The sequence below is a fragment of the Lampris incognitus genome, chromosome 1 (genome assembly GCF_029633865.1).
Source record: "Lampris incognitus isolate fLamInc1 chromosome 1, fLamInc1.hap2, whole genome shotgun sequence".
NCBI classification, from domain to species: domain Eukaryota; kingdom Metazoa; phylum Chordata; class Actinopteri; order Lampriformes; family Lampridae; genus Lampris; species Lampris incognitus.
Window position 1 is genome coordinate 31,657,834 of NC_079211.1, and position 116,865 is coordinate 31,774,698.

A 116,865-nucleotide genomic window follows, 5' to 3' on the forward strand; every position below is an offset into this window, starting at 1 on the left:
TAACCTGCCTGATGTATGGAGGGACATAGCCTGGTAATATCAACAAACAGGCCTGTAATTGTTGGATTTAAATTGGGTTCTTCAATCAGCACAAAGTCAGCCTGCTCATTACTAACTCCAAGTTGTTAGCGACATCAAACAGGCTTTGCAGGAGATATCACTTTTTTTCCCCTGTCTGGAGATTCTGGTAGGGGAAAGGTAAAATTAGAGTCAAATTCTGTAATTAGCTTTTGTGTCACCATGTCACCAAAGCTAGCTGTTAAAATGTTTTTTTTTAAAAATCAGCCTCTCTGGTTTGCACATTCCTTTGAGAAGGTAAATCAGCCTCTTGCACATCGAGCAACACCTCAACAGCGACTGGTAGACTACCCAGAGCTTATACATTGTACTAAGCCTCCCGCGCAGCAATACAACAAAACAAGTCCTATCATATTAATATTCAGCAATCATACAAGCTATTATACCTTAGAGCCACCTTTAATCCCAGTTGCTGGATTATGAAACAGCAATCCGGCAAGTAATTAGGGTTGACGTATTGAGTCATAACATTTCTTTTTCCCAAAACTGTTGCATTTTCAACAGTCAGCAGAGGATTAAACCTCCACGTGAAATATGAAAATATCAGAGACCACAAAAAGACCACCACCATTCTACAATTCATTTTTTGTTATTCTTTTGATCAAGTTGCCTTAAATTGTTTTTTAAGTGAAAACAAATTGAATGTTAGTAATGCTGTTAAATGATGTGTGTGGTGGTATTTGTGCCATAAAGCCTAAAGAAATTGGACTTAAAATCACAGAGTTTTCCACACATGAAATAAAAACTCTTTTCAGGCAATCTAACGAGAGAGTAATGGGGTCCAGGAGTCATTCATGGGAGTCTCTCTCCTCTACCCAGCTCCCGAAGGGACCACTCAGGGAAGTGTCTGGTTAGCCGATGGAGCTGACATGGTATGATCGACAGGAGGTGTGCCCCTGAACCAAAACACCCCCCAAATATGCCCAAGGTTATATCATCAAGCCCAGGTCAGCTGTATAATTGGGCCAGGGGTCACTGCTATGATATGGAGCGTGACAATGAGGCTATAGAGTTACAGTGTGGAGCAAGGCTGCCATTGCTGCCATTGCAGGCATTGCTAAGAGGCCAGACGTCCCTTTATAGAGTTCAAGGTCCATCAGTAAGAGCGGTTCCAGTCCTGCTCGCTGTCACTGCTTGAATGTGTGTCACTGCCTTCGAGCCACCGGTGGGCTTTTGGGAGAGTGAGGGTGGGCAAAGGAGAAGATGGATGCACCAAGTGTGTTGTGAGAGAAAAAAAGGCATCGCAGATGATGAGCGATGCACTGTGGGTAATGAGTGTCAGACACAGTCACTTAGTCTCTCGTGGTTCTTTTAATTATTGACATTATCCCCACGGCTAGATGGAGAAGGACGGGTAGCGGGATTTACAAAGGAGAAGAACACGGTGTTCTGCTCATACCGTTGCTCTACATACATTGGTGAAGCAGACTGTGGAGGCAACATCTGGACTGCTTTTGGCATAGAGTCCCAAGATCAACTTCTACCACATCATAAAAACCTTTACTGCAGTTGGCTGTCCCACAATACCACCAACAAAGCCCTCAGAACAACTGACAAGCCAACATGGATGGATATTCCCCAGTACAGTTCTCTGCTTTAATCACATGGGCTCCAAGATCTCTAATTATACAGAAACTCTGTGATTGCAAATTAAGCACATATGTAAGGTGCAGGTGTTGGAGAAGATGTGATTGCATCTTTGCTATTTGTACCCTTGTATTTCTGAATTGGTGTGGACGTAAGTAAATGATTTAGATGAATGTGGGTGTGGGTGTGTGTGTGTGTGCATGTTCGTGTGTGCATGCATTCATGCACGCAAATGTGCAGCTTTGCGTCTGCTGCAGAGGCAAAGGCAAAACAGCCCTAACTGCAAACAGAGTCTGGAGCCAAAGAGTCAGGAACAACACTCTGTGTAATGCACCTCAGCTGTGTTAACACCAGCAGCTCTGCAGTGGCGACGGATCACTGGAGTGGTCATAAAAACAAAGCCAGCACAAACACAAGAAGAGGGGTTGGGGGGTTGGGACTGGTGGGCAAGGGGTAAACTGGGGTAGGTGGGGGACTGCACAACTAAAGAGCGTTAATCAACAGGTCATTTTGTCTTGCATTTAGTCTTAAAAATTGTTTGTGCTTTTTTTTCATGAAAACTCTCCAGAAAATGTAAAAACCAACACTTGTCTTAAAGACTTAATGACAAGAAGTCCATCTTTTGACTCCATCAGGCATTGTGAGTCCACAAGGAGATGATCATGGTACACTGGGGAAGTGGTTATTTCACAAAGAGCATGTTCTTTAAAAAAAAAAAAGTTCCTGTGAGAGCAATACAATTGGCGTTGAGTGATTTTGCACCTTTCCCTGAACTCGTTTCCTTTGTCAATCAGCCAAGACTGTCCTACAGGATTATACCTTACGCTGTACAGCTTAGCCACATCAGCTTCAGCTTGCAGGCCAGGAACAAAGCTAGTGCACCAGCCCGTGAGCTAATACAATATAGGTCATAACTTTCCCATCATTAGGATGTTACACATTGATGATGGGCGGCACTGGGACACAAATGTAACCTTCCTCGAGCCCCGTTTATAATAAAGTGTTTTTGGACAAAAGGCCTTTCCGCTGACACAGAGGGGAGTAGGCACATGTCTCTCGGCCAATCCTCGCAGCTAGCGGTCACGAGTGCACGGAGGGGTTTGGTCAGCAGAGAGGCCTGAGGTTGTTGGTGCTATAACAAAAGTCCAGCTGAGGTCTTTACAGTTGCACTTCAGCCAGTAAACAAGGATCCCCCACAGAATTATGTGACCTTGCAAAAACTGTGCGAGGCCCTCGTGTCGTGCTGTTGTGCTACAAAGAGCTTCAACTATTTTTATTAAAGCAAAGACTTTTTACAGGAGAATTTTCTGGTTTGTGTTCAAGCCTTGTAATATTAACACTTCCTCACGTTTTCCTGCGGGTTATTTTTAACAAGATAACACATAAACAGGCTCAAACGAACAACACTAAGTGTCAGTTTGCCCTTGGGTTGTTTTATTTTGGGGGTGGGGGCGGGCGGTTTGTTAAAACAGTGAACATAACTCCACCACAGAGTGCAGGCTCTCCATTTCTACACGGCATTTACCAGGGAAGCCAGGAAACGAGAGAGTAGACCATGTGGGTGTCACCCTAAAAGACGTGGTTATCAGCTTTGTGCATGGCACAGATTATCTGATAGGCAGACAATAGCACATCCTGGGCCTTAGAGAGACCACTGATGAGATCCGTTTGAGGTCACACAAGTAAAAACTCTGCGCCTTCTCCTTTCCCCTTACCCTAAAGTGTTTAAAGACACAATTTGCTGCTGATCAGGGAAACCCTTGCAGTGTTATTATCTTGTTAGGCCCAGTTAAGAGGCCATGTCTCTGAGGGCTGGGTCGACCCTGGTGGGAGGGCCTCCCTGTGGTCCGCGGACTGTCAAACAACAAGGGAGGCGTTTACAGCCAGAATACATCCGCCGCATCGAAACACAAACAGACACAAGCATGTGCGTACACACACACACACACACACACACACACACACACACACACACACACACACAGAAATATCATGAAGATGGCTAGCAAAATGAGTCACTTCACTACCCTCAGGGTATTCGCCTGATCCGTCAAGTGGCAAAATCATCCCCTTTTTGCTCAAAGTGTATTGATGAATGTTTTTTGTCTGAATCCACTGAGGTTTGCAATATTGACAGAAATCTTCCACCAAAATACAAGGGATGGCGTTGTCAGAGCATGACAGCCAGTGAACTGTCTCAGCTTTGTTTTGTGCTTTTTCAGAGTTTTTTTTTTCCCCCATCAAGATTTGCACAGTTGAATTGTAGGCGGGAATTGATGTGAATTGATGCGGGTTGGCTGTGTTGACCAAATGTGGGTTTATGTTGACCGAATACATTTTCTATAAAGGAAGAAAACGAGAGAGGATGTATCATGGAGTAAACAAACCACTCCCTCTTTCCTGAGGTTTTGGGAGGGCGGAGAAAATCATACAACAACGGTTTAGAGAACAGCAGCTATGCTATTACTGGATTTCTGTCTGACTTTAAACACAAAAAAACAAGAAAAAAAAACCAAAACAAAACCCACACATGACAGATTGCAGTGGGAGCCAGAACAAAGCCATTCAAACGGGAGACAATGATGTCATGACACACACTGACCTATAATTGCCAAGGGCGGGGGGCTGCAGGGCAGTGATTGGCTGGCTCTTGGGTGCCTGTGGCCAAAGAGGATGAGAGCCATCATGCAATTGCACCAGATCAGCAAATCACTGTCAGATGCCCACTGGCTTGCTGCTCAAAACCAAAGCTATTTCCCCTTCACCTTCAGTGAGTTTACAGAATAATGAATGGGTTCGAGAAAAAAATTGAGCAAGTCTTGAGGCCCCATGTCCACAAATAATGGCACTGGTTTTAGGAGAACACCGAGCCTGAAGAGAGGGAGAGGATTAAATGGAGGATTTGTATTTCATGATAGTACTCTCCGATAATGATGACAACACGCGGAAGCCTTGAGTGCATTAGGTTAATTGGAAAGTGATACTCCGAGAGAAATCTTGGCTTGCGTGCTTCATTCATCCAACAGCGCAGAAGCATGTTGCCTTTGTGGTTACTACAACCCTCGTAAATACATTAGTGCGCAGACGGAGACGTCCAGTGAGTGAGGAAGCATTTGGGCAATGTCCAGGCATCTCTAATCTGCCGGCTTGGATTAGATGAACCCTATTTAAACTGTAATGGCAGATTTCCTTAAATCCCTGCCAAAGCTCTTCACTTTAGCAAGCTTTTGAAGATGCCCTGAAATACTGCTCCTATCAACTCCTCAAGCAGTTTGTGATGTCTTAATGCAGAGCATCTTCGAGACCGGTAGCTGCACCAAAGAAAAAAAAAACAAGACAGAGAAAGAAAGAGCATGGAAAGAGGTGTGTATGCATGTGGCGTTGTGTGTGTGTGTGTGTGTGTGTGTGTGTGTGTGTGTGTGTGTGTGTGTGTGTGTGTGTGTAATAAACCTAGAATAAGCAGCTCTCCCTCTTTTCTTATCTGCTTGCACAGCCAGTCAAGCAGTACACTTGCACAGCGTTTTCAGTTGCAGCCAAGCTTTCCTGGCACACACACACACATGCACACATCCCTCACCGCCATCCTCACTACGGAGAAATGAGTTTGTGCTTCCATCTACACCTCGGAGTGAAGCCTAACAGATATCAGGCAGCAACAGCATATTCTTTACTGGCCAGCTGTCTGATTGGTGAGAGCGACCGATTGCCTCAGAAATGGCGGACGGCAGGTTTGTTGTTGACAGCCACTCAAACAGCGTATAGGAGACAAATCGCAGAACTGTACACAAGAATGCGAGCACGTGCCATATGCAAATACAGGTGAATTGTCCTTGCCCCCTGCATTCCCAACGGGGTGAATCTGCATTTCCCCGTTTCTCCTTCAGGATGTTAATTGATTAAAAATTCAACATATGGTAATAGGAGGCTTGTGAGTGCAACGGGGTTTGCAGGCAATAGATGGAGTTGAATCCCTGCAGTAAAACAAAGCATTGTCTTATCGGATAATTATCTTTCTTGATTTGTTTATCAAACACGCGCCCTGAGGACTTTTCTGTCCTTCTCTCTTGTGCTAATTGTATTTAGTGTGTGTGTGTGCGTGTGTGTGTGTGTGTGTGTGTGTGTGTGCGCGCGCGCGCGCGTGCGTGCATGCACTGGGGTGCATACATGGGTCTGTCGCCAACGTTATTGGGTGACATCTCTGGTTAGCTCTCAAAATACATGGCTAGTAAACACAGAAGAGCTGTGGACGCCATGAGGAACCATAATGGGGCTGCAGGGGGAGTGCTATAGAGTGTGCACATGTTTTAAAGAGAAAGGATGAGCGTACGGGTAGCATAGCCGTCTATCCCGTTGCCTACCAACACGAGGATCGCCGGTTTGAATCTCCGTGTTACCTCCGGCTTGGTCGGGCGTCCCTACAGACACAATTGACCGTGTCTGGGATTGGGAAACCGGATGTGGGTATGTGTCCTGGTCACTGCACTAGCTCCTCCTCTGGTCGGTCGGGGCGCCTGTTCAGGGGGGAGGGGGAACCGGGAGGAATAGCGTGATCCTCCCACGCGCTACGTCCACCTGGCGAAACTACTCACTGTCAGGTGAAAAGAAGATGCTGGTGACTCCACATGTATCGGAGGAGACGTGTGTTAGTCTGCAGCCCTCCCCGGATCGGCAGTGGAGTACCGACCGAGACGGCTCAGAGAGCGGGGAGATTGGCCAGGTACAACTGGGGAGAAAAGGGGAAAAAATCCCCCCCCCCCCAAAAAAACAGAATGATGATATATGAGAAGTATCTAATGGATATTAGCAGTAATAAGAAAAGAACAGATTAAGATGATGTGGAGTTTCACTTGTTTTGCTAAGGTTTGATGTTGGCAGTGGGCGGTGATGTGTTAATCTGTAGAAAGGTAGGTAAACCATTAACTCTAGTCTGCCAACACCATCCAACAACTATATGAACAAACAAAACTATCAATCTTTATCTCATTTATTTACCGTGCATTCATGTCTATGAGCACTTATATAAGATACATATTGCACTGTATAGTTTGAATCCGTATCATAAAGGGTTAGGGTCATCAAACCTTTTCACCAAACAAATGTGTGTAGACTAGGGTTAGAAGGGTTTAGTCTTTACTGCAGTGCATAATAGCTGGCCATGGGCGTGCTGGGGCCCAAAAGACTCAGACCCAGGTAGGATGTGTCCCCACAATTCCTGGAGAAACACTCATCTAGCCGCATGTAAACAGCAGCGGTGAACGCCAAGGCCACGGCACAAGCCTGCGTGCCACAGCACAGGCCTGCGTCTGGCCATGGACCAGCCTGCTGGAGGCCATCTGAGGCTCAGACAAACACGAAGGGGGGATGTGAGTTTTCCAGTGTAAACATGCTGATAAGGATGACACTGGATTTGGGTGATTTGCCATGATCCAAGTTTCCAAATTTGTTTGTACGTAAGTATCAATATTACTGTTCATAAGCAGTGAGCAAAAATACTGGAGTAAGCCAAGATGCCAATTATCCTTTTGCAGAATTGTTAGAGGTTGCCTGTTTATGTAGTTGCGTGTTATTACTCTTAACATTATCACTGTATTTTTTCTTTATTGCACTAAGTTTTATAAAATTCATAGCATGCTATACAATAATGTCCAGGAAAGTTCGCATGAGTTGGTGTGACCTGATTCTACAAAAGGTGACTAATGTAATATTTTTATATTATATCTTATATATCTTCCTGTGGTACAGTGGTTAGTGCGGTTGCCTCACAGCAAGAAGGTTCTGGGTTCGAGCCCCGGAGTAGTCCAACCTTGGAGGTCGTCCCGGGTCATCCTCTGTGTGGAGATTGCATGTTCTCCTTGTGTCTGCGTGGGTTTCCTCCAGGGGTCTCCGGTTTCCTCCCACAGTCCAAAGACATGTAGGTCAGGTGAATCGGCCATACTAAATTGTACCTAGGTATGAATGTGTGTGTGTGTGTGTGTGTGTGTGTGTGTGTGTGTGTGTGTGTGTGTGTGTGTGTGTGTGTGTGTGTGTGTGTGTGTGTGTGTGTGTGTGTGTGTGTGTGTGTGTGTGTTGGCCCTGTGTGATAGCCTGGTGGCCTGTCCAGGGTGTGTCCCTGCCTGCTGCCCAATGACTGCTGGGATAGGCTCCAGCATCCATCCCCATGACCCTGAGAGCAGGATAAGCGGTTCAGATAATGGATGGATGGATGGATCTTCTGGTGTGGGAAGATAGTGGCGCATACTCACATTTGTGGCAGCCTCACCCGGTACCGACTATGCAGGGTCTTTGTCCACGTCTACATCTGCGTCTAAGTTTGTGTCATTGTGTGAAGTTTTTATTTTGATCATTGATTTCGTTTAATGGCTGGGAGAGCTGGTGTTGGATCGCCTGAGAGAGAGCTTGGTGTGCTGCATCCTGTGGGCCCAGGGACCACGGCCCTTCCCGGGGCTGCGCCCAAGAGGAAACACTGAGGCGGTCTTGGCAGCAGCCTCGCCTAGTGTTGACTGTGCAGTGTTTTTGTCTGTGTCTGCATTTGTGTCGTCATGTGGAGTGCGGGGGAGGTTTGTTGAAGGTGTCTTGCTGGGAGAGCTAGCACTGGATCAGCTGAGGGAGCCTGTTCTGCTGCATCTGGTGGGCCCAAGGACCACGGCCCTGCCCGGAGCTGCGCCCAAAGAGGAAACACTGAGGGTAGTCTGACAGGGCATGGAAGCATGGCAGGCTAAGCTAACTGCTAGCTCGTGCAGACCGGCAGTTCCGACAGTCATCCTGGCTCATGTTCGTTCTCTGGATAGTGACATTTTTGGACTGTGTTGCACTGGGTGGATTGTGTTTTTAAACTGTTTGCGGTTTTGGTTTTGTTTTTTGTTTGTTTTTGTTTTTGTTTTTGTTTTTTTTGCTTTGTTCTCTGTTTTTGTTTGTTTTTGGTGGTTTTGTTTTTAGGAAGTTTTGGATATGGGCTTTTGTCTTTTGTGTTGCATTGCTGTGGGCTGGGGGAAATGAAATTTTGTCTCTTTTGTGTACGCAAATACATGAAATAAAATGACAATAAATTGTTCCTGATTCCTGATTTGTAAATGTAATATAATTCAGAGCAGTGAAACACAAAGCACGGTCAGAAAATTTGCAGTACTTTGATTATTAAAAGACCTTTTTTTCCTATTATTTATTTATTTATTAGCTCTGTGGAAGCGGCCCACATGGGGGCCATCTCTTCAACAGCTACTCGAATCATGTAAACATGACCTCTGATAGACCAACAGCAGGCTGAAAAATTGTAAATGTAATCTTGCTCCAGGGGGACACACTGTAAAACCGGGCCAGACACATTGAACCCCTCCTGCCCCCCACAAGTGTGTACGCTTATAATACACAGCTTAGTGGAGATAGAGATAGAAATTCATTGGCACACTCTGAACTTTGGTTTAAAGATAAATCATGTGGGATGTTTGCTCGTCTCACTGGCCTGAGGCGAATACCATGTGTTTGTGTCATCAGGAGTTTACAGCTCATGACCCTAACTGCATGCCATCACTTCTATTTCCCATATTTCCTGTCATGTTCCATTTTTTTCACTATGTTATAAAGCAGAAATTCCTGAAGAATAATAGAATCTTAAACCCTCATGATACAATTACCAGTACTAGAACCACTACTACTACTAGAAGTAGCACTATTACTACAAATAATGATAATGAGAGGAATTGGGAATCAGGAACACTTTATACGGAATGCCATTTCCCCGGCCCACAGCAGTGCAACACAAAGACAAAAACACATCCATAAACTACAACAACACAAATATCCAAACTAACACATATGTATATCCAAACTAAAAAAAAAAAAATCACTGTCCAAGGAACCGAACGCCAGCCAGGATGACTGTCGGAACTGCCAGTCTGCATGGGCTGGCAGTTAGCTCAGCCTGTGCTGCTTCCGCTTCCTGTCAGACCACCCTCGGTGCCTCTTCCTTGGGCGCAGCTCCAGTCAGGGACCGTGGTCCCAGGGCCCACCAGACGAAGGAGACCAAGCTCTCCAAGCCATCATACAAACACAAAACCTAGATTTAGACGTGGACAAAGACACTGCATGGACGGTACTGGGTGAGGCCACCCCAAATGTGAATTTGCACTGCCATCTTCCCACACCAGTACTGGGTGAGGCTGCTGCAAATGTGAATTCGCACCACCATCGTATAATAGTAATAGTGTTATATTTTGTTGATCTTGCAAAGAAATCCTCTTTTAGCGCACACACACCCACACCCACGCGCACACGCACGCACGCACGCACGCACGCGCGCGCACACACACACACACACACACACACACACACACACATACACATACACACACACCATCATCGGCGGTCACTTGGGGTTGAATATGACTGTCCTCCCTCTGGGTCCTTCTGGGTCCTTAGGTAGGCATAGAGGCCAATCCTGGCACTGTATAATGGGGAGACACCTGTGCGTGACAGCTTTTTACATGGAGTGGCTGATGCACCTGCAGCCACCACATGGTCCTTGGCAGGGGCTAGCCAGAGTCCAATAGCATGGAGAACCAAGATGATTAGGGACCACCCTCTGTTGCAGCCTTCATCCACCTTCACTGCCATTGTGACCTGGAGACATCTTCCGCCAGTTCCGTTGCTGAGGTCTTTGTTGGATTGCACTTCGTCTGGAATCTCCCCCTTGACCTATCCACCTTGGTTGACCCTACCAGAAGTCAAGCTTCGGATGGCATAGCTCTTGGGATCATTGGCACATGCAAGCTTCTCCACCACGACAAGGTGGCGATCCAGGAGAAGACACACACACACACACACACACACACACACACACACACACACACACACACACAAAGTTTCTTCAGCTAATGTTTCAGAGAACAGTACCCTTAGTACCAATAGGCATTCAGTGTCTTGTTCAGGGGCACTTCAGCAGGGCAGATGGCCTACTTGTCGGCACTCCCTTTAACACTTCATCACCCTTCTGCCCAGTGGTCCTGTTAACGACTACTTTGTGTCATTCGACGTTCAATAGATAATAGATCGGAAATAGAATTGAGTGTGTTTGTTTAATCTGATTAAGTATGAGTAGAGCTACCACAAAGCTGTGTTCATCATTTACTCAGGACTGGCCCCGTAACCTAAAGACCTCAGTTATGGGGCTCCCTGGTGGCTCACCTGGTAGAGCGCATAAGGCTGAGTCCTTACCACAGCGGCCTGGGTTTGAATCCAGCCCAAGCCATTCACTGCATGTCATCTCCTGTCTCTCTCTATTATCACTATCCAATAAAGGTGGAAAATAATCTTTTAAAATCTTAGTTACTGGCAGCATTCCACAGACCCTGTTCCGTGTTCCAACAATCTGATGCAAAAAGGAACATACAAAAAAACAAAAACAAAAAGGCCTTTTGAATTCGACACGGTCAAAGTGTCCTGAAACACAGTATACCTCTACGCCCGACCAGGATATCTAACATGTTATTATCTCATTGGATAGACTTCATTTGCAGTCTGGCAAACATAAGAACATTCAAGCCAACCAAAACTAAAACATTAAGATAGAGATCAGCTACTTGTGGTGCCTGGCAGTGGCTTTAACCAACAAGGGATTCGCAGTTTTAATGGTCAATCATAACTAGCCTGAGCACTTGTTACCTGACCATAAATATTCCCAATATTTGTTCATAACATTGCAGTTTTTTTTTTTTTGGGGGGGGGTCCCTTTTTTCTCCCCAATTGTATCCGGCCAATTACCCCACTCTTCCACGCAGTCCCAATCACTGCTCCACCCCCTCTGCCGATCCGGGGAGGGCTGCAGACTACCACGTCTCCTCCGATACATGTGGAGTCGCTAGCTGCTTGTTTTCACCTGACAGTGAGAAGTTTCACCAGGGGGATGTAGCGCGTGGGAGGATCACGCTTTTCCCCCAGTTCCCCCTCGAACAGGCGCCCCAACCGACCAGAGGAGGCGCTATTGCAGTGACCAGGACACATACCCACATCCGACTTTCCACCCTCAGATGCGGTCAATTGTGTCTGTAGGGACGCCGACCAAGCTGGAGGCAACACGGGGATTCAAACCGGCGATCCCCATGTTGTACGCAACAGATTAGACCACTACGCTACTCGGATGCTCCATTGCAGCTGTTGTGAAATTAACTTTAAGCTTAGAGTTAAATAAATTGTTTGTAAATTGAGGTTGTCTTCTACACTCTCAAATCACTGCACTTTTCATGGGATCGCCCTGAGTAAAATATGCCCTCATTAGTATTAAGATAGGTCTGAAAAGCCTTTTCTTCTAAAAATATTGCAGTGAATCACTTTGATAAACCATAGTGAAAAAGAGGCCAAAGCAATTCAGAGTCACTCAGAGGTCCCTTCACTCACAGGAATAGCAAGGGAGGACTGTTCTGTGTACACCGAATGTTTAGGGGCTCTGTCAACAGGAGGCCATCTGCTCCTCTTTCCAATGAAAAGCATGCAGGGGGAATGTGAAACATGTTCAGGAGTCCCAGACATGTTCAGGAGTGTGGATGGCTCGTGGATGCCATGTAACAGCAGATCCCAGAAACTTCCCTTTTATTCAGTCACAGCTCTGAGATGAGAGGAAATCAGACAGCGGAGTAAAACATGTCACTCAGGGTCCTGAATGTTACACAGGCCTCCAAAGGGAGGAGACGCGCCAAGCTTCTTCAATTCCAGGTCATTGGACAAACAGATGACACGCTAGAAGGATCCCATGCACGCTGCATATCCATTTGATGGTTTTGACAGCGGTTGAATGAAAAACATGACGTGCTCGCTTCCTGAACGTGGCACGACTGTATGATTTCCCTCCCCTATATTGATGATATGGTGTGCGTAAACGTCTGTGTAAATGTGGGAACTAATGTGCTCATCATCGCATAAGGAAGCCTTGGCTGCCACTGAGCAGAAGTGTAGATGTGCCCGCAATAGCTGGGTCTCTCCTTATGTATAATAAATTAGACAACTGTATATTCCTTCAAGAGCTTCCCTTGAATGGGGAGACAGATGTGTATGCAGTTACCATGGCAAGGCACATCCTTTAGTGAGGGAGCTATGGAGGCATCACATGAGCCGCACCACCTTTCCAGTCCAGACAACACCAGTTGTGTCAACTGCTGAAATACCATCTTTGCTCTCTGAAGGGTGAGTGCTCACAGTTGGGAATAAGGCTAAACATTACAATAAATCCAAGCAGTTTATTTTTTACATAAATAACCATTTCTCCCCAGAGGCAAATTAGAAATGATTGATAGCTACTGCTCTCACTGAATTATAAATATTCCCACCAACGCGGGCTACATCCCATTGTTACAAATATGATATGAATTCAGTGTGCAATATTTGTTTAAATGCTAAGGCAATTATTTCTGGAAGGTATTGTGTTTCCTGCAGGGTCAGACAAACATGATACTTACCCCCAAAATACATTTTCTCATCGAAGTAACAAAGAAATAAATGCGGACTTCCAGATGACCCGAATTTCTGTTAGCATCTCTAAAGTTAGGGTTGACTGGGATGTATTCAAAAAAATCCACAAGGACTTCGTGTGGCCCGTGTTGAAATGAGGCTATGCAATTATCAGTTAACAGGGTTATTGTTCTCTGCTCAGATCAATCAGGCAGCACATATGGCAAATGTTTGTGTATATGCATGGTATTTTGATTGTGGGTAGTAAAATGGGGTTTGTAAGTCCACCATGCATAAGTAATTTCCCACAAAACCAGCAGTACATCTATCTTTATCACTTATTCCATGGTTCAACAACATATTTTTAAGCACTCACATGAAAACAATTAAAAACATTTTAAAAAGAACTCTATAATATTACTATCATGCTGAAGGCGTTTGGCAAGAGTAAAAGGAAACATGCACCTTTGACACACTGTGTTCAGGGAAGGCCCATAAATTCTGGGGCTTCAGCTTGTATGAAATGCGCTCTTAATTTGAGGTACACATTTGGGCCTCTTGCTGGGGTCCCTTTCCTCCAAGCATTTGTCTTCATCTTCAAAATGGCTGCTGGCTTTGGCCTTGCTTGCCCGTTCCTCACCGCTTGTTTGATGATTGAATACATTTTGATTTCCCGTGCCGTGTAGTAAACTTCCTGTGTGGTTGTATCGTTGGGCCCCCATTCTACACTGCTGCTCCCCAAAGGCCTTGTGCGAATGGCATTATTATCCCCGCAAATTAGCCTGGTTAACCCACCCCTGCCTCGGCTCACTCTCTGTTAACCCCTAATTTTTCACCTTGTCTGGACTCTGGACCGAAGGATCACTGAAGACAAGCAACCCCCCCCACCCTGTTGCCTGCCATCTCCATCCACCCCTGTATCGGCAGATCCTTGCCCCTGTGAATATTAAACGGCACTGCAGGAATGCTTTGGCTAAATTGGCAGCAGATGTCGTTTGGGGATTTCTTGAGAAGTGTTTTGTCTGCAAATGGAGCTGTAAAACATTGCAGTCCTGACAAGTCCACTGGCAAGCCTCTAAGGTGAAACGGCACACAGGCAGGAAGGCCATGCAGTGGTTCTGTAAGAGGCTCACTGGTGGCTGAACATTCAACCATCCATTTAATGGTCACTTATGAGGGTTTTCCTGAAGAAAAGCCCAGCAAACAATGTACTTAGCATTTGAATACAACGAGGATTGCATCCTCATGGAGCTATTGAGCCGACCTCCAACGTGAGCAATGAAGCAGGGAATTCCAAGATTAATTGGTCGATAACCTCCTTACCACCACAAAGTAATCTCAATTTGCTCCATATGTCAGGGTCCTCTGTGCGATGCTTAAAGGTTTTATCCAGATAACCAAAGTAATGTAGATTTTGTCTTCCCAATTCAGATATTTCTGTAAAGAACGCTCACGTCAATTCCAAGTGCGGCAATTTAACGAGACTTTAGATTGGCTACGCTCCATGTGGACTTCAAGAATGGAAAATGTTTGTTACCTGCATATCAGTCAGCTCAGTTTTGAGAGGAAGCAGACCAAGGTGTCTGGATGTCTGGGACAAGATGAATGAGTGGCGCACTAAGAAAATGATTTCACAGTTTGTTCCAAATTCTGAACCAGCCATAGCTCGAGGCAATGACCGCCGACATAAACTGTGACACATGTGATTTCTTACTCCCAACCCAAATTATGATAGTTTGGACTACTGGTGCTCTGGCCCCAAGTCTTCAGAGGCACAAGAAGACAAATTGGCTATGAGCTCAACTAAGTCAGCAAATGACTGTTCAGTTCCTTGTGAACTTTTGAAGCGTTGTAATACATTCTCAACCCCTTAAGAAGTCTTACATGACTTAAATTACTAAAAAATGAAGTTTGTGAGATCCAAATGTTGGCAAAGAGGGGTCATACCACTTAATGTAAAAGTACCTCTTGAAGGCAAAGGGTCTCTGTGGCTGGGTTAAACCACTTACCACCTACTCAAGATGTAGGTTCCTCCCTTTCTTCCATCTTTCCTATATGTATACAATCTAATCTAATCTAATCTAATCTAATCTAATCTAATCCAATCTGTTCTGCATAAAGTAATATGCCATAAATTAATCTCATTGCCTTTCACTGCAAACAATCTCATAACAGGAATTCCGCAAAACACTGGTTTGAAGCACTAGACAGGGAGGACCTTTCACAATACCCTTCATTAGATATGTCTTTTTTTGAAAATTTAAGCATCAAGAGAACTTCATCACAACGAATACAAATGGTCAGACATTTGTGGTGAGTGCAGGGGAGCAAGCTATTTACTGGCAAGGTGAGGCTTAACATGTGAACTAAACTCAAGGGTGGCCATGATCCACACAGGCTATCTGCCAAGAATCCAATACTGCAAAAGGTTGGATTTGTGTGAGCCCTACGCTGACAATAAAGTCACTATGCTTAAAAAGATGCTAACATCCTTTAATGGGAATAAAAGCCCCAGCAGTATAATACAAATCCAAACTGTTTTCTTGTGCCAAGACTTTTATCCGCTTCCATCCATTACAGCCCCTGAAGTTGATTAATTGAACACTAAAAGACAAAAGAGAAAGTTTTATCAACGCTGGCTGAGAGCAACCCTCTATGTGGAGTTTGAGGGGGAAAGAAACTGAGACTAAAATAAGCTGCTTTGCTTTATCTCTTTATCATAAGGCAATTTAACATTGAAGTATTTGCCAAGGAGAAAAGGTATCAAAAGTTTCCTATAAATATTTCACACAGGTGATGGATGAAATACTTGTGTTGGTGGGGTTCGACACCTGCTGTGGACAAATGCTTACAGGGTGTGGGGTGAATTTGGAGTCATTGCTGTCATCAGTTTTTAAGTAATACATACCAAGTGGGATTTCAAAAATGAGGGGGCAAAAACTAGACGCTTAGCATGATGGTGGACCCTCGGGTTACAGTCACACTACCACCATCTTCATGACATGGTGTGAATAAACGGTGTGTGTGTGTGTGTGTGTGTGTGTGTACATACATACGTATGTATGTACATTCCTTTCAGGAAGTATACGTTTTTCTCAGGACTCCTGACTCAAAGCAGTTTGGTGCTTCTGCCTCTCCCACGGTGGAAGCCTGTCCATGACCCTTATAAAGAGAGAGGGATGCCCACTTCCAACTACCTCCATGCCTGCCAGTTGTTCCTCAGGGAAAAGAGGCCCTATAATTTATTATTTCTTCCGCTCTTGTTAAGGAAATACTTTCTCAATAGCTCCCTGCACTGTGTATATTTTTACAGTTCTTATTTTCTTCCTTGATTCAGTTCCCCCCTTTTCTCTTATTTATTTGCTTTATAAACACCAGCTTGGTCCCTTATTTCCACACTGCCTTGAAGAGACCGTAAAAAATTACTTTTCTCCTCAGTGAGGGCAGTGTTTATTTGCGCGGGCGATCTAGAAGGGATAAGGGGTATTTTGGGTGTACCTATGTATAGGTGACAGCTGAGTTGAGTCACACAAGCTGACCTGGTTACCATTACCTCAAGCCTTAATCGATTTCCCCAGACGCAGAATGAAGATATGTTGACTGACACAATGTGTTCGGATGTCATAATTCATAGGGCAAGGGCCTGTCACTCTTTATGTGAAGGCATTTCTTCACCATGGGAAGTCAATTGGATGTTATGGAACACAGCGCGTGTTGTGTGAAATGGTTTATGTCAGCACGAGCAGATCATTAGCGAAATCATAACGAAACATTAAATCCTACACCGCAGCGATCAAACCTGTAGTCATTTCCAATGACTTTTCTGTTTGCTGGTGTTGTCCAGGTCTAGCTGCTCTCCCAGCCCCCCCATCCTAACCACCCCCCGATCTCGTCAAGACCAAAGGGATGAAAAGACCAAACCCACTGGCTGACCACTGACCCGTGACTCAGCTTTGAACACCTCCATCCCCCACCTCAAATCAAATTGTCTGGTTTGAGGGACCCAAGGTGCATGAGTAATGCCTGAGGCCATTCAAAGTCACAGACGAGCTCTCACTTGTCAAGGTCTCGTGATGGGGGCAGACGAATACAGATAGGTTCAGAGGTTCCCAAGCTCACAAACATCAAGCATCTTCCAAAAAGGCTTAATTATTTTATAACAGTGGCTGTAATGGCGTTTGTATCGCCACTTTTCCTAAACCTAATTCTATGTCCAATTGTGTGTTGCACTAAAGAGGAAGTGCATTTACAAGAGAAAGTACAGATTTCGCCAATTAAGTGTATCTATGGAATTGTGCTTTATGCCACTATCCTCCCTGAGAAAAAGTTTATAGCAACAGATGAGGCATATACAAAACTTAAAACTTTTTAGGCAAAATATTTGACCTTCTTTTCCATAAAGGCATGCAAAAGGAGAGGCAAGTAAATGGAGACAGATATTTTAGTATTTAGTATTACCCAAAAGAGCAAGTCAGAGCAGTCCCTTTGGCCTAAGAGAGGGGTGGTTTGTGGGCTTTTTAAGAGAGCAATATAGGATGTGGTGCTGAGGGAATATAAGTCTTCTAGGTCCCGTCCTCTGAGGGTATGAATGCCTACTGAGACCCTGAGAAAAAAACGACACAGCAGCTTCCTTCCAGGTCGGCTAAGTTTCATATCCAGGCAATTAAACAAGTCTCAGTGGCCGCCCAGCTCCAACCCCTTCTCCAGACACTGAACTCACTTATTACAGAGGCTAACTTCTCATCATCAGGAGTTCACCGACTGTGGCTAATCTCATCTCATCTGTTATTAGTGGCATTTTTCATCTTTACAGCAGAGCTTACGAGCCTTTGATATCGTTAATAGCTGGGAACATTCACATGAAGACGGATGAATGAAGGACCCTGGAGTATAAGTCATCCTCCAGTAAGAGGGGGCTTTAAGTCAAGGGAATCAGTATTTTTTGTAAAGGCTACATATTCTTTATTAGTTACAGAGATAAAGCACACTGGGGATATGTAAGCATCAGTTCATACTGAATCAAAAGTATGAGCTGGCGTTTACAAAGATGTGTATAATTGCCATCAGTCATTATACTTGCACACCATTTGACAGTCATATGTACCATATTCAAAGAAAGAAGTTTACATTTCTTTTAGAAAGAAAATTTCCTCACAGAAATTTACCAGCTAAAATGCAGCAGCAAATTATTCCCGTGCATTTTAAAGGAAAAAAAAAAGAATTAGTCACTCAGGCTTTTCTTTTTAGAGCTATCCAGGTGCACATTCTGTGGGAACAACAGAATAACAGCTTCACGAACCATTTGCTGAGCAAACACACCGTGAGCACACATGAACAGTTTGAGCGTGTTGTTATGGGAGAAACTGGTATCAATGCATGACTGTAAAAGTGAATGGGTGGTGACCTGCTGAGACTTGGTGAAAACCATATTACTGAAGAGGGAGAACTGTCCGAAGGCTCGTCAACAGTGGAAGGGGCAGGGGTTAAGAGCTGGTAATCTGACTATGTTTGAGTGATGGGTGAGGGGGTATCGGGAGGGGAGTGATTTTACAGATCCCACAGGAGTGTGTGTGTGTAAGTCGCTGTTCATTTTTCTATCTGTCTGTGTTCAGCAGAGAGGGGAAAAAATGTATTGCTCATATCTGAGCGAGTATATACCACAGATACCACTCGAGAAAACATCTCTTCATTTAAGCATTAGACGACAGATACGGAATACAAACACACACATATCTGTAATGAATACACACTGATTTTGGGCACCATCCATCCGCCACACGGTTTTAGACAGTTCCATCAGTCTTGTAGTCTGGGGGTCATCTGCCAGCAGCCAGTTATCAATGACCCAGTGCAGGCCTCCAGGTGTCATTAATCTGTCATGATAAGTTTACCACTATCTGCTCCAATTGCTACACGGTACTTTAAAGTGATGTTGAAGTTTTGAAGAACCTCAGATCGTGTGCTTACTTTGCCATGATACAAGTCCAAATAATCACAAACTAATTTTTACTCACTCCATTCACTTTCATTGCGCAGCAAAACAGGTCTCAGTTACACTTTCAGCATGTGAACGAACGTGAATAAAGTGGATTCTGCCAATATATTAAATAACGATTACAATCCCTTTTGCTTTGGGAAAATTAAACGTCATTCTTCATGATATTTAACCATGCGAAACTGAAAGCAGATCCGGTATGTTATTTATGTGACCTTGCCAATTCTTGCACGTGATAGAAAACAAACTGAGCAGAAGTCATCTTGCTAGCCATAGCGTGAGAGATGTTTTACATACTCAATGAAGTATATGTAGGGAACAGAGGAAATAGTATTTTTACCAGTTACTGTAAATCGAAGCTAAAACTGGCTTGTTATTAAATTACTGCTGTCAAAATTAACGCGTTAATTTTTGCGATTAGTTTGAAATATTTAACACGTTAAAAAACGCAATTAACGCAACTGCGTTTCGTTTACTAGGAAGTGGCGGCTGTACGCGAGTGTAACGTGCACGGATAAGAAGACACGCTGGCCACTGGCTAGACGGTCTGACCCATTAGCCGAGCGGTTAGCGATGTCTCCTGCGGTGCGGGCGATACGGGTTCGCTTCCCGGCCACGGCAGTTCCTGTGGTTGCGTTGTCCCCCGAGTTCGCTACACAAGGCTGTCTCACGTGCCTACCGCGGAATTCGGCTGTGCGCGCTCCCTCCTGCTTGTCGGCGCATGGAGAGCTATCGCTTTTTCCTCCACACAACAGATTTGAGCTGCGCGTGCCGCCGGGTTCAGCGCACATCTGACTAGGCGTTCGGGGAAGTCGCGGAGGACTAAGCAAAATAGGCCGAGTTTTCAAAACTTCTAGCAGGACTTTTCAAAAAATTCCAGCTGGACAAGTTCGTCATTATCTTTATTATGTTTTTATTTTTATATTTTATTTTAAATTATTTATATTATTGTTATTTTTTCCCCTCCATTTTAACTTCCGTGCCTGGCGGGCTGCCTCGTTTGGATTGGCCACTTGAGTATTCGTCACAGTATGCTGCGCTGCTCACGCGATTTGCTCAACGCAATTCCGTTGCCTACCAACACGGGATCGCCGGGTCGAATGCCCGTGTTACCTCTGGCTTGGTCGGGCGTCCCTACAGACACAATTGGCCGTGTCTGCGGGCGGGAAGTTGGATGTGGGTATTTGTCCTGGTCGCTGCACTAGCGCCTCCCCTGGTCGGTCGGGGCGCCCCCCGGATCGGCGGAGTGACGAGACGACTCAAAAAGAGCGGCGTAATTGGCCACATAAAACTGTGGAGAAAAAGGGGGCAAATTGGAAAAAGAAAAAAAAATGCTCGACGCAGGGAACAGCTATTGTGGCGCGGCTCAAGCCATTGGAAATAATGGGTTTCAGAGCGCAGCGGTGCTGTTATCGCGACGCAGCGCACCCATTTTGAGCTGCGCCAGGAATGTATTGTGTACTTCCGGGTTACTTGGGTTGCGTAACTCTCTCGTTACCTTGACGTCATTCAGTAAAATCATCTATGGCGTTTAGCAGTAGAGATTATATACAGGGTGATTCACAAGAGTGTGAATGCGCCGGACTCCCGCACTGGTAATCTTCAACATCAATAGCGTAAATTCGTTAAACGCTCACCGCGTATAAGGTGAGGACACTCACAAAGCCACAGACATGATCCGGTAAATGCATAGACGATTTAACTGAATGACGTCAACGTATAAGACGTACGAGACCCAAGTTAACACGGAAGTACACAATACATTCCTCGCTCGCGTTGAAATGCGAGTGAGTGTCAGAGACGAAATTAGTTTGGTTGCTTTATTTTCTGTTGGAATAGCCTAACACGGTGTCCTCACACCATGTCCTAACTGGACGCGAGTGTCTTGACTATTGCATCGCATCGGACGCTCTCTGTCCACACTGCCGTCACGTAAACAAACCACGAACCTGTCAGCTCTACGCTTGAGATCAGACTGGCGACTTTGCTCATCCATGACACAGCGCTTTTCAACGCGAGTAACAGGAAGTAAATAGAAACCGATCGCCAGACTAAAGTTTGGCTCAAAACGGCGCTGCATCGCTCGTGAACAGTTAGGACATTCCAATAGAAAATAAAGCAAACCGATTTTGTCGCTGACGCTCGCTCGCGTCGCATTCAATGGTGTAACTGCGAGTGACGCAGGACTGCACAGTGCAACGCGGTGCACCGTTTGAGCTGCATTTTGTTTTGGTTTTTTTACGGGGGGGGGGGGGGGTTCACTCTTTTTCTCCCCAATTGTATCCAGCCAATTACTCCACTCTTCTGAACCTTCCTCTGCCGATCCGGGGAGGGCAGCAGACTACCACATATCTCCTCCGATGCATGCGGAGTCGCCAGCCACTTCTTTTCACCTGACAGTGAGGAGTCCCCCCCCCCCCCAACAGGCGCCCCGACCGACCAGAGGAGGCGCTAGTGCAGCGACCAGGACACATACCCACATCCGGCTTCCCACCCGCAGACGCGGCCAATCGTGTCTGCATGGACGCTCGACCAAACCGGAGGCAACACGGGGATTCGAACCGCTTTCGGAATAGATAGGTAGGCAACGGAATAGAGCGCTACACGACCCGGATGCCGGTACGTGGTTTGTTTACGGTTTCAATGTGGACAGACGTGGCAGTCGGACACTCGCGTCCAGTTAGGATAGTTGTTAAAGGGTTACAGTGCGTAATCTTCATCTTAGCTTTCTCACAGAAGTAGACTTCATTTGTTCCCAGCCCTCATCCCCTCATGTAGAATATCAGGCTGTGCAATTTGGGCGCATATGTGGTTCCGTGATGCACCATTATTAATGAACACGTAATGAACGTCGTGAATTCATGACGCTTTAAACTCAACTGGCACATTAACATAGAACACTTTTTTTAAATTATCATTTGTATTAGTGCATACAACAAATTATTGCCTTCTAAGCCAATAGCCTTGGTGGTTTTGTAATTTAACTGGCACTTTAACATATAGGCCAATGAAAAAAATAATATAGGCCAATAAAAAAACATATAGTTTTGTTATTTCGGGTAACATATATATATATATATATATATATATATATATATATATATACGCCTTTAAAGCTGACAGTCAATTTGATGGCCTTGATGCTTTTATTGGAAATCTGTAGTTCACAGGAGATAATCTGTGTTCAAAGTTAAAAAGATGCTATTAAACAATAGTGTTTGAATTTAAATATACTTCGTTTGTGTTGATTATACATTAATTCCGTGATTTTACATTTAAATATCCATTATTACAAGATTCAGTCTTAAGAAAAAAAGGTGATTAAGCACGATTAATCACAGCAAATAGTGCAATTAATTAGTTTGGGTTTTTTATTGATCAACAGCCCCATATTAAATATATTGGCAGAATCCTCTTTGTTTGTGTTTATGTGCTAGAACTGTGACTTGGAGACTTGTTTGGCTGCGCAATGGAGGTAAATGGAAAGAGAGAGAAAAAACCCAATATTTTGAATTATCCATGTGGGCTGCACAGAGCAACTACTGAATATATTTCTTAATTATTTGGACTTATATCATGGCCAGGTGACTACACAAACCGAGGTTCTACCAAACTTCAACATCGCTTTAAACTTGGCTCTGATTTTGGTCAGGGTTTTGGCATTTCTCATTTTGTTGGTTTCTTATCTGCATAGGGGCATTCAACCGCAGTCCAGCCTGTCAAGTGTGTCTCTTCTGTCTAGCTTCAGAGGTTGCACAGCCTCTCCTCCTCTTCCTCCACTAGACCCCTGAGGAAGAGAGACAAAAAAAACACCAAACAATTTACAGATGAAAACACTGAGGCACCCAATACTGATTAATTATTAGCCATTAAACCCAACACACCCCTGATTTGCCCCTGTTGCAACATTGGTTGAGGTGATACTATAGTAATAAACATGGACCATAAAAGATCAGTGTTATTGTCCGTCTACATGATTTTCCTGTTTGAATATGTTTAAATCTTTTATTTTCAGGGGTAAAGGGTACGCTAAAATAATCTACATGAACGATAGGCCTACCAATCATTTTTCCTTAAGCTGCTCCCAGCACTCTCTGGTTAGGGGAGATTTTAGTTTCATTTAATCTGCCCATTTCTATGTCATCTAGCATCACAAGCAGACTGAATTATACACATATTAAGGCTCATATTAAAAGAAGTTCACTGGGGAGCAACAGCGATGAGCATCTGCCCGAAACAGCTCTGAAAATCTTCCACAGGCGATATGCCACTGGGTAATGGCAATTTAGTGTCATTACAGTCTGTTCTGCAGACAGCTTTCCACAGCATGGAGAGCATGAACAACTGCCATTTTAATTTCTATTTAAGGTTTTTATCATGGATGACAAGACATCCAGTAAATAAATAAAGACAGAGGGGTAAAAAAAAAAAGCAAACAAAATTGGCACAATGTTTCCTTTTCCTATGCCTTAAATGTCTGGGATGGTCTGTTGGGTAAACAAGTGGGTTTAAAAACTGGCGAATCGGATAATATGTGTGTGTGTGTGTGTGTGTGTGTGTGTGTGTGTGTGTGTGTGTGTGTGTGTACGCGCGCGCGTGTGAGCAAGCGTCAGAGGGGTTGACATTAACGGGCTGCTGCAGAAATGAGCTGGCGGAAGTCCAGCTCACAGCTCTGACAGTACAAGTCCCTCTTTGCCCATTCTAATGAGGCATTGTGTGGCGTTGCCTTTTTCCTGAGTGTGAGCCTTCAGTGGGGCCTCCCCGGGGGTCGGATGTGGTTGGGTGGGAGACAGAGGGGGCCTATAGAGGAACAAGGGGAAATCCGTGGTTGGTGGGGTGGGTCGGACGGATGAAGTACATTGTATCAAAAGCGGGCAGATGGTAAAGCGTCCTGACCGGAAGGAGCGCATGACAAGGAATATCTTCAAGGACACTTACAGGAAACTACAGCATGAGCGTCAGGGAGCCGCTTCCTGTGAAGCCCATTTGACCTATGATGTCAGCTCTTTGTTTGCAGGGACGTTCTAATGTGGGTATGGGAGACGTCCAAGCAATGTCAAATTAGGCCACACTTACAGGTTGGATATATGGAAAATGCTGGCGTAAGATCAACCAATGTAAAGGCTTGTTCCCTGTTTCTCAGGGGTCGCCACAGTAGATTTGATAGTTTCCATCAGTACCCTGTGAGGCAGGGCTCCAGACTAACTTTTTCCACTGGGAGCATTGGTGCTCCTTACTGAAAATTTTAGGAGCACCAGCACAAAATTTAGGAGCACCACTTAAATTGAAACACAACGCAACACACTGATATTTTTTTCCGTCTTAACTGTATCACTGATAAATGCTTTGGCAATAAATAGACCACTTACAGAAATAACAATATGCCGTTTTATTTTAAATGTAAAAAAAAATGTAATGTAGTGCTTAAGAGCAAAAAACAATAAGTTAAATAAAATGTAAACTTTAAAGTGCTTTTTATAAACATAGGCACCAAATAATACATTTATAAATGTAAAAATAAGGTATGTGGTCAGTAACATTACTGTCATTATAGCACAAGAACCACTCCAATAAATTGGGCACATGCCGTGTCGTTGCTGTATGTGGGGTTAACTTTAACTCTGTTCTTTTTTAATAAGTCTATGTGACCCTTGAATTTTGTGAATGGTAGCTCTTCTTTGTAGATGTAGTACGCTGTATTGAATTTTATTTCCATTTCGGCCTCCTGCAGAACGATTTGTAGATGCCTGCCTTTCAAATGCCGTTTGCAGAGATGCTGAACTTCCAGCCGTGCACCTGTCTCTGCCCATTTTGTGCTTCAGGGTGTTGTTGTGCTTAAAGATGGTGTTGTGCTTGAACTTAGCGGCGCCGGTCAAGGGGGTCAGCAAACTTGGTTTTCCCCGCAAAAGTTGGCCCACACTGAGAACAGTACATGCAGTAGTACATGTAGTACAGTAGTACAGTAGTACAATTCCTACAGAGTGGCGACTGACATCCCACGTGCGACCCCCCCCCCCCCCACAATGCTGCTTTGTTTTGGTCACGTCACGAGAGCCTTGCGGTAATGCCTCTCTCTCACACATGTGTACACACACACACAAACCAAGCCTACTCATTCACACACAAGTTCTCGCTCTTACTGGTTTTCACATCATTAAACAAAAAAAACCAAAAAACGGTTATATTGCACCAGTGTGCCTAGATTTAAAATTTACTCACACTGACGCCAAAACTAGGTGAAAAATGTGACTAAATGGCCGCACTCTGGAGCCCTGGAGGGGCACAGCACTGATGGCGGTCTTGTCAATCCCCATAATGATTTGGCAAAGTTTTACGTCGGATGCCAAGATGAACCAATGTAAACAACCTGATGTAACTCTCACTTTGGATATTCTGAATGAATGGCTGTGTAGAGAACTTCTTATATGTTGGAGGCGGGTGGATGGAACTAGAATTTTCAGTGGGGTTAAACTCTGGGCCCCTGATTTCATGTGTGTTTCACTGAATAATGATCACTCTACAGCTAACCAACTGGGACATTCCACCTGTACTTTTTTTAACACCTGCACCACCACATCTCACCTAATAATTTCTAACCATCAACCCCAACAACAATGGGTTCATTAGACAGTTGATGTCTATAGTTGGAAAGAGCCCACTCAGCTTTTAAAAAAAATGTATTGTGCCAAAACCAACAAACTAAATAGGTTGACTGACGAAACTCAACCATCAGTTCAAAAAACTAATCATACAAACAGTCACAGACTTGAGGGACAAACTCCGCTTTGTGGTCAATCTCACTCTGCAGCTATTCCACTCGCCTACATTATGCGTGTGCTTGACAAGATGTTCTAGAATGTATGAAATCAATATTAAATTAAAATGTAACGCCACTAACAGTTAATGTGATTCAATATTGGACAGGTTTCAAACTGTTCATTGACCTCTTGTATGATCCCACTAGACTTTACTTGACATTTTCAAGTGATAAGCCATTAGGCCTGTTGAGGAGTTTTGTGTGCATGCAAGTACTTGCTAGTCCAGGTATGAAGATCTGCAGTTCCATCCATCCATCCATCCATTATCCAAACTGCTTATCCTCCTCAGGCAGGGTCGTGGAGATGCTGGAGCCTATCCCAGCAGTCATTGGGCAGCAGGTGGGGAGACACCCTGGACAGGCCGCCAGTCCATCATCACAGGGCTCACACACACACACACACACACACACACACACACACACACACACACACACACACACACACACACACACACACACATTCACATCTAGCGACAATTTAGTACGGCTAATTCACCTGACCTACGTGTCTTTGGACTGTGGGAGGAAACCGGAGTCCCTGCAGGAAACCCATGCAGACACGGGGAGAACATGCAAACTCCACACAGAGGACGACCCCAGACGACCCCCAAGGTTGGACTAACCCAGGACTCGAACCCAGAACCTTCTTGCTGTGAGGCAACCATGCTAACCACTGTGCCACCGTGCCGCCCAAGATCAGCAGTTGATGGTGGGAAATTGGACACACAAAAGAGGACAAATAGAATACACTCCATTCATCCTTTACATGATGTGTAAAAACATAAATAGGTCCAATAGCATCCACAATTACTCTTTAGATATAGTATTATCTTATTTCATAGCTAAAAGAGTGGATTTTGTCACATTCTGTAGATTCAAATAACTTAGTTAGGTGAGCTCATTAAAGGCGCCTCACAGCAAAAAAGTCCTGGGTTCGAGCCCCAGGATAGTCCAACCTTGGTGGGTTATCCTGGGTTGTCCTTTGTGTGGAGTTTGCACGTTCTCCCCATGTCTGTGTGGGTTTCCTCCGGGGGCTCTGGTTTCCTCCCACAGTCAAAAGACATGTGAGTCAGGCGAATTGGCCATACTAAATTGTCCCTAGGAATGAATGTGTGTGTGTGTGTGTGTGTGTGTGTGTGTGTGTGTGTGTGTGTGTGTGTGTGTGTGTGTGTGTGTGTGTGTGTGTGTGTGTGTGTGTGTGTGTGTGTGTGTGTGTGTGTGTGAGTCCTGTGATGGCCTGGCAGCCTGTCCAGGGTGTCTCCCCATCTGCCGCCCAATGACTGCTGGAATAAGCTCCAGCATCTCTGCGACCCTGAGAGCTGTATAAGCAGTTCAGATAATGGATGGATGGAGCTCATTAAAGGGGCAATGTATAATATTCCAAGTTTCCTGAAAGATGAAACAACTTGTTAATATCAATATGGGCAGCTGAGTGGTAGTGATTGGAACAAAGTAAACCACTTACACACTACCACACCACAGATTTATGCATTGAAAAACAGTTTGAAAATGGCAGATGTGAGCAAACATGCTAGATATCTGCTTCTTTTCTATTTGAATGTACTTTTCTAGTCTACTTTGATTCACATTGCTGAACGATCAAGGTCAGATAGCAGCCAGCAGGTAAAAAAAATACATATAGCCCCTTTAAAATATTCCAGACAGATTTTCACATGCTTGTGCACTTTATTAGTGTTTGACAACCTATCACATAATGTGTGCATTATCCTAAAACACCCATCTGGTACTCTGTGCAGTTTTGAGTAAGTGCTAAAAAAATCTGCCTATATTTTCTTTTTTATCCACATCAAGCACTGTAACTTTCTAACCTGTAGGCAGCAATCTCAATGTTTCTGGCCATCTTCTCATTGAGCAGCTCCTTGTAGTCTTCACACTGCTCCTTCATCTGGGCTTGGAGGTCAGCCTGCTGATGCCTCATCTTCTCTATAGTACACTGATGAACATGCACATGCATACACAGTATGCACGTGCACATACATGCAGGACATAAAGAAAGAGGAAAAATGAAAGAAAGAGCCTGAGTGATTCTGGGGGGTATGACTAATAGACCTATATCCTATAGTGTGCATTCCTATGTCTAAAGGCTGGGGGCAATAATCAGACTATCCCCTTACTTCTAATTCTTCAATCTCCTCCAGGTATGCTGTGCTCTTCATCTCAACCTCATCCTCCAGCTCCTCATTCTTTTTCTGAAGCTCAGCAAGCTCCTTCTCCAACTCTACAATCTACGGAAACACAAGATACAGAAAAACCGCCATTCATTCGCAATGGATCCTCAAACACATACACCATCAATCTTCAACTTAGTCAAAAGGAACTTTATGAGATGAAAATAACGCATTCATGCTAATTCTGTGAAATTAGAGGATAATAATGTATTCATGCTAATTATATGATACTTTATTGATATTTAAAGGACATCTCCCTCCTAATTTTACCACCCACCCACCAGGGAGGTTAGAATGCTCAGAAAGTTACAAAACACCCAATCAAACTTTTTAAGGAGTGAGCATCTTGATCAAAGTCACTTAAAATGGGCAGATTATTTGCCTATGCAGGTTTGAACCAGATACTTTCAGGTGAAGGATGGTCTCTCCAACCACCAGGCAAACCGTCACGCCACAACCGAGGTACCGTACAGAGGCAAACCACAGATCCATCCATTCTACCTTTTCTAAACAACAAACTAAGAGTGGTGCATCCCTCCCTCGTTTTTTGAGGCACGGTGCCCCGCTGTGAGTAATTACAGCAATCACAGAAGTTTAACAATTAGCTGTCAGAGCCAGATGCAGATGGGATCCAGGCGGTCTCACTCATCTTTCAGCCTGATTGTGGCAGAGGGAGACCCAGTTACTACTCCCAACCCAATCATGACTTCCCAACCTGGCCATCTCACTTACTCACCACTCACTCCGCGCCTCTCTTCTTCCGGCATGATACATAGGGGCGATGGCAGTGTGTGTGTGTGTGTGTATGTGTGTGTGTGTGTGTGTGGACACACATCTGTGCGTATGTGTTCTTCCCCATCATTACCTACTCTTATTATATACATATCTCTGCATCAGGACTGATTTCACCACAATCTGTTTGTTTGGCCATGTTGTGTCTCATTGAGAAACTAGACCTGAGGCATCCATCACAGGCAGCAAGAGCAAGCAAGTGAGAGAGAGAGAGAGAGAGAGAGAGAGAGAGAGAGAGAGAGAGAGAGAGAGAGAGAGAGAGAGAGAGAGAGAGAGAGAGAGAGAGAAAGGAATCAGAGCAGATCAGGCCCATGCTGTCCATCCATCAGACAGAGCTGAGTACAACAAGGGCTCATGAGTTACATATTGGGGAGCAGGAGATGGTGTGGTCTGCTGTGGTTAGGGAGGGGTACTGTTTATTTAAAGTGTTGGAGCTAGTGCTACAGCCAAAGTAATGAGAACCAAACCACCAGGTTTGTAACAGACATAGTGAGGTGGCAGCTGCGGTCTGACCAGTGATGGATTTGCAGGGGATGAGGGTGACCTGAACCATGAGCAGTTAAGTTACCGTAGCCTGGAGTCACTGGTTGATTACATGAGTGGCAGCTTTCTGGTTTGCCACTTAAATGATCTCTTGCTCTTGCAGGCCCACTGTGTATGCTGCCTCCACATCACTCAACAAAGCCTATTTCTTCCCAGCTATATTTTTTTTTCTCCCACTGCGGGACAGCTGAAAGATGTCTGATGAAGGTTTATTTCTACTCTTCCATTTGAAGAGGAAGTCTCCAGACAGCGAGTGCGCGAAGTTTTAAGGAGTTTATGATGAAGGGGCTGAGCACTGTAGGCGCTGTGAGAGACTGCTAATAAGAGAAGACATGGAGGGTAATAAATCCTGTTTGAGACGAGGCAGAACCCTTCACATCTCCCGCTGAAGTGTCCACAGAGTAAACACTCTGGTCAGCAGGATCTCCCACACTCTGTTGCTCTACTGTCACTCAGTCGCTCCCCATTCCTTCAAACCGCTGTGGGAAACCATTCATTTTCACCATTATGTCTGATTTAGTGGCTGACGGTGGATGCAGAGCCTGTTGCAGGCTCTGTGCATGAGAATGTATTTACCAAGGAGAGTACAGAGAAGTGAAATGAATTATGGGAAGTGCTGGACCAGTATGCACTGATTGAAAGCCTTTAAACGATAGGCGTGCATGAAATGGAAACATCGGTTGGAACAAAAAGAGAAACTACTCACCAGCATCTTCAGTTCACTGATGTCTGTTATCTTGGACAAGTCGTTGACCTTTGACCCCACTGCCTCGACTGTTCCCACTTGCTTTCTATCTCCAGTGGGAATCACAGCAGAGAAGGATACACCACACTTATACTGAGAAGAAAGCATGTGAGACAATGTGACATTTGTGTTAGTTTAAAGCTGCAATTAATTACCAGTGCTTTCATTTTGAATCTGTGTCAGATTGCCAGACACATGTGAAAGTGGAGTACTGTGTTCTCTTTTGGCAATAAAATACACCATGACAGGGCAGTAAAGACCTTAAACTTAGCTTCGGCCCTCGCTGAGGCTGATCTTAAGCCTCCCCTCAGGTGTACCGTGTTTCTGATTACAAAGGACAAATCAGACAGCAAATGAGTGACATGAATGTGCACAGGTGTGTGGGAGTCAGCCAGCAATCACCATCGTTGTTCAACCCCAGTGGCAATCACTTTTAGTATTGAGAGAATTGCACCTCGTAATAGAGGCCATGAACAGACAGGGCTGTGTCCAGCTGGCAGGGGAAGGGGGGGGGTTTAGAGTGTGAGAGGTTGGATTTGGGAAAGCAAGGGGTAATTTAAGGTGTGCGCACACACGCATACACACACTCACCAGATACCTTGGAGCCTGGTCTCCATGGTCCCCACAGTGAGGTTCTATGAGACACAAAGAGACACAGGCACACAACCCCCCCACTTCACTGGACACACACACACACACACACTCAAACTCACTCACACACACCAATTGCTTCTTAGGAGCCTGGGAAGGCTGCCAGCAGTTTGATTATAGCCCTGACCTCTGGAGAGGGCAGACATCCTCGACCCAGAGGGGGTCAGACCCACCGGAGCTACAATCTGACCCTGACAGGGCACCACTTGGCTTGTAACACACACACACACACACACACGCACGCACGTATGCACGCACGCGCAGACACACACACAAAGGCAATCTGTTCTTGGCCAGAACAGCATCTCTGATTCTCAAGTTCTCCTCTGATGTTGTGCTTGGAGGGAAAGAAAACAAGTGGACCTGTCCCTCTGTGATGTGCGAGAACTGAGATTTGCATCAGGACTCGGCGGGATTGTGTCAGAAACAGAGGGGTGATGTGGGGAAAGTAGCAAGGGCTAACTGCTCAGCGGGAGGACAAGGATAGGCAGTCACAGTCTGAATGGTGTATCTTCTTATTTATGTGTATATGCATGTGTGAGCGTCTCAATGGACAACTGAAATGACTGCCAGAAACAGGATTTTGATTACCAAAAGGGCCACTGACTAAAACCGCATGCTAAAATCTAAATCTACTCAAGGCACTGTAAAGCACTTTGCATGAAAGCACCCCCCCCCCCCAAAAAAAAATCTATACTTTACTGCACCTGAAGGCTCTCGGCCAGCTGGCAGTAGTAGTCCTTTATATCCAGGGCTCGCGTGATGTCAGGACTGCGGAATTCAATAGCTGCCACTGCTCCCGTGGTCCCTGCAGCTGGCTCTGACACACCATCAACAGCCTACGCATACACATGTATAGATACTTACATATATACTTAATATGCATATTCACATCCTCTTTCTCTCTCTCTCTTTCAAAGGTACACACACATGCACTTGCATATATTAAGACTTGAACATTTACGTCCTCAAGTTTCAATACCAAAACCCTCACATATGAAAATCCACCACACCCGTGACAAGCTAATGAACTGTTACAGACTGCAATGGCAGCCCCACTGTTCTTTCCCCTCTCTCTATTCAAAATTATAATATGGCTGCTGATGGGTCAGGGGAATATGGGGTGTTTGGAAGTGCAGATAATAATGGCAGTTAATAAAACAAAAGGGACTCCCGTTTTCATTTGGTATTCAGCCGCATTTCCCGGACTGTGAGTTATCGAGCACGTCCCAGAGGGAGTGTGTTAAACGCCGGGGCAGCCGGGCTTCACAAAGAAAAACACGGCGTGATTTAGTTTCTCCTGCCTGTATCTGTCTCTAGCTTCTAGATCCGATACCGGGACGTGTCTGTCATCCCCCTACTGAGGCACAGAATAGCATGGAGGGTGGGGGGAAAAGAACATGTGCATGCAATGTAGGGGCAAAGTATAAGAGTATATATATGGTCCATATTGTTATGTAAGTTCTACAATCCCAATATTTAAAAGTATTAATCTGTGTGTGCGTGTGTGTGTGTGTGTGTGTGTGTGTGTGTGTGTGTGTGTGTGTGTGTGTGTGTGTGTGTGTATGAAAACATTGGGGAGAATGTTAGAGACTGGAATAAAAACATGAGGGTCATCAAACGAAGGAGCTCGTTGAGGCCAGTTGTGCGATTCACAGGCGCTCTAAAATCAGACCCCTCCCTAAGCAACCTTACCAAAGTACTTAGCACCTCTCCCAGCACCATCGCTGCTTTTTATTAACGGGGTTGTTTCTTGGCTTCACCTCATCAGTAAGGTTACCAAGGTTATCCTCTCTCTCTCTCTCTCTCTCTCTCTCTCTCTCTCTCTCTCTCTCTCTCTCTCTCTCTCTCTCTCTCTCTCTCTCTCTCTCTCTCTTTCTCTCTCACCGTCTCTCGCTGGGCCTCCATGTTGGCCAGCTGCTCTTCATAAATAGCCACTTGCTCTCTCAGGGCCAGACACTCTGCTGTCATCATGTCCACTTCCTACATGATGAGGGAGAGAAACAAGTTAACTGAGAACAGCCCCGATCATGTAAACCAAATTAAGCCTAGCTGGACTATACAGAGCTCAGTTCATCTCAGGCTAGCCGAGCTGCTGGATAGCTTAGTGAGTCACGCTAGATATTCCTGCAGCCCCCTATAATGAATGCACAAATAGCTACGGTACTGAAAGCTACTTCGGACAAAAGCATCCACCAAATCATACATACATGAACCATACTGAACTAAAGTGGATCAGACTACTCGTTCAACTTAGCAACTGAAGATGCCTGGGAGGACCGTTCGATACTGTAAGTGGCAGGCTCAGTGGAGTATGCGTGCTTGAGCACAGCATGGGTCGAAGAGAACAACGTAACCCTCTTTTCAACCCTCATGACCCATCACAAGTATCATCACTATCAGCACATCCACCTTTTTCACTGAACAGTAAGTAGACCTGCAATGCAGAGGAAGGGGGGAGGAGGAGGTGGATGAGAAGGAGGCTGGCTAGAAACAAAAGCCCTGTCCACCCATTCACCAGCATGGGTTCTTAGCTCATCTGGTTTTTTGGGGGTTTTTTGCCCAAGTGCTTGATTAATTGGTGATGAATTCAGTTACTGTGGGTGCCTGCATTTACATTTGAATGTACGCAACTTCGGCAGCGGGGGTCCTTGACTGACACCAATCGGCAAGGTAGGCAGTCTAGGGCTGCTGCTTCGCTTAAGCTGTTAATTGGAGAAAATCTGGCACTCCATCATGTTCTGTGCACTGGAAAAAATGCCTCTGAAGATTTTCTCCACTTAATCTGTTTCATTGTTTCAAGTTCCACTTCCTTGCATTTTGATTCTAAGTTTGACTCTGGGAAAATGCTGGTTCCAGCCCTTTCAACTTGAATCAATTGTCTTGGTTTCTCACAATGTTACTAAGCAAATCTCTCATAAACCCTGATTCACTTACCATTCAGGAAACACCTAACTAACCCGCCCTATATAAAAAGTAATGGAAAGACATTGTAAAGGAAAAATTTGACTGGGAGACCATGGGACACCTAGGACAGATAGAGCACAACTGAGGCTCCTATCATCGCCAGGCCTGGTTCTTTGGTGGACTTCAAACAAGCCTTATTTCATCCCCTGTTTCAACCCTCTCCACAGTTAGTCCACCATCACATTGAACCAGCTGCAGCCTGCTGTGTTCGAGCAGCATTTGGGTTGTGTTTTGTGTGGTTAGCTCCTCTTCCCCCTCCCTCTCCCCCCTGTTCTTTATCTATCTCCCTGCTGATTTCCCACCCAGACCCGCCACTCTCCAGCTGCTTCCCATTCAGAACTGGAGCACTGCAGCCAGCACATTACAGCACTGTAACATGGCCTGCATTACATCTGTAAAAGGGGAAATTAAAGTCTGGATGACTCGATGAGCAGACATGGAAACAGTCTCTCTTGCATCTGGCCTGGCTGGGAAGACACGAGTTGTGGCATGTGCTGTCTGTGTGTGTGTGCGCGCATATATATATGTATATGCATGTAGACCGTGATCTCAGGTTGCACTGTGGCCAGACTCTGCAACAGTCAACACACTTTAGGCAGACCTTTACAGAGAGGCAGCTGTGTGTTTTGAGTGTCAGCTGGTGCATTTCATTTGGAGGCTGGCTGGGAAGCAAGCATGGAGGGACATGACAACACTGCCACCTAGTGCTAAAAGTACATTATCACATTAAAATTGGTGACGTGAGGAAGTGCAGCGAGAGCTTCACGCTGAAATAACCCGCATGTGTTATTGCTCACATTAACAGACATCAGGTGTAAAAAATGTATCACAGATCTGGCCAACACACAGATGCAAAAACAAAGATGAATTCAGTGCCATGTTGGCAACTTTGCTACTGTTGCAGTAAATAAAATTTTAGTCAATTTTTGTGGTAAATAAAATGTTCGCAGTAAATAACATTTTAGTCAATTTTTTTTCAAAACATCAAGACTAATTTTTTGATTAAACAAACACAGATGCAGGCATTACCCCGGCAACATCTTGGTGCTGGAGCTGGATTAGAGTCCTCTGCTGTGCAACCTTTTCATACTCTTGCTTCAGGCATTCTAACTCTGTCTTCAGCCTTGTACTGTCGCACAGGGTCTCATCCTGCAAGGAGACCCAGATTGCAGTGATCGGCCCTGACAGTTTGACAGATTAGGCAGGACTGCCATTGAGACAGCTGATGTAAAATCGATGCGATGCTGTGTATAATATATGCTTAAGAGACTTGTGCATACAGATTTAGAATCATGATTGACTATACAAGATCGTTGGAGGCACACGCATACACACCCATAGGGTACACTTACATTATGTAGCATAGGAGTATTGCCTTACCCTCTCCTTATGCAGTCTGTTTACCACAGCATCCAGGCTATAGTCATACACAGCCAAAATGGTGGTTGTAGTAGCAGAGGCCTGTTGGCTGTTCAGCCTGTCCTCTAGTTCCACAATCTGACTCTCCAGAAACTCATTCTCCTCCTCAAAACAACGGCCCTAAAGGGAGGAAGAGACAGGCTAATTAACAGAGCTTCGATATACAACAGGTACTGTAAAAGTTAATAAATAAATAATCAGAATTTCAAATTATCAGATGCAGCATCAATTGTTGTCCTATATTGCACCTCACCAGCTCAATAAGTCTAACCAGGCGGTCATTGAGGGCTGAGATGATGGCACGGTCTTGGACAAATCGGCCCAGGCTCTCTTTGTTGAGCGCCTTGGCAGATACAAAGTCTAACTTGTCACATTCACAATCATCTGTGGTCACACGTCTGTGAAAAGAACAAAACATATTAAGAACTGGCCTCAATTTGCACTGAACATAAGGGAAATATTCCACCCACCTCAATGCTTGGCTCATAGCCACTCATCTCGTCAGGGAGTTTTATCAATGATGTTCCTAGAGATACCAGCATACAATATAATACTGAGTTCCCTTTTACAAAAGTGTTGCAATAATGTAGTCGATTAAATCAAACCATGACCAGGCAAACTCAAATAGCAACCTGCAGTGAATGATTAACTACATTTTGCCCAACCCCTATCATGTTAATGTAAATTACTATCATAGATCATGACATATATTAGCACAAGTACAATAGGAATTTGCCATCACTGTGCAAACTTTCCTTTACGACCGTACAGATGTAGTTAATTCCTAAAAACACAACAGTCCACTCTATCACACAAGACACCCAGCATTTGCATCTCATTAAAAACATCTTAAAACATACATATATTTGACGTATGAAATGAACTCAACACCCAAATCCTGAACTCTGAGCTTTCTGTCACTTTCTCAACACCTAGACCTATGCTCATCCCCGAGTCATTACATTACAGTCATTTAGCCGACGCTTTTATCCAAAGCAACTTCCAATAAGTGCATTTAACATAGGAAATCAGGAGTACTAGTCATCAGAGGTCATAAGTGCATCTTCTCTCTAGACAAGCATCTAAGAGCAAAACCAGTGCTAAAGTAAAAGCGCAAAAAGAGATTTTTTTTTTTTAAATGAGTGAATACAATGAGTGCTAAGAGCAAGTAACAGGGTAATAGCTCTTGAAGAGGTGAGTTTTCAACCTGCGCCGAAAGATAGGCAGCGACTCCGCTGACCGAGTCCCACACTGACCTGGCAGAGGCATGGTACTGCCCTGCACACTGCACACTGGACCCGCCATTTCGACTCCAGTACTCCTCCTCGAACAGTTTGCGGTAAGAAGACACTCTCAGCATGGCCATGGCTGATCTACTATACACCCCCACATTCAAATGGTGGTGGTGGGTCCTAGTCGGGGCTTTTATAATTGCACTGGATGGGAATGTTGCACCGAGGTGAAGGATCTCTCATAGGCCACGGACTGGGCCAACTATAGGATCCACATCACTCACGGAGGATTTCACGAATACTAGAAGACTGAGCTGGAACAAACATGTTGTCCCATCGTCATCTGCATTGTATCCTACTGAGAGGTTGCAAAAAAATGTGTTCACAGAGTGTGTTTCAGTAAATACAGGAACTGTTTAATTATTTACAACGCAAAAACACCTTGTACATAGTTTTATTTCAGTTAAATAAATTAAAAGTACCAAAACAAAAATCTGAAAAGTTGAAAACAGGTGTGCAAGTGTCTCTTTGCATATGTACCTTAATTATATTAACATACCATGACAAATCCCAAGGCATAAAGAGCAGAGATGACAAAAAAAACAGTGACACCACATGAATACTTAGATCAACTGGTACAGAGGCAACAACACCTAAAGTTAGAGGTTTATAAATTCAGAGATTTTTTTTAAGCTTGATGACCGAAGTCTTTTATAAAGATTTCACTTTGTGTAAATGGACAGTGTGAATGGCTCCACCAAATTCTTGCACACATACACGCACCACAGGCACACGCGCACATATACACGCACCACAGGCATGTGCGCACACACACACACACACACACTTGCATGCATGCATGCACACACACACACCCATCCACCCACCCGCGTGCACACGCACACACCACCCCCCACGCGCTCGCTCGCTTGCTCACACACACCACCCCTCCACCCTCACGCATGCACACACGCGCACACACACACACACACACACACACACACACACACACATATTCTGAGTCCCCAACAACCGTTCCTTCCAGCCTCTTTTACCTTTTGACATAACTACGAGTTGTTACTAAACTTAAAAACAGACTGAGGAATGCAGAATCACACCGGGTTCATCTGAGGAACCCACTGTTTGAATGGCTAAGAGGCATCAGTACAAGAGGGCATACTGCACAAGAATAGGGCAACTTCGGTCCTTAAGTGCTGCGATTGTCAACATTGTCACATTAGGTAAATATGTTCATATCGTCCATGATGCTTGGTTCTTTTGAATCATGTATCCTGTAGTGTTTATTAAGAAAACGGACAGGCTTTACTGGTGTCACTTAACTACAGGGAGACGAGAAGCCAGGGAAATTAGACAATGTCAGAAATATTTCTGTCAACTGGAGAAGTTAAATGATCTATTGAGTAAAACTGCTGAAGGGAGATAGTGTTCATAGCATTAGAGGTCCTTGTTTCATATCCATAACATGTTGAGCAAAAAGCGATGGTAAAAAGAAATGAAAAAACATCTCTGGCACAAACTGATAATGGCGCACAAAGGCAGATTGTGTCTTGTTGAGTCAAGGGTCATAAAATTTTGCTTAACTTGCACTCATAAAACCCTACGTCATACATACTCTGCACAGCAACAGGGCTGATGATGACCTGATTTTTTTTTGTGAGGGAGGCAAAGTTTTGCCAAGAACAAGAGCCTACACATCACACCTAAAACAATGACTAACCAATACAAAATTTAAGATTTACACATAGCAGAACCAAGGAAGGAAAAACATGTAAACAAACACATAAAGACACCGACTGTACCATCTTAATGATAAACATAATGAAAATATATACACTGAGGACACCACATATACTAAAGACATAGATTTGCACCAATGTACTGAGAGCCAACAGCAAACAGAGTCAAACACCCCATAGAAGTCAACAGGGACAAGATCACTATATACATCAGTTAAGACATCCAGACCACAGGGGTGACTCAACAACCCATTCTGGTTTCAGGAAGTTAGTGTGTTAAAAGACTGGTTTTGTAACTCAAACTAGCCGTCAAAACCCAATGTAAGGCTCATGGTTGAAGTTGCTCATGGTTGAAGTTACAAAGAATCAAAAGCAAACACTCACAGCCATGGGCTCTTCGTTAACAGTGTGAGAGAAATCGGCGAGAGGTTGAAAATTAAATGAAGCTGTGCAACAAAATCTACAAATGGTGTCAAATCGGTTGCAGCGCAAATACATAAATAACATTAAAAAAAAATTAAAGTGGATGTACCCACAATTAATTCTAGCATCTTTTGATAAAGGACTGCTCCTAAAAGTTTGATTGTCATCTTTTTTTTTTTACTTTTTAAATTTGACAATACTTGGTTAGATACTCTCAGTCAATCCATTCACTGTATCCACAAGAGTATTTCTTGTCCCTAGTCTGACCTTGAACTTAATGGTTTCAAAAAGTTGACAAACGTTCCTTAAAGTTCCTTGGATCCTGGTTGGCAGTCTCTTGTCTCCTTTCATTTGTGTAATGTAGTCATTAATTAAACCTCTGTGGATACATGCTGTTCTTACATTCATTTCTTTCACTGATAGGGCATTGTTTTGGCAAGAGCACCTACAGTAAGAGGGGTCAACTGAGAAGAAGGAACATTCCCAAGTCTGGAGGCACAGATCCTTTGGGTCAGCAAAACCTGGATAGGCATCAGTTCAAACTTTTCTGTAGTAATTCCAAATCCTGTTAGAGTTAACTGAGATGAAGTTGTAAGACTTGGTAAAATGGTAACAGCTGTAATTGGAATTTAGCATGACAAGAGCTGGAGTAAAACTAAAATGAGCATCTTTGATAGATAAATAGATTGCAGAAAACATGCACTGGTCTCCAACAGATGACAAATGCCAAGTGTTTTGTGGTGTGTTACACTACTTCCTAAAAGGTTTCATCTTGTCATAGCCAGTGAGCCAGGCTGGTGGCTGCCTTAGAGCTCAGCAAATGCTCCTGGACTTCAGTTACTCCTCATCTCCTCCCATGAGGAAACCCAGGATGAAGGTGATGGCTCTCTGCCGGTCCTGTGATGTCTGTCTGCCCATTAGTTTGGGTGGTGGTCGGATAAGAAGGCTGGCAAAAAGGGTAGCTAGAAATGGTGGGAAATAATCAAAAAGAGGTAAAGGAAACCATTGAAACATTCAGTAAGAAGAACACTCATTACAACCAATTAAGAAAACATTGAATATGTTTAAATTTACCAAATGTGAATTGCAGGGCACATTGATCAAGTGCTTTGAGTGGCTGTTTCAACTAGAAAAGGGCTACATAAAATGCAACTTGATTGACTGATTGATTGATTGAATATATTTTAAAATGTAATCTTAGATTAATCTCTTGTGAAACCCTGTCTGAACTATGTAATCTCACCATCAACTTGCAAAACATGGTGGCTAGAGAGAAACTCTGGACTGACTGAAAAAATTAGGTCAAAAGGGTGAATGAGATGTGCTCGTCATCATCATTGAGGGGCCCTCAAGCAAGGGATTTAGCCCAAAGCAGATCCAGTGCTGCTACTTGGTAGTCAAAAGTAGAAGTCTGGTTTCCGTGATAGCAAGGGGATTCTAATACGTGTAACTGTATGTATGTGTGAAACTGAGCACTTCCGGAAAGACAATACATGCTCATCACAAGGTTCCTACATAGACGACATCGTCAGGCATTACCAAATATTGCTTGACTGAAAATTAACTGATATCATTTAAACCAAGTTGAAAAGGTAAAATGGTAACCTAAACAGAGACATGGCTGGCTAGAACTTACCAATGAGACTAGCAGTTAGGTTATTACTGTTAGAATACTTCAGCAGTTCCCTCAGGAAGGCCATTAGGTAGCGGAACACATTGCGGTGAGCCCGAGGCAACTGGGAGATCAGCTGTCCATCATTACAGAGGGAAGAAAAGATGCAACACCTACTTAATGACACCCAGAAAGGTTGCCATGTTCATGACACATAATTATGCTTTGACATTTTTCAACTCAACAGCTACAATGCTGAAGACTATCCAACAGTCCTCCTGGCTGGCGTTCATTCTCCTGGACAGTGATTTTTTTTTTTAGATATATGTGTTAGTTTGGACATATGTGCTCTTGTAGGCTTTGGATATGTGTTTTTGTCTTTGTGTTGCACTGCTGTGGGCTGAGGGAAACAACGTTTCATTTCATTTCATGTACGCAAGTGCATGAAATGAAATGAAAAATAAAGTGTTTCTGAGTGTCTTTTTTGCTTAATTTACCGACAGCTATAGTGATACTGGTAACAGCATTGGTGTCTGACCACTCAAAATTCTGGAGATCCGTTTGAGATAAAAGTAGAGTTCCTAGAGTACTTAATATAGTTTTTGAAAAATCTGGCAGCACAGATAATGCTATTCTGTCACTGGATGCTGAGAAGGCCTTTGACAGAGTGGAGTGGCAGTATTTATTTGACAAAAGTTTTGTATAGGGGGAAATTTTCTTAGTTGGATCCGGCTCTTTTACGCTAACCCACAGGCTGTGGGTTAGCCATGGCAATTCGCAAAAATACCAACATGATCGGAATAAAGATAGGATAAATAGAACATCATATAGCCCTGTATGCAGACGATATAATTTTGTTCTGCTCCAACTTGAAACAGATTTTACCTAATTTATTTGACCTGATGAGCTCTTTTGGTGACTTTGCAGGCTACAAAATAAATAACACCAAATCTGAAATATTATTTATGAATGAAAATGAGAGGTATAACCCTCCAACTCATATGCCATTTATGGTTTCAGTAAGTGGTGTCAGCTATTTTGGTGGCGAGACCTCCCCTGCTATTGATAAAATTATCCCAACTAATTACAACCCTCTCACAAATAAGGTTATTCAGCTTACAAATGGACAAAACTGCCCATATCTATGACTGTCAATTTTGCTTAAGTTGCTACTTTTTTCAATCTATTCCACTTTCTCACCCACCTTCTCTATTTCATTCATTAAAAAAAGTTTTTTCAAACTTCATCTGGAATAACAAGCACCCTAGGCTCAGGCTTTCCCTGTTATATTTACTGTGCGATAGAGGTGGATTAAATTTACCAAATCTTGTATGGTACTATTGGGCAGCTCAAATTAGAGCAGGAATGTTTTACTTTGTGAAGGACCACCACCCAAACTTGGGTTTCAATGGAATCCTGATTAATGAATATTCCTTTAAACTTACATTTGTACTCAAAAGATAAGGACAAGCTAATCAAGCAGACTAAAAACACTTTTCTTAAAAATACATTAATGGTTTGGCACAGTACTCTTAACATATTTGAGAGAGACTACACAATTATCTCAGTTTATTCCAATCTTTGGTAATGATGATTTCCAGCCAGGAAGAGCGAACGCAGGATTTAAGACTTGGGCTGCTCAGGGTATAGCAAAGGTATCTGGCCTCTATAATGGCAATGATTTCATGTAATTTGAAGAACTTAAGGTCAAATATGGAATTCCTTCAAAGCACTTCTTTAAATATCTTCAATTGTTAAGTTTTATATTGATCAAGCAGTGTAATAGTTTGAAATGTCCCCCTCTATCCACCCAAGAAGATCTTATTCTGAAATCCTTTGATTCTAGGGGACCAGTGTCCTTATTATACAATATGTTTGTAAGTAAGATCAAAGAGTCTTCACACAATATATTACAGGCGTGAACAGATTTGCAAGAGAATTTAATGGAGGAAGAATGGTCAGAAGCATGCTCTTTAGTTCAAACCCAAACTGCAAACACACATTCTAAATTACGACTACAGTACGAATGGATAAGCAGACAGTACATTACTCCAACTAGATTGCATCACTTTAACCCTAATATTCCCGACACTGGTATTAAATGTAATCACCAGAAAGGATCTTTGTTCCATTGCATGTGTGAATTCCTCCAGATAATCTGTTTTTGAAAGAAAGTGCTGGATCTGTCCAGTCAGATCATTGGTAAAGAGGTGCCTCTTAATCCCAAATTATGTATGTTGAATATTTACCCAGATGGTTTTGTGACCTCTAAACATGTAAGATCCCTACTCAACATCTGCTTTTTGGAAGCTAAACGGTGTATAGCCTGCTCATGGATGAAATAAACAACCTGTGTAATTTCACAATGGCTGAAAGGAATGACTTTTTACTTTGCGTTAGAAAAGATAAATCACGTCACAAAGAATAAGCTTGACAAGTTTTGGGGCATTTGGAACACCTTCTGTAACTCCCTTTAGAATCATAAAATTTAAGTTAATGGATGGAATGTTGAACTGTATTGAACTGATTGCCATTTAGGGCTGTATCCCCCCTCTCCCTTTTTTTCTCTTTCTTTTTTCTTTTTTTTAACAACAATAATTATTATTTGAATTTATTCATTATTGTTTATTCATCATCATCATCTATGTTGTATTTTTGTACACATACAGTTGTGTTCAAAATAATAGCAGTCCAACATCACTAAGCAAATCAATCACTGTTCCTCTGTGGAGATGGGAGAACCTTCCGGAAGGACAACCATCTCTGCAGCACTCCACCAATCAGGCCTTTATGGTAGAGTGGCCAGACAAACCTCTGCTCAGTAAAAGGCACATGACAGTCTGCTTGGAGTTTGCCAGAAAGCACCTAAAGGACTCTCAGACCATGAGAAACAAGATTCTCTGGTCTGATGAAACCAAGATTGAACTCCTTGGCCTGAATGCCAAACGTCACGGCTGGAGGAAACTAGGCACCTCTCATCACCTTGCTAATACCATCCCTACAGTGAAGCATGGTGGTGGCAGCATCATGCTGTAGGGATATTTTTCAGCGGCAGGTACTGGGAGACTAGTCAGGATCAAGGGAAAAATGAATGGAGCAAAGTACAGAGAGATCCTTGATGAAAACCTGCTCCAGAGCGTTCAGGACCTCAAACTGGGGCGAAGGTTTACCTTTCAACACGACAACGACCCTAAGCACACAGCCGAGACAACGAAGGAGTGGCTTCGGGACAAGTCTGTGAATGTCCTTGAGTGGCCCAGCCAGAGCCCAGACTTGAACCCCATTGAACAGCTCTGGAAAGACCTGAAAATAGCTGTGCAGTGACGTTCCCCGTCTAACCTTACAGAGCTCGAGAGGCTCTGCAGAGAAGAATGGGAGAAATACCCCAAATATAGGTGTGGCAAGCTTGTAGCTTCATACCCAAGAAGACTTGAGGCTGTAATCGCTGCCAAGGGTGCCTCAACCAAGTACTGAGTAAAGGGTGTGAATACTTATGTACATGCAATATTTCGGGATTTTTTTTTGTTTAAATAAATTTGCAAAAATTTCTACAAAACCTTTTTCGCTTTGTCATTATGGGGTATTGTATGTAGATTGATGATAAAAAAATGGATTTAATCCATTTTGGAATAAGGCTGTAACATAACAAAATGTGGGGAAAGTGAAGGGGTGTGAATACTTTCCGGATGCACTGTACCTTGTTCTGTGTTGTTCCTTTTTCTAAAATGAAATAATTCAATAAAGAAATGTTTAAAAAAAAAAGTATAGTTCCGATGATTGCTGCCATGGCGACTTTCGTGCACCAGCCCCACAACCATCCATCCATCCATCCATCCATTATCCGAACCGCTTATCCTGCTCTCGGGGTCGCGGGCATGCTGGAGCCTATCCCAGCAGTCATTGTACGGCAGGCGGGGAGACACCCTGGACAGGCTGCCAGGCCATCACACAGGGCCCCCCCCACACACACACACACACACATATTCATACCTAGGGGACAATTTAGTATGGCCGATTCACCTGACCTACATGTCTTTGAACTGTGGGAGGAAACCGGAGCTCCTGCAGGAAACCCACGAAGACACGGGGAGAACATGAAACTCCACACAGAGACGACCCAGGACGACCCCCAAGGTTGGACTACCCTGGGGCTCGAACCCAGGACCTTCTTGCTATGAGGCAACTATGCTAACCACTGTGCTACCGTGCCACATCCCCACAACCAAAAAAAAAAGCAAGGTTGAATCTGAGTTTTAGCTATGAATGTTGTACTATCAGTTGGTAAAGGTCTACTACAAGCTTGGTCTGCCACATCTGCTTCTTTGTCACAATTTCACTTCTTCCTTAAACGAGAACTTACCTACCTTTGTCTACATTTGGCTGTTATGGTGTAACATGCTATGCACTGTTATTCATTCCCAGGAATGTCCTACCCCTAACAGTAACATGAACTACAAAAAAGTGTTCATGATGTTGATATTAACACATTAGCTATTGTTTCAAATAAACCAGCAAAAGAAACCATCAGAAAGGACTTTTTTTTTCATGTTAATTTTAAAGCCAAATAATTTTCCACTAATATCAGTTAAATCTGCATTGCATTCTATCAAAAAAGTGCAAAGGCCTTTTCAAAAAGCTGAAAACAATGAACACTGTGCTCTCCAGCCTAAAGAACGGGCATAGAAAATTTTAAGGCACATCAGAGCAGTTACTGCACCTGTTTACAGAGGCGGCTGTCGTGAGAACATTCCAGGCAACGTTGGTAGAGTTCGTAGCAAACCACTGGCTCTGGCAAGGCCTCCAGGAAGATCAACAGTGCCTCAGCCACTGAGTGGTTACAGCCAGCTACATATACAGTTAGGGGAGAACAAAGTATGGATTCCTCTTTGCATGAATATGTGTATTTGTTTGCATTTAAACTATTAAACATGGAAGACAAAAAGATGGACCAGGGATTTTTCATATGATCGTTAAAATGTCTAATCTTCCAGCTGATATCTATATATCTGTTGATGTGTTTATCATCCAGCTATCTAGCTCTAATTTAAGAGTGCCTATAAATGTAAATCGAAAATTAGAATCATTATTAAAACTTCTGTTGCTAATGTTATTATAAGTAAATTATTATCAAACAATTACCATTATTTTCATCATTATCATACCAATTCTTCCTTATAAAAGAGACACAAGAGGGTCAATTTATGACTAAGCAAAGACCATGTGGCTTAGAAACAGCTTGTGTATGACTATTATCAAATCTGCTGTGAGGTACTTCAGTGAGTGTTAGATTACAGGCCTTGACTGAAAGCTCTGGGCCAGTGGGACCAACTACATCAGCAAGGATACGTATTGAGTCTGGAATACTGGTGTCCAAGCAGTCAATTATGCTCTGTAGTTCCTCCTGCAGGCCTGGAGTCTGGAAAAGGTCCTCCTGTGTAAAGAGGAAAGACATACACTGATGAGCAAAAACATTATGACCTCTCACAAGTGAACCAAATAATGTTGTTCATCTCCAAACAAGGGCACATGTCAAGGTCTGAGTAGATTAGATGGTAAGCGAACAATCAGTTCTTGTAGTCAACATTCTGGATGCAGGAGAAATGGACAGGAGTAAAAACCTGAGTGACTTTGACAAGGGCCAAATTATTGTGGCCAGACAACTGGGTCAGAGCATCTCTGAAACGGCAAGGCTTGTAGGGTGCTCCCGGTAAGCAGTGGTGAGTACCTAACCACTAGTGGCCCGAGGAGGGACAAACACAATCCGGTGACAGGGTGTTGGTCTCCCAAGTCTCATCGATGCGAGGGCAACAAAGGCTATCCTGTTTGGTCCAAACCTACAAAAGGTTTACTGTGGCACAAGTCACAGAAAATTTTAATGATTGTTATGGGGGAATGTGTCACAACACACAGCGCATCACAACCTGCTGTGTACGGGGCTGTTTGCCCATGATGACCCCGTCAAAAGTGCCTACAATGGACACGCGAGCGTTGGAACTGGACCTTGGAGCAGTGGAAGGTTGCCTGGTCCGATGAGTACTACTTTCTTTTAGATCATGTGGATGGCCATGTACATGTGCGCCATTTACCTGGGGAAGTGATGGCAGCAGGATGCACTTCTGGAAAATGACAAACCAGTGGAGGGAGTGTAATGCTCTGGGCAATGTTCTGCTTGGAAACCCTGGGTCCAGCCATTCATGTGGACGTCAATTTGATACATGCCACTTACCTAAACATCGTTGCAGACCAGGTACACCCCTTCTTGGCAATGGTATACCCTGATGGCAGTGGCCTCTTTCAGCAGGATAATGTGCCCTGCCACACTGCACACATTGTTCGGGAATGGTTTCAGGAACATGATGAAGTGTTCAAGGTGTTGCCCTGCCCTCCAAATTCTCCAGATCTCAAGCCGATTGAGCATCTGTGGGATATGTTGGACTGACAAGTCCGATCCACGGTGGCTCCACCTCGCAACTTACAGGACTTGAAGGATTTGCTGCTAATGTTTTGGTGCCAGATACCACAGGGCACCTTCAGAGGTCTTGTAGAATCCACGCCTTGGAGGGTCGGTGCTGTTTTGGCATCACATAGAGGACTAACAGCATATAAAGCACGTGGTCATAATGTTTTGGCTCATCATTGTATGTAGACAAGTATCAGAAATGTAGAAGAACATAGAATGGTGCCTATGTGTGCCAGGAAAGTTACTGATATTAGCAGTTGTGTAATATAATTTACAACAGTGCTTAATCAGGTGATCTTATTAATCAAAGACAAGAGAGAGCACCATCAACGCCCATTTCCTGATTCAAAAAGCTGGTGATTGCCGATTAGCTGAAAATTATTTCAACTGTCTTCACTTGTTTGCTTGTCCCAAGAGACTAGATGAGGCTCACAGAAAAGTGAAAAGCAAAAAAAAAAAAACAGTCGAGAGTGAGACTGCATGGAAATTAAGTGGCACAAACAAGGAAATGGATAGCTTAAATCAAAATCATTGCTACCTCTTTAGACTCATGCCATCAGGAAAACGCTACAGCTCAATCAGTTCAAAAAACACTAGGTTTCAGAGACAGTTTTTCCCCCACTGCAATAAGGACTCTCAACTCCATCCTCTCTTAACCATAACCCCTGGTTCCCCTTAATGACTATGATTGTTGTTATGTGCATTCCATATGTATTTATTTATTATATATGTTTATGTTGGGAAATTAGGTATGTTAACACTGAGCTACCATTCTCTAGCATAAACAAATACCACCAACCTGGTTGTGTGGCAATAAAGTTTCTTGAATGCATTGTGTAATAATTCTTCCTTCCTTCTACCACAACAGAACAGGAAAGGAATCCTTTCTGTCACTTCAGCCAGGCTGAGACAGGCCAGGAGAATTTTGAATCAGATTGTTGTGTTGTGTTGTAATTCTATGTTAAGTACACTGAGAGAGCCACGAAACTGGAGTCAACTTCCATGTATGTGCAAACCTACATAGCCAATAAACATTCAATTCAATTCAATTCAATTTGAAAACATGATTCTGATTCTGAATTTTTTCTAGTGTGACAAGGACAGAACTGGAGCAATTTTGCAGGGGTGAGACAGGTCATCGGTGAAAATCCACTCCCTTGTCAGACTGACCAGCAACAACAATTGCAGGGATTGATGTCAGACCATGAAGGCATGTATTGTTTTGAGTTTAAGCACAGGCCGAGGCATAATACATAAGCAGAAGTGATACGTATTACTTGCATGCTGAGCAGGGAGACAAGATCCACAAGCGGCTATTAGAGACGCATTCTAATGCCAGATGTGAACAGTAGTCTGTCTCACCTATATCTAGAAACAATCAAGATAAATCTGGATGCAAAATATCAAAGTCTGTATGCTTGCCTTTTAAGTACACCAATTTTGGCATCAGCGCTCTAAAGAGCAAAAGTGTGAGCTGACAGCATGCTTCCTGTAATGACTCATTCAACATGATGAATGTGTGTCATTCTATGGTCAACAGCCTACCAATCCTTAATGACCTGTGGGTTATAACCTGTAGCCCTCTCACCTGTTGACAAGATTTAGTGAAGAGATGGTCAACAAGAAGCCACACCTCCTTGGGGATCTTCAGGGGCTTATCCTCACTACCAGCACCATCCACCATCAGGAAGTTCATCTTTGACTTCTCCTAATGGGATATAGTCAGCAGGTCTTAAACTCGCAATTTGTTACAGACACACAGGCATATTCCTGGTATATTTCACCAAATCTTACCCTGATTCATTTATCAAAGGAATACATTTGATGACTTAAGACCCCTATGATCAAAATATAAAGATTTATAATTTAAAGAGATTATTTCTCAAGATCTGATTAATTCAGCTAGAGTAATTGAAGATAATTGGTTTGATCAAACCATAACAGAGGTAACTAAAATAATTGCAAATGGCATATTTCATCCATTAGTTGTACAGTAAGGACAGCAATGAAGACTGGATTATCTCAGTGAGTCCATGGACTTCAAGCAGAGCCAATTTCACTGGGCTAGATATCACATCCTTTTAGTGTCTGCATATGCAGCCCTGAGAAATTCAAGACAGCTGACCAAAAAATAACCCGGGACAGAAGGGGTACACATACAGACAGAGGGAAATTAGAGGGTGCTTGAGTGGGAGACATTGATAGCTAGCAAAGCCAGTAACCAATATCGAGACCAAAATTATATTCTGTAAATTGACTCAGAGAGGACATGCGCACACACACATTTAGTAAACTAAACTCTTGTGATTGATCCTTTACTGCCTGTGGGTAAGAAATGTCTTCCACAGTCTGCTCTCTGAAATGTAGGGTGTAAAACAGGGGTGGGCAATCTTATCCAGAAAGGGCCACTGTGAGTGAAGGTTTTTGTTCCAACCAAGCAATTACACACCTGTGTCTCCTAATCAAGTTCCTCAGCAAAGACGCTACTGGTTGATTAGTGGGATCAGGTGTGTAATTGCTTGGTTGGAACAAAAACCTTCACAGTGGCCCTTTCTGGATAAGATTGCCCACCCCTGGTGTAAAATGTACAGCTCCATGTTTCATGCTTGCTAACTAGCACAGCCACCATGCATTTTGTCAAACTGTAGTGCACACAGTATACTAGCTGGGGTATGAACATGCAATTGTAGCTCACGAAGAAAAGACCACAGGACTTATGTTGACATCACCCCTAACATATCATGCACGTACTAAGAACCCATAAACCAATTTTTAATGACACAAGTCTTTTAACAAGGCAGTCCTGCCCCTGTTTTGACAACTGGCTAGCATTCATCAGTGCACATTTTACAGTATTTTACCTTTTCCATGTAGCTGTCCTCTCCCTGAGCACCAATCAGCCCGCAACCACAACAAAATTGGAAAGGAATGATTAAGGCAATGAGAGGTGATAAAGGAAATATAAAAGAAAACAAAAGATAGAACTATGCATAAAGACAGAATTAGAGAAGTAGTTTGATTATGGCATGCTTGTGGCAAAATCATTTCACCCATAATAACAGTCCGATAGAGGGATGGAATAGAACAAGAAGAAACAAAAGATCATTTCAGTGATAAGAGAAGCACACCACTCCAGAGACAAGCTATAGATGATAGAAAATCAAAAATAGCACTACAGAAGCAGGTAGAGCTGTATGTGTGGGGGCTAGCTAGGTATATTTATGTGAAACAGGCCAAAATCAGCAGGACTCAACTTTAGTCAGTCCTTCCTACTTTTCAGGAAATTGCTTTTCTATAGGTTTGCTGCCACTTCCTCATTCCCCTGGTCACTTTTAAAAATGCACACAAGCTGTAACATGTTGAGATCTGTAAATAGACCTTGTCTGTGACTGAATTTGTCCTGAGGGAGTCAACAAGGCCTCACAAGGTCCTACTCAGGTATGATGTAGCATACAGTCACAGAGAACATGGAAGAGCCAGCAGATAACAATCTAAACTGATCTGTGTGGAAAAACAATTATCTGAATTTTCCACAGATAAGTGTGCTACTAGCTTGAAGAAAACATTTCTGCATTTAATCGGATCAGACAATACAAATTGACAACTGTAATAGCTGTACTACTATTCAGCTACCTAATATTCACATTTCACAAATCCTATCACCCTGTACTCATATTGGGAGCTGTATGATTTTCCCCTTTCCATGTCAATGGGTTTGCCGACCCTCACCAGGTCAATGAGTTTGGTGATGGGGATTTCTCTGATGGGCTTCTTCATACGGCATAGTGTCTCCAGTGAGGTACCAAAGCAGCTGGGCAGGTAGTTGCCAGAAATGGTAATGAAGTAGTCTTTGCCACGGTCCAGGTGGAGCACCAGGATGTCCTCTATGGAATCCTCTCCGGAGTTTAGCAGCGTAACAGAGTCTTTACTGACATACACTTCCAGGTAGATCTCCAGATTCTCATCTGTTGCAGGATATAAACCAGTAAACCAGTGACTCACAGGTGTAATCGTTTTTGAATAACTGATTGGCAACACTGCTCTGCAGTTGCCTAGACACAGGAAAACAGATAATCTATTTTATTCATTTCTCACTTGGCTGCTCATTATACAAAGCACACATCATCCACAATGCCCTAGAGGTTGCTTGATGCATCAGCACAAGTCATCCACAATGCCCTAAAGGTTGCCCGATGTATCCCCGCCTTATGTATAGGGGAGCAATAACATGTAAGACTATTGCACTGCTCCAAAATGTGTAAATGCACAGTATTGTCTGGAAGAGATACAACTACATTAGCTTTGTCAACTCAAAGCAGGACCAAAGACAGGGCTAAGGAAAGGATAGAAATGGAATTCATACACAAAAAGGGACTTACTGGGCTCCAGGAATCCATCACTTGGCTCGGCACGAAGCCAAGGCTTGCAATACTGTGAGTCATTGAGTTTAGGGATAAAGGCAAAGTGACAGGGAACCTGCCCATCATTTGTTATTACAAAACGCTCTCTCTGAAGTTGCCGAAACTTCACGTTCTCAAATGTAAACTGTAGGAGGGGAAAAAGAGATCAGGCAAGTTGTATTAATCACAAACCCTAACTCTCCGAGTCCTGAAAGTCATTGGCAAAAACTGACAGACTACCCGTGTCCTGAGAGAGACAAAAGTTTCAATGGAGATTGCGTTTGGTCACTAGGTCATCTAATATCACTGAAGAGGACATGCAAAACAGAGCATCAATACTATGATATATGAGTGTTGAGTATGTGAGAGCATGCATGTGTGTGCGTGCATGATGCCTAGCTTCTCACCTCTCTCCGGGTCAGTGACAGAGATGGGAGAAAGTCATTCTCCATTCTGTCCATCATGCGAACAATCTCTTCAAAGACCTTCTTGTGGCGCTGTTCGTTAACCACCTTAACCTGTCACATACAAGCACAATGCCCCGTAATCAACTGAGATATTAATGTATTGAATCATTATTATTATTAAACTGGTAGATATGAAAGTTTATTTCAATAATTTATTTGAAACACGTATAGAAATACTTCAAAATCGTCAAGGGCATGGGCAGAAATTTTCCATTTGCTGACTGTGTGTCTTACCCCTATATTGAAGAGCGAGCTGACTGGCTTGTGGTCACTTGTCTGCAGCTCCATGTGACTCCGGTAGTGAAGCTGCTTCACATTGCTGCCCCGCCACAAGATTCTGTCACACCAAGCCGGTACACGACACTTTCCACTGGAGGACAGAACCATCACAAACTCGAGAAAGAGTCTCTAACATTAAAAGTCATTTGCACACAACTGACCTCACAGAACTGAGTTTATCTAAATATAATGATAAACCCAAGAGAGGCTTCCTTTCCAGCAAGATTAAGCGGGGATTCCAGAGTGGAAAGATTAAAGCTACTGGACAACTTTTCCAAGAAAATGTACTTGATTCTTGGAATGAGTTTTTATTTTTGATCCTGAAAGGACAAAGATGTATATTTTTACCTAGAGTCCCATCGGTCCGTTTTGGCATCATATTTATAAGTAGGGATGAAGTTAATATCTCCTTCCATGAAGTCTGTGAAGGCCCTCTTATTCTGCCTCTGAATGTTCAGCTATACATATAAAAAAACGACAATATTTGCAAGTGTGTTAATTGGTGCAATGGATAAGAGGAATTATCATAAATAAAGCAAAAGATGAAACAATGAGGGATTCTGGACACAAAAAGAGCTTAAAAGCAGGAGTCATAAACATACGTAAATTTAGTGTTTGCAAAACAGCTCCCCTTCATGTACCACAACACTGGGAAACTTGTATTAATCTAGGAATGGTTGACTTTTCAATCAGTAATGCCCTTCTTCAGTCACACAGGCACACACTCAATCAGGGAGCTACCCAGTATGCAACCAATCTTCTACTGTTAGCTATTGAACGGCTCCACTGAAGTAGTAGGTGGATTGGTGCCTTGTTTAGGGGCACGTCCATATGTAAGGTATTAAAAAAAGGACTGGATACAATTGTTGGTGTTTTTACAGTGTTTTAGTAGTAGAAACAAAGAGTTGTTTTGCAGAAGTTGAACCTACTTTGGTTTATTATAACAGAAACACTTTTGGTTTTGTTTCAGCAAGTATAAGATAACTTAGTTTTGCTTCAATGTCTATTGCTGCTGTGATTTTGAACCAGGTCGCAGAACCAAAAGTAGACACTTTCTTTGCTTTTGTGAGAGAGATAAAAAAAAGTACATTTCAAAATTGTGGTAGTAGTTTTCTTGCTGTTGTGCCCCACCACTGCAGAACAAATACAAAGCAAACACTAAGCCACCTAGTACAATAGTTTCTCACCTGATCATTCTCCTGAAGCTTCTTCAGTTCATTCTGAACTATGAGCTGTTTGACCTCAGCAGCATCGTAGACAAATAGACGATAGTTCAAATCTCCCAACCAGATTACTACACTGAAACAAAGAAAGGTCAAACAAGCATGCAACTGCATTACAGCAAAAATGTTTTTCCCTAATTATGTTCATCTGGCTGAAACTAAAACTCTGCATAAGGGATCTGAGGAGCCCAGTTACATTTGTGAGTTGACAGCAATCCAAGCACAACATTGTGACTGCCTGCAGAAGAATTAATAGGGAATAAGGGCTCTATATTGACATTTTATCCCAACCCATGGAGCACACAAATGAAATTAAGAATCATGAGTAAGAATGATGCCAACTCAAATTCTCAAGGTAGAATATTTCTTCCTTTTTTACTTGAAACTTCATTCAGATAATACAATTACAGTAACTGCATGTTATAACAAAATTTTGACATCATTCTACTGAGTCAGTCAGCTACGGACTTCAAAGAATGAGGAACTCACTCGTGCCTGACAATGCTGAGAGGGGGGTAGTCAAGCAGGTGGAAGGTCATACGTGCACATATGTCTTTATAGTCTTGGTTGCGCCGCTCAAAGTCCTCTACATGCGCTGCCAGGTGCGAGTTGACAAAGCAGAAGCTAGTGTTGTGGAAAACAAACCTAACTGCCACACCTCCTTTGTTTCCCTGCAATGAAAAAACACAGTCCTGTTTACCACTTTGTTATTCAAATAGTCCCTTGCTGTGAATTTGATAAACACAGAGGAATAAAGGTCCATGCAAAATCACCTTGATCATTTAATCAAATCAAACAGCAACTGTCTTTAAATAATGTGACACTAACTGAAAACCTTCATATTCACATGGACATTTAACTTAACCATACCATTTTACCCATGATTCCAGTTCCTACATGCTCTGCAGCAACGTCTTTAATTTGATTCTTGTGCAACTTGTTGACAAAGACCACCAACATCATGCCAACTAGCCGTACGGTCTTGACCTGTAGGTATAAAGAAATAATTGTTGACACATTACAGACTCTGCCCTGTTGGCCTGCATTCTAATGTGCTTACATTAACAGCAAGGTCATAAAAATATAAATTAGCCCAAAGGGAGCCTCACTCTTCTCCTCACCCTCTTGTATTTGGCTTTTGGGTGCAGGCTCCTCTCTACTGCATCCACCCATAGTTGCTCCTTGGAGGAGTCCAGGTAGAAAAAAGCTTCAGTACTCAGGTCCAACTCTTGGAACCTACAGATCCACAAACAATATAAAGAAGTTATTTTGGTGGTGGACATTTTAACAAGGAGCAATTTACTGTGAGTTGGGAATATATGAAAAATAAAAGGTTGTGATTGGAACAAAAGTGGGTATAAGCTGAAATTTCCCAACAAAAAATTTATTTTTTAGATGCAAGTGTCCTTGCTTACATTTGAATGGTTAAAGATATTAATTCATTATTGCTAGTTAGCTATAAAATATTTCTGGAATGTTTAATATTTGACCAGTAGATGTCATTAAGTCATTAATCTTTCTCTTCAGCATTTATTTATGGGAAAGGTTGAGAATAAAATGTACATTAAAAAGTAAAAAAAAAAAATCCACTCATCTTCAAAAGTGCATGCATTTTTTTTTAAAGCATTTTATTTGGATAGTGATAGTAGCGAGCGAGACTGGAAAAGCAGGGGAGTGAGAGGGGATGACATGCAGTAAAGGGCCCAGGCTGGATTCAAACCTAGGCTGCTGCAGTAAGGACTAGGCCTTATGTGGTACACGCTCTGCCAGGTGAGCCACTGGGGCGCGCCCATGCATGAACATTTTTAAATTGGAACAGATTTTGGCTTAAATTATCCAAAACTCAAAAGTTCAAAATTGAATAAATCCATAATCCTGTAAATTAAATCCAGAGTATAGCATGAGTGTGATTTACAGCTTGGTCAATAAATAGGATAAAAATAAATAGTAACAATAACAATTATAATAATAATAAAACAAAATAAAATTTCATTCACCCCAGAGCGTAGACATCAGGAGGTTCTGTAATGGAGCAGAGCCATGGTTCCAGGCTGCTGTCTGGAGACTGGCCATTAACATTCCATGTACCTGTGAAGAACCTATGACAACATTGGGCATTGGTCAAAATGTAATGCCAATGCTCATGAATGAATGGTCTAGCAAAAGCTAAAGAGAGATTTAGTTTTAACTGATATGTACTGGTGGGGAGCGTTGCAACCGGACGGGCATCTGGCATAAAATCTTTACCAAATCAAATATGCAGATCATAAATCAGATTTCCATACCAGATTAATAGAGGCCCAGGTTACCACCGACCGCCACCGGTACGACTGGCCAGCAGGGTGCCGGTGGAAACTATGCTACTGTTGAGCGAAGAAGAAGAGGGGGAAGGCGTGTGCAGAGGCAGCGAGAGAGTGGAGGTGAGAGTCGGAACTTTGGATGTTGGGACTATGACTGATAAAGGGAGAGAGCTGGCTGATATGATGGAAAGAAGAAGGTATATTGTGTGTGCAAGAGACCAGGTGGAAGGGGAGTAAGGCCAGGAGCATCAGTGATGGGTTCAAACTCTTCTACCATGGTGCGAATGGGAGGAGAAATGGGGTAGGGGTAATTCTGAAGGAAGAGTGTGTCAAGAGTTTGTTGGAGGTGAAGAGAGTGTTGGACAGAGTGATGAGTATAAACTTGGAAATCGAAGGTGTGTTAATGAATGTTATCAGCGCATATGCCCCGCAAGTTGGGTGTGAGATGGAGAGATCTCTTTTCTGGATTGGAAATAGTGAAAATACATCATAGACAAATGTCTTAATCTTATTGCAATTAAGAAATGGAACTGGTGAGAGAAAAGGTGCAAGATAACGTTTATGTAGCCTAAACAAATAGGAAATTTATTTTCTTAATTTCTCCAATACCGATAGCAAAACTGTTCATATCAGAGCTTATCAATATTATGGTCTTTAATAATTTAGCACTGGTTCAGTTTAATACTGGGTTTCAGTACTCATCCCTACCCATAGCTATTTCTGCCTCTCTTGTCAGTAAAATGACTGCCTCCCCTCCTCTGCTGTCTGATAATCCCTCCGATCTTGTCTATCCTTATAATGACCCTCTCTCCTCCTGTCTTGATCAGCTGGCCCCCATTAAAACCAAATATTCTCATTCACAGACTCAGCTCCCTGGTATACTCCTGAACTCCATCAAATGAAATCAAGTAAGTGCCAGCTCAAAAGACTGTGCAAGAAAACTGGTTTAACAGTGCATCTCCAAGTCTTCACAAACTACCTTCACAATACAAAGATGCTCTCATTACAGCCCGGTCCACCTACTACTCACACCTCATACACTCTGGCTCCACCAACCCCAAGGCTCTCTTCCACAATAAACAAACTTTTCAAACCCAGTGACAATGCCTCCAATTCCTTCACAGTTAACAAGTGCAACTCTTTCCTTTCCTTTTTCCAAGCTAAAATTGACACCATCTACTGCAACCTGACCACCTCCCCACCTGTCTCTCCTCTCTTTACCATTCAGCCCATCAAAGTTATCCCTGTGTACCCAATGTAGCTCTACTTGAGTTCTGGATCCCATCCCATCCAATCTTGTTAAGGACTGTCTCCCAGCCATCTCCTCACTCAGCACAGAAATCATAAACTCCTCCTTCAGCTCTGGTTCAGTCCCCCATACACTTAAACTGGCTGCTGTCACCCCCGTCCTCAAAAACCTGGACTCAACACAATTTCCGGCCCATCTCCAATCTCCCCTTTCTGTCAAAAATACTGGAGCATGTTATCACCTCCTAACTCAAAGCTCACCTCATCTCCAATGACCTATTCAAACCATTTCAATCTGGTTTCCACTCACAGCACAGCACAGAACAGAAACAGCCCTCCTTAAAGTTACCAATGACCACCTCCTCTCCTCAGACTCTGGCCACCTTCCTGGGGTTTCTTCCTATTTTTTCTCCCTGTTAAAGGTTTTTTTTTTTTTTTTTTAGGGAGTTGTTACTTATCCGATGCCGGGGTCTAAGGACAGGATGTTGTGTTGCTGTAAAGCCCCTTGAGCAGAGGTGTAAAAACCAGGCCCAGAAAGTAAAAGTCCAAACCATGTATTTGCTCCACTCATGCACTACACCAGCAGATTCTAGTCAACACCACTCCTCAACTAGGTAGGGAAAACTAGCTAATAAAATCAGCTGGTTTAGTAACATGGTTGGAGCAAATACACGGCTTGGACATTTACTTTCTGGACCTGGTTTTTACAACCCTGCCCTTGAGGCAAATTTGTAATTTGTGATATTGGGCTATACAAATAAAATTGACTTGACCTCACTGCAGCTTTTGACACCATCGACCACACCATTCTTCTATTCTGCCTTGAATCCTCCCCCAGTACTGTCCTCTCTTGGCTAAAGTCATATCTCACAAACAGACAGTCATCAGCATTAACAACTTCACCTCCTTCACCGCTACTCTACCCCAAGGTGCCCTTCGGGGTTTGGTGTTTGGTCCTCTTCTGTTCATCCTTTATGTGCTCCCCCTTGGTAACATCATACATCGTCATGGTCTCCACTTCCACTGCTATGTCGATGTCCAGCTCTACATCTCCACTAAATCCATCACCACTACAACTTACTCCAGTCTGACCAACTGCCTCACCGAAATTAAATCATGGATGCAAGCCAACTTCCTCAAACTAAATTGTGATAAAACGATCATCATCAGTTCCACATCCCTTAACAAACCCACTCACAACTTCTGCCTCATCATCGATAACTCCACTCTGTTCCCTACCGACACTAGGGGTCAACCAATTATCAGCCTAGCCAATTATCGGATCTGATATTCAGCATTTTTACGATTATCGGGAATTGTTTTTTATACGATTGCCTATAAATTAATAAAAAAAATACGCTACACTGGCTCTAATGCAGCTGCCTCTGTCTGTAGTCACCACTCTGTGGTCTCGAGCAATGTCCCACCCACAGCACTATCTGATTGGTTGCACGCCACGAGTAATAGCCTATCAACACTGAAGGCTACAAAAGAACGCATTTGCAGACTGGAGCAGCTCTGGTGAGCGAGCAGAGCTGTGTTTTGAAGGTAAAGCAGCAGATACTGCCAAAGTTGCAAAAACACCACAATCTTATGATTCATTACTATGACGAAAAGCATACCCAGCATGCCCAGTTTCACCACCGAAAATGTCCAAATAATGCACTTTTTTGCTGTTATACAGTTAACAGCTATGCGGTTAACTATAACAAGATAATAGTGTTTATGTAGCGATCTTTGAGTAACATTGGTGCCAGTGCAACTGGAGCTTATTTTAGCTACCATATGTCAAATGTAACATTACTCACCCATATGAGTTGGTGTTTTTACATGTTACTAATGCAGTGCCCATTCATCCAAACAACTTCACACTCAATACTTGAAGGAATACGGGTGTTATCCCCCCTCCGTCCCACCGTCACACGCGATACTACCTTGGGTCCTCAGCAATAGACCCACCAAGAGTGAAATCGATCAGACGAACGGTTGTTAACAAAATCGCATCCCTTATAATACGGGATCGTCCTGAACTGGAAAATAAAATGCTGTGTCCCGTATTGAACCAATAAGGGACGCGATTTCTCCCGTATTTCCGTACACATCGTTTCATATATACACTAGGTCTTCCAAGTGCCAAAAATAACCTGACATCAAGTAAGATCAAACCAGTTATAGAAGCAAAGTTGATTAGTTTAATTTTAGTGGTGAGCTACAAGCTCTCGAGCTGTGTGAGATTGCACATCAGTGTCATGCCGTCATCTTTGCCATTAGGCCTACTCACTGGTTGCCTTGTACAGTTAGAAATAGTACCCTCGGTTGCTTGCAGCTACTGATGGTTTCATTTGTTTGGAATGGACACAATATTATGTTTGTGATGTTTCAGTCTTATTTTTGTCAAATCAATCAGTAAAACAAATCCAAAGTACACTGCAAATATTTTTGTTACACTTGTAATTCGGCGTTTTTCTTATTTTGTCTTTCAAAAAAGCACTTCAAACCGTGTGTATCGGCGTACTGGATTCCCAAAAAATCATTACATTACCAGGAGAGAGAATGTAGGACTTGTAAGGGGGGTGGGGAGCCTAGGGGGTGTCCCTTATTTCTCCACATAGAAGGGGCAACCCTAGGACAGACATACATACAGACATATACATTGATGAGCAAAAACATTATGACCGCTCACAGGTGAACCGAATAATGTTGATCATCTCCAAAAAAGGGCACATGTCAAGGTCTGGGTAGATTAGATGGTAAGCGAACAATCAGTTCTCGTAGTCAATGTGTTGGATGCAGGAGAAATTGGCAGGAGTAAAGACCTGAATGACTTTGACAAGAGCCAACTGTTATGGTCAGATGACTAGGTCAGAGCATCTCTGAAACTGCAGGGCTTGTGGGGTGCTCCCAGACAGCAGTGGTGAGTACCTAACCACTACTGGTCTGAGGAGGGACAAACCACAAACCGGCGACAGGGTGTTGGGCGCCCAAGGCTCATTGATATGCCAGGGCAATGAAGGCTATCCTGTCTGGTGTGAACCAACAGAAAGTCTACTGTGACACAAGTCACAGAAAATTTTAATGGTGATTACAGGAGGAATGTGTCACAACACACAGTGCATGGCAACCTGCTGCGTATTGGGGCTGCGTAGCAGCTGCAGACTAGTCAGAGTGCCCATGATGACCCCTGTCCATCATTGAAAGCACCTACATTGGTCACGCAAGTGTCAGAGCTGGACCTTGGAGCAGTGGAATAAGGTCGCCTGGTCCCATGAGTCCAGTTTTCTTTTAGATTACGTGGGTGGCTGTGTACGTGTGCACTGTTTACCTGGGGAAGCGATGGCACCAGGACGCACTGCGGGAAAATGACAAACCGGGGGAGGGGGTGTGATGTTCTGGGTAATATTCTGCTTAGAAACCCTGGGTCTGGCCATTCATGTGGACGTCAATTTGACATGTGCCAACTACCTAAACGTCGTTGCAGACCAGGTACATCCCCTTCATGGCGACTGTATTTCCTGATGGCAGTGGCCTCGTTCAGCAGGATAATGCGCCCTGCCACACTGCACATACTGTTCAGGAATGGCTTGAGGAACATGATGTAGTGTTCAAGGTGTTGCCCTACCCTCCAAATTCTCCAGATCTCAATTTGATTGAGCATCTAGGGGATGTGCTGGACTGACAAGTCCGATCCACTGCGGTTCCACCTCGCAACTTACAGGACTTGACGGATCTGCTGCTAATTTTTCGGTGCCAGACACCACAGGAAAACTTCAGGGTTCTTATAGAGTCCATGCCTTGGAGGGTCTGCGCGGTTTTGGCAGCAAACAGAGGACCAACAGCATATAAAGCAGGTGGTCATAATGTTTTGGCTCATCGGTGTACACAGACACAAACTCCTTCCATTTTAGTCAGATAGGTAGCTGATGGTCATAATAACGTCTCGTTGAGCTAACTTGAATGTGATAGTGAACGTCAACAAGTTCATTTGTTAGCAAATATTGATAGGCTACAACATTATTTCTTGCTGCTGGGAGCGCCCAGCACTTTTTTTTTTTAATAACTTATTTCTAATTTTTCCCTTTTTCTCCCAATTTAGTGGCCAATCGCTCCCTATTCTAGTTCAAACACCCACCTTCGTACTGTATGCATTCGCCAACTGCATCTCTCTGGCTGGCAGTCTCGAAGGAGACGCCTCGCCACCTCCGTGACAAGGTGAATCCAGACCAAACCACTGCTTTGTCCGACACACACAGAGACGCATTCATGTGACGAACACAAGCCAACTCCGCCCCCCTCCCGAAGACAGCATTGCCAATTATTGCTGCTTTATTGAATCCGGCCATAGTCAGATCTGGTGAGACCAAGGCGCAAACCCCAGTCCCCAGTGGGCGACTGCATCAACACAAAGCCGATGCTTAGACCGCTACACCACCGCGGACCCCTCCCAGCACTTTTTAAAGATAATGTTTTAATGTTCTCTTTTAATTAAACATATGCTTAAAGGAATTTCAACAACGTTTTGTGTTGGACTTTGTGTTATTCTAAAGTTTGACACCAAGATTTTCATTTTTACTGAAAATGTAATATCGATTCCAAATATTGGTTATGAGTCCCCTTGATTACTAATAATCGGTATCGGCCCTGAAAAAAAACATATCAGTCGACCCTACCCCACACATCCGCAAACTCTTAATCATTTTTAACAGCAACCTCTCCTTTGACAAATCAATCAAATCACCAGAAATGCTTTTCCACCTAACAAACATAACTCGTCTCCACCCATCATTATCCTTCTCGACTGCCAAAACTTTGAGCCATGCCTTCATCACATCCAGAATTGACTACTGCAACAGCATTCTCTACGGCTCATTGTCCAAAGCCCTAAACAAACTCCAGTACATCCAGAACTCTGCTGCTCGCCTGCTCACCCACTCATGCTCCCATGACCAAATTACTCCTGTCCTCCAGCACCTCCACTTGCCCCGTTACACAATGGATCCAATTTAAAGTCCTTCTCCTCAGTCAAAGAGCCCTCCATAAGCAGGCCCCTCCTACCTCACTGACCTGCTCTACTACCATACTTCTTCTCGTAGCCTTCGCTTCTCCGATGTCAGCCTCCTGTCTCTGCCATACAGGACCAAGCACCGGACCTGGGGTGACAGAGCCTTCTCTATAACTGCCTCCTCCCTCTGGAACTCTCTCCCCAAACTGTTCAGAGACTGCACCAAGCTGTCCATGTTCAAATAATTAATCAAAACTCACCTTTTCAGAATTGCTTTTAACGTGTGATTAAGGTTAAGGTGTTATGTGGTTTTGGTATTGTTTTTATGTTTATTTTAACTTATGTAAAGCGTCTTTGAGTGCCTTGAAAAGAGCTCTATAAAGAGAATGTATTATTATTGTCATTATTTTTTTATTATTATTACAGTATTTACAAAAGCACTATTTGTCAATATTTTTTTTTAACGAATTTCTGATTTTTCCCCTTTTCTCCCAATTTAGTGGCCAATCGATCTCTATTTTAATTCAAACACCCACCCTCGTACTACATGCGTTCACCAACTGCATCTCTCCGGCCGGCAGTCTTGAAGGAGACGCCTCGCCACTTTCGTGACAAGGCGAATCCAGGCCGAACCACTGCTTTTTCCGACACACCCAGAGACGCATTCATTTGACGAACACAAGCCGACTCCGCCCCCCTCTCGAAGACAGCGTTGCCAATTATCACTGCTTCATTGAGTCCGGCCGTAGTCGGAACTGACAAGACCAAGGCGCGAACCCCGGTCCCCAGTGGGCAACTGCATCGACACAAAGCCGATGCTTAGACTGCTACACCACCGCGGACTACTACTATTTGTCCATTTTAATGGGTTATATTTGCCCCTGAATGAAGCAAAAAAGAGAAAAGGTTAAATACCTTTAAAACAGTCAAACAGCTCCACAAAAAATAACTGTTCAAGTGAGAACAACAAGCTTTTCAACAGTCTCTAATTATTGTCTTAATTTCTGGCAGGAAACTAAAAACTCAAAATATCACACACAAGTTTTAACTTCAAGCGGACATGTCAATAAAGAAATTATGCCTCAAAGGTATATGCTGAAAACCCTCTCAAAGGCTGAACAAACAGGCAGTGGAGATGCAAAAGTGGTGCTTTGATGGGATGCTCTGGGAAAGTTTTCTGTGGCCCAACTAGATGCACTACCCCATCTAGGCTAAAAGGCAGTTTAGCTTGGTAGCATAGTTGCTATCATTCACTGTTGAAATATCATTTGTTTGCATACAATTAAAATAAGGGTACGCCGCTAGACCCAGTATCGAAAATAATCAACCTGTGCTCATTTTGAAATGGTGGAAATTTTATTTGAAATAATCTTCAATATCATTTCAGTCATTCAGCACTAGCTTCTGGCTTGAATTAAAGAAATAAAATCTGCTCTCTTCCAAGTCAAGTGACAAAATAAAGAAACACAAATTTCTGGAGGCATTCTGTTTCTTACCTGAAGTTCTGGATGTCTACATACTCCTTCTCCTTCTTGCCTAAACGGTGTTTAATGAGGTATTCTCTCTGTCCCGCCTGACTGGAGAACATGGCCTGTCTCATGCTGTTGGTTGTTGGGCTCTCACTCCATGACGGAGGCCTGTCTAGGCGGTCAAATCCCGATCGAAAGCTGCTGGAGTACAAAAGTGAAGTCTTTTTTTTTTTTTTTTTTAAATCATACCAGAATTTTCTTCTTCAGACTTAAAACGTTTTTGTAATCCAAGTCCATTGATCTTTCTCAACTGTCGCTTCACAACCACCACCACCCTCATCACTGACTAACCCGTTTAATTAATCAATATACCATCTAACACTCAGGAAATCAGGAAAACAGTACAGAAACCTTTTATTTCTGATTCCATCAAGCTCAACGTGTCATGGAGAATAAAACTTACTCTTGCTTGGTGGGGGTGATTAAGGAGTTGTCCTTGGCCTGAATGGAGGAGGCTCTCTCTTTAGAAACTGGTGCAGGAGGTAAAGGATTGGAGGGAGTGTAGGAACCTTTACGAGGAGGAAGTGGCGGGATGGGTGGAGGTTCCCTTGATGCAACCATGCGATTCTGCTGGTTCTTTTTCTCCTCCACTTTGAGGGAGTGGTTGAAGTTGTCTTCAAAGCCAAAGTCTGAGGCCAGTGACTGAGCTATGTCTTGTCTGTCTGCTAAAGAATTACAAACTGAAATTCAGACAAGTGGCTCCCTGTTATTTTCTGAGTATACATGAACCCAAGCTCATTTAAGTTTATAGAAAGCCATTTTGCATCAGAAAGAGGTTGATTAACATTCATATTTCTGATTCAAACAGTAAAATCAAAACAGAATACACTAACCACAATCATAAAATAACACTTTACAATCTGGATGAAAAAACAAGAAAAAACACCAACATCCACATTGTCTCTGTTTTTTCCTATCCTAAATCACACTTATTAAGCAAATGACTAGTTTCAAAAATTGCTACCTGAGATTTGTCCATGTTTCAAAAGCAGATTATTCTACTGCCAGGAACATTAAGTTTTCAAAGCCTAACCTTTCATTTGAAACAAGAAACGTATTTTAAAGTAAACTAAAACTAAAACAGTAAACTAGATTATTTAAACCTGTGCCCATCTGTAACAATGTGCAGTATGCAGTGTGTCTACCTGTGCCAGTCTGGTTAGTACTGTTGTTGAGACTGGAAGGCATTGCGTTGGTAGATTTGGGTTGATTGGCTCCAGACAGCATAGCAACCTTGTTTGCTCTTTGTGGTGGGATGGGGACAGGCCCCCTGCTTGGAACTGGTGTGAAGGGCTCCATCCCTCTGGGCTTCACAGGTTTTGACTCAACTGAGAAAATGAAATAAAACACTGTCAAAGCAGCAGTACAAAAACCATCCATTCTTGTGACAGCAAGGGGAAGACTATTTGATACATACAGCAGAGGTGAAACAAATATTCCTGTAACAATGCTTTTGTTTGTGTCTGTCAAGGAAAGACAAAAACTAGAGAAAAAAATACGACTAAAATAAATGAAGAATCTTACAGTCCTCCTAGCGGGCATTTATTGTCATACCTCAGATGACTCCTCCCCCACTTCATTAGCACTGTCCCTGCATTTAGATAAAAGGATTCGCTTGACGTAAAACATTTTTTCCCCGATGTATCAATTATTAACTTCAACAGGTTTCATTCACACTTGAGGCAGCTACAAGGTGGCAGTGCATTAGAAATGATGATCTGTAAATACTTTATCTTTAATTACAAAACTGCTTCACATGAGCAATATTGCTGTAAGTAGGTCTAAGTGCAAAGCCCCACTCAAGACCGCTAGCAGCTATTGTAGATACAAAAGCTCCTTACACCCCACGCAACCAAAGTGATGAACAAACTGACTAACAGACTGATCAACTGACTGCACTCTTAATAGAAAGGCAAAAAAATAATCAATCCATTCATAAAGCTGCTATGCCATGGGAAACGATCATCTTCATTGACCTTGCTGATACAGTAAAACAATTTGACAGAGGTTGAGGCAACACCTGGCATAACAACATTATTCTGATGTAGAGGATTCATGGAATGGAAATTAACAAATAGCTTGCTGATAAAGGGTCTGAAGAGGGTATAGTGTTAATGTTTTTCTAATAAGCAGTAAACCCATTACAACAAGCTTCCTAACTAGAAATAAATGTGAAACTGAACAGATGGTTCTGACACTGCAGTGGTACACAGCTCATTCCCATAAGATCATCAGCCCCCTTTAAAAATCCTTTTCATACGTCACTTCTGGGTTCAAATATCATTGTTCAATCAAAGCCTGGACTTAAGACAGTGTTTCTAATTGCCCTTAATGGAGGTTCTCATTTTGGCATCTAGCATAAACATTAACACTGGTGATGCCTCCCCACATACTCTAGCTCTTGTTCTCAAAAAGTATCACATTAATAATTTGCTGTGATGGTGCGACAGTGTCAGGGAAAGTTTTGCATTTTTTCAGACAATCCATAATAACCACAGCTTAAAAAAAAGGAAAATTAGTTCAAAATACAGAAGACTCCCTCAAGTCATCCCCTCTCACCCTGAAGCGTATCACTATTTTACTCACTGGGTATTCTCAAAAAAAAGAAATACAAATAAAATATAGCACCTTTACCCCCTCAGTTGTTATTTTCATTCTCCCCTGGTCTTTCTTTTCACATGATTACTCTATGTAATAGTCAAAGCACAATGGTTGTGACTCCTAATGCACTTTCATACTGGTAGACAATGAGCATGATGTAATGCATGGTGTTGATGTAATGCATTTTGGTGATCAAGGCAATTAAACTTATTCTACAGTTGCACTCATTTGAAGCATTTTTGGATTAGCGCATTACTTAAATGCCCAAAAAGTAAAAATAAAAATGCAGAAAGAGAACAATATCACGAGTTAAAGTATGTATTGGTTAAGTTCACTAGTGACCATCACCTTCAGAATTAGGATTTGACCTCAAAGAAACTAAGAAAAGGGTCCCTTTCCAGCAGGGTGTGGGTGTGTGAGAAAAATACAGGAAATCAATGAGCAATGTAATTCACCTTGAGTGAATAAATGTTAGATGAGTAATTAAATAATTAATGCACCAGGTGTGTTAGATCTGTGACGGACAGTGGAACTCCACCTTGCTGCTTGGTCTTCTTCAGCTGGGAAAAGAACGTGTGAGTGCGACCATCATCCTTAAGTTCCAACAGCAGCTCTGGTACTCTCTCCCCTCGGACACGTATCTTAACACAGGCTTAAGAGACAATGCGCACGCACGCACGCACGCGCGCACGCACGCGCGCACACGCACACACACACACACACACACACACACACACACACACACAGAGTTGGATGCCTTCATGTCTGCCATAGTCTTTGCAGACACATTAAAAATGCAGACTGCCTTTCGGATACAAAGAAAAGTGATTTAACACAGAACCAACTCAGCATACTTTCAGATTGCCTTAGCAACTCATGACCAGCTATTGCTGCTAAATAAAGAGGTAGGTATTTGGCTTAAAGCATGCTCTAAAAATGTCAGTTGCTTAGATAGGACCTCTGTTACAATGAATGCCATGTTTTAGCTTTGTTTTGTTGCCACAATAGCAGCCTGAAACTTTAGTCTTGCTTGCAAGGATGGGAGAAATATATTTGTTGTGGTTTAAACTTGGATCTCTGTTTAAAAAAAATAACCAGACGAAAACCCAATCAAACCTGAAACAGGAGATAAAGTGATAAGGACTTACTATCTACAGGAACGTCAATAAGAAGAGCCTCTTCAGCCTCTGAAATAAAACAGCAGAAAGGGACAGAAAATAAAAGCATGGCCATCGAGTTCAAAGATATCTAGTAGACCAATGGTGTAGTAACAGGTTCCAATAGGCTCTTGTTATTACATGTTAATGTTTAAACTTGGCAGCAGAGAACAAAGGAAATAGCCCCAGACTTCTACTTCTGCACCACTGTGGCATGATCTTCAGCAAACAGTGCTACTACCATTCCTTAGAGATGAGGAATCTGAAGTCTAATGCCCATAGGCCATGGCAAAGCAGTGCGCTATTCTCTATAAACAAATATGTCTGTGTGACAGGAATCACAAATACTTTACATAAGGCTGCAACATTCCATGTCTAAAAATGAAACACTTTCAGCAGTATCTGCACAGATTTAAAATAAAATCCTAGTCATTTGGTGACTCCGAAGTAGAGCAGTAAAAACAATGACATTAAAATTTTGAAAAAGGCATGTACTCACCTCGCACTATCTGGAAATTACTATTGATGGGTATAGACAACTGAGGTACTGGAGTAGACACAACAGCATCAGGGGTGGCCAAAACGCCCAATCTAAATGAGAAGAAAACAAATGCCCATTTCATATTATAAGCTATATACTTAATATCAGTATTTATGCCACCATAGTATGATTTAGGTTGGTGAATACATTTGTCTGCAACATAAAGCTAATGAAGAAGCAAGAACAGTAATTTCACAGCGTAAAAATCAAATAACAGCCCATCTCATGCATTAACTAGAAGAGTGCACTCAGTAGAGCGCAGATCTCCACCAGGCGTATCGCCTCTTCTCTGGTGCTCAGACTTGGCAACAAACCAGCTGAGGAGTTAGAACTCAATTGTTGCATAAAACACGTTTTGCAAAGGTTTTGAATCACTGCAACCATGAGAGGTCCTTGATCATACAGTAATAACTGTGCACAAAAATTATTAGGCTGGGGCGTCCAGGTGGCGTGGTGGTCTATTCCATTGCCTACCAACACGGGGATCATCAGTTCAAATCCCCATGTTGCCTCCAGTTTGGTCGGGCGTCCCTACAGACACAATTGGCCTTGTCTGCGGGTGGGAAGCCGGATGTGGGTGTGTGTCCTGGTCACTGCACTAGCACCTCCTCTGGTAGGTCGGGACGCTTGCTGAGGGGGGAGGGAAAACTGGGGGAATAGTGTGATCCTCCTACACACTACGTCCCCCTGGCGAAACCCCTAACTGTCAGGTTAAAAGAAGCGACTGGTGACTCCACATGTATCAGAAGAGGTGGTAGTCTGCAGCCCTCCCCGGATCAGCAGAGGGGTGGAGTAGCGACCGGGACAGCTCGGAAGAGTAGGGTAATTCACCCTTCACTAAGCCACGCCCCCGAAACACAGACTGGCCAGTCACAGCGCAGCATAGGACAGGCTCCGACAGAGGTCCAACACTTTCATGGCGGTGCTCCGTTGACTCCGGTGCAAAAGTTTCAGATGTTCTAAATTTTCGAGCTGGTTTTATGGACTTTTAGCTAGTTATGGTTAAACGTTGTGCCTGGGACACTTGTAACAGTGACACTTGTTACCCAGAGAGGTTGGAAGGAGATGTACGTTGTTTTCCCCCTTTCCAAAACCAAAATCAAACCCTGAAAAGTGTAGGCTGTAGATAAAGCTATGTGGACATCCTCAAATCCAGTTGAACCCCTCAAAGATCAACAAGCACAGCTTTGTCTGCGCCAAGGTAAGTAATTACTTTTACTAACCGTAAAATAATGTTAAAGCTTGGCAGACTTAGCAACAGTAACTAAGGGGGTGGGCCTTAGTGAAGGGTCAACTGGCCAAATTCAATTGGGGTGAAAAATGAAAGAAGGAAAAGAAAAGAAAAAAATTATTAGGCTGACAGGCCCAGTAGTATGAGGTTAGCAGCGGACAGATACATGCAAAAACAGACAGAAAAACCAGTGTTTTCCCTGGCATTATAAGACTTTTGTGCAGTGCCCAAGTCGACGGAACGGGAAATATGGGGGGGGGGGTTAATATGCAGCACTCAAGCTAAAATAGCTACCTAATAAAACTTTTTGCCTGTCAGTCTGTGGATGCCAAGCCTCCTAGGTGGACCCTCGCACAAATGCGACCAATATGAACTTGCACTTTCCAAAAAGAAAAGGTTTTGTTATGCGACCATTTGGTCTAACCCTAACCCTATTTTCATATAATAACGCTGGGTAAATCATTTACACTCACGCATGCGCATGACACAGATTGACACAGATCAGATTGATACGGTTGACACAGATTGGGCAGCAAAAAGAATATGCAACACTTCCTGTTTTAACTGCAACCTACAGGAAGTTGTTCCTTTATAACGTTCAATTTTTTTTGGATTATCAAAATTCATTTAATAACTTTTGATCATGTCACTACCCGATCTAAGTTGGGAGAGACTAAATGCTCTTGCTTGGCCTTCATACCAAGTATGCCTTGCGATCCAAAGAAGACGAGCACCCCTGATGCCGTACAAGACATGATGTAATTTCTATAATTTCTTCAAGTTCAGGGCAGGAACGAAGCTGAAGTTAATTTAAGGGGAAAGTTGAGGGAAACAAATAATGATATTTAGCGGCTCATTCTCCATTCTCAGTAGGTAATAAAATACACCTCTGCCAAGTAATGCATCCACACTGTAACTTCATTTCTGGAGATCAATGAAATAAATTTACCAGCACATATTTTGGGCCATTTTTGTTCGACAGTGTGAATTTCATACGTTTAATAATGACCTCATATTAAATAATAGGGGATGCATTACTCGGCAGCAAAAACCAGTTCTGCTGAATAATGCAAGCACCCCTTAACACTCAGTAATGACAACTCAAATCAGTTGATAGAAATAAAATGGTTTTATCAGCACATACTTTATTTGATGGACTTTTATAGAGTGATTTCAAAACTCCACATTCATTTTTCTGCCTTTAAAAACCTCATTTTAGTATAACGATCTGAAAGCCTATGCTAAAAGCACATTAACAAAGCACTCCAAAAAGTTCACCCTAAGAAATATTGAGATTAATCAGTGTAAATTTCAGATGAATCGCATCAAGGAAATATTAATGACTCTAAACGTCCAAAACTTCAGATCATTTATCATCATTAATAAACATGACATAAGTTTATATCATTTTTAAAGAGTAATTTGCCTTAAAAATTGCTTCCGTCAATTTTATAACTGACATTTGTGTTATTATATTTAAAAAAACCATCTGTTAACAGGGAAATAAAAGCCTCTTGTCTACGAGACGGGTCTCTTGAGAGAGCTCCGGCCAGCTAACAGCAGGATCTGAGCACAACTGGTCGGCTGGTCACCAGTTTGTGGAGCTTCTCAATTCCGAAAATGTTTCATTCGCCATCAATTTTTGTAAAACTGCCAATATTCAAAATATATAGTTAATTTCTCGCATCAAAAATTCTCAGAAATGAATTTAATGATGAAATAGCATATGAAAATTGTAAAACTGTTGCTGGCTTGTTTCTCTGCTGGTATGGTGCTCGGTCCTTGGGTATCTTCGGACCGCAAGATATACTGGGTATAGAGGCCCAGCAAAGGGTGTCTCTCCCTGATCCGAGTCAACCGTAGATGTGACTCGTGGAAGTGCATGGTTGACTTAGATCGGTCAGCGATAGAGAGCAGTATTGGTCAAGTGAGCTACAGAATGGATTAAGAGAGGGAGCAAGGATAGCGAGAACAAAGGTTTACGAAGGTTTTGAATCACCACAGCCACAAGAGGTTCTTAATCATACAGTCATAACTGTGCACAAAAATTTTTAGGCTGATAGGTCTGGTAGTTTGGGAGATTAGCCACGGACAAACCCACACACACACAAATACACACACAACCAAATGCATAATCTCCCTCAAGACTATCTACCTGGCGGAGACAACATTTGTGGATGTTTCATGCAAACCATTCAAAGAGTGTTAGAATAAACATTAAGAGGCAACATGTATGTATGTGTTATTAGATTTAGGATGTTTCTCGTTGATTAGTTTGTAATACAATACACCCTCATCTACCAGAACTAATGATAAAGAGAATTTGCTAGAGATGTTCCAAATAAATTTTGATTAAAGTATTCTGCTTAGCTTTAAGTCATTGCATGAACTGACCATTATCAAAATGAACAGCTACAAAATCGCTAGCATGGGTTTATCTAAAACAAGTAATATTTCACTCTCCAACAATGATTGAGCACCAGCCAGGGCTAAAGCGTCAAGTCCTGTACTGCATGACCCCACTTCCCTTCCACTTCACACAAAGTCTGATTACTGTTGATGGGTGGAAAATGATTCAGCCCTGTTTGCCTGAATGTGTCACACAAACTTGAAGTCCAGAAGAGCCAGGGGTGGCCTTTTTCTCTGATCCAGTAGACAACAACATCAATGACTCTGTAATACATCCAGGCCTATCAACAATGTCCAGTGCTATACATTTCAATCATGACATAAATGTAGGAGTAATATTGGCAAAAAAATCAAATGTTTGCCCCTCCATGATCTTTCTACCATAGGGGCCTTGTCCAGTTCGCTGTTCACAATTCTCCTGACAGGAGTTGAACTAAGGCACATGTTGTTTTAACACAGTTAGCCAAGCACAGAGCTTGTGTGCTCATGTGAGTCTCATTACACTCTTTGACAGAGATGGAATCTTGGATAATGGACAGAATGAAGGCTGGCAATGGGGCTAATCACGCTCTCCCTTGCACGGTCCACTGCCTACTACAAGTATAAACTAGGGATGCACTAATACTGGTGTCTGATATTGGGCCAATAGAAGGCTAAAATGGAGTACTGTATTAGAGATTTTACCTAAGACTGAAATCTGATACCAAAAGCCATGAGTAATATGCCATAAATAAAGGCAAAATATCTTGATCGACTGCTTTTTTAGCACATGGAAGCCTGTATTTCTTTGATGGTGGAGAAAAACTGATTCTCTCAATTATTTTGCCCATTGATCTCCACATAAATGCTTTAAATCTGCACTGTTCAGCAAAAATAATGAACCGGAACCAGTATCAGCCAAAGATTCATACTTGGAATCGGCAGTGAAAAAGTGATATTGTTGCATCTCTAGTGCAAATACTAATGGATCAACACACCTACAGCAGTGTAAGTTAAAACCATGGCTTTCACAAAACTAACACCTTGCATGCCCTGGAGCTGCTGAGGTTTAACTTCTCCTCAGGCTTTCAGCATGGGGGTCAGTTGAATCCCTACTTCAGATATTAGGAAAGGGCAGAGGGATGGCATAGTGAGTACACTACCTTATAGTTAGGGGTCTGAGGTTCAAGCATCAGTTGGTAGGCATCCTGCACAAAACATCTACTCCGCTTAAGTGTGTATTTGAGCAACAGTATGTCACTAAAAAAAGTATACCTTGCTCTTGAAAGGTTTTCCATAATAATTTTCGTAATTGATTCTAGCAGTAGTTAGCAGGCAATGTAACAGCATCACTATCTATTTGTCTCCATATTATAACTACACCCAAAGATTCAGCCAACTGAAATCCAACTGACCTTTCTTACATCACCATGGTTCTCATAAGCCCCAGTTGCTAACTAGATCGGAATGAAAGGTGTACATCCATGTATATCCATGATCCCAGTGTATTATTCTAACAGTACCAATTACAGAAACAGCCTTTACACTCGACCAGAACTTTTAACATCTCTATGCGCTCCCTGCCGCATTATAAACATATGCATGACCGGTAAGATTTCACCATATCTATTTACTCTGACCATCTAAGATAAGCAGATGATGAATTTTCAAGTCACCAGGTTGTGGTACTTACATATACTCTCCAGAGCGCTCAATCAGTGACAGTAGTCTGGGTTCCTTCTGGCCAGACCTCAGCTCGTGACCCCTTACAGTGTGAGCATTACAATCAAGGAATCATTATCAGAGAGGATATGAAAGATGCTTGTATAGAATCATAAGCACCGAATTGTCACACTGGCTGGTGAAGCACTGTCAACAAAATCTCGTCTTTAGAGGCAGATCGTAACTGTTAGTTTATGGGACACTGCAAAAAGAGTCAATTAGTAGCTTATTAGTTTGTAAGACACTGCAATAGTAGAATATTTAAGGGTGTCATGCTAAATGAAATTAAAAGGAATTTTAAAACATTAAGTGGCAAGTCTCACGCTAATGGCACATGGAACCGAGGAAGGCGGGTCGTAGAGTACATTATAGCAGTTTACTAGCTCACTGGGAAAAAAACGTATACATCTCATTATGTTGTATTCAACGTAACTTGCATTTTCCCAAGTATTTAACTTACAAGAGACTGCTCTTCATCATGACATTATTAGAAGCAGGGCTACAAAAACTCTGATTTGTAAAAGTAACCAAATATACTAAACTCAAATGTGTAGCGGCGCTAGTAAGATTTTAATTGATTGATTCATTTATGCTATTATTATTTATGCGACTACAAATGGCGTTACCTATGTAAATGCCGGGCAACTAGCTTTGCGCTACGTGCTAACCTAACAATATTTAGTTCACGCTATCTACCGTTAACAAATGCTCGTTACCTGAGCCATAACTCAGCTAACTACGCCAAGTAGAAGCTAACGCTAGCCAACAGAACAAAACAACAAAATACCACGGACGTGGTAAACAGGTAAAAGGAAAGGATATCGCCAAGCACTTCTCGTCGCTTATGCCCAAATTCAAGGTCGACTCCATTCTTACCAATATGAAATAAAGGGTAGTTTATCATTAGCAATTCTGCCGCTGGTGAGTCCAGACGCTGGAGAAAGTTAAATCCCCGCCCCAGTACGCGGCCTTCCGGGGTGACAGCTGTCAAGAGGACGAGCGGCTGCTGATGCTAAACTAGCTGGTTAACTAGCTTGTTGTCCGACGGGGGTCCTCAACGTTCAATAGCGGGGAGAAAAAAAACCCCAAAGTATTCGGTCATTAGTGACCATTTTATTTGACACTTTCACTTTCGCCCTCTCTCCTTTCGTCGTCGGTTTCCTGAAAAAAAAAAAGAAGAAAACAACAACCATCCAGTCCAGCTAGTTTTAGGTAGTTAGCTCCAAGGCTAGCTACATGGCTGAGTTTGCCGAGAGCTTGCTTGCCGGCTGCAGGATTAGAGCGGCACGGCTGACGTTCTACGAATTTGCCCCTCCCTCCTCTTCAACCTCGCTTCTCGTGTTGTTGGGAAACTGGTTGTGCATGTTCTGGATCGGCAGAAAGCCCGAGTGGACGGGGCTTTGCAATAACATCGGAGGCAGCCCGGCAGGAAGAAGTCAATTCAATGTTCCACCGTGTAACAAAACGAGCGTTATCCCGCTCGGATACGTTCATTTATGGTCGTTTCAGATGCATCGTTTCCTCTCCCACTTTAAAATATTATATTGTAACGTGGATGGATAAGAAGACACGCTGGTCGCTGGCTCTGACCCTTTAGTCTAGCGGTTAGCGATGTCTCCTGCAGTGCGGGCGATACGGGTTCGCTTCCCGGCCGTGGCAGTTCCTGTGGTTGCGTTGTCCCCCGAATTCGCTACAATAGTAATTCATTATCGCAGCATTAGCAAAATCTTTATTAGTTAGGAAGACTAACACTAGCACTTGCATAAAACATATTACTTTCATTTGAAATCATATAACCAGATAAAACAAAGTAAAAATCAAATAGATTATACAGTTCATATCGCTGGGTTGATTCCAATGCTACTTCACTCTTGTTATTAAAGGGTGCAACCACTCGGCCACGAATAATGCATAGCTCAGTCATGAGGAAGCGTAATTAAACGAAATAACACAGTGTGCATGCTCGCATTTCCAGTTCTTGTTGTTAATGTATTTGGCTTCTCATGTGTTGTAGTCTTTAATCTTGTGAATGGCATAAGGGCTTGAGTCTCGATGCGGCCAGACGTCCCCATTTGGCCGGTCCCTCGTCTGCTCCGTGTCGCGCTCCATCATCTCCACGGTCGTAGTGGACGGGCTGAAGATGTCCGCCGTGCGGTACGACTGCGTGAGGCGACGGAAAGACGAGGTGTCCGAAATGTCATCATCGTAGAGGTCTTCCATGAGTTCCCTGCGTTGCCTGCGGGATGCTTTCAACTCATCACCGATGTCAGAAACCAGATCCTTTACATCCTTCACTAGTGTGGAGCGCACGCCGAACAGACAGAGTAGGAATACCAACCCGGCGCAAATGCCGGAGACAAAGTACAGAGCCACTCTCTCCGGGAGACCTGGAAAGGGAGATAGTCACTGGTCAAGACTGAAACCAACGTCGAAACAGTATTGCCACAGCAAAAAGCGGGGTATTGGTGATCATCAGGTGTTGTGCAACTGATTTGTTGAAACCAAGGGTTGTTTGAGCATGACAGAAACGACCTGCTAGTATATTGACATGTGGGATATAGCTGTCCTGTTACTCTGGTGTTAGCACTGTTTGAGATCTGCACCAGTCATTACACATACCCACTATTTTTTCAAAGACCTCCAGAGAGTTGGTAAAGAGCACATTGTGAGGCCTGTAGCTGGGGCCTGTGTACCATCCTCCTGCAGGTGAGAGGGGTCTGGGCTCAGAAGCCAGTGACAGTGTGTAAGCTTCAACATTACATGTATTCAATCTGCCTCTTACCATGTGTGTAGTCTGAGATCATGAAAGGATCTGTTGACCCACGCCCCACATCCGCCAGAAGATATCGAGGCACTGAGAAGTTAATGAAAGATTTTTGTGCATGAGACCTGAACCAAACAATACTGCCAAACTCTTTTTTTCAAAGATATATTTATTAGGAATACGTGACATGTAATAGAATTAGCCAATTAGCCGTCAAAGCAAAACAACAACCAAAAAAAACCCTCTCTTCCCACCCTTCACCTTTGTATGGTAGAGATGTTACAGATGTTTACACCATTACGATTTAGAGGGAAAAAAGGTAAGATGTCAAAGAAAGCTTCCCAAATTAGGTCAAATGTTACAGATTTGTTCCAAAAATTGCAGAGCTTTCTCAAGTGTACAGTCAGATAAAACTTTATCTAGTACTGCTGGGATAGAGAGTTTTCATATAGGTTGTGAGGATGCATTGTTTTTTCCTGCTGTACTCGTAAGTAAAATAAAATATTTTGTATGATGAGTCACATTGAGCAAGCTCATGTGCCTGAGAAGCCAAACTTTTGGGTCAAAATCGACACAGGATGCAGTGATCTCAGAAATTGCTGTAATAATCTATTTCCAAAAATCTCTTAACACCACACAGCTCCACAACATACGAGGAAGCTCTCCGGTCATCACCTTTCACCTCTGCCACATGGCGGATAAAGCACTATAAAGCTTATTCAACCTATGAGCGATACAGTATGTTCTGCATAAGATTGAATCTGTCAGTGTTAAGTGGAAATCAAAACAGTCTGTATTCTTTCGAGGAGACTACACCAGTCCACGTCACCATAAGAGCACTCTGTTTTTTTATAGAGGCACTATCAATTTATGGTAGCTCTCCTCCCAACCTACTTCTTTGTTACTCACCACAAGTGAAGGACACCCGAAGGTGTTTCCTTGTCCCAGGAAAACAGGGGTCCCCAAAGGTTTGAGTGTCTGCCACAACTGAGCAGTTCGCCCTGCCATGGCACTTGCGTGATACCTTCCTCAGGGCTGAGGGGGACAGACACTCTGCAAAATAAATGTAGGTCGGAATATTATAACATGGCCCTCAAAACAGAGCACTGCAATGACTCCTTAAAGTTGTTAAAAAGCCTGGCTTCAGAAATTCAGAGAATTGATATCTCTTGCACAGGGAAAACTGCCTTGCATAGCTCCTGTTGATGTATTATCCATTTTGCATTATCTGTTGAATTAAAACATGCACAAAGATTACTCTTGTTTCACATTTGCATAAACTTGTATTACTGTTTTGCTTGTATTACTGTTTTGTTTTTACTATCTGACCACTAGGTTGTGTTAAAGTTTAACATTTCAGACCCATGTCAGTCTGTGGCAGAGTTTCCTGAGGACAGTTGGGGCTGCCGTGCAGCAGATGTCCAAACGTGGCAGAGTATATAGCTAGGACAGTGTCGTTCTTACACATCAGCCTCAGGCGCTCATTTTCACACACCAACCTAGTACGGTGGTGTTCTGAAAAAGATGACAAGTAAGCGCACAAACAGTCAAATCAGCCATGTTAATCATACACTATAACAATTTAAACAGGATAATGTGAATGACCAACCTTGCTGTATTATGCAACTGTTGGACAAAATTAGGATCACAGTGTCACTGTCATCCAGCTCATATGTTTTATTCATGTAATGAATGGTAAAGATTACCTGGTTGGCACTTGTAGGAAACAAGGAGGTACTTGCTGGTGAGTGGGCAGGGATCTTGTCCAAACACCTGACTAATGACAGGAATGTGACAGGCCCGTCGATCCTGACATTCTGACTGCACTTTCTGCAAGGGTGAGACAACCCAACATGTTGCATACAGGTAATGCTGCCACAGCACCGATTATTTCGTGATCCACCCATTAAAGATTTTCATGCATCTGAGATCGTCAAAAAGCTTAACTTTCCCACAAATGCAGACTGTACTGTAACATTCACCTCACTTTGACCTTGTATACCTCAATAGCAACTTGGGAAGTGCATTCAGTATCCTCCTCTGTGGTTGTATTTGTGTTAGCAGAAGGACATAAATACTGACTGGGTACACGTCGTCCATAGAATGCCGATAGGACTGCCACAGAAGTCCTTGAGGGACATTGTATGGCAAGGGAGTCACCCTCACAGGCATGGGCAGTGTGATTCTTCAGGATTGTGTGAAGGTACACTGAAAGAGAATAAAACATAGAGCAAAGTACTTTAACCAGTGAACAACAGGTTTATCTTCTTGGCACTGAGACATTTCAGAGAAGGTTTATAAAGGGGGACTGTTTTGTCTTTCGAAGTTGAAATTTAAAAGATGAAAAACCAATGACTGACAAGGTGTAGAATTAGGAAGTGCATTGTGCAGGTATAACAGTCTTACTAATCCCATAATCAGCCATGCAGTTGCATTGAAAATACCACTGTGGTGCTAATAAAATCAACATCTATTATCTGATATCCAGGGGAGTGGTTTAATGTAAATGGACTGTATTTATATAGTGCTTTGCTAGCCTACCAATCACTCAAAGTGCTTGTGTCCTTTATCGCATGATAGGCTGTTTACAATCAAGTGATAGGCTTGATGTTTAAAGACGTTGAATCATAAATTAAATAGAAGTCCGCTATTTGAATCAAATTATTGTGAAGAATAGAATAATTTTCAACAGCATGGAAAATGAGTGACTAATTCAGTTACCATTTTATTGATGATTGATATACATGTAGAAACTCTTCATTTTACATTTTTTTAAAAAGTGTGACATATTTGATGCTTATTTTCCACTCCCTGCAATTCAGCTCCGGCTGGCAACAGGGCGGTGTCCTAGTCACTGGGTGCAATTCTCCAACGCAATATATGGACTCTGACCACACACATAACAACACGTGTGACAAGACGGAACACAAACATTGCGTTAAGTCTCCCCTCTCCATGCTCTTCCTGTCCTTGATCCTCTTGAGTGAGTGTGTGTGTGTGTGTGTGTGTGTGTGTGTGTGTGTGTGTGTGTGTGTGTGTGTGTGAAGTCAAGTCAAGTCAAGTCAAGTCAAGTCAATTCTATTTGTATAGCCCAATATCACAAATTACAAATTTTGCCTCAAGGGACTTTACAGCAGCACAACATCCTGTCCTTAGACCCTCACATCGGATAAGGAACAACTCCCTAAAAAAAGCCTGTTAACAGGGAGAAAAAATAGGAAGAAGCCTCAGGGAGAGCAATAGAGGGGGGCTCCCTCTCCCAAGACAGACAACATGCAATGGATGTTGTGTTTACACAATTTACAGAATACAACATCGAAAGAGGATAACAGAATTATAATGGAATTATACAATTTATGCACAGGATGCCAAGCAGTGTGTGTGTGTGTGTGTGTGTGTGTGTGTGTGTGTGTGTGTGTGTGTGTGTGTGTGTGTGTGTGTGTGTGTGTGTGTGTGTGTGTGTGTGTGTGTGTGTTTTGAGTCTTCCTGACCAGTTCTGCTGTGTGGTGTGCACTTCAGAGGCTGCGTTAGGGTGAAACAGAGGCAGTACCAAGCACTCACTTACAATGAACTATTATCAAGCCTCTCTTAGCAACACACAGATCCCTGTCAGGGTCAGATAGGGAAAAATACCACAATAATCAGGCCAGTGATGTTGACAATGATTACCTCAGTCACCCCTGCAAGCAATTGCTGCCTGTTATTAAAAAAACAAATCATCACTACTATAATATCCAAGACCTGTCAGGGATTTCATTTACAATGTTCACCAAAACTATTCATGCAAATGACTAAATTTCAATTGTATTTTTTCTTGCTGCTTTGTAACTACCACAGTCTGGGAGGACATTTCTTAATTGTGTTGAAATGGTTCAACAGGATCTTATTCTGGGTGATTTTATAAGGATAAAGAGGAGGACAGGTCCAAAAGCCTCTAAAACTCTGTTTTTGTGTTTTTGTTTTTGTGAGTTCTTCCAGCTGTTTTGGAATGCAGGATGAGAAGAAGACAAATCAGAGAATGTCCGGTATCATTTGGCAGCTTCCTTTAAACAGTCTGCACCACTTCAATGTGACAGATCAGCACTTTGAGTTTCCCTTACTGAAGCAATAATAAATGTCAAAATATACTCACCAGAGAAATCAGGAGCAGAATGTGCGGAGCGTGTGTTCAGAGCCAAAAGTGGAGGCAGCAGACAGACAAACCTGCACAAACTCCATGAGATTGTCATTGTGCATATTCTGCATAACACACCAGATGGTTTTATCATGATGACTTGTGCTGCTGCTTGACTGGGAGCAAGTGGTCAGTGGGTCAATGTTGCTACTGTGTTTACTAAGAAACAGCCACCCCCTTCGACCAGCAAGAAAACAGTTGATTGTTTTGAACTGAGCTTGCAGATCCATGCTGCCTTGTCTGTGCTTAGTTTGGTGTGTGTGTGTGTGTGTGTGTGTGTGTGTGTGTGTGTGTGTGTGTGTGTGTGTGTGTGGTGTGTGTGTGTGCGTGTGTGGTGTGTGTGTGTGTGTGAGAGATTCTGCCTTCTGCATGCATGTCCATTTCATTTGTGTGTGTAATTGTGTACTCTGTGCAAAATGAAGGGCATTTTAAAGGACAGCCATATTCAATTTGGATGATGAAATCCAACATGCGGATGCATAGGTTTGTTATGCTTTATCGAGTTAATGGGATGGATGACATCCTGATTTCAAGTAAGTCATGTTATGGCAAAGTCAAGACTTTGCTTTTATTCTCAGGAGCCCAGCGGTCAGCAGCAAGGGCCCTGTTTATAAAGATAAGGGGCCCTTTTTTCCAGGGGGTGATTTCCAGTTGCTGTTTGTTCAATGGAGATATTGGTATCTATCTCCATGACAGAGGGCTTTCCTTTTCCTCTGTGGAAAGGGAAGAGAAAGGTCAATGGCAAGTTACACATTTCCCGTACCATAGTTTTTTTTTCCAGGAACACTGCTGCAAACTCACTAGAGTAGAGTATCCTTACAAGGACACCTCCAGCCATTGGTTTGAATTCGCCATGAAAGCTGTGATGTAATACTTTATTCCCCTTTTCTCCAGCCTCTCTCTCTAAACCCCGAGCATCCGGTGTTGCCATAACAGCCAAACACCGGCAGATAATAAGTGTAAATCGACTGGGATGTTTACCAGTGTTTGTGCGTCGGGTAAGGACATTATCAGTGACTGCATAAACAGTCAATCATAATTATGTGCCTGAATGATTTCCTGAATGGGATACTGAAATAAATATTAGGAGATGCAGAGTTAATGTAACTCCAAAACGTTTACATGGTTCAATGGGGATCCTTTATCCTTTACAGCTTGCTGTGAAGCTCAGCATGACATATTTCCCTCAGTAAAATTCCATCAGCCTCCCAAAGGCAGTGCCAGTACAATGAGTAATCTTTCCTCAGGGCTCCCTCGTATTACCACGGGGCGGTGGAGGGACTGTGTCAGATAAAGACGCAGAGTAGAGAAGATTGCACATGGATATTTGAGAATTGCGCAAGTTCAGAGCAGACCTTCCCATTTTCTCATGGATATTTAAAATTGAGGAGGAGGACACTTTATTTATGACTTGCTCTGCTTGGCTCTGCTGTGTTTCCTGAGCTGGAGAAGTGTTATTCATTGAATTTCCAGGATTTGTTATGTGTTTCTATGGAAGTTTTTTTTTAAATCCTCACAGCTCCCATCAACCAGTTGTGTAGATAAATCAGATATGTGTACAGCGCAGACCCCCCATGTCCATCTGGATGCTTCACATTCCTGAAGATGGAAGGCCTTATCTTGGGCCTGGTTCTGGTCCTTTCAAAACGTGTTTCTCCATTCATGTCTACATTGTTGTACAGGGCTGATGTCATACGTTTCCCCACCTCCCATTTACCAGAAATAGACACCCTGTTAAAAGAAATCACAAGGAACTGAGCCTTTAAAACCCCTTTATGATTGCGTCACACAAAAAACATACTGGTGCTCAAAAGAAAAATCCCCCAGCTCTCCAGTGAAAGTAGTAGGTAGGGGGATCTCCTTCTATGTGGTCCTAAGTCAACAATATCCATTTGTTTATGCTTTCATTTGGTCATTTATTCATTCACTCATTCACCTTTACTATTCATTCCCCAACACTACTCGGTGATTATTGCATTCTTTGAGAGGAAAAAACAGCCACAAATCTTTGGCCACTTAGCACAAACCATTACGGCTCCTAAAAGTGTCACTTTCTTGCTCAAACAGCTCCTGCCAGTGACCAAAAACAAAACTTATCTTCTTCCTCCTTTTACCCAAAGGAAAAAGCAGAGTGTTGGCAACTAGCCGTGTCTGTTATACATGATGCATGAAAACTGAAAACAGCATTCAAATAAGACTCATTCAACTTCCCCCACCTGCCAAGAAACACTCCCTATGGTGATATTGGAGTCGTGTAATAGCAATATATATTGTGATAGATATATTATATATATATATATATATATATATATATAAAATCATATAATATATATATGTCTGTAATATATATTTAAGATATATATTAGCACAACAGGACTAAGCTAATTTATTGTATATATAAATCAACATGTACGTTTTATTTCTAATTCATTATAGGACAAAATATTACATCATATACATATTATTCAGGCTGTGATGCTCCCATTCCTGTAACCTAAGTCCTTATTCAGCCGAATGGGTATATATGGAGCTGAATGTTCCTTTCTGCTGCAAAATTAAATGAGGTGTCCACACCTGCTCTCGGTGTCCTTTATTGCACAGTAGAGGCTTTGTATGAAGCAGAGCTTTGACAAGAAAACACACCAGTTTCCAACTTGTAACAACACAGCCTCATTATTGGAAGCTCAATGGCATGCATCAGTTGTTGAAATATGTGTGTTTTGAGTCACACAGTGATATTAGCATATTGTTTAAGCGGTAATTTCTATTTTAAGCTCTCTTGACAGATTTTGGCAGTGGGTATATATATGAGGAGTCCCCCGCCCATTCTCTGAGTCCTCCCTCTCCTCTGACTTCTAAAGTGTGCTCAGAGCGATAGCCTTCAAGAATCCCTCAGACAAAACAAACCAAAAGAAACAGCTTGTGCTCTTCACCCTCACATCCCCAGTCAGAGGCATTTTACTAGATTTCACTTCTTTTTTTCCACTCCAGTTTTTTTTTTTAATCATTTCGTCTGCTGTGAATCCACTGAATCTAGTTCAGGCATTTGTGGGGACTGGTTGTTTGGACTTGACTCTGTGTAGGACATCTCATCTGGACAGCATGGCATTGCGACAAAACTCAGAAAAAGAACCAAGCATCGAGCTGTTCATAAAGGTTGGTCATTTTATTTTTTTGCATTTTGGGTCAATGGCAGTTTTTTTAATACACTGAATGTTGATTCAAACCAGATATGTGATGCATTAGTCTACTGCATTGTAAATCATAGTCAAAGGAATGCAACACCAACAATCAGATCAAATGTAGAGAAACTATGAAATAATTCCCTAATTTGCCCCAGACTGTGCTTTAAAAAGATCCGGGCAAACACAGGAATCATACCCAGATTTACAGTTCACTTATCAGTTCTTGATATCGTAAATGGGCAGAGACCTGCATGGGTGTACTGTCACCATCAGTCAGAGGATTACTCCCGACTCCATGTGTGCCATCCACAAATACGAAATGCGTCAGATGTGTATGCATGTGAACCCTCTATGAGCATTAGAGTGGCTTTTTATCAGCAAACTCAGACAACAGACACCATAGACCTCGTTATCACCACACACCCAGAAGGAGCAAAGACCCTGTGGCCCCCTTGGCCTGAACCAGACACACCCACACCCCCATCTGGACATAACCCGGACCAGACGAGATGTAAATAAACATAACACACACACACACACACACACACACACACACACACACACACACACACACACACACATATATATATATATATGCATACATATAGCTTTACTGGTAGGTTTATTGACAGCTGATAATTGCTTATGGCATTTGCTTGACTCACTAAGTATATATATATATACATATATATACTTAGCACAAAAAGTAAGGAAATTTGTGTTTGGTAGAGTATTTCTTTGTTGTAACAATGCTTCTTGGCAATAAATCTTATACCGTTGGAAAGCCTGTTTATTTCCCTTTTAAATGGTGCCTCAATTGTAAGGAACATGCATTTGTGGGATGAGCAGCAGAGCTGAGTATGTGGGTTGCGCCCATGAAAAATTTGCCAAATCTTCTCTGCCAATGCCAAACAGCTTATTTTGCTGTTGCTATTGACTCTTGTTTTGAGCTTCTGGTACCCCAGGTGCTGACAATCAGGTGCCTGATATAAGATTTATTGCCAAGAAGCATTGTTACAACAAAGAAATAATCTACCAAACCCAAATTTCCTTACTTTTTGTGCTAAATGTATATATGCTGGATTTTAAAAGATAAATAGATGTCATGCTGTACAGGGCATTTTTAAAATCCAGTAACTATAACAGTGTTCTTGGCTAGTAACTACAGATAATTTAGTTATTCTCAAGGTACTATAAATGTCCACACAGTTGTTTGGGTTGCATCGACCTAGAAATGCATCAAACACTTACATAGTATCACAATACTTACTGATAGATAGCACATGGTTAACAGGGCCTCGCATGCAAAGGGAAAGAACAAGAGAAACTAATAAAAAGACAGTGAACTTTGCATATCATTCTCCTATCATTCACTATACATTCATCATTTAATCACTCACAACAACATACTGATGACCTATCAGATTAATGTTACAGCCAAGGTTTAAGCAGGTGGTACTGTTGTCAGACTTTGCTGCCATGTGTTGTGTGCTGAGGAGGGCGAGTGAATGTTGATGTCAGTTATCTTCCTCTCCAACACAATGCCTGCATTTCCTCTCCTATGTTAGACAGGCCCTTAAGATATCTCAGACATGCCTGACACTTCAAATATCTCTGGTTTATAAACACTGAAGGGATAAGGAGATAAGCTCGGGGCATTGTGGAAGTCTCATTGGCTGTCACAGGCCATATCAAATTTGTATTAATCTTATATGTCCATGTTGCATGCATGTGTGTGTGTGTGTGTGTGTGTGTGTGTGTGTGTGTGTGTGTGTGTGTGTGTGTGTGTGTGTGTGAAGCTAATAGCACTGTAATCTGAACCCTGCCTTTTTCCTTTTTTTTTTTGTTTTGTCTACAGGCAGGACATGATGGGGAGAATGTGGGGAATTGCCCATTCTGTCAAAGGCTGTTTATGGTACTATGGTTGAAAGGAGTCAAGTTCACAGTGACAACTGTTGACATGAGGAAGTAAGCACTCGTTCTCTCACATACACACTTCCTGAACATTTGATTTAAAGGAGTTTCACATCAAAATTCTGCAGAAGTGATAGAGAGAAATTACGTGTTTTTTTGGAAATCCAGACCATTTTCGGCTGTTAATAAGGGTGGTACTTGCTGGGTGTTAACAGAGGGAGAGGGCGGATCGTTTCAAACCAAAGCATTTAAATGTACAAAGAGGCCCGTATTGGTTTTGAACAAACACGTTTTTTGATTAGGCCTCTCTTGTGTGAATTTCTCAGGGCTATTACTGGTGTGCAAATAAGATCAAGACAATTAGAAATGACGCTAACTGTGGCGTGATCCAGAGATAACAAACATTGGCCTGTCAAAGAGTGGACCACTCCCACCTCAGTGTTCTTCTAACTGTATCAACAGCTGGTATTGAAATCATTAATCCAGAACGACACATTTGATTTTGACAGCCTTGATAACCACTGTATTCACAGAATCCAGAATGTCATCCTCCATTTTGAAGCTTTCGATCAAGCCATTGTGCTTTGTGTGACTATAGTGCTGCATGATTACCTGTCTTTCTTTCTTCCTCCTCCTCCTCCTCCTCCTCTGTGCACTAAAGGAAACCAGCAGAGCTCAAGGACCTGGCGCCAGGGACCAACCCTCCTTTCCTCCTCTATAATGGCACCCTCAAAACTGACTTCATTAAGATTGAGGAGTTTCTTGAACAAACACTGGCCCCTCCCAGGTATTGTGGACTTTATCAGCACAGATGCACAGCTAAAGTAGAAACAAGCTTATTGTCTTTGAATCAAGCTCACTCCCAGGCTCCTCCACAGGTATCCTCATCTCAGCCCACTCAACAAGGAGTCCTTTGACGTGGGCGCCGACATTTTTGCAAAGTTCTCCGCTTTCATAAAGAACAGTCCGAATAACAGCTGTAAGTTGACTGTGGTGCATCCAGGGGTTGATTTGAAGGAGGATGCAAGGGGGATGCGATCCGCTCCACGTGAAACAAATTGACAAAGTAGACCAATCCTGTGTAAAACTGCCATCCTCCCTTTCCGTTCCCCTTGGGTTTAATGGTGCTAGGCGACACGTCTAGATATATCTATAACCAAGTAATGTTATCCCTTGTGAAGAAGTCCATGATCTATGCTTGAATTCTATCCATTTTGCTGTTCCGTGGAGATTATAGTGAAGTAATACCATAAATGTGCTGTGCTGGGGTTTAATATGAACAAAAGGGGAGACAAAACACAGAACTAAACCATGTGGGGGGGGGTTCGCTTGTTTTTGAGCTATCGAATAATATATATACTCGGTGTAGGAAAGTCGTCCATGATTAATACGTAGGCCTATGGCAACGGTTTAAAGGATTGTGGGGAGGGGGGGTTATGACCCCCTCTGCCCATCACCTGATGGTTATCCCCACCAGACCCCTTGAATATTTCATTGTCTTACGAATCGACCCCTGGATAAATAAGATATATTTCAAGCAAACCTTTCATGACCCATGCTGATATAAAATGTACCAAACAAAACAGAGAACCTCAGGTTGTGGAGAAAAAAAGTTATATATGCAAAAGAATATTCACGTAGTATGTAAAGTCAGATAATTTAAAAAAAAGTGATAACCAAGCCGTTGAAATATATCCCTGTGCCCCTGTCTCGCCAGTTCATGAGAAAAACCTGCTGCGGGAGTTCAAGCGTCTGGACGACTACCTGAATTCCCCGCTTCCCGAGGAGATCGACCACAACTCCAGAGAAAACATCGCCGTCTCCAAGAGGAAGTTCCTGGACGGCGACCGCCTAACTTTAGCAGACTGCAACCTGTTGCCCAAACTACACGTCATCAAGGTGAGACAGCACACCAGGCAAAGAGATATCTTGTGGTGTCTGCCACGGATGTATGCTCACTGTTTTCTAGAGTTCTAAAGTTTTCAGTTTTACTGTTTACCTTATCACTGTAAATGTATCGTTTGAATAGAAAGAAAGAAGAAAAAACCGCTCGTTTGTAGACGGTAACCCCGGATTTGTGAAACTCTCGCACCCGCTCGCACATGCGCAGGGTAAGCTTTAAGGTTGGGTTGAGGTTGGTTAAAAATCCCGCGAGAGTTTTGCAAATCTAAGGTTACCATTCTAGACAAACGCAAGTACTCCTAAAAAAATCTATTGATTCCATCCATGCCAGACCGAATCGATTGTAGTTGCTATTTTACAGGTTTGGAGCTGCAGGTTTATTCAGCTGAAACTGTTTATTTTGATATATATTTTAGCCGTATTATTTCCTGAAAGACGACAAAGGCCAGATGTGTGTGATTTGTTTTGTGAGCTTTGTTTTGTAGTTTTCTTTTGCTACAATCCCTGTCTTGTTTTTGACGCTGTTTGATGTTTGAGATATGCTTTAGATAGAAACATTGATGCTGGACATTTGTATTGTTCATTACCTTATGTGAAATATTATTTAAAAGATTTTGGAAAAGAAAGAAAGACATAAAGCTAGATATATAGCTAGCTAGCTAGCTAGCTAGATAGATAGATAGATAGATAGATAGATAGATAGATAGATAGATAGATAGAAACAATACAATGCAATACAATACAAGCAACACTATTAATCCCGCTGGGGGAAATTTATTTGGAGCAGTTTGTGTTTCACAAAACACAGTAGCATACAAACAAATAACACAAACAATAAATAATAACACTCCATGGAGCTAAGTGTGGAATAAAATATATATGATATATAAGCTGTTAATAATATTGATGGGCTAGTTAAACAAAATAAATAGTACAATAGTAGTAAGTACAATAGTAAAAAATAAAACGATCAGATTATAAAAACAACTACAGAGCATTTAGTAGTAGAATTGCGTTGAGAATAACGGTTAGTTTTAAAAGCAGGTAAAACATAACGACGCCCTAATGGTAACAGAGACAAGTCACTTGTAAGAACATGTCCAGAAGAAGCCAAAACACTTGCTGTTTTCTGGAGAATTTGTTGATTGCAAAGATAATTCATATCGCCTTGATTCACTCCAGTGATCTTAGAACAGATTGTAACAATGCTGTTTCTGTCTGTCACTGTGAGGCTGTGAAACAAGCAGATACAAGAAAAACTCAGAAGACTCTCAGTAACAGATTGGTAAAAGTGGCAGAGGATGACGGGACGGACAGAAAAGGAATTTAGTTTACGGGGAAGGTGAATAGCCTCAGTGTTCACATCAAATTTAAGGTGATCATCGATAATAGCACCCAAATAGTTGTATGATGTAACCATTTCCACACTGGCAGTCTACGTATGATGCACTCGTTGGCTACATATGTTACATCTAAAATCAATAATCAGTTCCTTGGATTGAGAAACAGTTAAGTCCAAGGAGATGTTCTCGCACCAAGAGGTGAAATCAGTGAGAGCATTCCCGTGGACTGATCTGAACCTCGGAGAAGAGTCAGGGACTCAGTGTCCTCACAACATTTGACCGAATAGCTGCCCTCCCGAGTGCTCCTGCGTCCATCAGTTCACATCATGACGAGTAAGGGTGTAAGCGCGCTTCCTTGTGGCGAGCCTGTGAACAGCTACAGAGTCTGAGAGCCATTTACTGACGCCCTCTGATCTCTTGTCAGTCAAGAAGTCTACGATCCACAACAAAAGCTGGTGAGGCAAATTAAAATCCCATAGCAACCAAGAGGATGCGGCTGCATCATATTGATAACTGATGAAAAGTCAGCAACCAAAACCCTGGCATGAGGTTGCGGCTTTTCTATATAGACTATTGAGCATAAAAAGCTTTGCATCCTCCACACCTCTCCCTGCCTGGTAAACAAATTGCAGTGGATAAAGTTTTCCATGCACAGTTAACAAAACAAGGTTTTTAACAATTTTTTCGAAGGTTTTCATTAATGATGAAAGAAAGAAAGAAGGAAAGAAGGAAAGAAATTATCTTTATGTAATTTCAGGTTCCAATGTGAGCAAGTTGTTTTGAAGAACAGGAGTGATGTTTTAAAGAAAACATGTCAGGTTGTAAAACCCTCCGTAGTAATATTCAAACAAGATAATGGAAATGCTACTGTAATATTAAAAATGCCATTGTTGCATTTGGGGGAAAATAAATGGAAAGAAGCATTGGTGATCAGGTGTACATATATGTGCGTAAAAGATGGCCTTCTCCTGGTTCACTCATCTGACAGAGCAAACCGTTCAGTAATCAGCATTGCTGTTGCTCATACAGATGCTGGTTGCACTAACCATCCAGAAGAGCACAATCCTTACGGATTTGGTGGGTTTCTCGGCGTGTTTTATCCCACAATCATGCCCTTTTCCCTGACATTACAGATTGCTGCCAAGAAGTACTGCGACTTTGACATCCCAGCCCAGTTCACGGGTGTGTGGCGCTACCTTCAAAATGCCAACGAGAGAGAGGAGTTCAGCCAGACGTGTCCGGCCAACATTGAGATTGAGAAGGCTTACTTTAGTGTGGCCAACAAGAGGAAATAAAAAGAAGCCACGTCGTCTTTCTCCCCAAAGTCACCATCTACTGAAAACTGTGCATGGATTCTGACACCCAGCTAAACGAATTCTTATAAGGGAACGTAATACATCAGTTCCCATTCCATCTTACAAATATCCACCTGTTATAGCAGTACAACATCCTGAACCAAAATTTTATGTGTCGTAGTTTATAGTCTGTTTAATCGTAGTCGTTCTGCTGACAAATGGTTTGCCTATGCCACATTAAAAAGGCCAAGGGTGCAATAGACCATCTAATTTAGTATATTTGTTTTTGTCTATAGTGTAAATATAGATATTTTATGCTGTTTATGATTAAAACGCTCTTACAGGAGTATGTTTGATTATGTTAGTGTGACTCAAAATAGTGGTTGAAGAAACCTTCAGAAACAGTTCATGGTTACTTTTAAGCAATACCAGACCAATGTTACTTTATCTTATATATGAGTACATCATTCCACTGTCTTATTGTCACACTAATACAAAATAAATGCTTTTTATCTCTTAATTCAGGTCTCTTGTTCTCGCTCTACCTCTGTGCGTGTGCGCGCGCGGGTTGCGCATGCGTGTGTGCATATACATCTAGCATTATACTGCTCTCTAGTGGGGAAAGGTTAACAAGCCATTGGCCCCAAATCAAGACGCTCCCTTGAAGGTTAATTAACCATCATGACATTTACATAATCATGTAGCTACATCTTCAATCGTCTTAAAAATAAAGCTTTCCAACTGATTCATGTGGTAAATTTAAATTTATTTGCGGCCACAGGGGGGGGGGAGCATTTCAACTTCAAAAATATACTTCTATTCATCTTTTTTTATTATTATTCTTGGTTTTTGGCATGGAGTGAAGGGGTTTCCAACCAAGCGATGACAAATTCATTCCCATTTCTGCTCTTGTAGCCCTAGTTGGTCACGCAGTATTTCCAGAAACATGCTGTCAGGAGAACAATAAAATACAAATTAGAGGCGAGATTGAATTTGATCGCTATCATAATTGATGACGTCACATCCTACTCGCATCCTGGCAAGTTGTAAGCAGCCTTCCCCGCTGTCACAGGCCTTAGATAAATATTACGTTAACCACCTCGAGGCATTACAATAACGTCCTTTCAGATATCGCGTCAAACACTCTGACATAACATGACATGTTACGACACGGAGCCGTGTTCGAGTCGTATCTCTAAAAATGGCGTTGTTGCCAGGAGAGGCCTGGCGCATGCGTAGCTAAAGGGCGAGTTGTTCACCTCTCTTGCTGGTTTTAGGCAAGCTTGCCTCTGACCTGAAGAAACCCTGAGAGCGAAGCTTGTCAGCAGCCGCCAGCTTCAAAACCACTTCTTTGAAGTCGTCAACCTAGAACACATCAATGAAAAGGTGATGACAAGGTGAATGGTGAAGTACATTACCCGGTGGTACGCTATCTCCATCATTAATTAGTATGCTCACTCACCATGTTGGCCAGTTTATCCTGTTGTCCAAAATCATTTGCCCCTTCATAAACAGGAGGAATGGAAAGTTTAAAAAAAAGAAAAGAAAAGAAAACCTTATTACGTGGAGTAGCTACAAGTGGCGGAATCACAACGTGACTCATCTATCCCCAAGATTTGGTCTTAATTTTTTACCGTTTTTACCTTTATTCCAAGAGTCCCTGCCACCACTGTGCTGCATCAGGAGAGGGTGCAAGTCGTTCACCTCCGTCTGAGACCCCTGAGCGTTGCTCGCACCAGCCTCCACCTCTGACATTAATTTCTGTAGGAAGTCTACCAAAACAAAATGGCTGCCTCTTATTATTTGAAATTCAATGCATCATTACCATTATCATCATTATCCGCAGTAGTAATAGCAGCAGCAGCAGCAGCAGCACCAGCAGCAGTAGTAGAAGTAGTAGTAGAAGTAGTGTTCATTGTTGTTGTCATCATATTCAATCGATTAAAAATGACTGTAATAGTAGTAATAAAAAAACTAATAAACCTTGCGTGGCACTGTTTTTAAAACAACATGTACGGAGTCCATCAAACATAAAAAAACAAGTAACATTTTCAAAGAGTCAGAAAAACCAATGCCAAAAAATAAAGCAAGTTAACCAAGAGGGTTGATTCTGCAGAAGTAATGAGTTTTAATGCATAAGATAATTGGTGAAAAGGTTTTTGGACCTGAATGCTATCAAATGGTATTTAGGGATTTCATTTTTTAGCCAAGTAGAATTTGTGAGCAGATTTTTTTTGGTATCTGACATGATAAAGGAGACATTTTAGGATGGAATGGTGTAATTTTCACCCAAAATGTCCCATGACTGCCTGTGAAGTCAACTGTTGACAAGCAATACCATCATAAAATTAAAAAATATGAGCAAATTGTCTTTCCTACCTGCCTGGGGCTCCAAGTTGGACTCAGAGTATAGAGGTAAAGCATGTGTCCTTGCAGAACAAAATACAGCTAAAACGTAAAATAGTGCTGCAGAAAGCATGGTGACTATCTGTTGAAGGTCAGGTCTGGACTACCCAAGCCTGTCTAAGAACGTCGCTTTTATATGTTTCCTGGTTATCCATCACAGTGTGATCAATACATTATCATCACACCCAGTCTCGTTCTTAATGGTTTTGACGTGATGGACTAGTCGTCATAGACGCAATTCACAGAGGACCCTGTCAATTCAACTTCAGCCTATCTCTGCTTGTACAGAGGGCCTTAACAAATGTTTACTCTCCAACAGCAATCAGTGGCTGCCCAGGAAAGGAAAGGTGCTTTATTTCTGACACATTTTGTGTGTGTGTGTGTGTGTGTGTGTGTGTGTGTGTGTGTGTGTGTGTGTGTGTGTGTGTGTGTGTGTGTGTGTGTGTGTGTGTGTGTGTGTGTGTGACGTTAGAACAACATGTGTCATCTGAGATCTTGTGTTGTTGGTACACAGTTTGTGAAAATATGTTTCTGCCACTATGGGTCTCTTGTGTCATTCTGTGTTGAATTGCAAACAACTGGCACGCCATTTGTAAAGACATTATCCCATGGGGGAAAATTTACGGCATTTGTGGGATGTTAAGTCACAAATGGCATGTGACATGCCATTTGTGCGTCGTCATATTATTGCAAATAATATGCATAACTATTTTGCTACACTGCTAGATAAGCACATCAATATAAACATATACCACATGTAGACTACAACTGATTAATTTTTATAACAAACGTCTCTGAATTTTTATGACTTTACTTTTTACATGGCGGTAAAAAAAAGTAGCATACCAGCCTCCTAAGGCTATAACTGTATGTACAGCATTCTTTTTCAAACCTAACTTGCTCCGTGGATATTGTTTAAAAAAAGCAACCATTTTAGATGTCAGGACATAAGACTTGGTATTAATCTACTGTGGGTTTTTTTTTATTTTTTCACCCATGACGCATACTTTTTCAAAGTAAAGTCAATTTAAAATGCTAGCTTAAACACTGAAGGTCAAACTGTGGGGAAGGGTTTTGTTTTTTTCTTCCAGTGCTGTGGAAGGCTTCAGGTTGCAGTTGGGCTAACGCTCTCCATCAAACTGAAAGGTAGTTAATAATCTGGGGATGAGTACAAGACCACATGTCATGTCAGGTGATTTATAAGGTGTTCTCCAGGTCTCTGAAATTGCTGCTGAAAACAACAGCGCCCAGGTAATATCATTGGGTCAAGTTTGAAAAAGTGTGGCCAGCCATAGTATGATAAAAGATATACTTCAGCTGTCATTCGAATCGTTTGAGGAATGTATTCAAAATTACAATATATGCTACATAACCTATACCTAAAATGCATCAAATATTCATTTGAGAAACAAAAAATAACATCTATTAAAACATAGCCTTATTATTAATGGTGGGCAATGTGGGCAAAGTGTACTATAAATCTTGTGTTAAAAAAGAGACATTGTAATGTATTTGTTGAAGTAGCAGTTTTTCATCAAGTATTTATTAGCCTGATATAATGGTATTGTAACAAGCATGAATGAGTAGACTCGCCAGCCGGTTGGCTAATGGTAATGGGTCGGACCCTTTAGTCGACTGGTTAGCGCAGTCACGGGCGACCCGGGCTCACTTCCCGGCTGCGGCGGCGGTTCCCGGCTGCCCCCTGAATTTGCTACATTAGTGTCAGAAGTGGGATGGCGAGACCGTGAAGCCATCGGAAGTACGTGCGCCCAGAGGCGTGAGGGAGTTGGTATGCTGAAGCGCGGGAATGCGCTTCCCGAAGAAGGCGGGTAGTGTAACGAGCATGAATGAGTAGACTCACTAGCCAGTTGGCTAACGGGTCGAACCCTTTAGTCGACTGGTTCAGGCTGTTCTCATTCCCTGGTCGTAGTAAAACGTGCGAAAAGTAATGCACTAAAATTCGTATGTAACCCACGTAATCGTGGGCTAGGCTGTGATCACGTGACCCTGACCCAAACCCTAAACTTAGAGTTATGTTTTCCATAAAAACTGGTTAACGTTATATGTAAGCATTATCATTAGCCTAGCTATCCTAACTATGTTACAAATCCTCAAATCTTACAGAATCTTAACAAGTGAAGTTGGGTTGATCAGTCAAATTTGTCAAACACCGTTTTTGTTGTTGACAAAATCGACTGGTTTCATGGCAATCTAGCTATTTGCATTCGCAATTTCAACATGTAGCCTTCCTTACCTGTAGTGGAGGGAAGCTGTTCTGCACTGCAGAGGATTGCGCAGGCACTCTGAATCGCTCGTGTCGTGGACATTCGTAGGATTGTCCACGAAAAATTGTGCATAAATTTTCGTACGATATCACACGAACCGTTTTATGAGATACACTGACTGGTTAACGTAATCGCCTGTGGTGCAGAAAATCCGGGTTCGCGCCCCGGCTGCTCCATGAATTCGCTACAGTGGTGTCAGAAGTGGGATGGTGAGACCGTAAGGCCATTAGAAGTGCGTGCGCCCAGAGGCTTGAAGGAGCTGATATGATGAAGCGTAGGGACGCGCTTCCCGAAGGAGGGAGTAATGTAATGACCACGGATAACTAGACTCGCTGGCCCTTTGCTAAAGGGTCGGATCCTCTCGTCGACTCGTTAATATAGTGCGGGCGACGAGGGTTCACGTTCCGGCTGCGGCGGTTCCCGGCTGCCCACTGAATTCACTATAGTATTTTGAGTAACTATAATTGGGATAGACTGAGACAAATCAGATCGCACATTTACAACATAAATACTAAGATATTTTCCAGAGATTATAAATGCAACTCTCTTCATGTGTGAGTTTACTCTCTAAACTCTGTATTAAAAAAAACCAAACTGAAGTTAATTAAGTAGGTACAGATGGCTGGATGGATGGCTGGATTGATGGATGATAAAATAGTATAGCATTGTGGGCAAACACGTCATTTTGAAGCCTAACTGAATTCAAAGCCCATAAATTCAATTAGAGGGGAAATGGTTGAGTTGGGCAGCTCATAGCATAACTTTGACACTTTTTCTCTGTCCCAAACCAGAGAGCGACGCCTTATTTCCGCGAAGACTATATTTCTTTTCTTTTCTATATTACAGAAAATTGCAGTAAGAATTATTCATAAGGTGGATCCAAGAGAACACACCAACGGACTGTTTATTAAGTCAGGATGAATGAAATTTAAATATTTAGTTGAGTTACAGACAGTGTTGGTCATGTACAGGGCAAAACGCAGAGTATTACCAGAACATTTACAAAATTATTTGTTTTTAGTTGAGAGGACCATAGAAGGGAATTCAATTTTAAACATCAGTGTGCACGTATTACTTTAAAGCAGATGTGTATTTCAGTATGTGGCGTCAAAGTGTGGAATTATTTGAAGAATTATCTAAAGGGTTTTATATATATATATCTTTCAACTCAAGAACATGTATAAGGAAAGAGTAATTAGACAATATGGAGTTGTCAGGTAATGGGTTTTCGGTTGATTGTGAATTATTGTGCGTGGCTTTTTGATATTGCTTTTTTTATTTCTCATGTTGCTGTAAGTATTTGTTGTTGCGTAACTGACTGACAGACCATCTATCAATCAGTCAAGTTGCGTTTTATATGGCGCTTTCTGTTGTTTATTTATGTTTGAGTAAGGGGCAGGCAAAATAAGATTTTCTTCTTCCTGCCGTGTTTGATCCTGAATTGCTTGTTTTTTTTCTGGAGCTGTGCATTACCCTGAGTGGAATAAATAATGAAATTAAAGACTCGCCCCTACTCTGCCTCTGATTGGCCAGTACTCGTTGCCTCCATGTGTTAGGTTGATTCGCCTTCCGTTCCGATTTCCATTCTATACGTTCTATGCGAGCGAAGGGGCGACAAAAAACATTCACTTCCGGTGCCAACGCAATTTCGTATCTTCACTTCGCGTAGAGTTCAGCTTTTAACTTTTTTGACCGGCGAATTCACGAATTTAAATTGCAACGCGATTATTTAAAAAGCTGAAACCAATTTCCATGTGTGGCTTAAAAGAGATGTATGCACCTCTGTCCAAAGCTCGCCTTGTCGCCTCTTCAGTCATCAGTGGTTTACAAAGTGTGAGCTCCAGCTCCCCTGGGGGGCGCCAAAGAGTTTCAGTGGATGCACACGTGTGACCGTACCCTACGTACAAGAAAATGTCTGAACCCAGCAGAAAGTGTGTGACGATGTATATTATTTGTTACGTTTCCCAGGGGTCGCCACAGCGGAGTTGATAGTTTCCATCGGTACCACGGCACCGATAGCAGTCTTAGCAATCCACATAATGATTTGACAAAATTTTACGTCGGATGCCCTTCCTGACACAAGCACTAACCCTATGGACGGTGTTGTGTCTTACGAAGAATGGATTGTCCACATCTCAAACTTCGTTTCAAAATGATACTGACTTAAAGTGTTGCACCATTACGCGTTACATTCACATGTCTAACGTTGTATGAACACCGAGCTTCCGGACGCCGACCTCGGTAACTCTTCTTCTACGGTTACACTCTGAACAGCATAACAAGATCATCGCCTAGTGGACTCTTCAGTAATAACCCACATCATTACTCTACAACAGGATTAACCAAGGTACATATTTATCATTAGGAATTAACAGTATAAATGCTAGGGTACCACAGACAGGGGCACAGGTAAAGCGCTGGATGCCATCCCAGTATTCATGGACTTGCGCCCATTAAAAGTGAGGTTTTCTTGGACCGGGTCCGCCGATGCTCCAAGGTCACAATGTGTGGTTTGTAAAGAGATGTAGAGTAAACAATGTGTATTCTTCCCAGAGCGCATTTTAAACCACTTAACAGCAATGGCGTCTCACCAATAGGGACCATGGCGCCAGTGTATAAATAGTGTAACAAGCAGTGACGTGCGGTGAGGTCAGTGGCTGGGTAGGCAGTGGGCACTCACAAATCCAAGTTACATCCTTTCGTGCTTTCTAATGTTTTATAACAATCTGAGCCTTCTTCAGAATTCTAGGATATTATGCCTCCGTGGCTGAACTACATTCCAAATGAAACCCTAAACAAATATATTGTCGAAGTATTTTTTTGTAAATATTGTTGAAACATTACCTGAAAAGAACACAAACACAACGAAACATTTGTGGTAGAAATATGTAATTTTATAAATGTAAAATATACAAATACATATATTTAAATTATGTAAAATTTCACTAATTCATTGCCAGTATTATGGTGCATAATAAAATGGCTTGATAGCCGAACTGAGAGTGAATTCATGCAAATAAACTGGATGTTGAGGTGACAGAAGGTTGAGATCATATGTATTGGCGTCACATTAAAAACATTCATTTTTGGGCAATACATGTGAAAATAGCAGTTAGTCACTTAGGGCATGCTTTTACCGAAAATGATTTAGAAGCAAACTTATAAGACACAAAGTGACATCAGCGTATTAGGTGACAAATGATGAGAAGGTAAACATATAATAGCATGTATCCCATCAGTAATGCTTCTCCTGTGCCGTTACATCCCAGTCCACTTCAACTACATAATATAACAACTTGTAAACATTTTAAAAAGTGAATCACCAATCACAAAAATTATATAGTGAAAGTGAACAGTAAATATTATCTAAGAGTAATTGCACTGATTTGTAGAAATGGATGGCAAACTGAGATGACTTGCATAAAATCTGTAAACTTCAAAATGGTTTACAACTTTGAGGGCTGTTTTTTGGTGTATTAGTGGGAGATGACTTGTCAATCAATAAAAAAAAAGGTGGCATGATGCCTTGGGCCAGCCTGGAAAAAAGAAAGAAAGAAAGAAAACACGGCAAAACTACAAGTTAAAAAAAAGTGACTTGGCATGACCCATGTACACATGTCATTCTCAGTACTCAATTTCACATTAAGCCAGTAACAGAAACAGAAAAATACAACCATGACAGCATCTTAGAAAACACAAAGTGACCAAAGCATAATAAATTATACTGGCAGCAAAACATGCGGGCAAGCATCCACTGCAGCTAAATACTTCAGCTCAGCTACACAGTTGCAAAAGTGCATGAATATAAGAACAGTGGCATACCTTTGTAGACTCTACATTTGTATAAGTTTGTAAAAATGAACAATAAATATCAACGCAAACTAGAGGTCTAAAAATGAACAATAAATATCAATTCAAATGTATAGATTTGTAAAATCCATTACTAAACAGTTCAGTTCAGCTAGAAAAACAGTTGCATACCTTGCAAAAATGAACACTATCAATGTGAACTTGGTATAGATTTGTCAAAATGAACAATGAACTTGAAATAAAACCTATCTACAAAATGACTGTATAAAGAGCTATTAATAACAAGGATGTGGAATAACGTGTGTGCAGCTGATAGGGAAGGCATTTCAACGATGGTTGTCTGACGCAGGACAGCATTCTATTTAAAAAAAATCATAATTTAGAGAATAAAATCAAATTAAAATCACATTTATGTTAACTTGTCCAACACAGCCACACTACATGAAAAACACGTTTACAGATTACTTTAATTTAACACTGCCACCGCGAACATGAAAGTGCAAAGTCAACCACTTGAAGATGAAGTCCATTCCCCTGTCCCCCCCCCCCTTCTCTTTTTTTGTTTTATTAATCCCCAATTGTACCCGGCCAATTACCCCACTCTTCCGAGCAGTCCCAGTCGCTGCTCCACCCCCTCTGCCGATACGGGGCGAATAATTTTTTCCTAGGATGAATCCGGAAAGTAGCCATGTTTGCTAGCTAACTGTTATCCATTAGCCACGTTTGCAACCAAGCTAACTGTGCCAGTTTAATTGTGTGTATGGTAACAACGTTACGTTCCAGAACAGCCGCATCGGCGTTGACTGACAGGCAGATCTGGCCAATCCTAGCGCCTGAGGGCGGGAACTTTCCGGATTCATCCTAGGAAAATAAATACTAGGCGTCCGGGGCGGGCTGCAGACTACCGTATGCCTCCTCCAATACACGTGGAGTCGCCAGCCACATCCGGCTTCCTACCCGCAGACACTTGTCTGTAGGGACGGCCGACCAAGCCGGAGGTAACACGGGGATTCAAACCAACGATCCCCAGGCTGGTAGGCAACGGAATAGACCGCTACGTTACCTGGACGCCTGTCTTTAAATAGTTTTTTTTAATTATAACATTATTCAACAAGACAATGTGCATAATAAGCCTGTCTTTCTCGCCGAATCTCTCCGTGACGCGACCTTGATGGCTCTGGTTGGCTCGCACTCCCGCCATAAGCAGTGCCTCTCCTCGTCCATTGAGTTCGCCTTAAGCTACGCAATACGCATGCGCAAACTCCAAAATTCACAACTAATATTCTCTAATAGCCCGTTTGGCTATAAGGATGTGATACAAGCACTCCTATTGGCTGTTAAGTTAGCTGCAAGCCGATTGGTCCATTGGTCCAGGACGCAGGGGAACCACATAATTGTCAGTCTATGTTTAGCACTCAGGCGAGTCACTACTGTGGAGCTAGCTACTGTATGACTGTAACCGTTACCATTGAAATAAAGACACTGAATTATAACGTCGTCGTCGGATTCCTCAAAACTGACAGAAAGTCAGACATGGTGTCACAGTAAAAGCGTGAAAAGGAGAAGAAAGAAGAAACAGAAAAGTCAGAATGGACGTCGTTGGAGTTCCTGCACCCCACATGGACTGGGAAGCTAGCAATCTGCCCGAAGCATGGCGCAAGTTTAAACTGCACGTCGAGTTGATGTTTTCTGGACCTTGAAATCGGAGGAAGAAAAATGCAGCTACCTACTGATTTGGGTAGGAGAAAATTGACGGTGTAGAGCCGAAGGAACGGAGAAGACCGTAGGTTCACACTTTAGCCGTGTAGGCAACTTTCTTTAATCACGGTAAATCAGCGAGACAAACAAAACCCACCGCTCGACTGAGCGGAGGTGGCAAGAATAATCAGAATACTGGCTGGACAACCATAACTTAACCCTGCGTTAACCTGCCAGGGCAACCATGACTTAACCCTTAGTTCCTGGGTTGAATTCTGTCCCCAATACGTGTCCACCACATGAGCCCCCCCAGAATTCGCCCTAGTAATCGAAGTCAGGCAGGCGCGGGTGGACGACAGGCCGTCCGCGGCGGCTCCGGATAACAGGGGCCGGAGTGTCTGTGGGAGGCATTGACGCGGGCCTGTGGAGGTCGGCCTGAGGAGCAGAAGAGGCAGCTCGGGCCTCCACGGGGGGAGGAGGCGGAGCCGGGGGACGACCGCGACGAGGAGGTTGGGCTAACTCCAACGGCTGCGTCAAGTCCAGGTGTGCGGGTTTAACTCGGTCCACTGAAACATGCTCGGCCGTGCCCCCAAAATCCACCACCAGGTGCTTAGTTCCCCGTTCCAGGACGCGGAAGGGGCCGTCATAAGGGGGTTGCAGAGGGGGGCGGTGTGCGTCGTGACGGATGAACACGTAGTCCGCTGACTGCAGACCTGGGGGCACCTGGGACACCGGAGCGCCGTGTTGGGCGGTAGGGACGGGTGTGAAAGCTCTGACCCCGTCCAGCAAGGAGGCTCGTTGGTCCACAGCTGACCAGGGACGCGTTGCATTGGGCATGAAATCGCCTGGGACTCGCAGCGGCGTGCCGTACACCAGCTCCGCAGAGGAGGCTTGTAGGTCTTCCTTCGGGGCGGTCCGCAGGCCCAGCATGACCCATGGGAGCTTGTCAACCCAGTTGCAGTCCTTGAGAGTAGCCCGAAGCGCAGCCTTCATGGACCGGTGGAAGCGCTCACATAGGCCGTTCGCCTGAGGGTGGTAGGCGGTAGTGCGGTGAAGCTTGACGCCCAGAGCCTCACCCACAGCATTCCATAGCTCTGAGGTAAACTGTGGCCCACGGTCAGATGAAAGGTCGGAAGGCGTACCGAAACGTGAGACCCACGACCCAATAAAAGCCCGGGCCACATCAGCAGACGTCGTGGATGCCAGGGGAACAGCTTCAGGCCAGCGCGTAGTCCTGTCCACCACAGTGAAGAGGTAGGTGAACCCATGGGAGGGGGGTAGGGGACCAACCAGGTCGACGTGGACATGGTCAAATCGTCTCTCCGGCACTGCGAAGCGTTCCAGGGGCGCCTTAATGTGGCGGTGTATCTTAGCCCGCTGACAGGCAACACACGAGTCGGCCCACGCTTTCACGTCTCTCTTAAGTCCCTCCCACACAAACTTAGCAGAGGTCAGGCGCACGGATGGCTTACCGCCTGGATGAGAGAGGCCGTGCACAGCTTCAAATACGGGGCGTCTCCAGCTGTGCGGGACGATGGGCCTGGGCTGTCCTGTGGAGACGTCACACAGGAGGGTGACACCTGTGTCGCTGAAAGGAACGTCCTGCAGGCGGAGCCCCGTGTCGGAGGCCCGGAGACGGAGGATGCTCGGGTCCGTGGCCTGGTCAGCAGCCATCTGTGCATAGTCAAGGCCTAGGTGGACCGCTCCAATCACTGCCCTAGACAGGCAGTCAGCTACCTGGTTAGACTTACCAGCGACGTGCTGGATGTCGGTAGTGAATTCCGAAATGTAGGAGAGTTGTCGCTGCTGGCGAGCGGACCATGGCTCGGCCGTCTTGGACATGGCAAACGTGAGGGGCTTGTGGTCCACGTACGCAGTAAACTCGCGGCCCTCTAGCAGGAAACGGAAATGCCGGACGGCGAGCCAGAGACCGAGGAGTTCCCTGTCAAAAGTACTATACTTGCGCTCTCGGGGTGTAAGCTGGCGACTGAAAAAGGCCAAAGGCTGCCAAGCCCCCCCCCACCCACTGTTCGTGAACCGCACCAACAGCATAGTCCGACGCATCCGTGGTTATGGAAATAGGCGCTGTAGGTGAAGGATGCGCTAGCAGGGTAGCCTGGGAGAGCGCAGCTTTAGTCTCGGTGAACGCACGGTCCCGCTCTGCTGTCCAGTCGACCGCCTGGTTGGGGGACATGCCTTTCAGCGCCTCGTACAGTGGCCGGATGATAAAGGCGGCTCGAGGAATGAAGCGGTGGTAGAATGTCACCATCCCGATGAACTCCCTGAGCGCACGAGCTGTTTGGGGGCGCGGAAAGGCCGCCACCGCTTCCACCTTTGAGGGCAGGGGGACTGCCCCGTCCCCAGTGATGCGGTGCCCGAGGAAATCAATGGCTGTCAGCCCGAACCGGCACTTCGCCGGGTTGACGATCAGCCCATGCTGGCTGAGGCGTGTGAAGAGGGCATGAAGATGGGACAGGTGTTCTTCCTCGGAGGCGCTGGCGATGAGTATGTCGTCCAAATAGACGAAGATGAAAGGAAGGCCACGGAGCACTGAATCCATCAGCCGCTGAAAGGACTGGGCCGCGTTTTTGAGTCCAAATGGCATTCGTAGGAATTCAAATAGGCCGAATGGGGTTGTCACCGCTGTCTTGGGGATGTCTGAGGGGTGCACGGGAACTTGATGATAACCACGGACCAGGTCGACTTTTGAGAAGACGCATTTGCCAGACAGGTTTGCAGAAAAGTCCTGGATATGCGGGACAGGATAGCGGTCAGGCGTGGTGGCGTCATTTAGTCGGCGGTAGTCCCCGCATGGGCGCCAACCTCCATCAGGCTTAGCGACGATGTGGAGTGGGGACGCCCACGGGCTGTCAGAGCGGCGGATGATCCCCATGCGTTCCAGGTGCTCGAACTCAGACTTGGCAATGGCGAGTTTGGCGGGGTCGAGACGCCTGGCTCTGGCGTAGACCGGGGGCCCCTTCGTAGCAATGTGATGCTCCACCCCATGCTTAGCGGTGGGTGCAGAGAAGGTAGGCTGGGTGAGGTCAGGGAACTCAGCGAGGAGGCGGGTGAACTTGTCTGCCTCTGAGAGAGAGTTGGCTAGACCTGCATAGGCCGCTTCCCTCCGCGTACATGCGAAGGAGGAGAAGGTTAAGGCATCGACCAGACGGCTGTTCTGAATGTCCACTAGCAAACCGTAAGCGCACAAAAAATCAGCTCCGAGGAGGGGAAGCGTTACATTGGCCATGACGAACTCCCACGTGAAACGTTGTCCACCAAAACACAGTTCTACAGACCGCACGCCGTAGGTGTGGATAGGGCTGCCGTCAGCCGTCGCCAACTGGGGGCCCCGCTCCCCGCCCATGATGTCGACGTCAGTAGCAGGGAGCACGCTTCTCTGTGCGCCCGTGTCACAAAGAAATCGCCGACCGGAGATGGTGTCGAGGATGAAGAGTAGCCTGCTCGTATCGCCAACACTCATGGCCACTACTGAGTGTTGGCCCTCTCGTTTCCCGTCGGCCTGTAGTTGCAGGGGGAACGGCACCGTTTAGCTTTCGCACCAAATCGAGCGTGGTACATACAGAGTCCAGAGGGCTTGTAGCGGTCTGATGCTGTGGCGCCACCGTCGGCCCACGCCCGCGATGTCGGCGGGGGGCCAGTGAAGGTAGGAGCCAGCACCCCGGCATGGGAGGAACGTTGTGTAGCGACGAAGAATCGGTCAGCCTCCTTTGCCAGCTCACGGGGATCAGTGATGGTGGAGTTAGCGAGCGCAGTCTGGACGTGGGGCGGCATGTTGCGCAGAAACAGCTCCATAAACAGGAAACATGGCTTTTCTTGACCCAGTAGGTTTAACATCCTGCTCATTAGCTCCGATGGTTTGCCATCTCCCAAGCCCTGAATTGCGAAGAGGCGACGTGCTCTCTCCGTTGCTGACAGTTCAAAAGTTTCAAGGAGGAGATGTTTAAGTGCGGCGTATTTACCATCGGCCGGTGGGTTGGTTATGAAACCGCTTATCCTGGAAGCCGTAGCGCACCCCAGCGCTGCCACTACGTAGTAGTACCTGGTCTCGTCTGCTGTTATGTCTCTGAGCGCGAACTGTGCCTCAGCCTGCGCGAACCACGTAGCCGCGGAAGACTCCCAAAACTCCGGCAGTTTAATTGCAACGGCGTTCGTAGCCATAATGTGTGTGGTTTCAGAAAACTTATCCGAAAACCGACGTCGGGGTCACCAGTGTAGAGCCGAAGGAACGGAGAAGACCGTAGGTTCACACTTTAGCCGTGTAGGCAACTTTCTTTAATCACGGTAAATCAGCGAGACAAACAAAACCCACCGCTCGACTGAGCGGAGGTGGCAAGAATAATCAGAATACTGGCTGGACAACCATAACTTAACCCTGCGTTAACCTGCCAGGGCAACCATGACTTAACCCTTAGTTCCTGGGTTGAATTCTGTCCCCAATACGTGTCCACCACAACGGGACATTTACAATACATGGACGCTCTCAGAAGCGGAAGGAAAGTTGTTGGAAACATACTACGGTCGTTTGAACGGTATGTAAAACCCAAAGCAAATGTGATCTTCGCGCGCTATAAATTCCATGGAAGGGCACAGGCAGCTAGCGAGCCTTTCGAACAGTTTGTGACAGATTTGAGACTGCTTGTGAAGGACTGTAATTATAGAGAGAGTGAAGAGGAGATCAGAGACCGTATCGTTTTCGGAGTTCATTCACCGAGAGTGAGAGAAAAACTACTGAACATCGGTTCCGAGCTAACATTGGAAAAAGCAATAGACGTTGCTAGGTCTCATGAACTATCACAAGCACAGCTCAAAACCATTGCTAGCACCAGCACGGGCACGCGCGAACAGGCTGTGCATGCAATCGGTCGGAATGCAACAAAGAAGAAGCATTGGAAAAGGCGCGAGGATGACACAAAATGGCGCGCAGTGTCAGACAATGCCTCATGGAGAGAGAGAGAGACAGCAACCGCAGTAAAGGATGCAAATACTGTGGGAACAAGACTCACAGCGGAAACGAAACCTGCCCAGCAAAAGGCAAGCAATGCAAAAGCTGCAGCAAATGGAACCATTTCGCTAAAGTGTGTCTCTCCAGACCAGGAAAAGGCGTACACACTGTGGAGGAAAATGAGTCTGACAGATGCTCAGACAATGAAGAACTGTTCATCGACGCGTTGACACAAGGTAAAGACAGTAAAAATATGGATCAAGTTTTCGCTGATATGCAAGTAGGTCCAAACAAAAACACAGTCAGTTTTAAAGAAGACACTGGGTCCTCAGCTAATGTCATTCCCACACAAGCTTTCAGAAGACTGGGAATACAGAGTGCATTGCAGCCCTCCACTCGCCCACTATATGGCTACGGTGGGGAGCGGCTCGTCATTCAAGGTAAATGTGACCTGAAATGCCAGTACAAAGGCACCCAGCCAATGTTGAAGTTCTATGTTGTTGACACACAGGCACCACCTGTGCTAGGATTAAAAGCATGCCTAGACTTTGGACTGATCAAGCTCATACTGTCTGTATCCAACACACCCGAGGTATCACTCATTGAGGAGTACTCAGATGTTTTCAAAGGAATAGGACTGTTTCCTGGTGAATGCATAATCCACGTTGACCCAAATGTAACACCTGTGGTCCACCCACCGAGGCGCGTTCCAGTAACCTTACGCGACCGTCTCAAAGAGGAGCTACAGAACATGGAGAAGCAACAGATTATTGTGAAAGTCACCGAACCGACTGAATGGGTCAACTCAATGGTGGCAGCAGAAAAGCCACGCACAGGAAAGCTCAGAGTGTGCCTCGACCCGAAGGACCTGAACAAGGCTGTGAAACGACCTCATTATCCTCTACCTACCCTCGACGACATCACCTCCAAACTGGCAGGGGCCTGCTATTTCAGTGTCATGGATGCTCGCTCAGGGTACTGGGCGATAAAACTCGCAGAAGAGTCGTCCAAGTTGACAACATTCAACACGGTGTTCGGAAGATACTGTTTCCTTTGTCTACCTTTTGGGTTGATCTCCGCCCAGGACGAGTTTCAACGGAAGGTTGATGAGACCTATGAAGGTCTACATGGAGTCACAGCCATAGTGGATGATGTCCTCGTATATGGAAAGAGCAAGGAGGAGCACGACAGCAACCTCCGAGCCATGTTGCAGCGCTCCAGAGAGCGAGGAGTGAAACTCAACCCGGAAAAGAGCATGATCTGTGCCACCGAGGTCAGCTATTTTGGGCATCGCATCACAAAGGATGGAGTCAAGCCTGACCCAGCCAAGATTGCAGCTGTGAGAGATGTGGAGCCACCCAAGGACAAGGGTGAGTTGGAGACAATCCTCGGTATGGTTAACTATCTGTCCAAGTTTGCCCCGATGCTCTCAGACATCAATGCACCCATGCATCACCTGCTGAAGGAGTCAAGTGAATTCAGATGGGATGCGCAGCATGACGAAGCTTTCAGGAAGATGAAAGAAGTGATCACACGCGAACCAGGACCAGTCTTAGCCTACTATGACCCTAGTAAAGAGCTCAGACTACAAGTCGACGCATCGAAGTACGGACTAGGTGCAGTCCTGCTACAGGAAGAAAAGCCCATCGGTTATGCATCCAAACCGCTAAATGACAATGAAGTCAATTACGCACAAATAGAGAAAGAGCTATATGCTATTCTGTTCGGATGCAAGCGTTTTCACCAATACATCTATGTAGTCCATTATGAGAAAACCACTCGCAGCAGCGCCTCCGAGACTACAGTGGATGATCCTCCAGCTACAGCGGTATGACTTCACCATCGTGCACAGACCAGGCAAGGAGATCCCCGTGGCAGAAACGCTGTCCCGCAAGTTGCTCACAGACCAAGATGACAGCCTCAGAGAAGGCATGGACATGCAGGTACATACAGTGTACAGTGGCCTGCCGGTCCGTGACACGAAACTGACGGAGATCAGAGCTGCGACTGCCGCAGACACACAGCTCACAATGCTGAGAGAGACAATCAGAGAAGGATGGCCTGAGGAGAGGAGAAGATGCCCTCAGCGAGTTGCAGAATACTGGAACCACCGAGATGAACTGTCAGAGATGAATAACATTTTGTTTAAAGGCGAGAAAATCATCATACCTACCTCGCTCTGCGCAGAGATGTTATTCTGGATACACAAAGGACACAGGGGCATGGAGAAATGCAAGCAGAGAGCCCGTGACATCGTGTTTTGGCCTGGTATGAACAAGCAGATCGTCAGCTGCAGCAGAAAAGGTACTACGACAGGTCAGCGAAGCCGATGTCACAGCTGCACGAAGGACAACACATCAGACTCCAGGATCACGGCTGTTGGAAACCAGCAGTTGTCATCCAGCCAGCGGATACCAACAGATCCTACCACGTCCGCACAGCTGAAGGACAGGAGTACAGACGAAACAGACGCCACCTCCTGGACACAAAAGAAACACACACTGACACTCACACCAACACAGGCACTGACGAGAACTATGGTCAACTCACAATTCACAACACACCACACGTCTCACATGCAGCGGCTGAGACAGCCTCAGAGACTGTCCGCTACCAGACAAGGTATGGACGAGCAGTGAAGCCCAGAGAGGTTCTGGACCTCTAATGTACAAGGGTGTCGGCGGATCGCTGCCCTTATCTAAAAAAAAAAAAAAGATTGTAAAATGTTCTTGTGATTTGTATTACCTCTTAAGTGTTTGATTACTTACCGTAGTTTAATATGCATACAGTAATATTGAATGAATGATATTACCTGTTTTATTAAGTGTATTGACTCTATCAGTGATTACCATAAAATGTGTTTTATTTCGTCCCGATTGTTCATATGTTTGATATAGGACATGTGCTACTAATGTTGTGAGTCTAATGTTTGATTTCAATTTCTTAAGAAGGGGGATGTAATATTCTCTAGAATATAATAGCCCGTTTGGCTATAAGGATGTGATACAAGCACTCCTATTGGCTGTTAAGTTAGCTGCAAGCTGATTGGTCCATCTGACGCATGAGGACGCAGGGGAACCACATAATCGTCAGTCTATGTTTAGCACTCAGACGAGTCACTACTGCGGAGCTAGCTACTGTATGATTGTAACCGTCACCATTGAAATAAAGACACTGAACTATAAAGTCGTCGTCGGATTCCTCCAAACTAACAGAAAGTCAGACAACAACGTTTAAGGCAGTCCTGAAAAAAGCAGAGCCTACTCTTCCGATTGAAAAAGTAGGCGAGCTTGTGTGCTATACTGCGTTTCGCTCTTAGAAGTTTAAGGACTTAAAAGGGACAAGGACATAAAATATCATTAAAAATGTTATAACACAGCATACTTATAACTACAGTGAGATTTTGATAATGTAGCAAACTCAGGAGCAGTCGGGAACCGCCACAGCTGAGATACGAACCCGTGGCTCCTGCACTACGGGCAACTACGTTAACCAGTCGACTAAAGGATCCAACCCGTTAGCCAAGGGCTACCGAGCCTATTCATCCGTGATCGTTGCATTGCCCCCTTCCTTTGGGAAGGGCGTCCCCGGCCGGACTGTCACAGCCGGAGATCCCACTTCTGACACCAATGCAGCGAATTAGGAGGGAGGGGGGGGGCAGCTCGGGACGCCGCATCCGGGACGCGAACCCGTGGCTCCCACACCGCAAGCGACTTCCCGAAGGAAGGGGGCAATGTAACTATCACGTATGGATTGGCTCGGTCGCCCTTGGCTCGAGAGTCTGACCTTTTCGTCTAGCGGTTAGCGATGTCTCCTGCGGTACGGGCGATACGGGTTCGCTTCCCGGCCGCGGCAGTTCCCGTGGTTGCGTTGTCCCCCGAATTCGCTACAGTACGTAATTACAAACATATTTATGATGTGTCCTCGCCTGGGCACAGAGACAAACAACTGCTGAAGAACAGTTGGGATGAGACTGGACGTGAGTTGGACGGTAGCTTTTTTGCCTTTTTTAACAGATACATGATCATGATCTCCTCCACCGTCGCCATGTGTTCTCTCTCCTTCTTCGTGTGAATTTCCGGCAGCTTAGACACTTACCTCTGAACTCGAGGTTCTTGTTCTTGTTCGCTCACAGCTGAGCTTGATGGCGGGCTGAGCAGCTAAACTTTTCGTAGCTCTGCTTCCTTAAAGCCCGAAGTTAGGAAATTGGACGATTGTATCGACATCAAACGGCTGGATTTAAAGCTGTTAAAATGCCAAATTCAAAGAAACATGTTGAGGGTCGCCCCTCGAGTTCTACAGCTCCCCTCAATCAACTTGAAAATATGGGACACGACTACTTTCATGGAGGTAGATCCGAACGCTAACAGCAGCAAGACGGAACGGGAACAAGACTCTCCACCAAATACTCAGTCAAAAGAACGCAGAGAAAAGAAAAAGAAGTCAGAGGAAGAGGGAAGTGACGTCTCCAATAAAGCGATCTTGGAAACCATAAAATCCTCAGGTATGTTTCGGTAGGCTATCTTATAAAGAATGACACACACACGAGTTTCTCAGTGCAGCCAAGTATATTCAAATGGATGTAACATGTTCCTGAGCGCGGGTCATGTGTATCTAAGGTAAACTAGTGGATAGCCGATGGCATCGATCTATCTAGACCCGTAACATCCTCCTTTTCCAAGTATAAACACATACACATGAAGTTAGTGCAAAATAAAATTACTTTCATATACGAACAACCAATAACAGTGCAACAGCAGTAAATCTCTTCATATCCCATACCAGTGTAATAACCACAGTAGCGTATGATAACATTTCTCCTCTTTTCCCCCTCTCTCCCACATAGCAACCATCAACATTATTCAGATTACATAGTGAGTTTCAGTGGAGGTTTAGACAGCCGTCCAACCCTTGTGTAAGTGTGTCCATCCGAACGCGGAGCGCCAACAGGAGTAGATGGCGCCTTGGGCATGGACCTGATGGGGCTCGGCTCGAACACAGTCTGAGGGGTCTCAATGACAGTTTCTGTAGCTGGATCCCCGTCCGGTGTGTGTGCCGCAGCGGGTTCAACAGGATCGTGCGCGGCTCGTGCAGCTGGCTCAGCCACTCTGAGATCGATCCTGTTACGACGGTACAGGGAGCCATCAATGTCCACAAGATAAGACCTCGGCGCAACCCTGCGGAGACAAGTTCCGACTCTCCAGCGGCCAGTGTTATCACCTGGCAGGGGCTTCATCCGTACGACTTCCCCAATTTCAAGTGCCGGCAATTCACGGGCAGATCTGTCATAGAAGGATTTGGCGAGTTGCTTCCTGTGGCGCAGCTTTTCAGTGACGCCCACGACAACAGCTGGTTCCAGGAGCTTGCTTGCCGCCGGGATGGACGTCTTCAACCGGCGGGACATGAGGCGTTGTGCTGGGCTGCTGCCCATGTTTTCCGTAAGTGTATTCCTCCAGTGAAGCACGGCTTTCCAGGGGTCTTCACCATCATGCGCGGCCTTACGCAGAAGATTTTTTACAATCTTCACGGCCGACTCGGCCTTGCCATTCGCTTTCGGGTGTCTGGGAGAGGAGGTCACGTGCTCAAATTCCCACTCAGAAGCGAACCGTGTGAACTGAGCTGTGAACTGAGGGCCGTTGTCTGTAATAACCTTCTCTGGCTGACCCTGTCGGGCGAACTGTGCCTTACATCGCTTGATGACTGTCTCTGCAGACATGTCGGGTAGAAGCTCAATCTCCCAAAAATCGGAATAGTGGTCGACTATTAGGAGATAGTCTTTCTGTCTGAAGCTGAATAGGTCCATGCTCAAGACCTGCCATGGCCTGGTTGGTACTTCGTGAGAGAGCATGGTCTCCTTTTGCTGATTGTGGGCGTACACATTGCAGGTCGAGCAGCTGCTTACAAAGTCCTTTATCTCTGACTGCATGTTGGGCCAGTACAATGTCTCTTGAGCGTGTCGGTAGCATGCATCACCCCCTATGTGACTTGAATGTATGCGCGTCAACATTTCTGGGCGGAGTGACTTTGGGATGATGACTTTTTGCCCCCGGAACAGAACTCCGTTCTGCACACTGATTACATCCCTGAAGGGCCAGTACTCCCTAGCGATGAGGGGCGCTTCCTCCTTTACATCTGGCCAGCCCACGAGAACAGTGTTCTTCAGTGCTGTAAGCATTCATCTCTGTCGGTGTGTCGTCTGATCTGTTCCAGCCGCTGGTTAGTCACATTCAGGTACTCTGCCTGGTTCACGTGCTGTATGTCTTCCTGCTCTTGTTGCAGAGAGCAGATAGCGTGTCGCTGATATGCAGTCCCTCTGCCGGAGCATCCAGCCGTAGCTCTGCTGAGCGTGTCGCTTATGAACATCTCTGGGCCTGGTTTGTAGATTACCCTCAGGTCGTAGTTCTGCAGAGTCATGAGCATGCTCTGGAGTCTCTTGGGCGCATTGAGAAGTGGCTTGCTGAAAATAGAGATCAGAGGCTTATGGTCCGTCTCTGCTGTGATTGGGTCGCGGCCATATAGGTAATGGTGAAACCTCTGGCAGGCGAAGACGATACTGAGACACTCCTTCTCAATTTGTGCATAGTTTTTTTCGGTGGGGGTAAGAGCCCTCGAGGCAAATGCAATGGGCTGACCTTCCTGCATGAGACAACAACCGAGACCGCTCTGGCTGGCGTCGCTCTGGATTGCGATTGGCTTAGTTACATCATAGTAGCGCAGGACGGGCATGGCTGTCGCCAGCGCCTTAAGCTCATGAACCGCCGCCTCGTGCTTAGGCAGCCAGTGCCAGGGTGTGTCCTTGTCCAACAGGCGTCGCAACGGCTCGCAGACAGTAGATAGATGAGGCATGAACTTGGCTAAATAGTTAGCGAAGCCAATGAGACGCTGCACGCCCTTGGCATCTGTTGGGTTCGGCATGTCAATAATGGCTCTCACCTTCTCTGGATCGGGCTTCAGCCCAGCAGATGAGAGAATGTGGCCATGAAACTGCACCTCAGCCACCTTGAACTGCAACTTCTTCAGGCCGAGGCGAAGCTTGACCTCGCGGCAGCGTTCCATCAACGCCGCAAGCTTGACGTCGTGGTCGTCCCCAGCCTCCTTGCCTGTGTCCACGCAGCCGACGACCAGGATATCGTCTGCAATGGGCTCAACGCCCTTCAGACCGGCGAGGAGCTCGTGCTGCTTGCGCTGATATACCTCGGGCGCCACCGATACTCCAAATGGTAGCTTGAGCCACCGCTTCCTCCCCCAGGGGGTCCAGAACGTGGTCATGAGGCTACTCTCATAGTCCAGTTTGCATTGCAGGAATGCATCCCGAGCGTCCACTAACGTGAAGACTCTGGCCTTGGGCAATTTATACAAAATGTCCTCCAAGGTAGGCATGATGTAGTGAGAGCGCTTTAGGGCTTTGTTCAATGGTTTAGGGTCAATGCATATTCTCAGCTTCTCCGGTTTTTTAACAATCACCATGTTGCTGATCCAATCTGTAGGATCTGTGACAGGCGCAAGGTGGTCGTCAGCCTCGTACTTGTCCAGCTGGGCTTTGACTGCTGCTTTCATTGCGATTGGGACATTGCGAGGGACACTCTGTACTGCAGCAACACTAGGATCAAGGTCAAAATGGACCTCCCCAGGCACGGATTCCACAGGGGAGTTGAACACGTCACTGTATCTGTTGATAAGCTGTTCTTTAGTTAGGGCTCCTGGTTGTGTGTGTTCCATTTTGAGCACATCCTCTGGAATTGTGAAATGCATGAGCCCTAAGCGTTCACAGGTGGAGCCTGACAGAAGAGGATGTTGGCTGGTCCTCACTATTTCGAATGAGAGCTTGTGTGTTTGGCCTCTCACAGTACAGTCAGTCTCAAAGGTGCCCATAGAGCTCAGTGTTTCCCCCGAATACAGCTTCAGTCTGGTGTCACTCGGGCGAAGAGGTGTGTTTGGGGCCAGCCTTTTCTTGTCTTGAAAGCCCATTACATTGCAGGTGGCTCCAGAGTCCAGCTGACATTGTTGTGGCTTGTCGTGGAGTTTCAGAGTCACAAACCACTTCTTTCCTTTGGTGTGCACTGCGCCGATTGACTCAAACATGTACAGATCATCTGCATCATTACTATGCTCTGGGGGTTCTTCTGTGTATTCCACACAGTTTACCTTGCCCTCAGCATGCCCCTTTTTGCTCTTTAAGCACACTTTAGAAAAGTGATTAAGTGTCCCACATGACCTACATTGTTTCCCGAAGGCCGGGCAATGCTCTCTGCCCCTTGAATGCGAGCTGCCACAATATTTGCAATTGCCTGCATCTCCTGTTGTTCTGGGTGGATTGCTCTGTTTCCATTGGTTTTGTCTGGGTCGCCTAGCAACGGCATGCACTGCCTCCGGCTGCGGTGTTGTTGCAAACTCCATTGCTCTCATACGGATGTCAGTTTGCTCTGCTGCGCGACACATGTCAATAGCTGTGACCATGTTCAAATCCTTCTCTCTCAACAGCCTGCGCCTAACGGCCTCGCTTGCAACTCCCAGGACTATCTTATCACGGATCATTTCATCTTTCAACTGTCCATACTCACAGGTTGCTGCCCTCTCTCTCAGTCTCGTCACAAAGGTATCAAACGATTCTCCTTCCTCCTGCTTGCAACTCCCGAAAATATACCTCTCGTATATTGTGTTTTTTGCTGGCTTGAAGTATTTCCCCAACTCTCTCAGTATGGCGTCAGGATCCCCTTGATCATCTTCTGAGAGGTTCAGATTGTGGCGGTAAATATGCCTGCATTCACTTCCCATCACACTTCTTAGAGTAGCCGCTTGTATTTTCTTGTCCTTGCCAAGTATGCCCGTGACGAGGACGTAGTCTTCATATTCGGCCCGAAAAATGTCCCAATTGACACTCCAATCGCCTGTGAAGCTCATCGGGGACGGTGGTGGAATATTCACGTTAGCTGCCATTGTATGTGATGCTATCGGCGCCGGTAATGCTAGCGTTAGCTCCTCTGTGACAACGTCTTCAGCAGAAGTACTTTGCTCTGAATCGGAATCCTCCGACATGTGACCTACTCAGGCCTACAAACTTAAACATGCGAGCTAGTAAAATAAGAAATAAGTTCTCCGACTTCTGGCACCATGTTTCAGTAGGCTATCTTATAAAGAATGACACACACACGAGTTGCTCAGTGCAGCCAAGTATATTCAAAGTGATGTAACATGTTCCTGAGCGCGGGTCATGTGTATCTAAGGTAAACTAGTGGATAGCCGATGGCATCGATCTATCTAGACCCGTAACAAGGTACGAGAGTGGATGACCAGATGGTGGAGATTAAGGACCAGCTGAAACCACCACGATAACGAGCCTGGCGAAGATCACGCAGGTCAACTCGGAATACCTCGCCTAATGTAAGAAAAAACGAAAGTTTTATATATATATATATATATATATATATATATATATATATATATATATATATATATATATATATATATATATGTATATATATTTCTGATTTTTCCCTTTCTCTCCCAATTTGGTGGCCAATCGCTCCCTATTCTAATTCAAACACCCACCCTCGTACTGCCTGGTAAAGTTGTCACAAATATGGCTAACACTAACGGATACTGGTTAGCGTTAGTGGTGGATATAGACAATTTATTTGTTATTTAGTCACTATATATGGGTATAGTAATAATAAAGAAAACAGTAAGCTCCTTTCAAAAATCACAGAGGTTATAGTTAAATTGAAATCGTCCTTCCCTACTGACTACGTGTTGGTAGGTGAATACTTTAATTTAGCGCCTGATGAGTGGCTTGATAGGTGGCCATCCAATTATGCTAATTTTCATTACAACCCAGCTATTTTACAATTTAACATTGACAACCATGTGCTTGATATTTGGAGAAATTTAAATCCGAACGTAAAACAGTTCTCTTGGATTAAACCTGATGCAAGCAGCAAGTCGAGAATTGATTTTTGGCTTGGTAAAGAAGCAGTGATGAGAGCTACATTTAATTCTAGCATTGCACAGGCCCCCTTCACTGACCATTGTTTAGTCTCTCGTCAGTTTTGAATCCAGACATGAAGCCTGTCAACTCCAAAGGCTATTGGAAGTTTAATGATGATCTATTGAAAAATGACGAATATTGTGCCAATATTAGAAGACTGATTTCTGAAATTAAAAATTATGTTCAACTCTCCTAACTGCAGCAAATGGGAGTTTCTGAAATACAAGATTTGAGAGCACTCTATCGGTTTTAGTAAAAATCTGTGCAAACAAAACAGAGTATGAATGTACATTCCTAGATGACATCTGCATGTACACTTATAATAATCAGGACAACAACAACAACAGTAATGAACATAGCGACAGTCTAGTTGCATTGCAGTCTAGGTTAGATGAGCTTTACTTTAAAAAAGCCCAAGGAGCATATGTGAGATCTCGGCCAGGTGGATGGAAGAAGGCGAAAGAAATTCGGCTCACTTCTTTCAACTTGAAAAAAGGAGACAGGTAAAAAACACAATAAATAAGCTTATTATTAATGGGTCTGAATCCTCTGAGCCAAAGGATATAGCAAATGAGGTATTTAATTTCTATAAGTCACTATATTCCTCTTCGTTTTCTGCCTCTGGTTCTATGCAGTTTTTTGACAAGGTTAAAGGTCACCTGCCTAGCATTGATCAACCCTTCAAAGATTTGTGTGATTCAAAAGTTCTTATAGAAGAACTGGATTATGTTATCCGAAAAATGGCTACAGGTAAATCTCCTGACTCTGATGGTCTTACTACAAATTTTTTCAGATGTTTTTGGCCAAATATTAGAGAATTATTTCTAAATGCAATAAAGGACTGCATAGAAAGACAGGAACTGACCCCAACTATGAAACAAGGAGTAATAATTTTGATCCCTAAACCGGGGAAAGATAAAAGTATTCTTGATAATTTAAGGCCTATCACTTTGCTAAATACAGACTATAAGATTCTGTCAGGAGTGTTAGCTGCCAGACTGAAAGAAGGAATAACACAAATACATAGTGAAACACAGTCTGCTTTTATCAAGGGAAGATCTATTCACAATAACATCCGTCTGGTTCTGGTTCTACTAGATTACGGAGACTTAGTTGAAGATGATGGATTCTTACTGTTTCTAAATTTTCACAAAGCGTTGGATTCTGTTGAGCACCCTTTCTTCTTACAAGCCCTACATCATTTTGATTTTGGAGAAAGGTTTGTTGGTGTCATAAGCATGTTATACAAGGATATAAACAGTTGTGTGTCCTTACCTGCTGGTACCTGCCTGAAATTTAGTGTTAAGAGAAACATGAGACAAAGCTGCGGAGGCTCCCCTTTGTTATTCATAATTGTAGCAGAATTGCTCTCCATTCTAGTTAAAAATGATAACATTGAGGACCTAGAGGCCTTGGGCAACAAGTTATTGATAAGCTAACTTGCGGATGACACCACACTTTTCTTAAAAAATGCCTCCCAGATCCCCTTGGCCCTTAAATCAGGTTAGCTCTTCACTAACGCATCAGGTTTAACTCTGAATATAAGCAAATGTGAACTTCTGGCGATACATGAGCATCATTCTAGCTCTTTGTTTGGTGGCCCTGTTAAAACTGAGGTTAAATATTTAGGAATTAACTTAAGTAAAAACCTTGAATCAAGAGAAGAGATGAATGTTCAGAATAATATTACAAAGTGTAAAGCTATATTAAACAGCTGGTGACAGAGGGACATTACTCTGTTTGGGAGGACTCTACTCGCCAAGATGGAGAGTCTCTCGAGATTTAATTATCCTGCTTACTCATCGGCTATTTCATCAAGAATGATTAAATCCATAAACCAAACTAATTTCAATTTTATTTGGAAAAACAAGTGTCATTATATCAGGAAAAGTGACCTCTTGAAAAGTTATGAAAATGGGGGTCTGAATGCCATTGATTTTGACATTATGAATGGTATAATTAAACTGAAGTGGCTGAAAGCCTTTGTCCTAGATGAGACTGTGTTCTGGCATGCCATTTCTAATGCAATCTTTAAAAAGTTGGGAGGGATTGCTTTTCTTTTGAACTGTGATTTTGAATTGTTCAAGATACCGTTAGGTTTATCCGCCTTTCATAAACAAGTTTTGCAATATTGGAAATTGTTTAAACACAACTTTACCCCCCAGGCAGTTCCAATTTGGAATAATAGATGCATCCTGTTTAAGGGAAAATCCTTGTTTTTGGAAGAGTGGTGGAAGAAGGGTATTTGGTCCATTACACACATCATGGATGCCAGAGGCAATTTATTGAATTACAGTGTGTTGTGTTTGAAATATAGTTTATCCTCCTCTGTAATGGTCTATGACATAGTTAT

The 116,865-nt window shown here is 43.6% G+C and overlaps 5 protein-coding genes and 1 long non-coding RNA gene across 12 annotated transcripts; 1 reads left to right on the forward strand and 5 right to left on the reverse strand.

Moving 5' to 3' along the window:
- Nucleotides 1-22,808: 22,808 nt before the first annotated feature.
- vimr2 (vimentin-related 2) lies at nucleotides 22,809-36,585 on the reverse strand. Its single transcript, XM_056295206.1, has 10 exons — nucleotides 36,476-36,585; nucleotides 35,473-35,617; nucleotides 35,181-35,339; nucleotides 34,830-34,949; nucleotides 32,721-32,816; nucleotides 31,541-31,672; nucleotides 30,144-30,275; nucleotides 28,049-28,159; nucleotides 27,743-27,867; nucleotides 22,809-22,883 (listed from the first exon to the last, which is right to left on the reverse strand). The coding sequence occupies exons 1-10, from the start codon at nucleotides 36,583-36,585 to the stop codon at nucleotides 22,841-22,843; spliced, it is 1,173 nt and encodes a 390-aa protein (XP_056151181.1). The 3' UTR covers nucleotides 22,809-22,840.
- A 263-nt stretch (nucleotides 36,586-36,848) lies between these two features.
- Nucleotides 36,849-66,446, reverse strand: ocrl (OCRL inositol polyphosphate-5-phosphatase). Of its 7 annotated transcripts, none has more exons than XM_056299575.1 (20): nucleotides 66,288-66,446; nucleotides 64,294-64,476; nucleotides 63,552-63,813; nucleotides 63,116-63,286; nucleotides 55,070-55,171; nucleotides 54,194-54,308; nucleotides 53,943-54,059; nucleotides 53,562-53,743; nucleotides 53,037-53,148; nucleotides 52,198-52,307; nucleotides 51,805-51,940; nucleotides 51,511-51,621; nucleotides 51,083-51,248; nucleotides 50,433-50,668; nucleotides 49,565-49,588; nucleotides 48,292-48,411; nucleotides 45,590-45,674; nucleotides 44,961-45,088; nucleotides 40,268-40,379; nucleotides 36,849-39,593 (listed from the first exon to the last, which is right to left on the reverse strand). In XM_056299575.1, exons 2-20 carry the CDS (start codon nucleotides 64,445-64,447, stop codon nucleotides 39,469-39,471), a joined length of 2,568 nt encoding a protein of 855 aa, XP_056155550.1. In that variant the 5' UTR covers nucleotides 64,448-64,476; nucleotides 66,288-66,446; the 3' UTR covers nucleotides 36,849-39,468. The 7 variants fall into 7 exon arrangements, with proteins under 7 accessions (XP_056155550.1, XP_056155472.1, XP_056155704.1 ...); XM_056299497.1 differs by having other exon boundaries at nucleotides 63,116-63,289; XM_056299729.1 differs by lacking the exon at nucleotides 49,565-49,588.
- A 451-nt stretch (nucleotides 66,447-66,897) lies between these two features.
- Nucleotides 66,898-74,073, reverse strand: LOC130130295 (uncharacterized). Its single transcript, XR_008812152.1, has 3 exons — nucleotides 73,665-74,073; nucleotides 67,406-67,497; nucleotides 66,898-66,936 (listed from the first exon to the last, which is right to left on the reverse strand). It is a non-coding gene; the product is annotated as an uncharacterized LOC130130295 (long non-coding RNA).
- Nucleotides 74,074-74,703: 630 nt separating this feature from the next.
- si:ch73-335m24.2 (protein eva-1 homolog C) lies at nucleotides 74,704-79,823 on the reverse strand. The gene is made up of 8 exons (XM_056294325.1): nucleotides 79,685-79,823; nucleotides 77,555-77,760; nucleotides 77,259-77,382; nucleotides 76,915-77,067; nucleotides 76,462-76,605; nucleotides 75,571-75,642; nucleotides 75,408-75,488; nucleotides 74,704-75,175 (listed from the first exon to the last, which is right to left on the reverse strand). Exons 1-8 carry the CDS (start codon nucleotides 79,818-79,820, stop codon nucleotides 74,790-74,792), a joined length of 1,302 nt encoding a protein of 433 aa, XP_056150300.1. The 5' UTR covers nucleotides 79,821-79,823; the 3' UTR covers nucleotides 74,704-74,789.
- A 2,750-nt stretch (nucleotides 79,824-82,573) lies between these two features.
- clic2 (chloride intracellular channel 2) lies at nucleotides 82,574-89,885 on the forward strand. Its single transcript, XM_056283509.1, has 6 exons — nucleotides 82,574-82,882; nucleotides 84,770-84,879; nucleotides 85,487-85,612; nucleotides 85,704-85,804; nucleotides 86,543-86,724; nucleotides 89,204-89,885. The coding sequence occupies exons 1-6, from the start codon at nucleotides 82,829-82,831 to the stop codon at nucleotides 89,363-89,365; spliced, it is 735 nt and encodes a 244-aa protein (XP_056139484.1). The 5' UTR covers nucleotides 82,574-82,828; the 3' UTR covers nucleotides 89,366-89,885.
- Nucleotides 89,886-90,282: 397 nt separating this feature from the next.
- Nucleotides 90,283-91,844, reverse strand: urp1 (urotensin-related peptide 1). The gene is made up of 5 exons (XM_056278078.1): nucleotides 91,745-91,844; nucleotides 91,009-91,137; nucleotides 90,828-90,868; nucleotides 90,625-90,730; nucleotides 90,283-90,314 (listed from the first exon to the last, which is right to left on the reverse strand). The coding sequence occupies exons 1-5, from the start codon at nucleotides 91,842-91,844 to the stop codon at nucleotides 90,283-90,285; spliced, it is 408 nt and encodes a 135-aa protein (XP_056134053.1).
- Nucleotides 91,845-116,865: the final 25,021 nt, after the last annotated feature.

Coding starts and splice junctions, on each gene's coding strand:
- si:ch73-335m24.2 (XM_056294325.1), bottom strand. CDS start 79,820: ATGATAAAACCATCTGGTGTGTTATGCAGAATATGCACAATGACAATC. Junction 76,606..76,914: donor TCTGCCACAGACTGACATGG/GTCTGAAATGTT, acceptor TTTATTTTGCAG/AGTGTCTGTCCCCCTCAGCC. Junction 75,489..75,570: donor GATCTCAGACTACACACATG/GTAAGAGGCAGA, acceptor TCTCACCTGCAG/GAGGATGGTACACAGGCCCC.
- urp1 (XM_056278078.1), bottom strand. CDS start 91,844: ATGCTTTCTGCAGCACTATTTTACGTTTTAGCTGTATTTTGTTCTGCA. Junction 91,138..91,744: donor CAACTTGGAGCCCCAGGCAG/GTAGGAAAGACA, acceptor TTGTTTTGGTAG/ACTTCCTACAGAAATTAATG. Junction 90,731..90,827: donor AGGATAAACTGGCCAACATG/GTGAGTGAGCAT, acceptor GATGTGTTCTAG/GTTGACGACTTCAAAGAAGT.
- ocrl (XM_056299497.1), bottom strand. CDS start 64,447: ATGGAGCCCTTCACACCAGTTCCAAGCAGGGGGCCTGTCCCCATCCCA. Junction 63,814..64,293: donor TACTAACCAGACTGGCACAG/GTAGACACACTG, acceptor GTAATTCTTTAG/CAGACAGACAAGACATAGCT. Junction 45,089..45,589: donor CAGTATTCCAGACTCAATAC/GTATCCTTGCTG, acceptor CTGTATATGTAG/CTGGCTGTAACCACTCAGTG.
- clic2 (XM_056283509.1), top strand. CDS start 82,829: ATGGCATTGCGACAAAACTCAGAAAAAGAACCAAGCATCGAGCTGTTC. Junction 84,880..85,486: donor ACAACTGTTGACATGAGGAA/GTAAGCACTCGT, acceptor TGTGCACTAAAG/GAAACCAGCAGAGCTCAAGG. Junction 85,805..86,542: donor GAACAGTCCGAATAACAGCT/GTAAGTTGACTG, acceptor CTGTCTCGCCAG/TTCATGAGAAAAACCTGCTG.
- vimr2 (XM_056295206.1), bottom strand. CDS start 36,585: ATGGCCATGCTGAGAGTGTCTTCTTACCGCAAACTGTTCGAGGAGGAG. Junction 32,817..34,829: donor AGCACCAAGATGTTGCCGGG/GTAATGCCTGCA, acceptor CTCATCATGTAG/GAAGTGGACATGATGACAGC. Junction 22,884..27,742: donor ATTGAGATTGCTGCCTACAG/GTTAGAAAGTTA, acceptor TCTCTTCCTCAG/GGGTCTAGTGGAGGAAGAGG.